Source organism: Vipera berus (genome assembly GCF_964194415.1).
Source record: "Vipera berus genome assembly, chromosome: 5".
Lineage (NCBI taxonomy): Eukaryota > Metazoa > Chordata > Lepidosauria > Squamata > Viperidae > Vipera > Vipera berus.
This window is the reverse complement of record NC_138207.1, coordinates 57,434,945-57,579,123: the sequence shown is the minus strand read 5'-3', so window position 1 is coordinate 57,579,123 and position 144,179 is coordinate 57,434,945. Positions and strand designations below refer to the sequence as shown.

Sequence of the window (144,179 nt, the reverse complement as noted above, 5' to 3'; positions counted from 1 at the left end):
CAACCCCTTTACAAACGACAAGAGGCTGGAATTAAGCCTGCCAAATTTATTAACATAAAACAGAGCAAAACAAGACACCAACCATGAAACAGAAGCTATGAAACAGGAACTATTCAAGCGGTTGCCTTCAGCAAACCAGCCCTCCCACGCATTCCCCTTTTATACAGTTCAGGGTGTGGCTTCTCTCTGCCTCCTTCCGAGGTGCCCCATTGCCTTCCTCTGTTTACTCCTGATTGACTGCCTCCTGCGTCGGGCGTCCTTGAACAGGGCCAGCTGTGGCTCATCTTCATCCACGCTGTCAGGCTCACACAGCTGGGTCTCTGTCGTGACCAGGTGGGAGGGGCCTGGCTGAGGGCTCTCATCAGCAAGCTCTCCAACCCCCTCAGCAAGCTCTTCAACACCCCCCTCCTCCTCTGAGTCGTCTGACCCAACTGCCGAACCCACAGGCTGACCCTGAATCACAACAGTACCAGGCTGGAACTGGGAGACTGTGAGTTCTAGTTCTGCCTTAGTTTGAGAGACCTCGGGCTAGACATTTTGTCTCAGCCCTAGGAAGGAAGAAATGGCAAACCACTTCTGAAATCTTGGCAAAAAAAAAACAACAACCTGAAGGCAGTTGCCAGGAACCAAGACTGATTCAAAAACACACAAAAAAGCCAACACTAGATGGCAGCAAACAGATACCGAAAACTGACTCAGGAGCTAACTGAACTTTCTTTGATCAGGAAGACTTGGAAGCCCTGATCAATACTGTAGGTAGCCTTATGAGACAGGGCTATTCATGTCCACCTTTTGGGGGCCCTCCTGTGTCACGTGACGGATAATAATAGATAAATTGTTCATACTACCAAATAAATAAACAAATTTCACACAAAAAGGATCCCATCACCCCACTTCTTTGTCTCTCCTTTTCTTTTTTGCTTTTTCATTTGTCAGCTTGCGATAGCGACTGTCTTGCATTTACAGGTAGTTCTTGACTTATAAATGGTCGCTTAGAGAGCTTTAAAGTTATGACGGATCCCACCCTCCCCAAAGCTTCTTAAGATCTAGTCTCAAAGTTCCAACATCGCTCTCTGCCTGGGACGTTTGCAGCTGTTTATAATGCTTCACGGCTACTCGCAGCATCCTGTGGTCGTGTGACTGCAATTTACGGTGGATTTGCCAGAAACCTGCATCTACTTTCACTTTCCAACAAAAACTGCCCCATAGTGAACAATGGATTTGCTTAATGATTACATGGTTCACTTAATGACCACTGTATTTGCTTTATGACCATTGCATTCACTTAACAACCGCATCAAAAAAGTTATAAAATCAGGTCACATGGTGATTCACTTTATGATTATTATGACTTATGACCCTTAATGGCAGGGCTCAACTGCAGTCGTAACTCAGGGAACTGCCTATATTAATTGTATAGTATATTTCCACAAAATCTAAATGAGAGAATGAGAGAGCCAGTTTGGTCTAGTGGTTAAGACCCCAGGCTTGAAAGCAGGAGACTGTGAGTTCAAGTCCTGTCTTAACATGAAAACTAGCTAGTGGCTTCGGGCTACTCATTCTGTCTCAGCCCAACCCACCTTATAGGGTGGTTGTTGTGGGGAAAATAGGAGGAAGACGTTGGATATGTTCACTCACTCCCTTGAGTTATTTGTAAAAATAATAAAGGCAGGATACAAACAAGTGAACAAATGCTACATTGGGAGCCTTGCTTAATGAAAAAGCAAATAACCAAACCAGTAATGGCAACACTTGGATTTTAACAGTGTTTGCGAGATAGGATGTATGCAGAAATCTGTGCATACCAAAACTGCACACTTTTTTAAAAAAAATAATGGTATATTGTTAATCTACATCGCTTTAAATAGACAGGTGTTGCTTTTTTATTTTGCTCATTTAATTTGGCACGTTTTTTGCTCTTTTTATTTTATAACCCTATGATTATATGCATTGATAATTACTATAATAAAGTTTTGGTGCAAGTTTTCTTGAGAGAGTTGTGAGCCATTTAGACGGCATAGGAATGAATAAACATTTTTTGCCAGTGTGGTTTTTACAGGAGGAGCCCGGTGTTTTTGGTCTGTTTCCTCAAATTCCTCAAGAGCCGTGACCTTTTTCTGGATTGATTCATATAAATGAATGTACTCACTGTAGTCTTCTGGCAAAGCTTATCGAGTCAGACATTTTGCCTGGTCCATGTGATCAAATTAACACAAGGTTGCCCTTTCCATATGCTCCTATCTTATGTTCATCTCTGACATTTTAGACTAGGCTAGAGTTCATTTGCATTTGTAAAGCCAAGGATTCACAGTCTGAAACTATTAACCTAATTTTTGGGTCCTCCTTTGATAAATATTTGCAGAGTTTTATGATTCTCGTAATAAAACTGTTCACCTCTAGATTGCCTTTTTCCCACGGGATGAGATAAAAGGATAAAAATGCTTAGAAGGAATTAAATGGTGAACGGTTAGGCAGAAAACATGTTTTTTAACCAGTGTTTCTCAACCTCAGCAACTTTAAGATGGGTAAAGTTCAACTCTCAGAATTCCATGACTGGCTGGGCAATTCAATGGTAGGAGTTGAAGTCCATGCATCTTAAAATTACTGAGATTGAAAAACACTGGTTTAAACTCTCTCAATGCTATTTTATTTATTTAAAATATATCTATGGATGCCCATCTTAAGCAACTCAGTGTGGCTCACAACCATAAACCTATGTAATATAAATCTTTAAAACAAATATATTTTTTTTCTAATCTGGGATTTTACCATCAATACACAGTGTTTGCATAGGATTCTAATTATGATTGTGACCTAATCTAATTTCCTGGGTTTACACATCACAATAAACTAACTAACATTATCTTAACTCCACCAGTGACGATTTATTCTGACTTGTCTACTTCGCACAAATTATAACCTGACGAATTGGGGTTTCTTAATAAACTCCCCAGATCATCCTTACATTGTGATTTAGAAACTGTTTTTGGCTTAGCACATCATACAAACCCAGCCTCTTGTAACTGATTTGGTAAACTAAGGTTAAGGAAATCATAGAGGAGTGTGTGAATCTAGTTATTTCATTCTAGGAACAACTGTCCAATGTTTAAAACAATAAAAAAAGAACAATGATGGACTCTTTATCCATAGCTAGACTTATGGAAAGACATTAAAGAGAAGACTGGGCAGAAGAAAAACAAAAGGCTGCTGAAAACTGAATACATCTGCGAAGTATAGTGTGTTTCAGCACCATGTTAATTAATGGTGTCTAGCTCAGATGTCACTTAGTGGTACCCTATAGGCAAATGTGGGACATGATTAACAGTACAGACACCTAAGTGATCTAATCAGCAAGTCTTCACTTAGCCAAAAGCTTTAACTAGGATACTAAGGGGTATCCAAATGTTTCTGATTTCTAAAAGAAAGAAGAAGTGTGAATTAGCTCAAGGGCCCACATGCCCCGCTCCAGCTCTTCAACAGATTTTTGGAAATGAATATCAGCCACAGGAGGCTGCTAATGTGAAAGAAGGGATGATAATTGAGGAGAAGGAAGGCTGTTTGTTTCCTCTCCTTCCTTTTTTTTAACAAAAAAAAAATTCCCTTCTCTTATTGCCCTCCCCCCATACACACATCTTGGACAAAGAAAGAAATATTTAATTAAGACAAACAGGTCTTGCTGCAAAAGAAACTTAGTTATTTTTAACATATGCTGCCCAGTTCCAATTTGCTCTACTCAGCTTACAGAAATATAATTTCATGCAGTAAGAGCGTTCATCCAATTAAAACCACAAGATATGCAATAGAAACAACATAAAAGACCTATGGGGGGGAGGGGGGGAGAGATGTTTTGAGAAGCACCAGAGCAGAGAAGCACCAGGGCTCTGAAAGGCCATTAGCAAGCAGTTGCACTTTTCTACACTTCTTTGCTGCTCTCTAGTGGGCCTCTGAGTTTTGCAGCCCAAATACGGTTTTTTACATTTTCAGCCCCTGTAATGCCTGGTCTCTAAAGGCAAGTTAATCCTACAATGGGAAAAAAAATAGAATGACAGTTTGATGTTCAAGGACGTGCAAATATTGCACTGTACTTTCCCCCTAGTGCAGGTAATCCTCAACGTGGAACCAGTAGCTGAGCAACCATTTGAAAACAGATCTTCTCCCCCCCCCCAAAAAAAAGCTGCTTGTGACCCAGTTTTGGAGTTCTAAAAGTTGCACACACCTTCGTGGTCACATGACCACATTTCAGATGGCTCTAAAATCAGCTCGTCTTTACAGCTCCTTGAAGCATTCTGTGGTCACATGACTGTGATTTATAAGGGGGTGGGGGGTGGGTTGGCCAATTTCCAGGCCGTTTGGCTAGCTTTTAGTCTATAGTACGGCCGGTTTCTGGAAAAATCTCCCACAGGAATACAATGATTCTCTCAATGTGTCCGCTTAACAATTGCGGTGTTTGCTTAATGACCATGGTGTTGATTTAATGCCCACCTCAAAAAAAGTTGTAAAATCGGGCTTGGTCACACAGGTGTCTCAACTTACAACTGTCATGATTTACAATGGAAATTCTGAACTCCTTTACGGTCAAGAGTTGAGGAATACTACCTGTGAGTATTCCCTTGGAGATTAGAAGAATATATAAAATTAATGTGTCCCTGTTTAGGATTCTGGCTATTTTCTTCAGGCAGAATATTTGACCTTTTCCTTCTCCAACTCCCATTTTCCTCCTCAAAGCTATGAACAGTAAATGTTGATATTATGGAGCTTTGGGAACTGTTTTTCAAGGCAGGGTTGTTCTGTTTCCAGAACCTGCTAAGGAGTTTGGTAACTGACTCTTGCTTCTTGATGACCTCTCCTTCTTTTAGTAACTTAGTCCTGTCCATAATCACTACAGATAATCCTCAAGTTACAACAATTCACTTAGTGACCGTTCAAAGTTACACGATAACCCCCTCCAGGTATTTATGACACAGTCCTGAAATTACGAATGTTGCAGCACCCCAGCAGTTGTTCACCCTTACGAACGACCGCAGAGGCATTGCAACTTTCACCCTATTCCACCACCACCACCCCCGGCTCGGATCAGACAAAGAAACTGCGGCAGAGGGGAGACAGACAAGGTAAGTGAGTCTGGTGCAGCAGGATGGGAGGGGGGGAAGCTGTTGTGGGGAGCATGAGGTATCTCAGTGGGTCAGGGAGGCCTTGGGTGGCCATTCCATCACTAGCCCCCCCCCCCATGGCCTTCCCCACCCTGAGATACCTCGTGCATTTAACAATGCATGCATTCAATTAGTGAATGTGTGGGTGAAAGCAGAGTTTTCACATTTGTGTTATGTGATTCACTCCCACGAATCCTCGGGTTACGAATGTAAGTGGCAGGCTCCATCATATTCATAACTCGAAGATTACCTGTACTCTGTTTTGCAATGGATAATTGCTCAATTATTTGGCACAGGGACTTATTGTCTTAGCTTTCATTAGTTACAGTGTAGGTAGGTGGAATGAATGAATGAATGAATATAACTGTCAGGACCCACGCCAATCCATGTCTTAGGAAAACAAAAACTCTTGGAGTCAGTTCTAGTCCAAAAGGAATTTTTACTAGGACATGCTTGGTTGTGGAAATACAAGACAGGACTTGGTATTGTTTTACAAATTGAAACTTTATAAAGAATTCCTGGTTCAGCCCCCCTTCCCTCAACCCCATTTGGTCGGCCCCCCATCATTTTACTTCGTGTCATCCCTTTCGTGGGAAAAAGGGGACTTCAAATCTTTATGGTTATTGCCTTCTTCCTTTACAGATTCAAATGGAGACACAGGCCAGATGCCTTCTTCCCTAACCCTCCCTTTTGTTCCCCCAGTTCAAAAGGTTTCCCTTGGTCTTTGAAATAACATAAGGCAGGCTGAATCCACATGCGCTCCTCCTTCCTCGGGAGATGGCAGAATCCATGGGGGGGGGGGAATAATGTTTTAAACATACATTTATGAATGTGATATAAATGGATTCTGACAATAACTTTATTACGGTCATAGACCAGCAATAGACAACACCCTTTACAATATGTTAAAAAATAGCACTTACATTAATAATATATAATAACATCCCTGTTAGGTAGGTGGATTATTCCTTTCTTGAATTTGGCAGTTCTTGTGATATTCACAAATACAGTTGCCTATATCAGTTGACAGGCTTACTGGCCTTTAATTGCTGTCAACCATGATAGTTAATGAGCACCAGTTAGAAAAGTCTGTAACTCTTGGCAGGTCATGCTAATCATTACCAAATGCTTATTAACTTTTGGACAGAGAGAGGGTATATGTTCTTATTTATTTTATGTGACTTTTCAGCCAAAGTACCCCAAAACTGGCACTGAAATTAAAACAGTTAAGTAAACATCCATTTAAAAATAACCACATATTCAAAAAAAAAAGAAAAGAAAAAGAAAAGAAAAATATTCCCATAGCATAATCAGTTGTTACAATCTGACTATAAAGGGCATAGTATGTGTGACTTTGCTCTTTTGGTACAGTTCTGGGGGTATATAACCCATAATCGTGAGTAGTTCAAGACTCTTTTGTTATTCCTCTGGCAGGGAACTCAGTGACCTCTGTAGTTGTGCATGTCAATAAAAAAATAGTTTGGTGCATCTATTTCCAATTGTTCTGATTCCTTTTTTAAAGTGGCATTTTTCCCACAACGGTCTGATATAGTTGGCAAGAGCACAGATCAAAAGCCAGGCAATCTGCCACTTTGCAGCCCCCAGTTGGTGGTTTCTGCCCATGCCTTTCTTCTTCCCTGATCCAGAATTCATTTGGAGATACCAGATTGGGGTGAGATTGTAGGGAAATGTTGGGGGGAGGGATTCTGCAAGAACAAGACCAGGTGAGTTGTGACTGAAAGGTGAGTGTCCAGTTCTTGCCCCCTGACTGCAGGACTGAGTAACAGGCACTGGAATATTTGGATGCCAGCTTGCACATTTGTGCAGTTAGTGCACAGAGGAACGGGGGACATCAAAGAGTTGTTGCCTACTGTCTGTGGTCTGTCCAGCTACTGCTAAGTTTGTAAGCCGCCCTGAGTCTTCGGAGAAGGGCGGGATATAAATGGAATTAAAATAAATAAAAATAAATAAACCTAACTGAATGTGGTGTGGTGTGGTGTGGTGTGTCCCTGAATATATTCCCACCTGCACATCAGGACTGGATGACACTCCCATGATCTCCCCACCATGAAAAACAAGGGGGGGGAGTAAGATGATTCCTGTGTCCCCACAGGGCAATGAGCAGCTGTGCTAATGCATGTAAGTGAAGTGGCAGCTTTGTTTTTTGACGTGCATGTTTGTGCCTGAATAAACCTCTGGCTGCTGACCAGAGCTGCCCATAAAAATTTCCAGCTGCATGGGGGGGTGGGGCGCGGCTTCAGGGACAATAGATTGTTTCTTGCCAACTTCTGTGTTTTGAAAGCAAGAGGAATTGACGGCCTTGCATGGCCCAGTGAGCTGTGTTTATTGTTGTTCATGCATATGTAGTGTGATGTGTGGCACATAATAATGCCTAGCGTGGACGCTTTAGTTTTGAAAGATAACTAAGAGAGCGGACAGGAAAATCCTCGTTGTTGCTGCAGTTTCTTGGCCCTTTTTCTCACCACCAAAGCATTTTCAGTCCCTTCCTCTCCCACCACTGAAGCTGCTCTATCCAACTTATCTACCAGGAAATGGGGGAGACTCTGAGCTCCATCAGAACAAGCGCCTCACAAGTAAGTAGCAGGTCGCCAACTCTTCAAGCAAGCCAAGTGCCTCTTTATTGACAACCACAGGGTATGGGAAGCTTCAGCTGTTCATGTTGCACAAAGAAAAGATGCACATCTCACAGGGACTGTCTTCTGTAGCCAGAAGCAGATTTAGCATTTGGCTTGATATTTATTTGCTCCTGACTCCTGCTATATTTTCAACCTTGCCGTGTTCCTGACCAAGTCTCTGGTTCTTCCTTTGGCACTGCAGTGCCATGACTGGTGACATTTTTCCTACACTTGGAAGGCAGAGAGCAGCAAAACCAAAAGGCTTGCCGTATATAGGTTGCAAAATTCTGAATGTCCTCTAGATGACAGGAAACCACCCAATTTTTCTATATCACTCTGCTGTCTCTAGTTCTCATCTGGACTGTTACATTCCAGTTAGGTACTGGATAGTAGCACTATTGGAAGACCCAGCCAAATTGCTCTGCCTATCCATGCTGAACTTTCATTTCCAGAACAGCATCATCTTGCAGTGATTTGGAACAGATGTAATGGAGGCAGAGCAGCAATCGACAATGGAAGTAGCAAATTTCATGCTGGGATAGTTTTCTACCAACTCAAGAATGGGTAGATAGCATTTTAACCCAGCAGTGGGAAAAAGTCCAGATACATTCGGCAGGAGAAATGATATGGCTGTAAGAGACTGTTCAGGAGTCAGAAAGAAGTGGGTGATCATTCAGATCAAAAAGAAAAGAAAAAAGGCTAAGTGAGAGGAATCTGCTTCTTTCTAGTTGCTAGAGTTCTCAAAGCTAATATTCCAGTAACTCTTTTTACTACAAGAAGTTCTTGAAAATTGTGAACTAGTTCACTAAATCTTAAAAGCAGAGTCTCCTTTCAGCTAACAAGGAATGGCTGTTGTAATCCATTATTGCTGTTTGAGCAAAGAGGAGAAGAGCAATTGGCAACTTAGATTGCCAACTTCAAGGTCTATTCACAAATGGCAAAACAAAAGGTCTGGGTGGATGTGCACATCTGAAAAGGATAGATCTTTGTCCAGTCTGAGGACAAAGATTTCAGCTGAACATGAATATTAGCATAAAATAGTCAATAATTAGATAAATTTAAATATTTCCCTTGGTAAACGAAAGTGAATGTGGATAGATGGAAGGATGGATGGATGGATGGATGGATGGATGGATGGATGGATGGACAGGTGGATAGGTTAGATGGCATCCTCCCTATCAGAAGGAAGATCATCATTTTACAAATGCCAGGCAATTGTTTAATGCAACTGTTTGTAGGGAAACAACATTTCTTATGCATAATCTGAATTAATATAATCATAAGGGCTTATAATATTATGGGCATTGGGTGTTCAGTGGAGAATTCAGACATTGCACAAAGCCATAGTGTAGCTCATTGGATTTTGTTCAACGAATCACGGCTAAAACAAATCAAGGATTATCATGAGCAGAATTTCCCAGTTATTTCTGCTGTCAAAAACATCTATCCTGAGTACACAGGATAGATTCATGGAAACACAGACTGGATGATTAGTAATTATAGGGGTATGTTAGCATGAATACATCCCCTTATCGTCAAAGGAAATTATGCTAGTAGAGATGCTTTGAACATTTGTCTTACTAGGGCTATCTTCTCTGGGCTGCAAAAATCCAGACCACCACTAGATGTCAGAAAAATATTAGGGCTTCTATACAGTAGAAATTCTAGATGCTGTCAACTAATAGTTATTTGGATTTTTACAGCCCAGAGTGGGTAGCCTTATTCTTACATGCTCATAGCAAAATTAGCATGTTGATTCTTGTATCTATTAGCCTTGGTCCTTCTATCAATACATAATGCATAATGAAGTTAATAAGATTTATATATGAAAAAACATACATATATAACTATCCAAAATGGCACCATCCCTATGTAAGAAGGAGAGTCACTTAGGTGAGTTGGGCAGTATAGAAATGTGATGAATATATATAAAATAAATCAATAGAATGTGAAGCTAGAAATATAACTCAGGTTCCAGAAATAAAAGAAGCTCAAGGTAGTGGCAGCAGATCCTTACAAAATAATTAGATGTGGAATGAACATGCTAAGCAGGTGTGGAATGTTGACTCTGAAAGAAAAATATATGGAATGAAATGGAATATTCTGCAAAAGAGCACATCTGGCTTGCTGGCAGGAATGATGGAACACGAGCACTTGTTTATACCTTGAACTTAGCTAAGCTACTATGCTAACTCCCTGATTCTGTTGATACCAAAAACAGACAAAAGTTTAAATCTTGACTTGATTCAAGAATTGAGCATTGTTGAGAGGAATCATGTGCATCTCTTCATTTTCTCCACTTTGCAGTTAAAAGTTAAGTTGCACAAGGAAAACGGATCACCCACAGCAGACATGTCAAACACAAGGCCCGGGGGCCAGATCCGGCCCGCGAAGTGGTTTCATGCGGCCCGTGAAGCCATCCTGGAAACAGTGAGGGAATGGCCCCCACTGCCTTGGCCCTGGCCCAGAGACCCTCCTTCTGCCAGAGACCCTCAGATCTGTCCCACTCCTGCCCAGGCCCCCATAGGCACCCTTGATGCGAACGATGTAGAGCTGGCCATGCCCACCCAGTAGGCCATATGCACTCTAGCCACGCCCACCCAGTAGGCCACACCCATCCAGGCCATATCCACCCGGCCCCCTGAGGGCAACTGCAATGCTGATGTGGCCCTCAATGAAATTGAGTTTGACACCGCTGACCCACAGGATACTTCGCTGAGGCATTGTTTACTCTAGAAGAGAATTCTTTCAGCTCTTTACCTTTTCAGAATTCCAAGAATGCAGGACGCATTGCAGAGGTGAACATTCTGACCTTTTGTTGCTATACCTGCTTAAATCTTTGGCAGCAGCAAATAAAAAGGCTGCTCAGCTCCTCTTGAATATTTTTCCCTACCAGAATAAAATCTCTGTACAGAACAAATATCAAACTTTATACATCGTTTTGTGGGGGAAAAGGTTTGAGTATTTATTTTAATGTCAGTTTCTGTGTTAGGCCCACTGCATATTCTACAGACCCAAAATAATGCAAATGCAAAAAAATAAAATAAAAAATAAGCATGTATACATCCTATATTTTTGATGGTATGAAAGAGGATGATTGACTTGGCTTTGATATGGGCTCCTCCTACTTCTTTATGAGATGTGATTTTATGCATTCATACAAAAATTCAGAGTTGGAAGGGACCTTGTAGGTCATCTATTCCAACCCCCTACTCAAACAGGTGACCGTCTACCATTTCTGACAAGTGGCTGTCTAGTCTCTTCTTGAAGGCCTCCAGTGAAACGACTAGCACGCATGTGCGGGGGAACCTTTACCTTATATAAAATATTAAAACAATTACAATTAACACAAAAATAAGCATTATATTACAATTAAGATTAGAAGGAACAGTGGGAAAGGCTCTGTCCTGTGCCAGCAATATGGACTTTTAACAGCAGAAACATCTTCCAAATAGCTTTTCCTGCAGCTGTTAATAGCTGGAGAAATTAAAAGTGGGAGAGGTGAGGCAACATCTGCCCCTAAGCCATTCAGGGCTTTAAAACTCAACACCTTAAATTGTGTCCAATGCAATTAGCAATCAGCAGATTTTTTAGTATGGGTTATTCTTGACCCTATGGACAGTACCAAAAGGCAAAACGATATGACGCTGGAAGATGAGCCCCTCAGGTCGGAAGGCGTCCGATATGCTACTGGGGAAGAGCAGAGGGCTAGTACTAGTAGCGCCAGAAAGAATGAAGCGACTGGGCCAAAGCCGAAAGGACGCTCAGCTGTGGATATGTCTGGTGGTGAAAGGAAAGTCCGATGCTGTAAAGATATTTTCTCCATAGGAACCTGGAATGTAAGATCCATGAATCAAGGAAAGCTGGACGTGGTCAAACAAGAGATGACAAGACTGAACATCGACATCTTAGGTATCAGCGAACTAAAATGGACAGGAATGGGTGAATTTAATTCAGATGACCATCAGGTATACTACTGCGGGCAAGAATCCCTCAGAAGAAATGGAGTAGCCTTCATAGTCAATAAAAGAGTAGGAAAAGCAATACTGGGATACAATCCTCAAAATGACAGAATGATCTCAGTTCGAATCCAAGGCAAACCATTCAATATCACAGTAGTCCAAGTCTATGCCCCAATCACCGGTGCTGAAGAGGATGAAATTGACCGGTTCTATGAAGCTCTACAGCACCTTATAGAACTAACACCAAAAAATGATGTCCTTATCATCATGGGGGATTGGAATGCTAAAGTAGGAAGCCAAAAGACAACTGGAATAACAGGCAAGTTTGGCCTTGAAGTACAAAATGAAGCAGGGCACAGGCTGATAGAATTTTGTCAAGAGAATACGATGGTCATAGCAAACACTCTTTTCCAAAAACCCAAGAGACAGCTCTACACATGGACATCACCAGACGGTCAACACAGAAATCAGATTGACTATGTGCTCTGCAGCCAAAGATGGAGAAGCTCTATACAGTCAGTAAAAACAAGACCAGGAGCTGACTGTGGCTCAGACCATGAGCTTCTCGTTGCAAAGTTTGGGCTTAAACTGAAGAAAGTAGGGAAAAGCACTAGGCCACTCAGGTATGAATTAAATCATATCCCTGTTGAATATACAGTAGAGGTGACAATTAGATTTAAGGAATTAGATCTGATAGACAGAGTGCCTGAAGAACTATGGACAGAGGTTCGCAACATTGTACAACAGGTAGCAACCAAACCATCCCAAAGAAAAAGAAATGCAAGAAAACAAAATGGCTGTCTGAGGAAGCTTTGCAAATAGATGAGGAAAGGAGGGAAGCGAAAGGCAAAGGAGAAAAAGAAAGATACGCCCAATTGAATGCAGAATTCCAGAGAATAGCTAGAAGAGATAAGAATGCCTTCTTAAATGAACAGTGCAAAGAAATAGAAGAAAACAATAGAATAGGGAGGACCAGAGATCTTTTCAAGAAAATTGGGGAGATGAAGGGAATGTTTAATGCAAAAATGGGCATGATAAAGGACCAAAATGGCAGGGACCTAACAGAGGCAGAAGAGATTAAGAAGAGGTGGCAAAATTACACAGAAGAACTATACAAGAATGAGCTTAACGTCCCTGATAATCACAATGAGGTGGTCACTGACCTCGAGCCAGACATCCTAGAATGTGAAGTGAAGTGGATCTTAGAAAAGCTGAGCAGCAACAAAGCTAGTGGAGGTGACAGTATTCCAGCTGAGCTATTCAAAATCTTAAAAGACGATGCAGGAAAAGTGCTACACTCAATTTGCCAGCAAATTTGGAAAACTCAACAGTGGCCACAGGATTGGAAAAGATCAGTTTACATTCCAATTCCAAAGAAAGGCAGTGCCAAAGAATGTTCAAACTATCGCACCATTGCACTCATTTCTCATGCTAGTAAAGTTATGCTTAAAATCCTACAAGCTAGACTCCAGCAGTATGTGGATCGAGAACTACCAGAAGTACAGGCAGGATTTCAAAGAGGCAGAGGAACTAGAGATCAAATTGACAACATACGCTGGATCATGGAGAAAGCTAGAGAGTTCCAGAAAAACATCTACTTCTGCTTCATTGACTATGCTAAAGCCTTTGATTGTGTGGATCATAACAAACTGTGGCAAGTTCTTAAAGAGATGGGCGTATTAGACCATCTTATTTGTTTCTTGAGAAACCTATATGTGGGCCAAGAAGCAACAGTGAGAACTGGACACGGAACCACTGATTGGTTCAAAATTGGGAAAGGAGTCCGGCAAGGCTGTATACTGTTGCCTTGCCTATTTAACTTATATGCAGAGCACATCATGAGAAAGGCAGGGCTAGATGAATCAAAAGTTGGAATTAAGATTGCTGGAAGAAATATCAACAACCTAAGATATGCAGATGATACCACTCTAATGGCAGAAAGTGAAGAGGAACTAAAGAGCCTCTTGTTGCGGGTGAAGAAGGAGAGTGCAAAAGTTGGGTTGAAACTTAACATTAAGAAAACCAAGATCATGGCATCTGGCCCTCTCAATTCCTGGCAAATAGATGGGGAAGAAATGGAGGTAGTGACAGATTTTATTTTCCTGGGCTCCAAGATCACTGCAGATGGGGACTGTAGCCAAGAAATTAAAAGACGCTTGCTCCTCGGGAGGAAAGCCATGACAAATCTAGACAGCACACTAAAAAGCAGAGACATCACCCTGTCAACAAAAGTGCATATAGTCAAGGCTATGGTCTTCCCAGTTGCAATGTATGGCAGTGAAAGTTGGACCATAAAAAAGGCTGAGCGCCAAAGAATTGAGGCCTTTGAACTGTGGTGCTGGAGAAGACTCCTGCGAGTCCCTTGGACTGCAAGGCGATCAAACCGGTCAGTCCTAGAGGAGATCAACCCTGACTGCTCTTTAGAAGGCAAGATCCTGAAGCTAAAACTCAAATACTTTGGCCACCTAATGAGAAGGAAGGACTCAGTGGAGAAGAGACTAATGCTGGGAAAGATTGAGGGCAATAGAAGAAGGGGACGACAGAGAATGAGGTGGCTGGATTGAGTCACTGAAGCAGTAGGCATGAGCTTAAATGGACTCCAGAAGATGGTAGAGGACAGGAAGGCCTGGAGGAACGTTGTCCATAGGGTCGCGATGGGTCGGACACGACTTCGCAGCTAACAACAACAACATTCTTGACTTACAATTGGTTACTTAATAGAATAGAATAACAGAGTTGGAAGGGACCTTGGAGGTCTTCTAGTCCCACCCCCTGCTCAGGCAGGAAATCCTAAGCCATTTCAGAGAAATGGTTTTCCAATCTCTTCTTAAAAACTTCCAGTGTTGGAGCATTCACAACTTCTGGAGACAAGTCGTTCTACTGATTAATTGTTCTAACTGTCAGGAAATTTCTCCTTAATTCTAGGTTGCTTCTCTCCTTGATTATTTTCCATCCATTGCTTCTTGTCCTGCCTTCAGGTACTTTGGAGAATAGCTTGACTCCCTCTTCTTTGTGGCAAGCCCTGAGATATTGGAACACTGCTATCATGTCACTCTTCATTAAACTTGACATACCCAATTCCAGCAACCGTTCTTTATATATTTTAGCCTCCAGTCCCCTGATCATCATTGTTGCTCTTCTCTGCACTCTTTTTAGAGTCTTAACATCTTTTTTAAATCATGGTGACCAAAACTGGATGCAGTATTCCAAGTGTAGCCTTACCAAGGCATTATAAAGTGGTATTAACACTTCACGTCTAAGTTCCAACAGATCTACCTTGGTGCTACTTATGATCCAGATTCAAAGTTCTTAGCGTTTTCCCACCACCACCTGTGGTCATATGACCAAACTTTGCGTGCTCAACAACCAGACTGTATTTATAGTAGTTTGCATCATCCCATGGTCACATGTCTGTGTTTTATGACACAGACACCTGGCATTTACTTTCATTTTTTGGCAAACCATACCAATTGTGCACCATTGGCTCACTTAATGACTATAATGTTCACTTAACTGCAACCACTGTTTTATGATTACCACATTTGCTTAATGACTGTAGGAGACGACCAGGCTGAGTCCGAGGGCAGGGTCAAATGCATAATCAGTCTGGAGTCCCTACATCCTCAAAAGAAACCTAAGTCCAGCCCTCCTTGAAGTTCATTGACTCTTATCTGGCACCTATCTGTCTTGACCTTTAGAAGATCAGATTCCTATGTACAGGTTGCATGGAATAACAGCGCTTTTGAATTCTATCCTGGTTTCTGATTTCTTGCATTTGACAATGACTGCTACAAAAAAGGTCATAAAATCAGGTCAGTTACGTGACCAACCAGTTTTATGACTGTCACAACTTACAACCACAATGAGCAGGCTCCATTACAGTCATAAGTGAAGTCAAGGACTACCTGTATTGGATACCACAGGGTCCTTGAATTCAACCTCTTCCTCAATGCTCTTCAACCTCTATTCGAACACATCCAAATTTGTGAAGCTTAACACCACTTGGATAATTGGTTCCATTGTTGAAGTGGTCTAATTATCAGGATGTTTTTGCTAACATTTGATTGCAGTCTGTCATCCAGTAACTTAAATCCATTATTTGGTGACCTGCACTGCTTAAGAAGAGAAAATAGATCTTGATCTTTTTTTTTGTTTGGTATCTTTTCAGATTTTCAGGAGAGCTGCCACCGAAAAGTGTTATTTAACACCCCCTTCCCCCCGACCTACCTATCTTTTCTTCTGAAGACTAAAATTTAACCATGTCTTTCAATCTCTTGTAGGAATTAGTTTTTAGTTCCCTAAATATCCTCTTTGTCTTTCTCTGAACCTATTCTGTTTCTTTGAATCCTCTTTAAAATGAAGTAAACAGAACTCAACATACTGTATTTCCAGTATTCTCTAAACCAGGCAGAACAAAATTGTACAATTAGTTCCCACAATCTGGAAGCTCTGTAATTATTGATGCATTTGTCTTTTTTTTAAAATCACACTGCTGACTCATACTTATTTTGTGATTAATAGCTGTTCCAAGAACTTTTTCACAAGTGCCATTTCAAACCAGGTATTTCCTTCCTCCATTTTAATGCCAAAGTTTACATTTGTCTCTCCCTTAAATTTTTATTAGCTACCTTCAATGTATTTCTCTGTTTACCTATCGACTCCTTACCCTGGGATAGGTAGATCTGGATTTTTGATGCTGTTACAGATATGGAAGGTGTTCCCAGTAAAGCTGCCTTTTGCAATTGACTGATGGTGAATTTGTCAATTTGTCAATGCCGATGGTGTCCAAGTGGTGTTCCAGTTGTTTTGGGATTTCACCCAAGGTGCCTATTACTATTGGTAGTACCCTTGCTTGCCTTTGCCACAGGAATTCTATTTCTATTTGTAGGTCTTTGTATTTTGTTATCTCCTCCAGTTCTTTCTCTTCTATTCTGCTGTCTCCAGGCACAGCCACATCTACTATCCACACTTTTTTATCCTTCTGATCGACAAGTCTGGGGTATTAGTATTATTATTATTCAATCCATGTAGAGTTTGTTTTTAAGTATACACAAGTCAGTGGGCTCCAAAACACATGTCCCTAGGCAACATACACTGCTCACCACTTCTCCACTCTTCCCCACTGCTACTACACTTCCTACTACTGCTCCTCAAATTACTTCCCCTTGTGAGTTCTATTACGGGGAAACAGTATGTATTTCTAGCTGCTTCAGGCTATTTTATTTCCACCTACACCTCCTACACAGCAATACTATTTCTTAGAACAACTTTTATAGCTAATGTTTTTGTGCTGGCTGGGGAGAGTGTTTAAAGAGGCAGGACAACAGCTGGCCATTTTCTAGGCAGCCTCCCCTCTCGCAACGTTCTTCATTTTATTTTCAAAATAAATTGGTGAGATCTGTTAAGCCAGGGGTGTCAAACTCAATTGCATTGAGGGCCACATCAGCATTGCGGTTGCCCTCAGGGGGCCGGGTGGGTATGGCCAGGGTGGGCGTGGCCTACTGGGTGGGCGTGGCTAGAGTGCGTATAGCCTACTGGGTGGGCGTGGCCAGCTCTACATCGTTCGCATGAAGGGTGTCTATGGGGGCCTGGGCAGGAGTGGGACAGATCTGAGGGTCTCTGGGCCAGGGCCAAGGCAGTGGGGGCCGTTCCCTCACTGTTTCCAGGATGGCATTGCGGGCCACATGAAACCACTTCACAGGCCGGATCTGGCCCCCGGGCCTTGTGTTTGACATGTCTGTTGTAAGGACTCCTGCCTTGGCCAAGGGGCTAGACTAGAACACTTCCAAGTCCCTTCCAGCCCTATGATTCTATGACTCTAAGGGTAATGTTGTTTCATTAACAAATTTGATCAGCATTCTTCCCCTCCATCTCAGCATGTAGTTAGGCAGACAAAGGATATCTATGGCAGCAATATCCAGGCTTTTGTACAGCTTTTTGTTCAGCCCATGTATGATTTTATTTATTTATTTATTTAAGATAGAAACTGAATTTCCATCAGATGGGGTCATCAGTCTAGAGTCTAGACTGAACAGTTTATACCATTGTTGAAAATAGCAGTGATCTTGCCCAGAACAATATGCACTAGTACTGTATATGCACTACAAGTAAACGGAATGCCTTAGTCGGTTTGTGAAAGCAGGCGGAACATATCAACATCAAAATATTCTATCTTGTTCTGACTTTGAAAGCGCTATTCCAATTTGAGTTTTTAAGAGTTTCAATCTTATACGTGCATCTTTTCTATTGTTCTTTCAACTTTATAGTGGGGAAAAAAATCACAGTTTCAGGAGGCAAGATATTCCAAATTGTGAGGGACAGCAATCAGGGAGACACATACTGACTTTACTTCTTTTACTTTGCATGTGGTGGGGATCCTCAGAATGTCCTCTCCATAAGTATGCAAGGAGAAGACTAAATCTATTTGGGAGAACAACCCGAGAACAATTTTTCTACAACTTAACACACTTGATTCTTAACTATTTTTCACAATCCATTGAATGATAGCTGATTTTTCACATTATCAAACATTCATGGAAGGCATGGAAATACCAGCTAATTTTGATAAGTTGATTTGACAATGTCTTCAACTAGCTCTTACCAGTACTTTAAGGTCCTTAAGGTCTGGATGAGAAGCATCCAAAATGAAGGAGGGATTTTTCACATACCAACAATGTCTGTGTGGATTCTTATGTGTTCCAAATTAATTTGAAATGAGTTTGAATTCTATCGATACTCTGTCTAGTTATATTATCTATAATACTCAGAACAAAGCAGTTTCAATATAGGTAAAGGTAAAGGTTCCCCCGCACATGCATGCTAGTCGTTTCCGACTCTAGGGGCCGGTGCTCATCTCCGTTTCAAAGCCGAAGAGCCAGCGCTTGTCCGAGGACGTCTCCGTGGTCATGTGGCCGGCATGACTAGATGCCAGAGGCACACGGAACGCTGTTACCTTCCCACCGTAGTGGTCCCTATTTTTCTACTTGCATTTTTACGTGCTTTCGAACTGCTAGGTTGGCAGAAGCTGGGATGAGTAACAGGCGCTCACTCTGTTACGCGGCACTCGGGATTCGACCCGCCAAACTGCCGACCTTCTGATCGACAAGCTCAGCGTCCTAACCCACTGAGCCACCGCGTCCCAGTTTCAATATAGTAGAAGCCAAAAAGACAATAGACAATGAGCACCAATCATTCCCTATTTCCGCATCATAATCTATCTGCATGATCCATCTGCAATATTTAGAGATCATTTATAATAATAATAATGTTTAATTTCTATTAATTTCTATATAGTGCAATATTATCAAGTTTGCCCATTTTACCAGAATCACTTATGTATTCTCATATAAAGGTATTCGTATACTTTCATTGAGTGTCAGAGGGTGAAAAAGAGAATGATCATCTCTATTTTTATTGGCATTGTTAGCCTGTGGTTGGTAATGCTATTGATATTGTAAGAGCAGGAAATTGTGTACTGGGCCAATATCATCCTGTGGTTAAATCTGGAGGCACTTTGTAATGCCTTAGTGTATTTTTCCAGGATTACATGAGATCTGAAGATAGATTGTATCATAAAAATCAATGAAATATTTATTTTAAGAGCGGAGGAAATGCTCCCCCACCCAGTTCTGGAGTGAAATGCATCTTTCATTATTCATCCATATATCTTTGTTTTCCTGGTAATCAATCCAGGATGTGTGAATACATTTTACAGTATATTTATTTTAGAATAATCTCTTTCCCACTCTTGTGTTGGCATATGATGCAATTAATATACTTGCTCTCAATTTGTTGCCAAGAAAAGAATAGAGCTTTTTGGCTTCTATTCCAGAGATGCTTCTAAACCAGAGAAATGTGCTATTATATTTTACTCATTATTAACTGCTCTTGGGCAGTTGACAATAATATAAACACATCCCAAATGTTTAATCATATATTGAAAAATTAATGTTGGGTTATTTCTATACCTCACTGAGATCCACGAGTCACTTTCGCTGCACAAATTGCTTTGCAGAGATAAATCAAAACTGCTTAATGTACACTGATGGCAATACAATCATGAAAGAATAGATTGACATTTGATGTGTAGCAGTATACTGTTGCTTTATCCCAAAGGTGATTTTTCAAAAGACAACTGGACTTTCTTTCATTTTCCTTGAAGAAGTTTCATTTCTCATCCAAGAAGCTTCTTCAGTTCTTTTGTTGTTTTGTGTTGTTTATCAATCTGAGGCAGTATCTGAGGTAGTACAACCACAAAATAGTATGAGAGCCTTAACCAAAATATAAATGAAATATATAAGACTAGAGAGAAGCTACAAATACTGTACCACAATCTCATGGAAAATATCTGTATTGGAACTATAAACTGTATTATAATTATAAATATCTATATAATAGCAAGATAATTTACAGAGAATTCCAGTTTTGCCATAAGTCTGATTCTGCAAGGGTGGCAATTGGAATTAATTCTAAAAATGTCAGTAAATCAACTGATAGTTTATTTGTCAATCTCACTTTTATGTTTAAAGGAGTCTATTCTGCCTGTATGCCTTTTCTGTTTAATATTAATGAATATGTTTTAATTGAAATGATTTAAATAGAGAAATAAGACTACTGAGGTTGGAGATCCTTCTGCATCTACTTTTGGACACAATTTAACAAATACACCATTGTTATACTGGGGAACCTACAGTATACATCTTGCCTTCAATTTGAAATGCTCTGAAAAGAGTTCAGTTGAACTGTTGCTTCCCTGCAGTCCACTAAGAGATGGGCAAAAAGAAAATGTCAGAAAGTAGAATAGAAAAAAAGAGGATTTTCAGAAAAATAACTCTGTGGCATCCCTTGGCCATTTTGGATTCAGATCCCTCTTTTGGTTGGCTTCAGTTCTGTTTTCATGCAATCCCATGTGGTTCCTAAGTGGAAAAACTGCCTACTTTGCATTAAAAAGAACTTCTAATAGTGGCTTCACTATTCTAAAAATATCTGTGTTTTTAATCTTAAACAAGACTGACGTTGAAGTCTGTTAGATATACTCAGAAAAGCTTGTAAGCTAGAAGATTACGCTTCTAAGGCTTAGAAAGAGAGTGCAAGTTCAACAACTTATTTCCTTACATCAGTTTAGCCTGTTCTCTAAACAAAACAATTCCCAGAATGATTCACTAAGATGAGTAAAATGATAGTCCTTGAGTTTGCAAGTTAAAGGTAGTAAGTATAACACATAACGAAAAGAAAAGAATGGGGAAGGGATGATGGAAAAATAAGATCAGGAATCCATTTTGTAACTTGCTGTTCTTAAACAATGACCGATTGGAAGAAACAGGTAAGGAAGACAGACAGAATTGCTGGAGCTAAATGTCCATTACATATTGGCCAGATGTAAAGCATCTCTTAGAAGAAGCAACTAAATACACATACTTCTGAATGACAGAGCTGTGTTTTTATTTTGAACGTATTGATGCGTAATGCTTTGCTTCAGTCAAAGCCTCAAAATGACTCTGGGCAATTAAGCACCAGTTCTTACGTAACTGAAACACGATGGCCAGCATCTGCTCATCCTGTTCCCCCCCCCAAAAAAAATATTCTCACCCTTGAAGTCCTGATCTGAGCGGTGCCACAAAAACCAATCAAAAGGAAAAAGAACATTCAAACCACCCAGAGTTACTCTGAGGTAAGATGGGTGGCCTACAAATTTTATAAACAAACAAATGAAGTTTGCCTGTGTAAAATGCCTTGGTTGGATATGGGGAAATGAAATGCACACATCTGAAAAGGAGCTCCTCCCAAATTGGACTAGCAAGACTATATCCTGTCAGTGGTGAGAGAGGGTGAAACATGTGGAACGTCAGTTCCAGACTACAGAATAAATGAGTGGCCTTTGCACAGCTTTAATATACATTGTATAAAAATGACAGAGCCCTTTCTATAGCAGCATTTAGATTTTTATGGTGCAAAAATGCAGCACTCTATTTGTATCCAACCAATGTACAGCCTTTGCTATTTGCCTAAAAATATAACCAGAACAAACATATATATATATATATATATATAATATATCTGAAGGCTCTCATACTGAAGTCAGTAGAAATGTATTCATTTTATTAACCTTCCTTCCTTCCTTCCTTCCGTCTTTTTCTCAATTCCCCTCTGATAGAAGTAAAGTGATCAGGAGATGATTCTGACTATTTTATATAAAACTGTTTCTCCTGCCATTCTCACAGTTCCGGTTGGACAGCAGATGTGACTGCAGCTATTGAGAGAACTACACCCCACTTTTTGTTTATAACAGGAAATGCTGTACATACTGGGATGGTGAACATGTGATTGATGGACTAAATGTAGACTCCCCTGATCCATTTTTTTTATTTCCTGAAAACACTCCCAAGATTATCCTGCCAAAATTCAGCCACAACAACAAATCCGACTGATTGTGGGCATTCTTGTGGATGCCCTCGATGTGATGTCCCGTTGCCTGGAAGCGGTACAGATTTGGATGGGAAAGAACAGGCTTCGGCTCAACCCGGCCAAGACTGAGTGGCTTTACATACCGTCATCTCGTTTAGTCCAAGAGGTTCCATCTTTGATTATAGGAGGAGAGATGTTACCTCCCGTTGATAGAGCACGCAATCTGGGCATCCTCCTAGATTCACGACTCAGTTTTGAAGATCATATTGGAGTCGTAGCTAGGGGGGCATTTGCCCAGATTCGCCTAATATACCAATTGCGCCCCTTTCTGGACCGAGATGCCCTACGTACAGTCACCCACGCACTCGTTACCTCCCGTATAGACTACTGCAATGCTCTCTACATGGGGCTGCCCTTGAAAACCACCCGGAGGCTTCAGCTGGTGCAGAATGCAGCTGCACGGGTAGTGATGGGAGCTCCCCGATACTCCCATATAACACCTCTGCTCCATGAGCTGCATTGGTTACCGGTTGCCCTCCGGGTGAGATTTAAGGTGCTGGTACTTACCTTTAAAGCCCTACATGGCTTAGGCCCGGGATACTTGCAGGACCATCTGCTACCGGGAACGAATTCCCATCGCCCAGTACGCTCACACAGAGAAGGCCTCCTCAGGGTACCGTCGGCTAGACAATGTCGGCTGGCGAACCCCAGGGGAAGGGCCTTCTCTGTGGGAGCGCCAGTCCTATGGAATCAGCTCCCCCCTGAGCTTCGGATGGCCCAAGATCTCCAGTCCTTTCGCCGCGGCCTCAAAACACTCCTTTTCCACCTGGCTGACCTGGACTGACAGGCATTTTAATTATGTTTACAATTTTTAATTTATTTTTAATTTTTAATTTTAATTTATTGCACAGATGACTTTAATTTTAATTTTATCTTAATTTCTGTACTTATTATATGTTATTGTTGTTAGCCGCCCTGAGTCCTTCGGGAGATAGGGCGGGATATAAATCCCATTAATAAAATAATAAATAATAATAATTCTTCTTAAAGAAAATATTACGGGCAAATTGCTTAATACACATATTAAAAAATTATATATAAAAAAACCTGAAAAAGTTGATTACTACATGGAATCTGTGCAGGTTTCTTCATATTATTTGCAAATGGTTTTCCTTTGTTTTCCCCAAAACAGTAAAAAAAAAAGTGCCTACCCTAAGTACCATTGGTTATTCAGCTTATAGGTAGTCCTCAACTTATTTGTTTAACCACCATTCAAAGTTATGACAGCGCTGAAAAAAGTGACTTATGACAAGTCCTCGCACTTACAACTATTGAATCATCCCCATTACCTCATGAAAATTCAGGTGCTTGGCAACTGGCATGTATTTACAACAGTTGGAGTGTCCCAGGGTCATGTGATCCCCCATTTGCAAACTTCCCAAGGGACTTCTGACAAAGTCAATGGAAGGAGCTGGATTCACTTAACAACCACAAGATTCACTTAATGACCATGTTGATTCACTTAACGACTGTGCTAGTAAAGATCATAAAATTGGGCACAACTCACATAAAGACTGTACTGCTTAGCCACAGAAGATTCAGTCCCAAATGTGGTTGTAAGTTGAAGACTACATGTATTCTGGACTGACACTGAATTTTAAAATATATACTATGCAGTTACGTTGCTTCCTGCTCTCACTATGATTTTTTTTAAGGTTATGAAGAAATATAGAAATTGAGTAATAAGACCACAAAAGCAGGAAACAAGCAGATGAGCACAGCAGTTTTCCCTTGCTCTTACTCTATGTAAGTAGATAGGCCTGTATTTGCTAAGGCATTCTCATGGAATTTAAATGATTTATAAATCATCAGAGTTAAAAGTATGAAATTCTATAGGAAATGGCTAATTAAAATATCATAAATGCACTATCACCCATGGGGGAATAGGGGGAGGGAATATGCTACTCCTTCACATTCTTAAATGGTTCCTAAAGACGCGGTGGCTCAGTGGGTTAGGACGCTGAACTTGTCGATCAGAAGGTTGGCAGTTTGGCAGGTCAAATCCCAAGTGCCAACCTAGCAGTTCGGAAGCACGTAAAAATGCAAGTAGAAAAATAGGGACCACTACGTTGGGAAGATAACAGCGTTCCGTGCGCCTTTGGCGTCTAGTCATGCCAGCCACATGACCACGGAGTCGTTGTCGGAGAAGCGCTGGCTCTTCAGCTTTGAAATGGAGATGAGCACCGGCCCCTAGAGTTGGAAACGACTAGCACACATGTGCGGGGGAACCTTTACCTTTTTTAGATAAATAAATGATTTGAAAGACCAACAAGGAAAAATAGTTTATTGTTTACCGTATATACTTGAGTATAAGCCGAATTTTTCAGCCCACTTTTTGGGCTGAAAAAATCCACTTCGGCTTATACTCCAGTGAACAAAAAAAAGAACTTCCACCCCCCGTTTGGAGAGCTGCTGCTTTCGTCAAACATGGACGAAGGCAGCAGCTCTCCAAACGGGCGGCGGCGGTTTGGAGAGCTGCACGCGCAGCTCCGCCGCCACCTCTGCAAGCCTCCGCTGAGAGAATGGGGCGGTGGAAGCTTGCCACCCATTTTCTCGGCGAAGACTTCTTTCGGGGGATCCAGCCTCTGCCGCCCCCTTCTCTCAGCTGCCCAGGCAGCTGAGAGAAGGGGGCGGCAGAGGCTGGATCCCCCGAAAGAAGTCTTCGCCGAGAAAATGGGTGCTGAGACGCGAAGTATGGGGCGGTGGACAAGCTTCCTGGGCAGCTGAGAGAAGGGGGCGGCAGAGGCTGGATCCCCCGAAAGAAGTCTTCGCCGAGAAAATGGGCGTTGAGACGCGAAGTATGGGGCGGTGGACAAGCTTCCTGGGCAGCTGAGAGAAGGGGGCGGCAGAGGCTGGATCCCCCGAAAGAAGTCTCCGCTGAGCGAGAGAATGAGGCGGTGGAGCGCTCCACGAAGTATGGGGCGGTGGAAGCTTGCCCACCGCCCCATACTTCGCAGAGCGCTCCAACGCCTCATTCTCTCATCTCAGCGCCCATTTTCTCGGCGAAGACTTCTTTCGGGGGATCCAGCCTCTGCCGCCCCCTTCTCTCAGCTGCCCAGGAAGCTTGTCCACCGCCCCATACTTCGCGGAGCGCTCCAACGCCTCATTCTCTCGTCTCAGCGCCCATTTTCTCGGCGGAGACTTCTTTCGGGGGATCCAGCCTCTGCCGCCCCTTTCTCTCAGCTGCCCAGCTGAGAGAAGGGGTTGACAGAGGCTGGATCCCCCGAAAGAAGTCTCCGCTGAGACGAGAGAATGAGGCGGTGGAGTGCTCCGCCAAGTATGGGGCAGTGGAGGCTTGCTGCCCATTCTTTCGGCGGAGACTTCTTTCGGGGGATCCAGCCTCTGCCACGCCGCACCGCGCCAACAGCAAGCCACCCCATTCTCTCGGCGGAGCGCTCCACTGCCCCATTCTCTCAGCGGCTTGCTGCCCCATTCTCTCGTCTCGGCAGAGCCCAGCTGAGAAAAGGGGGCGACAGAGGCTGGATCCCCCGAAAGAAGTCTCCACCGAGATGAGAGAATGGGGTGGCAAGCCGCCGAGAGAATGGGGTGGTGGAGTGCTCCGCCGAGAGAATGGGGCGGCTTGCTGTTTTCTTGGTGCAGCACGGCAGAGGCTGGATCTCCCGAAAGACGTCTCTGCTGAGATGAGAGAACGGGGTGGCAAGCTGCCGAGAGAATGGGGCAGTGGAGCGCTCCGCTGAGAGAATGGGGTGGTGGAGGCTTGCCACCCATTCTCTCGGCAGAGACTTCTTTCGCGAGATCCAGCCTCTGCCGTGCTGCACCGAGAGAACAGCAAGCCGCCCCATTCTCTCGGCGGAGCACTCCACCGCCCCATTCTCTCGGCGGCTTGCCACCCTGTTCTCTCATCTCAGCAGAGACGTCTTTCGGGGGATCCAGCCTCCAGCTGCTGCATTTCCCAGCCTCGGCTTATACTTGAGTCAATAACTTTTTCCAGTTTTTTGGGGTAAAATTAGGGGCCTCGGCTTATACCCGAGTCGGCTTATACTCAAGTATATACTTTGTTTAAATTTTAAGATATATAAGTGTCACTGGACTTGTAGAGCAGTAGATATTTCAAGGATTATACATATGTTTAAGCTTGAATCCCGAACATTACTCCCTCTTGCTCTGGGTCCAGCAAATAAAATGAAAGTATTCCAGAAATATTTCTGTTTCTGACATAATCCTTCTCTTTCATGATCTGTATCTAGCTTCACTGATTGTCATTTAGTATAACTATACAATTTGATTCCACCTTTCGGCTAGAAGTACAGTACAGATCTCCATTTATTTAATCCTCTCAATCATTGGGCTGAGAAAGCAAATTTTGCTAGGTGAACTTGGTGGTCAGTTTGAATCTGAACCTCCATTTCACCAGTCCGGGCACAAAACGTTAAGCATGCAGAATCTTAAGCAAGTTCTTCTTGAGTTAGCTTTGTCCTGAGGTTTCTGTGGGAAAACTATTGCACAAAATTATTCAGCTACTTCTTGTTATCACCAGAAGGAACGTGTTTACTGGATTCTCTTGACATAGGTGCCTTAATGAAAAGGATGTTGCCCATTTCAGTGATGATATTTTAAATGCAGTTTTCCCATATAAAATATGAAAGATCTTAAACACAACAAGTGAGCCCCTTGCTCATTTAGTACTTTGTAGTATTTGCTTATGTAGAACTACCTTAACTATTTACAGAAATTTGACAAAGAATAGATGTGTTCAATAAAGCTAAAGCTTGCTAATTGATCCTTAATGTGATATTGTTCCATCAGTATAATGGCTAATCATTTGATCATCTGTTTACTAAAAATTCTTGTGGTGGGAATCAAAATGGGAGAAAGGTTGTATGTATTAGACAAAAAGGCTTGGAGGTGATGATGATGATGATGTTGATATGGTAGTTATTGGCTAAAATTGCAACAATGTGTATTGGTTATTTGTTGTGTTGGAAATTTACAGTGCCAAGATTTCATTTGTTGGAAACCTAATTGTATGTTTTTGGTAGTGAAATTATAAATAGAGCTTGGCTTCTAGACATTTGAGAAGTTTGCCTACTCACAACTAGATTGGCTGCCAATGTATTTTTGGAGTCTAAGAGATGCTTAGAGTAAGCAATTTAAGTATAAAACACCCATTTCTAAAGAAGTCTCTCCTCATCTAGATTATCATAGTGAGAAGCATCAATTATTCCTCTATACCTCTAGGCAAAAGCCTTGTTAGGCCTTTGGACTAGTTTATAGCAATCATATATTCTCTATTTTCTTGTTAGCTATCTGTGTAGTTACTTTCTATTTTCCATAAACATTTTAAGACATACTTCAAGACCATAGAGGGAAAGGGCATAGTGTGAGTGTGTGGGGCTAGCACCAGATAAATACTTATGATTCCTGACTGATAAAGAAATGTAAGCAATTTGCAACTCATACCACATATGACAAATAGACCGCTGGCAGGACAACCATAATAATTGAATTACAAAATAACAAGAGTTGGGAGTTCTAGTCCAATCTCCTGCTTAAGCAGACCTGTACAATCTCTTCTTAAAAACCTCCAGTGATGAAATACAACTTCTGGAGGCAAGCCATTCCACTGTTGTTACTGACAGGAAATTTCTCCTTAATTCTGAATTGGATCTCTCTTTGGTAACCTATAAGTTACTTCTTGTCCTGCCCTCAGGTGCTTTGGATGCCCTCCTCAGCCCCTCAGATACTAGAAGACTGCTAACATGTCACCTCTAGTTCTTCTCTTCTTTACACTAGACATACCCAGTTCCGCAAGTATTCATTGTATGCTTTAGCCTCCAGCCTCCTGATCATCTTTGTTGCTCTTCTCTGCACTTTCTAGAACACTCAGAATTCTGACTATATTAGCATATAAGCTGGTTAAAAAAATGAACAAGCAAACAATCCCTGCTAGTATAGACCAGGGGTAGGCAACCTTGGCTCTTTTATGACTCGTGGACTTCAACTCCCAGAATTCCTGAACCACCCATTCTGGCTCAGGCATGCTGGGAGTTGAAGTCCATGAGTCATAAAAGAGCCAAGGTTGCCTACCCCTGGTATAGACTAATACCAAATTTAAAGTCACTGCCTTGATTGCCACTAGACTTTCAGGCCAAATTCAAATTGTTGGTCACTATTTTGCTGCCTTGGGATACATGGGGCAATGCCTTGTCAGAATTAAATCTGCCCTTCCAGTCATCTACGGAGAACCTCTTGAGAATCCTCATTTGTAAGAAATGCATGTCTAGACGAGATAACAGCTTCTTAGTAATAATCCCCACTTCCTCCAGAAGAATGTGTCCCTTATCCCATTATCATGTTCTGCAAACAAGTAACTTTTCAACATTTTTTGTGATTGAGTATGATTAGCATAGGTATTTTGACTACTACTGGATTTTGTTATCATGTTCCTGAATTTTGTTTCTGCCGTTGTATGCTGCCTAGAATTATTTGGGATGTGGGCATATTATAAATACTGTTAAATAAACAACAACAAAGAAAAAAACAACATCTGTCTTGGTTCCGTAAGATACGATTTCATTTGGAAAAGATTTGAGATTGATCATACTGAAAAGGCAGAGAACATATTGTCTGGAGTGTGAGCAAAGCTGGCTTGCACTAGGAGATAGGAAATACCTATACAATATATAAAATAGATGTAAAGCTCTTTGAAATGCACATTGGCCTGTAGCCTAGGTTTTACTAAGATTGTAAACCTCTAAATGGCTTGTTTCACTTCTAATAATGGATGGAAAGTGTTACTCTCCTCATGGTAAATAAAATGTCAAAATTAGATGCCATCCTGATTCTTCATTCCAACATTTCTTAGCCTTTTTTGGACCATATATAATTCATCAATATTTTTATGAGACCTATGATTGTTTCTTTAAAAAGATTTAAAAAATAAAAAATATTAAAATGAAACATGCTTTAATATTTTTTTTATTTTTCTTTATGTTAATATATCCATTACAAATCTCAGTAGCACATATGTACTTAGGATGGTATATTTCTTCAGTGTCGGGCATGCCTCTTCTTTTTTAAAAGATTCTTGAAATGGCATAGCATTTAGCCTATTTCAATATACACTCTTGGATGACAAATGAAAATTTACTTTCACAAAGACATATTGAAGGTGGTATTCTCTCTGAACTTTCATCCAAAAGTCTTCTAGTGATTTGCTTTTTTCCAACTAATTCAATGTGATGACTACAGAGAAATCTGCCAGTATCTTTCCTTTACTTACAGACAAGTTACTCATTTAGCTAGTACATTTGAATAGATCCAAAAAACCACCTAAACCCTAATTTTGCTCTTGGGCTCAAGATGCTGAGAGACACTGTGTTATACCATCTGCAATCAATGCTTGATTTGTTTTTTGTTCTTCTTAATGGAAGAACAGAATACATAATTATCCCATCTACCCCTCTTTCTTTCTGGAAAAAAAAAGTCTAGATGCCAATTTACCACAACAGTGAGAACTGGGCATAGGGAAGTCTTTACAATTCCTCCATAACTCCTGACCATTGACGGTATCAAGTGTCTATTCTTGACTTATATGCATTATACCACAGACACTGTATCGTTTTAGGCACTAGAACTTAATGTATTTTTTGTGCCTGCTCTTTCTTATCCCTCATTAGTCCCAGCCTTTTATTAAGCATGTTTATCTGCAGTTCTTTCTTCCTTTGCCTTTAATCATCAGGCTTTCTCAGTGTCTCCAGAGAACAGAGGGGTGTGTCTATTTATAAACTGAATAATAGATGAACACCATGATGCACTTATTCTGCTGTGTTCTCTACAAAAGTACATTATTTTTACATGGCGCAATATCCCAACAGCTATGTTTAAAGTCAATAAGCCATAAATTAACATCTCAGAAAGCTGATTAAGAGAATGTTCTCCTCTCTCATTAACTCGTATTTATATATTACCGGTAATGCAGAGAAAAACATTCGCTCCTTCTGTAGTACACCTATCAGCTGTATTGCTGAGCAGCATACAAACATAATTCACGTAAATGATCACAAATGTTAATCCTGTTAAGTGTGGCAACTCTGAAACAAAAAAAATGTAGGTAAGTAATGAAATAGAAACGGGACGCAGTGGCTCAGTGGGTTAGGACGCTGAGCTTGTCGATCAGAAGGTCGGCAGTTTGGCGGGTAGAATCCCAAGTGCCGCGTAGCAGAGTGAGTGCCTGTTACTCGTCCTAGCTTCTGCCAACCTAGCAGTTCGAAAGCACGTAAAAATGCAAGTAGAAAAATAGGGACCACTACGGTGGCAAGGTAACAGCGTTCTGTGCGCCTTTGGCGTCTAGTCATGCCGGCCACATGACCACAGAGACATCCTCGGACAAGCGCTGGCTCTTCGGCTTTGAAACGGAGATGAGCACCGGCCCCTAGAGTCGGAAACGACTAGCACGCATGTGCGGGGGAACCTTTACCTTTAATGAAATAGTGGCTGCAATAACCATCACGATAAGTTTGTTCAGCTAAGTTCAAAACAACTTTACTCAACATGCTACCTTTCTGTTGATCACATATATTGAGGAATAAGGGTAATTTGTCATGTATTTTCAGTTTTGTTCACAATGTACTGTGCTGTGTAGAATTAAAGTTGCTAGTACCCAAGCATATCCTATTAAAAGCACAGAGAACAACAGCATGCCAAAGATCACCTAATCTCCCTCTTTCTCTCCCTCTCCTTGCAGCTTTATCTGACTGAATGGATCTATTCATATCCCTGAAGGTCAGTTTTGGTGCCGTGTTCCATGAGGGCAATTGCATCCAGGTATGCCATTTGACTTTGGAGGAATAACAGCTGCACCTGTCAGCACCATTAGATTTGCTTCCATGAAGTAATTAGGAAAAGGAAGCACTGTCACATCCAGCTTCAGAAATAAAATGCATTGCAGAGCTGTTTTTGAAATAAAGAACATACCTTATCAGATGCACAAGGTTGGATACTCACTAGCGCTACTTGCTAAAAAAAATAATGACTGCAGCTATAACATATAATTTTATTTTAAACAACTTTTAGCTTTTCTATGGGACGGAACGTGGGAAGACATCTCTACATAGATACTATTAAAGATTCTAGCACACTAATTTAGAAGGTAAGGAATCCTTTTGTTGCTATTATTAAATAATAAATCAAGAAACCTTTGATCATATTGCAAGTGATCAACCAATAGACCCTTCCTTACCTTTTATCTACATCCAGCATGCCTTTGAAGTATTTTTAATTGGGAAAAAATATCTTCATGAGTAAACAAACAAAAAACCTTTTTTTAAATAACACTACTGCACTTTTTAATTTTTTTTAAAGTGAATTACATAAAACTGGATTACAATGGAATATCACCCAGTCTTTCTTGCTGAAATCAATTATTGGTACTAAGAAGCATTTTAAAACATGGTCTATATATCCTAACAAAATAATGTATGATTAATAATATTCAAACTACATTTTGGCTATTTAACCATGCTTATCTGGAAAGCAGACTACTTTGCAGACATAATGATTGTTAAATGATAGGAACATAAAGACAAGTAAGTAATAACGGCACCAATGATAATGGTTTTTGAATTATTATTGATTTGAGATTTTTGTAAAAAATAAACAGCAATGAAAATAAATGCACACACATACACAAATGGTCTCTTCTAGGTTTGCAGAAAGCCTTGAAAACCAGGCATGGGATTGATGTTGTTATTGTTTATTGCCAAAAGATTGGTTGTCCAAACTTTTCTTAAAAACCTCCAATGATGGAGGACCCACAACTTCTGAAGGCAAGCTGTTCTACTGATTAATTGATCTGTCAGGAAATTGTTCCTGAGTTCTAGGTTGCTTCTCTCCTTGATTAGTTTCCACCCGTTGCTTCTTGTCCTGCCTTCAGATGCTTTGGAGAATAGCTTGACCCCCTTTTCTTATGGTAGCCCCTTAAATATTGGAACACTGCTGTCATGTTGCCCCTAATCCTTCTTTTCATTAAACTAGACATACTTATTTAATGCTTCTTACTGTTTTCCTCTTTTTTAGTTTCATATGCTTCCCAGAGTCCACTGGAGTTATTTATTAAATAAATAAATGTCACAGGATATGTTTAAGGGTCTGGAAGATCATCAGAAGGGGAGCCATCTTGGAAATTAGGAATTTCCTAACAGTGAAAATCATTAAGCAGTGGAATAGCTTGCCTACTGAAGTTGTAAGTATCCTATCATTGGAAGTTTTCAACGGACAACCATCTGTCCATAACCATTTGTTCAGGATGGTATAATGATTCCTGCCTTGGTTGGGGAGTTGGACTAGACCTCCAAGTCCCTTCTACCCCTATATTTCTATGACTGGAAGAAACATGACAAAATTCCATCCCCCACCCCATCTTCAAACTATAAATAAAACACATAGCAATCATCTTTGCAAAGCTTAGTTGGAAATGGAAATATTTTTGTTTCCAGATAACCTTTACAGACATGATTTATAGTGAACACTTGTTCCTCACATGCTTATGTGTTTCAAAAGTGAAAACATTTTTTCTGAACTACACCTTTCAGTTCTAGTAGGTTCTAATCATCTTGGTGCACAGATTATGAACTAAGGTTAACATAACGTAAAGGTAAAGGTTCCCCCGCACATGCGTACTAGTCGTTTCCAACTCTAGGGGCCAGTGCTCATCTCTGTTTCAAAGCTGAAGAGCCAGCGCTTGTCCGAGGACGTCTCCGTGGTCATGTGGCTGGCATGACTAGACGCCAAAGGCGCACAGAGCGCTGTTACCTTCCCACCGTAGTGGTCCCTATTTTTCTACTTGCATTTTTACGTGCTTTCGAACTGCTAGGTTGGCAGAAGCTGGGACAAGTAACAGGCGCTCACTCTGTTACGCGGCACTCGGGATTTGAGCCGCCAAACTGACAACCTTCTGATCAACAAGCTCAGTGTCCTAACCCACTGAGCCACCGCGTCCCTTAAGGTTAATATACATGTGCACTATTCTAATTCATAGGATGGAATGGAATGGAATGGAATGGAATGGAATGGAATGGAATGGAATGGAATGGAATGGAATAGAATAGAATAGAATAGAATAGAATAGAATAGAATAGAATAGAATAGAATAGAATAGAATAGAATAGAATAGAATAGAATAGAATAGAATAGAATAGAATAGAACAACTTTATTGGCCAAGTGTGTTTAGACACACAAGGAATTTGTCTCCACTGCAGCAGCTCTCAAGTGTACATGCAAAACATGTATCCTACCCTACCCTACCCTACCCTACCCTAGCCCATATAACAGATGAAAGTAATACAGCCATACTACAAGAGTAAATGCTTAGACATAAGACAGTACTGTGGGAATTAGGTATTCAACAGAGTGATGACAGGAGGAAAAAAAACTGTCTCTGTATCTATTGGCATGCAATGCCTGTAGTGGTGCCCTGAGGGGAAAAGTTGAAACAGTTTATGTCCAGGATGTGTATTCTCTCAGCCCTCTTTCTGACCCATGCAGTATACAGGTCCTCAATGGAAGGCAGGCTGGTTGCAATAGTTTTTTCTGTAGTCCTAAATATCAATTAAAGTCTGTACCTGTCCTATTTGGTAATTGTACCAAACCAGACAGTTATACAAGTACAAATGACAGATTCAATAATTCCAGTGTATTGAGTATACAGTTTGGGTGTTTGATATAATTTTCCCAAGCTGTCACTTTCTATCTGTCAGAAAGCTTATAATCCACCTACAGATATGGACAGATACTAGGATGATAGTAGAGCATTTGAACCAAACAGGAACATAACACATCTCCAGTGATTTGTTAAAGATGTGTGTGAAGATGGGGGCCAGTTGATCAGCACAGACTTTCAAGCAAGAAGGAATTACTCCATCTGGGCCTGGTGCTTTTGCAATCTTTTGTCATGAAATAGGACTCGCACATCTTTTGTCTAGGATCACAGCTCAGAGGGATGGAGACAGGAGTAGGAGATTTGGCTATGATATTTTCCAGGCTTTTCCGCACATTTGCTGGTTCCTTTGCTGAGAACTGATGGCTCAGCTTTTCAGGGTAGCTTTTCTTTGCTGCCCTGATCTCCCATGTTAATATATTCCTGGCCTGATTGTACAGCATCCTGTCTGCATTCCTGTAGGCTACCTCTTTGACACAATGTAGCTGCTTGAGCTTAGCTGTGAACCAAGTTTATTATTACTGTATATGTGCAAGGTTTCGGTCGGCACATATATGTCCTCACAAAAACTAACATATGATGTCACAGTATCAGTGAGTTCATCCAAGTCCACTGAGGCAGCTTCAAAAGCACTCCAGTCTGTGCAATTGAGGCAAGCCTTTAGCTTCATCTCTGTCTTCTCAGTCCAAGACTTTCATTGTGTTCTACAGTGAAATTCAAGACTTCACTCTAGAGTTCTTAACTCTAATTCTAGAGCTAAGGAAGGACTTTTGGCTATTAGTGGCAATATTTTTCTAATTCAAACAGATGAACTGGCAACTGGCCTTGATTTAGTTTTGACAAGCAGCAAGATCCTTTGATTTTTATCTCTTCTGTTATCTTCAAACCCACCAAGAGACCTCTTTCACCCTAATCCTGTTCATCTTCAGCATTCTTTTCCTGGCTCATGCCCTTGCTTTTTGCTAATTACTAGCAAGCTTTCCACAGTACAAACTGTTACTCGATTTTATCTTTAAAAAACCAACAGGCATTCTTATGTGTGAGTCCCCTTAAACTTAAAGACAATTATTATTATTATTATTAATTTAATTTCTATACCGCCCTTCTCCCGAAGGACTCAGGGCGGTGTACAGGGCAATAAAAATACAATAAAAGTACAAAATACAAAAGTTAAAAATAAGATTAAATAGAACTAGCCCATTACAATAAATAATTACAAATTACAAATTAAAATACCCCAAACCCATTAGACCAGGCCGACTTGTTCAAATAGGTGAGTTTTCAGATCACGGCGGAAAGAGCGAAGGTCAGGATAGCATCACTTGGTGATGGCAATCCTGTCAGTCCCCATTTCCATTGTTACGCGAGTATGACGAGTCATTTAACAAGGATCACTTTCTGCTAGCTTTCCACAAGCAAAGTCAATGGGAAAGCCAGCAGGAAGCTGCAAGGCCCAAGTGACTTGCAAGCAGACTGGTGGGCAGACAAGTGGCTGCTGCTGTGTAGCACGAGCAAGGCTGCAAAAGAGGTGTGTGTGGGGGGGGGGGCTGCTACACAATGTGGGAAGGTACTGTGGTGTTGTATAAACATGACCCGGCAGGTGTGTGCTATAGAGTGCAGGAGGAGAGCATGCTGCAGGTGTGATCTCATATTACGTAACTGGATTCTCAGGAAAAAAAATCAGCAAGACTGGGAACAACTTGGAACCTTCTCTGCCAACTTTCCATTGACTTTGCTTATGGGAAGCTGGCAAGGAAGATCACAAATGGTGATCATGTTATTGCAAGACATTGCAACCATTCTAAATGTAGGCCAGTCATGTGACTGTGGGGATGCTGCAACAGCCAAAATTTCAAAAACTGATCATAACTATCACTTGTTCAGCACTGTCAAAACTTCGAACATTTGCTGAATGAGTGCTTGTTAAAAGAGGACTTTGTATACAATGTTTCTGTAGCTATTTCTTCTATTTCATTTTTTACAAATCCCAATTGCTTAAAGCAGGCATGTCAAACTGCCGGCCCACAGGCTGGATGCATCACGCCGAAACCACGCCCACCCCATTGCCGGCAATGGGGGAAAAGCCGCGATACGTCATGCGACGTCACGTGACATCGTGAGTTTGACATGCCTGGTTTAAAACATTTCCCACTTGTGATCAACTGTTCACATGTAACTGCTGTAATTGGGTATCATGGAAATGTCCACATTCTACAACCCCTGGTAAAGGAGTAGGGAATTTATTAAGGGAACATGCACACATACATGTGCACACACACCACTCAAGGCAATTGTTTTCCCTAACCTTCTCTTTTAGCATTCTCAGATTTCCATTAAGATGTAGCTAGAATCTTTGCGTATATCAATCATACAGAGTTTAGGAACAATACAACTTTATTGACGCAGAATGCTGAATAACCACATGTTCATATCCTGACTTTTCTCTTTTTAATTCATTCTTATTCTCTCAGGGCTTAGCATCTGTCTAAAAGAATGGGGAGAATCCCTTCCAAAATAAGAAGTCGCCACTGAGTTTTAATGACTAGTTTATAGTTTACTAATTGCTAGGCAGGAATTCACAGTACAATAATGTTAATTAATGTATTCCCACTTTTTGTTTTTTTCTTCCACCAGTTTCCTAATTTCCTCAGATTTTTTTCTCTCTCCCCTTTCCTCTTTGGAATGCACACTCAATATGCTTGCCTCCAGATAATGGTGTCTTTAGGGATTTAATTCCCTTGGTTTTACTGGCACTAACATTTTAGGAAGATACTTTAAATCTTGTCAGAAAAAGAGCTTAAGTCATTTTAAGTTCACTAGCCACACTTTGTCCTGAAACCAGAAGTCTCCCTTCAGCAGCCATTAGATTTTTCTAAGTTCATGTTTGCCATATCAGCTGCTAGCAACAACTCAGTAGACTATCAGTATATACAAATGAACAGTCTTATGATACAGGAAAAGAGGAAGGAGTTGTTCTGGTTTCTGATATCTACAGAAGTAATGTCTAAAGAATTCCTTCCTCTTTTCTCTTTGAAGAAGCATCAAATAAACCTGTGCGATGTTAATAACACTACTCAGCTGAAAACGGGTATGATGCAAAACTGTAGTAATGAAAATCAAGGAATTAATGAAAAAAATGAGACTAAAATTAAATAAAAAGGTACTTTCCCCAATTTAATTTAAAAATTATAAATTGTTTTGTAATTCAGTTCTTTAATTTTTTGATCTATTTCAGCACTTACGATAACATCTAACCATCGGCATTAATAAGCCTATGAACCAGTGGTGGGATTCAGCCAGTTTGTACCAGTTCGGCAGAACCGGTAGCTAATTTTTTGTTGCCCAGGCCCAGAATGGAGTTCCGGAAGTGGCATCCACACAGAGAACCGGTTGTTCACATCTTTGAATTCTACCACTGCTATGAACAAAATATTTCTAAAACAGAATTAAAGTGATTCTAAATAAAATAATATTAACTCTGAATAATTTAATGCATAACTAAAGAGGCACCCTCATTACTTCCAATTTTACTGTATTGGGCTTAGATTAGTTGCAATTTTAGAAGGAAAAATAGGAGATTGATATACAGACCAAATAAAAGAGGAGGTGGAGTCGCTCTCTATATAAGAAATAACTACATCTCTACGGAAATAGAGCACAACAATAATGAAAACTGTAAACTTGAATGCATTTGGGTCAATATAAAAGGGGGGGGGGAAATGACATCTCCATAGGTGTATACTATAGGTCACCCAACCAAACAGAGGAAATAGATGAACTTTTTGCTAGTCAGCTAAGGTGTGTAGGAAACACATCACAATAGTAATGGGGGACTTTAACTACCCTGACATCAACTGGGAGACAAACTCTGCACCAAGTGGAAGATCAAACAGATTCCTGACAAACCTAGCAGACAACTTTGTCACCCAAAAAGTAGAGAAGGGAACTAGGGGATTAGCCATTTTGGATCTAATTCTCACTAACAGAGATGAAATGATACAAGGTGTTGAAGCCACAGGAACCTTGGGAGGAAGTGATCAGGCAATATTGGAATTCAACGTTATGGAAGCACAAGCAATAGAACACAGTCAAACTAGAGTCTTGGACTTTAAGAGAGCTAATTTCAATAAACTTAGAGAGGGCTTGGGAAGGATTCCATGGATGAGAATCCTCAAGGGGAAAACAACTCAAGAAGCTTGGGAAATTTTGAAAAATGAGATAATACAAGTCCAGTCTAGCACAGTATCAGTGAAGAGGAAAAATAATATCACACAAAAGAAACCAGCATGGCTGCATAAAGAACTCTCTGACAAATTGAAAAATAAAAAGGACAAGTATAGAAAGTGAAAGGAGGGGCACATAACTAAGGCAGAATATCAGCAAACAGCCCAAGCCTGCTAAGATGAAGTGAGGGAAGCTAAGGTTCAAAATGAACTAAGGCTTGCGACCAAAGTCAACAATAACAAAAAAAAAGCTTCTTTCAACATATAAAAAACAAGAAAAAAGTGAAGGAAATGATTGGTCCATTAGTGAGTAAAGTGGCAAGAAGGTGACAAGCAACAGGGAGAAAGCAGAACTGTTTAACTCATTTTTTGCATCTGTCTTTACACAAAGGGAAAAAACAGACCAATCTATCAAAAATAGTGCCATAAAAAACAGAATAGAAATGCAAGTTAAGATAGGCAAGAAAATGGTAAGTGAGCACCTGTCCAGCCTAGACAAGTTCAAATCACCAGGACTAGATGGATTACACCCCAAGGTTCTCAAGGAACTGGCAGATGTGATCTCAGAACCACTGAACTATATTTTTCAAAGATCCTGGAGCACTGGGGAACTACCAGAGGACTGGAAAAGAGCTGATGTAGTTCCCATCTTCAAAAAAGGGGAAAAAATGGATCCAGGAAATTACAGATCTATCAGCCTGACCTCAATACCTGGGAAGATTCTGGAAAAGATGATCAAACAACAAATAAGCAAGCTCCTAGAGGCAAACAAAGTCATCACTAAAAGTCAACATGGGTTTGTCAAAAACAGATTATGCCAGACAAATCTTATTGCATTCTTTGACCAAGTGACAAAATTAGTGGACCAGAGGAATGCTGTGGATATAATTTACTTGGACTTCAGTAAGGCATTTGATAAAGTAGATCACAATCTTCTACTTGATAAGATAGAAAAATGTGGGTTAGACAGCATCACCACCAGATGGATTCGTAGCTGGCTGACTGGCCGTACTCAGTGTGTGGTCCTCAATGGAACTGTATCTACATGGAGGGAAGTGTGTAGTGAGGTGCCCCAGGGCTCTGTTCTGGGCCCAGTGCTCTTCAACATCTTCATCAACAATTTGGATGAGGGGATAAATGGAGAACTCATCAAATTTGCAGACGACACCAAGCTGGCAGGAATATCCAACCCTCCAGAAGACAGGCTTAAGATACAGGAGGATCTGGACAGACTTGAACACTGGGCGCTATCTAACAAAATGAAATTCAATGGTGAAAAAAGTAAGGTTCTACATTTAGGCAAGAAAAACCAAATGTACAGGTATAGTATAGGGGGTACCTTGCTCAATAGTAGTAACTGTGACAGGGATCTCGGAGTCCTAGTGGACAATCACTTAAATATGAGCCAGCAGTGTGCTGCAGCTGCCAAAAAAGCCAACACAGTGCTAGGCTGCATTAACAGAGGGATCACATGAAGTACTAATACCACTTTACAATGCCTTGGTAAGGCCACACTTGGAATACTGCATCCAGTTTTAATCACCACGATGTAAAAAGATGTTGAGACTCTGGAAAGAGTACAGAGAAGAGCAACAAAGATGATTAGGGGACTGGAGACTAAAACATATAGGGAACGGTTGCTGGAATTGGGTGTGTCTAGTTTAATGAAGAGAAGGACGAGGCGTGACATGATAGCAGTGTTCCAATATCTCAGTGGCTGCCACAAAGAAGAGACAGTCAAGCTATTCTCCAAAGCGCCCAAAGGCAGGACAAGAAGCAACGGATGGAAACTGATCAAGGAGAGAAGCAACCTGGAACTAAGGAGAAACTTCCTGACAGTTAGAACAATTAACCAGTGGAACAACCTGCCTCCAGAAGCTATGAATGCTCCAACACTGGAAATTTTTAAGAAGAGACTGGACAGCCATTTGTCCAAAATGGTATAGGGTTTCCTGCCCGAGCAGGGGGGTTGGACTAGACCTCCAGGTTCCCTTCCAACTTTTATTTTATTATTATTATTATTATTATTATTATTATTATTATTATTATTATTATTATTATTATTATTATTATTATTATTATTATTATTATTATTATTATTATTATCTATTGCAGCATAGGCAAAATGTACAGGTAATCCTTAACTTATAACCAGTAGTTTAGCAATGCTGAAAAAAATGACTGATGACTAGTGTTTGCACTTACAGCTGTTGCAGCATGCCCATGGTCACATGATCAAAATCTGAGTGCTTGGCAACTGGAATGTATCTACAACAGTTGCAATGGGGTTTTGGGGCAGTGGTTTGTTCTTCGAGTTTGCCTATTTTGCTTCTGGACGTTTCGTTACCAAACTATGTTAACATCTTCAGCGGGATTTTGGGTGAAGTGTCTCGTTCAGTTTTTCTTCTGTTGCAGTGTCCCAAGGTCATGTGATCACAATTTGCAACCTTCCCAGTCAGATTCCAGCAAGCAAAAGCAATGGGGTAATGCCAGATTCACTTAACAACCACATGATTCAGGTAACAACTGTAGTGATTCGCTTAACAACCGTGGCAAAAAAGTTGTAAAATTGGGCACGACTCACTTTGACAATCACCTTGCTTAGCAATTGAAATTCTGATCCCCATTGTGGTAATAAGTCGAAGACTATCTGTATCATGTTCCTTTTATAAATCATTCAGTGTATTGAACCATGGCTGTATATCCAACGTAATTGGACAAAGATGGGTGCACATACCAACCTTGGTCCCTGCCAGGCTGATGTGCCTGATGTGCCTGTTTACATTTTAAAAATGTTATTCAAAAAGTGAGAAACAGACATACTTAAAAGCTAACTCCCAGGCTCTAGTATTTCCTTTATTTCCAATAACTCATCTAGGTTCCAATACGCTATATACACTTAATTATTATTTAATTATGAAATTAATAAGCAGACATTTTAAGAACCAGCTGGGAGAGGAAGCATGAAGTGGTGGCTGGTCTGATAAATCACTTTCTTAAGATGATCATATTACAGTTAGTTATGGGTGCCATTAGATAAGCCCAATGATCCAATCAATTTTAGGAAAATACCCATTGTATGTTCTCAAAATTCCAAATGTTTCCACTTCCAAAAGGTTGACCCATTGTCTCTTTGATTTCTATTTCAACTTCAATATTTTCACTGATAGCCTTTTTTCGAGGAATGTTTTTATTCTACTTTGGGAAAGCAGTTCTGCAAACAAATATGATCATCACAATCTTGACTCCTCTGAAACTGTTGTAAATCCTGAGACTTCTTCTGTTGTTTACAGCTGTGTATTTCACATAGCCTTTGTTGTTGTTAGTTGCGAAGTCGTGTCCGACCCATCGCGACCCTATGGACAATGTTCCTCCAGGCCTTCCTGTCCTCTACCATCTTCTGGAGTCCATCTAAGCTCACGCCTACTGCTTCAATGACTCCATCCAGCCACCTCATTCTCTGTCGTCCCCTTCTTCTATTGCCCTCAATCTTTCCCAGCATTAGGCTCTTCTCCAGTGAGTCCTTCCTTCTCATTAGGTGGCCAAAGTATTTGAGTTTTAGCTTCAGGATCTGGCCTTCTAAAGAGCAGTCAGGGTTGATCTCCTCTAGGACTGACCGGTTTGATCGCCTTGCAGTCCAAGGAACTCGCAGGAGTCTTCTCCAGCACCATAGTTCAAAGGCTTCAATTCTTTGGCGCTCAGCCTTTCTTATGGTCCAGCTTTCACTGCCATACATTGCAACTGGGAAGACCATAGCCTTGACTATACGCACTTTTGTTGACAGGGTGATGTCTCTGCTTTTTAGTGTGCTGTCTAGATTTTCCATGGCTTTCCTCCCAAGGAGCAAGCGTCTTTTAATTTCTTGGCTACAGTCCCCATCTGCAGTGATCTTGGAGCCCAGGAAAATAAAATCTGTCACTACCTCCATTTCTTCCCCATCTATTTCCCAGGAATTGAGAGGGCCAGATGCCATGATCTTGGTTTTCTTAATGTTTAGTTTCAACCCAAGTTTTGCACTCTCCTTCTTCACCCGCAACACGAGGCTCTTTAGTTCTTCTTCACTTTCTGCCATTAGAGTGGTATCATCTGCATATCTTAGGTTGTTGATGTTTCTTCCGGCAATCTTAATTCCAACTTTTGATTCATCTAGCCCTGCCTTTCTCATGATGTGCTCTGCATATAAGTTAAATAGGCAAGGCGACAGTATACAGCCTTGCCGGACTCCTTTCCCAATTTTGAACCAATCAGTGGTTCCGTGTCCAGTTCTCACTGTTGCTTCTTGGCCCGCATATAGATTTCTCAAGAGACAAATAAGATGGTCTGGTATGCCCATCTCTTTAAGGACTTGCCAGAGTTTGTTATGATCCACACAATCAAAGGCTTTAGCATAGTCAATGAAGCAGAAGTAGATGTTTTTCTGGAACTCTCTAGCTTTCTCCATGATCCAGCGTATGTTAGCAATTTGATCTCTAGTTCCTCTGCCTCTTCGAAATCCTGCCTGTACTTCTGGTAGTTCTCGATCCACATACTGCTGGAGTCTAGCTTGTAGAATTTTAAGCATAACTTTACTAGCATGAGAAATGAGTGCAATGGTGCGATAGTTTGAACATTCTTTGGCACTGCCTTTCTTTGGAATTGGAATGTAAACTGATCTTTTCCAATCCTGTGGCCACTGTTGAATTTTCCAAATTTGCTGGCAAATTGAGTGTAGCACTTTTACTGCATCGTCTTTTAAGATTTTGAATAGCTCAGCTGGAATACTGTCACCTCCACTAGCTTTGTTGTTGCTCAGCTTTTCTAAGGCCCACTTCACTTCACATTCTAGGATGTCTGGCTCGAGGTCAGTGACCACCTCATTGTGATTATCAGGGACGTTAAGCTCATTCTTGTATAGTTCTTCTGTGTAATTTTGCCACCTCTTCTTAATCTCTTCTGCCTCTGTTAGGTCCCTGCCATTTTGGTCCTTTATCATGCCCATTTTTGCATGAAACGTTCCTTTCATCTCTCCAATTTTCTTGAAAAGATCTCTGGTCCTCCCTATTCTATTGTTTTCTTCTATTTCTTTGCATTGTTCATTTAAGAAGGCATTCTTATCTCTTCTAGCTATTCTTTGGAATTCTGCATTTAATTGGGCATATCTTTCTTTTTCTCCCTTGCCTTTCGCTTCCCTCCTTTCCTCAGCTATTTGCAAAGCTTCCTCAGACAGCCATTTTGCTTTCTTGCATTTCTTTTTCTTTGGGATGGTTTTGGTTGCTACCTGTTGTACAATGTTGCAAACCTCTGTCCATAGTTCTTCAGGCACTCTGTCTATCAGATCTAATTCCTTGAATCTATTTGTCACCTCTACTGTATATTCAACAGGGATATGATTTAATTCATACCTGACTGGCCTAGCGCTTTTCCCTACTTTCTTTAATTTAAGCCTAAACTTTGCAACAAGAAGCTCATGGTCTGTGCCACAGTCAGCTCCTGGTCTTGTTTTTACTGACTGTATAGAGCTTCTCCATCTTTGGCTGCAGAGCATATAGTCAATCTGATTTCTGTGTTGACCGTCTGGTGATGTCCATGTGTAAAGCCGTCTCTTGGGTTGTTGGAAAAGAGTGTTTGCTATGACCATCGTATTCTCTTGACAAAATTCTATCAGCCTGTGCCCTGCTTCATTTTGTACTCCAAGGCCAAACTTGCCTGTTATTCCAGTTATCTTTTGGCTTCCTACTTTAGCATTCCAATCCCCCATGATGATAAGGACATCATTTCTGGGTGTTAGTTCTATAAGGTGCTGTAGGGCTTCATAGAACCGGTCAATTTCATCCTCTTCAGCACCGGTGGTTGGGGCATAGACTTGGACTACTGTGATATTGAATGGTTTGCCTTGGATTCGAACTGAGATCATTCTGTCATTTTGAGGATTGTATCCCAGTATTGCTTTTCCTATTTTTTTATTGACTATGAAGGCTACTCCATTTCTTCTGAGGGATTCTTGCCCGCAGTAGTATACCTGATGGTCATCTGAATTAAATTCACCCATTCCTGTCCATTTTAGTTCGCTGATACCTAAGATGTCAATGTTTAGTCTTGTCATCTCTTGTTTGACCACGTCCAGCTTTCCTTGATTCATGGATCTTACATTCCAGGTTCCTATGGAGAAAAAATCTTTACAGCATCGGACTTTCCTTTCACCACCAGACATATCCACAGCTGAGCGTCCTTTCGGCTTTGGCCCAGTCGCTTCATTCTTTCTGGCGCTACTAGTACTAGCCCTCTGCTCTTCCCCAGTAGCATATTGGACGCCTTCCGACCTGAGGGGCTCATCTTCCAGCGTCATATCGTTTTGCCTTTTGGTACTGTCCATGGGGTTTTCATGGCAAAGATACTGGAGTGGGTTGCCATTTCCTTCTCCAGTGGATCACGTTTTGTCAGAACTCTCTGCTATGACCTGTCCGTCTTGGGTGGCCCTGCACGGCATAGCTCATAGCTTCATTGAATTACGCAAGCCCCTTCGCCACGACAAGGCAGTAATCCATGAAGGGGTCACATAGCCTACAACTTTTCAACTTAGCTTTTTGTATAGTTTAAGAATGGCTTTTATCCAATTATTGCTGCTGTTTAAATTATATTATTGTATTTGCATTTTTAATTAGAATGGTGTTTTTTTGTTGTGGTTGAACCACTTTTATCACTTTTCCCTAGTTAGAAACAGGCATTTCCCTATTTCTAAATATCATGAGCATTTTGTCTTAAAATTCCCAAAGGGGAGGAAATGGTTGGAGATACAATCCACTTCTGCTTAAAAGAAACAAGGTAGGTTATCATGGCTCCTTTGGAATAAGCACAGATAGTCCTTAACTTACAACAGTTCATTTAGTGACTGTTCAAGGTTACAACAGCACTGAAAAAAGTGACTTATGACCATTTTTCACACTTATGACCATTGCAGCTTCCCTAGTCATGTGATCAGTATTCAGAAATTTGGCAAATGATTCATATTTATGAAGGTTGCAGTGTTCCACGGTCATGTGATCCCCTTTTGCAGCCTTCTGACAACGGGGAAGACAGATTCACTTAACAACGATATTCCTAATTTAATAACTGTGGTGATTCACTTAATAACCGTGGCAAGAAAGGATGTAAAATGGGGCAAATTTCACTTAACAAATGTCTCACTTAGCAATAGAAATTTTGGGCTCAATTGTAGTCGTAAGTCGAGGACTACCTGTAGCCAGTGACAAGCCACGGGCTAAAAATTCGTCAACGAACCCGTCTTTTCCATTTGACATTGAAAAGGGAATCCCTCATCTGTGCAGGATAATGATCGGTCAGTAAGTTGATCAGATTGACTGGCCTGCAAAATGAGATCATTCTTTCTTTCCAATCCGCCCACGTTTCTCTTCTTCTCTTCTACCAGCCGAACCTTCTCCGCCGGCTTTGAAGCACCGCGCTAGGGAAGAGGATGGGAGGAGGGAATACGCATGCGCACCTACGCAGTTGGGATTATTTTTTTTCCCCCTCTTTTTTTTTTTGGTTGTTGTTTCCTCCCTCCGCAGTATTATGAGGTCAGCGCGAAGGGACGGCGTGCCCTATGACGTAACCCTCCGCACCTCCCCGCTTCCTCCAATCCGGACCTACGGAAGGAGCGGAGCAAAGGGAGAGAAGCAGCAGTTGGTTTCTGCTCCTACCAAAGGCAGGGGGGGTGGGGGTGCGGGAAGAGGCGGAAGGAAAGGAAAGAAAGACCCGGATGCTGCTGCCGCCGCCGCCGCCGCCGCGAGAAGCTAAGCGGGCCAGAGGAGGAGGAGGGAGTTGTGCGTGCGGCGGCGGCAGGAGCGGCAGCTTTTCGCCTCTTCGTCTGGGGCGGAGCAGGGAAGACGGCGCCGAGTTTCCCGTCCTGACTGAGCGCGGGGCCCGTTTCCCTCAGGTCGTTGTCGGCAAGATGGAGGAGGCGGGGATGGCTGCGCCGCTGCCGGATACGGCGTAAAGGTGCGAAGGGCCGGTGGGCTGTCCGGGATCGGCGCGTTTGCTCGAGGCAGCAGCGAAAGGCGCTGAGGCGAGGCGATGCTGTCGGTCTATGGAATCTTGCTGTCAGCTCTGCTGGGCTTCTTCCTCACGCTGCTCGCCCAGCTTTTTCTCTTTTATCGGAGGCAGCCGGAAGCCGCGGCCGGCTCGTCCCGGCTTCGCAGCTCCCACTTCTTTGTTACGAGAGTAATGCCCGACTCGACCCTCAAGGACTACTTAACCGGCTTCCTCACGTTGGGGCAGGAAGCGTTTCTCCCCGCATCTTTGGGCTCTTCCAAAAACGAGCAGAACTCGAAGCCCCCGAGCCAGGAATCTCCCGCCTTGGTGGAGTGTACGGAGGAGACCCTCTACTGGCTCAACGCCATCTGCCTCTTTCTCTTCAGGGAACTCAAGGACACCTCCTTGATCCGCCACTGGGTCACCAGGAAAATCAAGGTAGAATTCGAGGAGCTTTTGCAGACAAAAGTGACTGGCAAGGTGCTGGAGGGTCTCAGCTTGCGGGATGTCTCCTTTGGGAACGTCATCCCCCTTTTTAAAAATATCAAGATATTGCGGCCGGTGACGTGTAACGAGGAAGGCTGTCCAGAGGAGCTGGACTTTGAAGTTGACATGGAGTACGATGGGGGCTTCCACTTAGCCATTGATGCAGACCTTGTTTTTGGCAAGTCAGCGTATCTGTTTGCCAGAATCTCTAGAATTGTGGGTCGACTGAGGCTGGTCTTCACCCGTATACCCTTCACACACTGGTCCTTTGCTTTCGTCGATGAACCTTTGATTGACCTTGAAGTCAAGTCGCAGTTTGAAGGAAGACCCTTGCCGCAACTTACTTCCATCATTGTCAATCAGTTCAAGAAAGTCATTAAGCGCAAGCATACATTACCTCACTATAAAATCAGGTAAGTTGTTTTGGATTAAGGAGATACAGTTACACTGCATGCTTGTGTAAAATGGGTGGGAACGGAAGAAGAAATACTTCACCGGGTTAATCTGAAGACGTTTGGTAAGGACAGTGTGAAATGTAACAGAAATGTCTTCTGGAAGAGTGGTAAATGAGGCAATTGAATAAACTTGGCTTTCAGTGTATAATTCACCAAAACAAGCCATGCTCATTTTCTGAAGAAAGTGTTGTGGGCTTTGATCGTGAATAGTATGCTTAATTTTTATACCCACATTACTTATTAACTATTCCCTTTCTTGGGAAGCAGCATTATGAATGGATCCTAAAAGGAGTAAGAAATAATAAGCCAAAGGAATTAATACATGAATTTAAAAAAAGAGGAGGAAGTATACCCAAATCTAATTTTCACCATAATAATTGGGCTTTTCTTACATCTCTGTTTTGCAAAGCCTTATTTCACCTGGTCCATCCTTGCATTTTGTTTTTTTTTAAATTATATGCAGGTAGTCCTCAACGTACGACCACAATTGAGACCAAAATTCTGTTGCTAAGTGAATTTTGCTCCATTTTATGACCTTTCTTGCCACAGTTAAGTGTATCACTGCAATTGTTAAGTTTGTAACATAGTTGTTAAGTGAACCTGGCTTTCCCATTGATTTCGTTTGTGAGAAGGTTATGAAAGGTGATCACAGGACACTGTAAACCATCATAAATAGTTGCCAAGCGTCTGAATTTTGATTATGTGATTATGGGGACGCTGCAATTGTAAATGTGAAAAACAGTCACTTTTTTCAGTGCCATTGTAACTGTTGTAATTTCAAACGGTCATAAATGAACTGTTGTAAGACAAGGATTGCCTGTAACTGTTTTTCAGAATTTCAGCAATTCCATACAAACACAACTTTCATAGTCTTCCCCTTTTTCTCGACCTATTTACTCTTATTTCATAGATTTGTTTTGAAATGTTATCTTTATTCCTTCCCTTCATATCAACAAAATACATAAAAGTTCTCAATTCATATTGGTCACTGCTATCAGATTCCTATCCTGAGCAGGGTTGGAAGATGTTGGAGGTCCCTTTCAGCCCTTGATTCTATGGTATATTCACCCCACATTTATACCTCATCTGCTCATTCAGTTGAGAATGACAGCATTGATTTCACTTACCGTAATCTGTAATCTTTGGCAGAGTGAGGATGAGACTTGTGTGACAATCTGGTTCTCCTTGGTATTGATTATGAAGTGCTGGATTGCTAGAGGACTTGGGAGTGGGAGATGCAATGTTGCAATAGTTTTCCTTCTTTTTGCAAAGCTAGTTTTTACATAGGCTCCGTCTTTGTGGGATGCCTCAGGGCTTGGGACTCTCAACTGTTTAACATTTACTTGAACCAACCTGGGTAGTATCAATTACCATCAGTTACATATGATGATACTCAGTTAGATAGCTTAGCCTTGGTTGAGTGAGTGAGTGATGAGGTTGAGGTCTTGTTCCAGTGCCTAAAGATTATTGGAGTCTGGATGGGGTAGCTATGGGTAGCTGCCCAAGTAGGTATGGTTCATAGTTCTTCCAGTGCCAGAGTTTCTCTATTTTTGGTTATAAATAATGTTGCACTTCCCCAGACAGAACTGGTACACAATCCTGGGCTCATAGCTCCTCAAAGAGTAGGTGACAGTTGTGATCTGGAATTAGTTTGGTGCACCAGTAGAACTCTTTTATGGACCAAATCTCTTCTCACAGTTATTTATGCCTTGGTCATCTAACCTGGATTGTGGATTGTTGCAGTGGGCCTCGTGGGAGATCATTTAGACGCTGTTGCGCTTGTTATATTTTGCTTGATTTTAGATCATGTGCTTACTTTTTTTATTTATTTATTTGTACACCATCCACAAATCAGTATATAAAATAGGCAGCTCTCTCACATGATGGAGTTATGGATCTGAGGTATTACTTTAAGAACCTTATGCATATTAAAAAAGCAAGGGTTCTAATTAGATGCAATCTTCAGTATAAAGTCAGAGTCTAAATGTCACAGTGGCTAACTTGAAAAGTGCTAGGAGAAGTTTGATCTCTGTCTTATATGTGACACTGAACTGTGGCATACTACTTTTAGCAGCCTAAATCTTGTTACTCACAGTGCTGGTTTTTGGTTGCTGTACCTGCATTTTGGAATAACCTTCTCCCACGAATTTGATCTGCCCCCTTTGCTGTTGGCTTTTCGTAAGTCAACATAAACTGGGAAATAATTTTGATTTTGCAAATCCTTGAGAGGGTCTTGTGGGACGACCACTCTTTAAGAAACACTGCTGTAAACTATTAAAAACTGAGCTTTTCCAGAAAGCCTTGTTTGTTCTTATTTTATTAATTTTTACTGGTAGATGTAAACTAATAGTCTCTTAGAATAAAGGTGGAAGGATATATCCAATAAAAACATGCATCTCTGAAAAAGAGTAATAGCCATGGGTTAACTGATGTACATTTGACAAAAGCAAAGCTTACTTTTCATTCATCTGTGGGTAGGAGTTCTTTTCTGTATGCAGTTTCAGATTTCTAGACAAGTTAAAAAGATTTTGTAACTCTAGAGCAGGAAAAGGCTTTAGAATATTACCTTTTAGTTGTACCAGTGCAAAGTTTTCTATTTTTGAATCAGAATTACTATAGCAAAATTAGCATTCATCTTTTCACTCTAGTATGTTTGCACATGTCTTGTGAATTCTTTTCATTATTTTAAAAGTATTCCTGCATTTTTTCTTGTAAAGATTGATATTTTAACCCAGAATCAGATATTGTATATTCAAATATGATTCTCATTTGAGTAGTGTTTGTGGTGATTGCCCAATTTCAATAAATACAAGGAAGTCCTCTTTTAATAACAGATGTGTAGGTTTTACAAATATTCTGTGTATACGTAAAAGGGGAAGAAAACCTGCTTGATTAATTATGGACAGTTTTGTAGCCAGTCAAATTGGTTCTTTAGTGAGGTATAGTCAAAAGCTGAAGGCTACTTTGCATATCTGGGAAGAAATTTATTATTATTTATTTCTCATACAAATCTATATGGCTGCCTGACTCATGGACAGGTGATTCCAGGCAGCTTATAATATTAAAAAATCCACTCCTTCCTCCAAGGTATGCTCCTATTTTTTTTCCCCTTGGAAGATCAGACAGGCAAGCATAGAAGCAGGATGGTTTCATGCCTGCCCTAATCCGATGGAACAGATTCCTCCCAGATTAAAATGTCTCCCTCCCTAATATCTTTCAGGAAGGAGATTAAGTCCATGCAGCACTACGTATTTGGTGCCTAGAGGATTGGTTATGAAGATTATTATACTGTACATATTGTTGGTTTAAAGCTTTTATGATTCATTATTTGAGCTGCCAGACATACAAATGTTAAATAAGTAAGTGGGGCTGGATAACATCTAGCTTTTCTGTGTAGAAGATTTTTACGGTATTTTTATAGCAGTACAGTAGCAACTGAAAACTAGAATACCTTAAAGAATACATTAAAGTGGGGGATTTGTCAGACTCAAGATGTTGAATTACACTATTCCAGAGCTCTTGCTAGCGTGAGTGATGATGAGGGGAATGGTAGAGGCTGTAGTTTAGTAACATCTGGAGAACCACCTGTTCTGTATCTCTGGATTTAAGAACAATATTTGTAATAAATGCACAAGAGTGAATAGGTAGCCTCCCTATACATTAATAAAATTAAAACAAAATTGGGAGTTTGTTTTAATTAATAAATTTATTTAGCAACTTAAATGTCACATCAGTAATCAGAGTAATTCTCGGCAGCTTATATATTAGAGCGTTTCATTATCAAATGAGGTAACATCAATAGCGCTAGTAGGGAGTGAGGTTTCCTCTCATTTTTTCGTACTAAGAAATGGGTCTCTTAGCGCTTTCAATATGGCAATCAATGCTTTACAGCTGAGACCTAGAGGATGCCACCTGTACTGTGCCAACTCTTATTGTTTTGGAAGAAGGATTAGGGGAAAGATGGTCCTGAAGTTAACCAGGTCCTAAGGATGTTGAAGGTGACAATCGACACCTTCCATTGTACCTGGACATTACTGTAACTTGTGCAGCTTGCAGAGTGGAGATGTTACATAGGTTAAGTAGGAAATGCCTATAACCGCTCAGGGAAGTGTGTTCTGGACCAGTTGTAGCAAACTACCAGGGTACTTTTTGTTGTACTGGATTTACAAAGAGGCTTGTTAAAGCTTTAAAGAATCTTATCAGAAGAGACAGAAAAGAAATCAATTTCTACAACATTATTTGAATGGACTAAAGATTAAGGCTGTTAAAAAAAGAAAAAAATATAAAATTAGTTTCTTTGATGAAGGTTAAAATGAGATATGTTGTTAATAGGCTTTCAGCTGATACCAGGACTGAAAAGATTGTACTTTATTCATTAGTTTATGCAGTTAATCCTCGATTTACCGCCACTGTTGGCACTGAAACTTTCCACTAAGCAATGTGGTTATTAAATGAGTTGTGCCTGATTTTACTACCTTTTTTGCTGCAGTCATTAAGCAAATCTAGTTTCCTCCATTGACTTTGATTGTCAGAAGGCCCTTGGAAAGACCACAACTGGCAAATAGGTGACCCGGAGATGCGGCAACCATTGTAAATATATGCGGTTTGCCAAGCTCCCAAATTTTGATCATGTCACTGCAAGGCTGCTGGAATAGTCATATGTCCAAAGACCAGTCATAACTCATTTTTTTCAGATCCATGTTAACTTGGAATGGTCCTTAAACAAACGGGTCATAAATCAAGGACTACCAGTAATTAAGAGATGGGGTATGGGATGAAGAGATCATTGGTTGCAAACTAAAAGGGGTGCAGAGTTACTAAAATTATTTATCCTTGGTGGGCTAAGTTTGAAAGTCATTTCTTTATATATTTTTTCTTTATTCTTTTTTTCTTTCTATTTTTTTCTTTATTTTTACTGGTACCTTTCATTCTTTTTTCTATTCTTTTAATTTATATTAGATTTCACTATTGTAATTAGCATCCTTAATAAAATTATATTTTAAAAAGTTTGCATGTATTTAGCCTCGGTTTACCTAGTTATGCATCCCTTTTTGCATGCACTTTAAACTGTTACCAGTAATTTATGCTTTTGTATATAATTATTCCTTTTTTTCTCCAGCATGATAAATGCTATTTCCTTATGGATGCTACTTTCCTAACACTAGTGACAGATGACATTGGATTCTGCTACTGGTATTTATTTTACATTCTTAAAACTCTGCAGGACTTCTGTGTGTGTGCTTAGAAGGATGGGTCACTACATTGATTCAGAAACATTTATAATTGTGATATGAGAATGAGATCTTGTAGTCCTCATAGTTACTTGCTCTGAACAATTTATTTTTAATTATCTGTTAGAGCAGGTGTTAATGTACCTGATAATCTGATGTGGGTACACAATTGGCAAACCTATTTGTTATTTCAGATGACATTATTTGAACATGCATGTTTGGTGGATACGGAATATTCTTGAATTTTGTCTATAACATTCTATTTTCAGTGTGCATGTGAATTTTCTGGAAAGAGATGAAGAGTTGGAATTGTGATGCTGAGTCTTTAAAACCAATCTTCATTTAAAAATAACTCTTTTGAGAATTACTTGAAACTTTATTTTACAGACTCAGTAAGCTAATTATATGCTAACAAATAGTAAGAATGCAGATTGGTAAGTTTCTTATAGTACAATAAACACGTAGAATATAATTGTCTATGTACACAATTTAGTGTGTAATATAATAAAAATATGTAATTGATTACCTTCTATCTGATTCACAACAAGATGTTAATTGTCATCACCTTTCTCTCTAAGACTTCCGTAAGCAAGTTTAGCATGGTTATCAGGGTATTTTTGTACATTTTGCAAATTATTTTTCTTTTTTCTCTTTCATTTCCTGTGATATATTTTACCCAGGCAGAACAGGACCAAATTCTCATAGGGCTGTGGTTATGATTGGGTAAGACTTATGGTCAGGGAATACTAGCACCTATCCCTGCTTCTTATCCAATTTAGCATGCAGGCATTTCAAGGCTGTGCCAGTCTGGTGTGTGAAGTGGTTGACATCAGGCTACTTTGAGTGGGCATGGAAAGGTAGCGTCCCATTTTTGCTCTTGGCTTGGTGAGACGTTATGTAGAACCACATTGTGGTAAATAATGTAATTACATATTTTCTCATGCATGTGGAAATACATGTCTTGGACTGCATGAGGTGTTGACGTTGTGTTGCAAGACAGTGGTAATGTCTGACTTAAGTTAGCATAGTGGCATGCAATTTTCTTATTGTTAAGGAACCTAAGAACTCTGTTCACCACTGGACAGATTCTGTTCTCTAAATATGTAAAATATAGTGGAATGACCAAATATTCTCTTATTAAGAAGAACATTTGCAAGGTAAATTAGCATAATTAGTTTTGTCTTCTTTACAACTTGGAAAATTATCTTCACAATTTCTCTGAAAGGTAAAAAGTACTTTGTAATTACTAAGCTCTGCATAAGACAAACTACTAGGCAATCCTTATGTAAAAAAATAATGGAATACAAAAACAAAAATGGACATAATTTAACCCAATAGGGGAGCATTTTGATTTTTCAGAAAACTGCATAATAACGGATCATCCATACAGTGCTGGGATTACTGTTATTAAGCAAAGCAGCCACGTGATGTCTCATTTAATGACCACCTTACTCGGTGATTGAGATTTGGTCCCAATTGTAGTTGTAAGGATTATTTCTACCACTAATGTAAAAATCACTACTGAAAATGTGCCAAGAAAACTGCCAGAACTTGTATAGGCAGTCACAAGGAGTTGAGATTGATTTGAAGACACACCCTCTTAAAAAAAATCCACATAAAAACACCCAGCTAGTGGCAGCATCTAACTGTCATTGATTATCACAAAAAGCAAGGTTGTACCTGGGTAATACTTGGCTGGCATTGTGGAGGAAAAATGTCTGTATAAAGTCGTTTAATAATTATGATCAGCTATATACCCCTCATCGTATGAAACACAAATTATATTTTTATGGCACCAGAGGTTATAGAAGCAACCTAAAAAGAGTGAGGATGAGTGAGTTTACATTAGAATATACTTATTGCATACAGCAAAGTAACTCTTTGGATATACCAAGATGTACTGGGTTTAGAGAAGTCAAATGGAGATGGGTATGTGTGTGTCTGTGAAGTAGAATTATAAAAGCAGTGGTATAGTTTTTTTTTTAAAAAAACCCAAAGACAGGATTCTCATGATTTCTTTCTAGATAATTACTTTTATGGCTATACTGGCCTTGCTTCCTAGCACCTATGCTTATGTCCTAATGTGCCATAGGGTATTACTTCTCAAGTCCCTGGGAAGTGGGGTGTTAAGCTTCTCCTAAACAACACCTTATTTTCTCGTACAACAGCACCAGTAAAATCCTGGAAGAATGCAATGGTGAATCATTTCCATGTCCATTAAGTCATCAGGAGTAATATTCAACTTAAAATGAAAATTGATATTGATTGAGGAAATCAGGCACCCTCTTAGCTTTCTAAGTTAGTGAGTTACCTGGGATAATTTGGCCTTCAGAAACCAGTGCGTGAAATGAAATGCAATCAGTTATTTATACATTTTTTAAAATAAATTACAGTACACTTCAGAAGTGTTTGCAAGATCTAGCTCGTTTAATCAGAATGAAGAAAGTCTTTTTGTGCCATCATGCAACAATCATTATCCTTTGGGGCATGTTTTTTTTTTAAAAAAAAAATGGTAGAACTTACGTTACAACACAGCAATACTGCTTTTGACAGTTTGACACATCCTGCCTGCTCCTGTGGAGATTGCCATTTAAGTTTTCCATATTTTTATCGCATGGATTTTCCATAAGTGTTATAGACTGCATATCCTTGAATAAATGCTTATAACTTTCTAGCATAAAAGTAAACACGTGGATATTTTTTCAAGTCTTTGGGGAAATAAAACCTTAAATGTGATCACAAATAGTATTACTGGGAAATGGGAAATAATTACAAGCACATGAACGGTGAGAGAGCGGCTGCGGTTGACTCACCTGGTTGACTCGGGTGAGAGCCGAGTTGGACTGAGTTGGGATTGAGATGCTTATCCTGGCTCATAACATCACATCATTATGGTCATCTAATTGCTCATTGGTTTATGGCCCTATGCAGTTGTTATCATGATATGGTTCATATACAATACTCTAGCACGGACTTATATGCTCTCAGGGGGGCTCCTCCCTCCTGGATACGACCGGTTGCCATGTCCCTTACTTCCCTTAAGGACGGGCCCAATTGTTGGGACCCTGAGAGGTGGCTGGGCTTAAATAGGGGCCTCTGGTGGAAATGCATTAAGAGGCCCCTTGTATGTTTTTTAGCCGGTTGTTTTAAAGGGTTAGGGAAGGGTGGGAATGGAAGGGAGGGGAGGGAATTGGGGAGGGTTTTATCAACCGGCTGTCAGTCTGGGCCTCCAATAGTTCCCGGTGAGATGGGGTTGGGGGCGTGGGCTTTTGGTTCCGTTGGTATGGGGGTGGGGTTGAAAATCCCCACGACGATTGGGAATGGCAGCAGGCGGTTACACGGAGGGCCGTATCAATATCCGGGACCGCGCCCCTACTATCTTCGAGCGGTGGCGTGTTCCAACCCTCCGGTTAGTACCCTTGTATCCGGGGGTGAGGGGGATCAGGACCCTGAGCTCAGACTGGTGTATTTCAATGCCCGATCCGTGGTGAACAAGGCTCCCCTCGTCCGGGAATTGATCGAGGAGGAACACGTGGATCTGGCATGCATTACGGAGACCTGGTTGGGCCCAGAGGGCGGTGTCCCTCTGGTTGAACTTTGCCCTCCGGGTTTCTGTGTGCTACACCAGTCTCGAGCTCAGGGCAGGGGCGGTGGGGTGACGGTGGTTATACGGGAGACCTTATGTCCGCGGGAGACCACCGTTGTCCAGATAGGCAGGAGTGAGTCTCTTCTCATGAGATGTGGCCCTCGGGCTCAGTTGGGTCTGTTGCTAACATACCTGGCGCCCAGCTGTGTGGCAATGGCCCTGCCTGAGCTGCTCGACACCCTCTCAGGGTTGACGGTGGAGTTTCCCAGTCTGGGCGATTTCAACCTGCCTTCCCTGGGAGAGTCGTCAGAGTTAGCTCGGGAGTTCATGGCTTCCATGATGGCCATGGACCTGACCCAAGTAATTCAGGGCCCGACTCATGGGGCGGGTCACACCCTTGACCTGATTTTTCTATCTGGACAATGGTTGGATGATTTGGGAGGGGGCTCGCCATCTGTTGTCCCCCTGTCATGGTCCGATCATTATCTCCTGCGGCTGGTCTTCCATTGTGCCACCCCCCGCTGCCGGGCTGTGGAACCGACCAGATGGTTCCGTCCCAGGCGCCTAATGGACCCAGAACGGTTCCAGATGGCGCTTGGGTCCTTACTTATCTCCCTCACTCACAGCCCGGTCGATGCCTTGGTTGATGCCTGGGAAAGGGCGGCTACCGAGGCACTCGACCGTGTTGTACCCTTGCGACCCCAGACTCGGCACAGATCCCGTTGGGCTCCATGGTTTACTGTGGAGCTCCGGGAGATGAAGCGTCGGAGACGGGGTCTAGAGAGCGGTTGGAGGTCCACCTGGTCTGAATCTGACCGATTGCAACTAAGAGCCTTTACAAGGTCTTACCTTGCTGCGATGAGGATGGTGAAGTCTAATTACTTCGCTGCCCTCATCGCGTCCGCAGATAATCGCCCAGCCGCCCTGTTTAGGGTGACTCGCTCTCTCCTTAATCAGGAGGTGAGGGAGGAACCCTTACAGGGTCAGGCTGAGGAGTTTAGTCATCATCTGGTGGACAAAATCGCTCAGATCCGGACCGGTTTGGACTCTGACTGGGCAGAGTCTGGCATGGAGGAATCAAGCGGTCTTGAGCATGTTATCTGGACTGAGTTCAACCCTGTTTCTCCCGAGGACGTGGACAGGATTATGAGGAGACTGAGCTCCACCACTTGTTTACTGGACCTGTGCCCCTCCTGGCTGGTCTATGCGGCTCGGGAGGAGACACGAGGCTGGTTCCAGGCAGTAATAACTGCTTCCTTGAAGGAGGGTATCTTCCCCGCTGCCTTGAAGGAGGCGGTGGTGAGGCCTCTCCTCAAGAAGCCTGCCCTGGACCCGGCTGTTTTAAATAACTATCGTCCGGTCTCCAACCTTCGCTTTTTGGTGAAGGTTGTTGAGAGTGTGGTTGCGCATCAGCTTCCTCTGTTCCTGGAGGAAACTGATTATCTGGACCCGTACCAATCGGGTTTCAGGCCCGGGTACAGCACGGAGACGGCATTGGTTGCACTGGTGAATGATCTCTGGCAGGCTCGGGACAGGGGATGTTCCTCTGTCCTAGTCCTTTTAGATCTCTCAGCGGCTTTCGATACCATCGACCATGGTATCCTACTGCGGCATCTCAGTGGGTTGGGAGTGGGAGGCACCATTTTACGGTGGTTCTCCTCCTACCTCCTGGGCCGCTCACAGTCGGTGTTGACAGGAGGGCAGAGTTCCGCCCCGAGGTCTCTCGTTTGTGGAGTCCCTCAGGGGTCGGTCCTCTCTCCCCTCCTGTTCAACATCTACATGAAACCGCTGGGCGAGCTCATTCGTGGTTTCGGGGTGGGGTATCATCAGTATGCTGATGATACCCAACTTTTTCTTTCCACCCCGAACCAACCCAGTGATGCACTCGACGTGATGTCCCGTTGCCTGGAAGCGGTCCGGGTTTGGATGGGGAGAAACAGGCTTCGACTCAATCCTGACAAGACTGAGTGGCTGTGCATATTGGCATCTCGGATAAACCAGGTTGTTCCATCACTAATGATGGGGGGTGAGGTGTTACCCCCCGTCGATAGGGCTCGCAACTTGGGCGTCCTCTTGGATTCATGGCTCAATTTTGAAGATCATATAGGAGCCGTGACCAGGGGGGCTTTTGTCCAGCTTCGTCTGGTGCGCCAGTTGCGGCCCTATCTGGACCAAGATGCCCTACGCACAGTCACCCATGTGCTTGTGACCTCCCGGCTAGACTACTGCAACGCTCTCTACATGGGGCTGCCATTGAGGACCACTCGGAGGCTTCAGCTAGTGCAGAATGCAGCTGCACGAGTTGTTATGGGAGTTTCCCGATACTCCCGTGTAACACCTCTTCTCCGTGAGCTGCATTGGCTTCCGGTTGCCCTCCGGGTGAGATTCAAGGTGGTGGTAATGACCTATAAAGCTCTAATGGCTTGGGTCCGGATTATCTAAGGGAACACCTGCTGCCGGCATCAACTTCCCATCGTCCTGTGCGCTCCCACAGGGAGGGCCTTCTTAGGGTACCGCCGGTTAAGGAGTGCCGGCGGGTTATTCCCAGGGGAAGGGCGTTCTCTGTGGGCGCGCTGGCCCTTTGGAACCAGCTTCCCACAGAGCTTAGGACCGCCCCCGACCTTCGCTAATTTCGTAGGGACTTGAAAACTTGGTTTTTTGAGCTGTCTGGCCCAGACTGAGGGGTTTTAATTATTTAATTAATGGGGTTTTAGTTAAGTTCAGGGATTAATTTAATCTTAGTTTTAATCGATTTTAATTGTATGTGATGTATTTTAACTTTAAATTTTCCCTGTAAACCTCCCTGAGTCCTACGGGAATAGGGCAGTATATAAATTTAAATAAATAAATAAATAAATAAAATAAAATAAACTTGTTGCCACTATGAGATCCTGTACAAAAACCTTTGGATGCAACAATGATTGCAATACATACTCTATAGTTGGCCATGATGATAATGATTATTTCATTTCTGGGGCTGTAGATATTTTCTGTCAAGAGTCTTGTAACAACAGAATAATTGCTAAAATCACAGTTCTAAATAAATAATATGTACGTATCTTTTGATTAGGTTCAAACCATTTTTTCCATTTCAAGTTGTGCCACCTGAAGAATATAGAGACCGGAACCTCAGTATACAAGGTTTCTCACTAACGGAAGGAAGACTGAAAGTTTCTTTAATAGAATGTTCAAGGTATGTTCTTGACACTTCTTGTAATACTGGTTTTGTTTGTGTCTTAAAATCAAGTGACTGGGTAAACAGGATTAAGAAAGGGTTAAGGTTAAAGTCATGGTTCTTCAAGTTAAGGATTTGTGTCCAGTTTATTTTTCTGACAGAAGGTTTTCATTAGCAAACAACAGAGCTCAAAACAGTTGAAGCGTCTGATGTGGTACATGCTGTAGCTAAGATATCTCCTGAAGAATCAGTTGCCCCAAGCAGATTTTGCCCTTTTGAGTGGCAGTGATACAGACTTCATGACAAAAGTACACTACTTTGCTGATCTCAAAAACATAAACTGTGTCAGGCTTGGCTAGTACTTGGATGGAAGACTGCCAATAAATACCAGAATACTCTAAGAGAAGAAGTACTCGGGCACTCTCATAGTTTATTTGGCTGTGGGTTCACTATGAAAGCTAAATTCATAGCATGGCTCTTTTGGAAGAAGCCAAGTGATGGTGAAAAAAGTCATTACTGGATACCCTAACCAGGCAGTTTATCGTCTCCTAAGAAAGTCGGCTTAGATGAACTTAAGAGTTGGCTGAACAATCACACTCAAAACTGCTCATTAATGGCACCACATTAGTTTGGAAATATCAAACAGTGTGCTATCCTGTGTCCTAAGCTCTTCAATAATATAATCAGTGTCTTCTTTGAGGGAGTTGTGGAAACACTTACGTATAAAGTTTATACCTTAGATAAGAGAGTACACTAAAGGTTTAGATGGATTTGAGCAGTAGACTGAAATAAACAGAATAAAATTTAACAAGGAATAAAATAAAGTTCAGCATCTGGGTAGGAAAAATGTATAGCACAAATATTGAGTGGTGATACCTGGTTTGGCAGTAGTATATGTGTAAAGAAATTGGGTTTCTTCGTCAGCCACTTGTTAAACACAAGCCAGCAGTGTGATGCAGGTGAAAAAAAAAGACAGATGCACCTTTGGGCACGTACATTATCATCAAAGCATAGAACTCATTTAATAGATCAGAATTGCTCCATCTGTCCAGTTCTGGGCACCACAGTTCAAAAAGCACAGTGAGAAAACAGAGCAAGTTCAAGAAGGGCCACCAAGATAGTGAAAGTTTTAGAAACCAATCTCCATGAGAAATTTTTAAAGGATCTGGGTATAAAATTCAACTGAGTGGAGCTATGGTAACAGTATCAAATATCTGAATGGTTGTCATATAGAAAAGGGTGCAGATGTATTATCTGTGGCCCAAAGGGCGAACCAAAACCAGAGAGTTAAAAATACAAGGAAATTCACTATAGTCATCGGGACTAATTTCCTGATAGTACAAACTGTCAACCTGTGAAACAGTCTGCCACATGAGTTTGAAGACTTGAAAACAGCTGAATGATTATCTTTCAGGGATTCTGTAGTGGATCAACTATGGAACTAAGACATTCCATGGTGAATATAATGCTATGTGCTGTGTTTTAGCTCAGATGCTGATTTGTATGAATCTCTTGGGGAAATGATTGAATATTCATCTAGCAACAAATAAATTTAACAAAACTGGACATTTGTAATCTCTCCTTTAGCCAGATAGATTCTCAGAATGGCCTGCAAAGCAATAAGTCAAAGCTGAAAATCAAAAAGGAGAGAATGAAGAGGATGGAAAAGTAAACGAATGTTTAGGAGCTAATATGCAATTTATTACTGATATTACAGTGACCAGGTGGAATGCGAAAATAATTCAATAATAACTATAAAGTAACGAGAAGTTGCTGCTCTTATCAAAACAAATTGGCATGGAAATGGCTAAGAGAAGAAAATTTCACATTTCTGGTCTCTTTAGTAGCTGAAGTCATGGTATAGTTCTGCTTCCTGTTTTTCCTTCTGGTTATAACTTGATGACTGCTGAGTCATCATTAGTGGCAAGATAGCAGTTGATAGTAAACAGTCCTGTTTATGTAGGATATAAGGGTGATAGGCAAGACAGAGGCTTTTCTCTCTATCAAAAAGATATATCTTGGGCTAACTTATCAGTAAGATAAAAAGCTCAGTAAACTAAAGAAAAACTGCATGTATTTTGGGTAGTAATAGCTAAGAATGCAAATGATTTGCAAGCTCTAGTAATGAAAGTCAAGGAACACAATGAAAAAAATAGGAATTAGATTAAACATAGAGAAGACCAAACTAATAAAAGCAGGAGCAACAACCAGCTTTAGAGCCGTCGGTGAAAATATTGAAATAATGGATAGTTTCTGCCTTTTAGAATCAGCTGTCAACATTAAAAAAACACCTAGCAATGAAAAAATGTGATGCAGATTAACACTTGGTAAGTAGCAAAGAAGGACTTGGAAGAGATACGCAGATGCAGGGACGTGTTCATATCTACAAAGATGAGAATTATACCGGCAGTAAGTGAAAGTAGGACTTTGACAAAGCAAGATAAAGTTTTGACATTTTTGAACTTTGTTGTTCAAAATCCTGAGAATATTTTGGATAGACAAAATAACAAACTAAGGGATCATCAAACAAATCAACGCAGAGTTTTTCCCTGAAGAATCACTAACCAGATTCAAATGATTCTACTTCTAAAAGGTCTTATATGAAGACCTATGTCTCTGAAGAAGTGTCTACCACAGGAAAAGTGGAAGGAAAGAGGAGAAGAGAACAACCTTTTAGGTGATAGATGGTCAGTTAACAATAGTCATAGATGCTCCATTGGAAGAAATGTAGAACCAGGTTAGAGACAAATCATCATGGAGAAAATCTATCTTTGTAGTCACTACGAGTCAATACTGACTTGATAGCATATAAATCAAACCTATTGGGTAACACTAGCCAACGTAGACATATTTTAAAATTTATTTCTTATAGATTAGTCAGAAAAAGTGTAATAGAGGAGACCAGTAGCACTTCCTTGATCTTTAATCTAACCCGTTTTTCTTATTTGGCAGTTAAGCTATTAAATAACAGTTGAGTAGAATTGCAAATATTCCTATAAAATGAAGAATCTTCACATACAAGCTCTACTGAGTATATATTGAAAATATGGATTAAAAGGCTATTCTAATTAGCTGGCAGGTACATTTCATAATGCATATATTTTCGGAAGTACTTAAAAGTTATGAAGACAGTTGCTGCAAGATTGGTGTGGGCCCAATATTGGAAGAGGGATGTTAGCCCACCCAACCAAATAATAATTCAGAAAATAATAAACTGTGCGGAATCAGATCGGCTTACTATGATGTTAAGGGGACGAGGGGACACAGAATATTATTTATCTTGCACTCAATGGTACAATTGGATGTCAAAAAGAGTTGTTAATTGAACTTTATTACTTGTTATATGTAAGAATTTCTTCTTTCTTTGTGACTATTTTCTTACATGTAATGGGACAATTTTATCTCCTCTTCGCAATGTGATGTAGACCGCTATTGACTTAATGTTTGTTTGTTACACAAATAAACAAAAAAATGCAAAAAATAAAGTTATGAAGACAGATACGTGTTTGTCCTGTCAGAAAAGAATAATATTTTTCCTTTAGAAAGATTTCACTAATTCACATTTAATTAAAATTAGTTTTCAGTCACAGTTTCTATACTATTTACTTTTCAATGATGCACAGTTACACTTGTTATCTACTTTAGTGCATATATTATCTACCATATATGAAAAATGTAGAAATTGTGTCCTTGCTTTCATTTCCTACCTGATTCCACTAGAGGGCGCAAATTCTTTAAAAAAAACAAACTTCTGATATTCTGAAATAGTGTACTATGAATAAATTTGTAAAGAAAATGTAGCAGCTGTAAGCAATTAATGGTAATTTAATAATTATATGTTTGAATTTCAGATTATTTATTTTTGGATCCTATGAGAGAGAAATAAATATTCACTGCACAATTGAATTAAGTGACAAATTCTGGGAAGAGAAAGAAAGGACTTTCATCAAGACGGTAAACCATCTTTTCCATAATTTCAGTTACATACAACAGTGATATTTGGAATATTATATATAATACAATATACTATATAATATGTAACATGCTATAAGGTAAAGGTGAAGGTTCCCCCGCACATGGGTGCTAGTCGTTTCCGACTCTAGGGGCCAGTGCTCATCTCTGTTTCAAAGCCGAAGAGCCAGCGCTTGTCCGAGGACGTCTCTGTGGTCATGTGGCCGGCATGACTAGACGCCAAAGGCGCACGGAATGCTGTTACCTTCCCACCGTAGTGGTCCCTATTTTTTTACTTGCATTTTTATGTGCTTCCGAACTGCTAGGCTGGCAGAAGCTGGGACGAGTAACAGGCGCTCACTCTGTTACGCGGCACTCGGGATTTGACCCGCCAAACTGCCGACCTTCTGATCGACAAGCTCAGTGTCCCTACCCACTGAGCCACCGCGTCCCTGTAACATGCTATATTTGATACATAATTTTACAGTATGAACTTTAAATGTTCCCAGTGTAAATTTGGCCCATTATCTCTTAGACCAGTCACTTCCTGCAAAGAAAGTCACAGTTTTGTTGTGGGGATTGTTGCGGGGAAAGTAGGAGGAGAGAACATAAGGTAGCTGCCTTTGACGTAAAAAAATTAAGGTGGGATATAAATTAAATTACATTACATTACTTGAACAATGGGCAGTATCCCGGGGTGGGAGGTGGGGAAAGCACTGGTTTTCCATCCTGTTTAATGGCTGTTCCAAACTTTCTTAGGAAGTGTATGTGTGTGTGTGTGTGTGTGTGTGTGTGTGTGTGTGTGTGTGTGTGTGTATATATATATATATATATATATATATATATATATATATATATATATATATATATATATATATATATATATATATATATATATATATATATATATATATATATATATATATATATATATATATATATATATATATATATATAATTTTTATAACTGATTTTGGTCTTTACTGTTATCCCTATCTTTGAGAATAAGTGTTTTCCCTAGTTGCTGCCAGTGATGGCATAAGATTGGCAATGCTCACTCTGAGAGTAAGATGCATGGTATCCAAATCTAACGAATAAATAAAGACATGACACTTACTTTTTGAGAATCATAACTTGATGTAGCATTTTCTTTTTCTCAGCCCATGTAATAATTGTATACTTTTGAACAGTAGGTGGCAGTATTGCTATTTTTTATGCATTAGTAAATTAAAGTATCAGAGAAGGTAAGACTACCTGAATTAAGATTTTAAACTTATTCTTAGTATATCTTCCACAATATCACTGCCCTTGTCAGAAAACACCAATTGGAAACCCTACTTTATTCTGTCACTTACTATTTCTGTTCATATAAGCAAAGTTAAATAAGTAATTTGAGTTGGATACCAATTGTATGACAAACAAGAATTTTAGCAGAGAAAGTCTTAATGTTGCCATCACTTTCACTGGAGCAAGGAATATTGAACTTGTCATCAGTTGTAACCCCCAATCATTCTAAAGAAGTCTGTTCTTGATTCTTATCCCCTTTTTTGATTACATGAGTAATAAACTTTCAGGTGATTCCCACTTAATCTCAGAAAGGCCTGTTTGAAGCAAGGCTCTTGCACTATTCTCATCAGAGCAAGAAAGGTTTTTTTCATCATAACTTTTTTGATATACTCCCCATATACTGTAAATTTGATACTTTTGTGAATAAGCTTTCATAGGAAATAAAGGGGGAACAGTGATTCTCTTATGCTAAAACACATTCAGACACGGCCCAAACTAAACTAGAATTACTTTTTCAGAAATCTTTATTTGATTATTCTAAAGAAAAGTGAGCAACTTCATCATATTAAAAAATAATATAAAAATCAAATCTAGCTTTCATAATGCTAAACTTGCCCAAAGCATTTATTTCTCTTTACAGGGTAAATGGTCCTATAATCACATTTCTTCAATTAGAAAATTGTGTAATGAATCACGTAGAGATCATAATGACTGCCACCTGGAATCTATTTTAAAACACCATTTTATACTGCTGGCAAAGCTTATATTACTTTCTTCAACCTTGTAAGATGGCATCATAGTGTCCAAAATGTTCAGTGGAAATCATTTGTTGCATGGGGCTTTGATGGTCAATGCAGGATTTAAAAATAATTCAACTGATATTATACAGTAGGATCGAAGGAGTTGAGACTGCAAAGCATTTTAAGGTCCGAATTTTGGAAAAGATAAATTTTGTTTTCCATACTTTCAGACTTCACTGGGCATTTATCCTTGCTTTGGATATTAACTGGATTAAGGAATTTCAGAAATCAGTTTTTCTTTACACTCAACTTGCTAGATATTATTAAAACCATTGAAATTGTAATAGCAAGTATTTTTTTAAAAAGGGATTCATTAAACCAGACACCATATTACATTGAAGCATAAATTGCTGTATTGACACCAGAGGAAGCAAAGATCACCCTAAAGAAGGGAAGGGTTACAGACCCCCTTTGTAGATTTTTACAGACAATAGAATGCATGTGATTGGCTAAAGCAGTAAAGCATTTCATTGGATATAAATACATCATGTGCCTGATGAGGTCACTGAGGCCATTAGGGTATGAGGTAATGGGGCAGGACTAAGACAATGGAATTTTGAAAGAACAAATATAGACTTTCTTTCTAAGGCAATAAATACTTCTTTTGCTTTGCCAGAGCTCTGCTCTCCTCAGTAACTTTTCCCAGGTTATCAGCATTCCTTTTTACTTCTGGAAATCTTACATTATAGTATAATCTTTTAGTTAAAAATACTGGGTAAATCTATTTATTGAGTAAACTGAGCCTTTCATAATATTAATTTGGATCAACTCAGCCTTGGATTTTTTTAAAAAAAATTTTTTTGTAAAATTAAAAATGACTTTCCAGAATTATTATTAGAAGTTTATTTAATACAAGCATTTCTGATTAGTTCTGTTTTTCCATATTGCCTTGCTGTTTCTGAGATTTTACAATGACTGGATGTTATAGAGCAGACATGTCAAACTCGCGACGTCACGTGACATCGCGCAACATATCGGGACAGTTTTGCCGTTGCTGGCAATGGGGTGGATGCACCTTCCGTGTGATGAGTCTGGCCCACGGGCCGGCAGTTTGACACCCCTGTTACAGAGGAACAAACTGTGGCTTCTATGCAAGTAATTTTTTTGTTAAAGATAGTTGAAGGAAATTGATACCATTTTTTATTTTACCTCAGGAGTAATTAATTTGAATGTCCTATCTTGGGGTAGGCAACCTTGGCTCTTTTATGACTCGTGGACTTCAATTCCCAGAATTTGTTGCCTACCCCCGACCTATCCTGATAAAGGAATGGAAGTTTGTTTTAAATAACATGAAATTAATTTCCTATGGTCTGAAAATGAGATTAAACAAAAACATGTTTCATGCACTTTGGATACCTTTGTGAATGGTTAATAATATTGCTTGTTATCACCAAGATACAGCTTGAAAATTAGCTCATGGTTTGGACATGTTCTATTATTGCCACATTTGGAGATGATATCAGTAAGATTGTTAATAAGACTGTGCATGGATATAGTCCTCTTGGCTATACCTCTAATATTTGGAATCTGTCAAGATCTGTGGAATTTTCAAACATAGCGGTTGGCAAAAGGAGCTTTATAATATAGAACTCCCCACTAAATTACAGTGGTGGATTGTTAATGTGTATCCTTGTTTGAATTAGTTTTGTATGTTACAGAGGAGTGAATTTTTTAAAAATTTATATTTTATATAAATTTATATTTTTTTTCTTTTTTCTTTTGATGTTTATTTTTAGAGCATGTTATATTGTTAATGGTTATGATTTAAAATACAGGTAGTCCTTGAGTTATGAGTGTAATGGAGCCTGCTCATTCCACTCGTAAGTCAAAAACTTGTAGAGTGAATCTCGTCGAACAAGATCGCTCCCTTGCTCGCATGAGGTGTCTTAAGGTGGGGAAGGCCATGGAGGGGCCTAGTGATGGAACAAGTCCCCAAGGCCTCCCTGACCCACTAAGATACCGCATGCTTCCCCCTCCCTCCCACACTGGACTCACCTGGAAAAGATCCTTCTCCTCTTTGCCGCAGTTCCTCCTGCCGCCCAGATCTGAGGCTGGGGGATGTTTCTGCAGCCCCCCCCCATGGCCCGATCTGGGTTCCAGAGGCGTTTTCCAGACCATTGCTGCCAGGATTTGTGGCCGACGAATGCTTTTGCCGCCCCCCCCCCCGGCCTGATCTGGCCTGGAAAATGCCTCCGGAGCCCAGATCAGGTTACGGGGGGGGGGGGGTAATGGAAGCATTCAGTGGCCACAGATCCATGCAGCAGCACCCTTGAAAAGGCCTCCAGAACCCCGATCCAGCCTCCGAAGGCACATGAAGTGTCCCCCGGCTTCAGTTCCGTTCTCTGTTGCAGGGGACAGAGGCCTAAAACACCATGAGATAACGCAAGATCAGTAGTACTTTAGGCCCCCATTCTCTACAAACGCACTGAAGGCCTGGAGCAGCCAAGAAAGCGAAGGATCTCAATCTTTGCAGGGTGGGTACTGAAGGCCTGGTGCTTATGGAGACTCAGGACGGGTTTGGAGAGGGAGGGAGGGAATAACCAGGGTGAATGTTGCAGAGCCACTGTGGTCGCTCATAAGGGCGAACAACTGCCGTGCTGCAATATTCATAATTTTGGGACTTGCTCATAAGCACTGGGGGTGGAGCTCATCACGTAACTTTGAACAAGCGTTAAGTGAACGCTCGTAACTCAGGGATTACCTGTAGGTTAATTAGTTTGATATATTTTTTTTAGAAAGAATGAAAATTAAGGGGGAAATGGCAAGAAAATGATAGATGAAAGTAATTCTGGAAGTTACCGTCCTCCATCTTTAAAAGAATTCATAAGTTTGCCAGAGCACAATCTACATTTTCTGGTAATCCTTTCACAACATCCTTTTACAGCCTCAGCTGTAAGCGAATGAAATAATGGAGAAAAGCATAGTAAAATGTCACTTCCTACATTTCTTTAATCCAACAAAAATTAAAGACCCAGTTTGAACATTTGAATGTAGTGAAAAACATTGATTACTTAGTTCTAGTTTAATTTACTGGCGGGGAGGGGGGGGGAAACAATTTTTGCTCTGCTAAAAATGAACTATATATTTTGACCAATTCTTGGTTCTCAGATAACTGAAGAACTGGTGAACAAATAGATACTGATGGGAGTTTTACCCCTCAGATTTGCTAATGGTTTAATCCAAAAGTTTTTGGCTACAATAAAATGCTTCTATATAATTTCAATAACCATTATTACCAAGTTGAATTTTATATTTCATGCTGATTAGATAAGTATCCTTATTATATACTCTTCATTTTAATCATTTATTTCCTTGTTTCTCTATTTGACCCTTTATTATTGACTTTTAGCATATGCTGCTGAAAAAATTTGAAATACAGTATTTGATACAGAGCAAAAGTTAAAGTCTGTAGTTTGGGAACATCTGATGAATATCATATTGACAGGGGAAAACCCTATCATCACCATATTGGTGATACCTTGTCTAATGGAATTTCAGCATTGCTAAACTTTAAACTGCATATCTAAAATATTCACATTTTGTGTAATTCACTGACATCAATAAATTGCAGTCAAGATAATATTAACGGCAAACCTGGAATAGAAATACCTTTTGTCAGATACCAATTGTTTAAAAATGTCTGGATCTGTTCAGTAATTTCATATAAATATTTAAATGTGTTTAGAAATATAGAGAGTAACAACCTTTACCTTGTGCACTCAAGTTCTTTGTGAAAAATACTAGCCCACTTTGGGTTGGCATTTTCATTTTTTACTTTATTAGTGAAGATAAGTTAGACAGCTTAGTCACAGTGATAAACGGTGGTAACACTTTAATCTTATCACATCAGCTACAGTATATTGGTACATAATTGATTGTAAAAGGAGGTTCAGGATTATTAAACCTATCCAATATATTGCTTCAAATGTCAGTTGACAATATGTGCATATCTGTTTCAAGCACATTTGTAATTTTCTGTCCCTGGTTTAATATAAGCTGATGATATAAATTTAATAAAAATGAAATAAATATACTGTAACATGTTTGCTATATAATATCAGTGTGCTTCTTCCCCCCCCCTTTCATGGCTAGGTTTTGTCTAGATCAGGAGCTATACACTATTTCATTTGCATTTCTTTCCCTCTAATATTCTTGTTCAATGTATCTGTCTTGTAACTACTGTTAGTAACAAAGTCACTGGAAATGAGGACAAAGCTCTTTGATTCTCTCTCCTGACAGAAAGTAGATGGGTCTTCCAGTGAGTCCTTAAGACTTAATTTTAAACATAAAATCAGAGGACTTCCCTTGACCACTGTGTTAGGGAACTTAATCTACACCTGTAGTGGCGAATCTATGGCACGGGTGCCACAGGTGGCACGCAGAGCCCTTTCTGTGGGCACGCGTGCCATCGCCCTAGGCCTTCAGCTTGGTTTTATAAAACCTTTTCACTTTGCCGCCATGTGCAAAAAAAAAAGGTTCAATCAATCAATCAATTTCAACTTCTCGCAGGAAAAAAAAGATCTCGCAAAGTTGGAATTGATTGATTGAACTTTTCAGTCCCACCCAGTCTGCTGTTACCATGCCCACCCAATGGGCCACACCCATCCGGCAACCAATGATACATAAGTGGGTTTTGGGTTGCAGTTTGGGGACTCGGTCTCCAAAAGGTTCGCCATCACTGATCTACACTGATTGGCAACTATTCTCCAGAGTTCAGACTAAAGTATTTCCTAGATCATCTTGATGATTATGGTGATGTTATCCATTCAGCCGTGTCCAACTCTTGGCGATTCTGTAGGCCAGATCTCTCCACACCTTCCAATCTTATACTACTTTTTTGAGTTTTTCTATGCTCTGACTGGTGGTAGCTTTGATAGTGTCCAGCCATCATGTTCTTTGGTGGCCTTGTTTTCTTTTACTGCTAACTCTTCCAAACATAATTGCTTTTTCCAGTGATGATCTATATACAAAGCAAATGAGATGGGAACTCAGCAGGAAGTATTGGAGATGCTCCCTACCTTTGTTATGGATACTCCATTTCTATTTTGTATTTGTATTTTTGTATTTTTACACAGTTATTGGTTAAAAGTAAAGACATGAACTTAATAAACTAGGGTCGTTAAACTGCAAATAAATCTAGTAATCTGCATGCTGTCATTTACCTTTATTTCATATTGGCTTTGTAGACTTAAGGGATTGTACCTAAATATGCAAATTGTACCCAATCATTTTTAATAATGCTAGAGCCTGTACAGTTGTGATTAAGGCGTTAGATTAAGGTGCTGGGCAAGTTCAGATTCCTTCTCCATTGTTTACTTTGGGCCAATCTGTATCCGCTTAACACAGACATGTCAAACACAAGGCCCGGGGTAATCTGCATGCTGTCATTTACCTTTATTTCATATTGGCTTTGTAGACTTAAGGGATTGTACCTAAATATGCAAATTGTACCCAATCATTTTTAATAATGCTAGAGCCTGTACAGTTGTGATTAAGGCGTTAGATTAAGGTGCTGGGCAAGTTCAGATTCCTTCTCCATTGTTTACTTTGGGCCAATCTGTATCCGCTTAACACAGACATGTCAAACACAAGGCCCGGGGGCTGGATCCGGCCTGCAAAGTGGTTTCATGCAGCCCGCGACGCCATCCTGGAAACAGTGAGGGAACGGCCCCCACTGCCTTGGCCCTGGCCCAGAGACCCTCCTCCTGCCAGAGACCCTCAGATCTGTCCCACTCCTGCCCAGGCCCCCATAGGCACCCTTCATGCGAACGATGTAGAGCTGGCCACGCCCACCCAGTAGGCCATACGTACTCTAGCCACGCCCACCCAGTAGGCCACACCCACCCGGCCCCCTGAGGGCAACCGCAATGCTGATGCAGCCCTCAATGAAATTGAGTTTGACACCCCTGGCTTAACAGATCTCACCAATTTATTTTGAAAATAAAATGAAGAACGTTGCGAGAGGGGAGGCTGCCTAGAAAATGGCCAGCTGTTGTCCTGCCTCTTTAAACACTCTCCCCAGCCAGCACAAAAACATTAGCTATAAAAGTTGTTCTGAGAAATAGTATTGCTGTGTAGGAGGTGTAGGTGGAAATAAAATAGCCTGAAGCAGCTAGAAATACATACTGTTTCCCCGTAATAGAACTCACAAGGGGAAGTAATTTGAGGAGCAGTAGTAGGAAGTGTAGTAGCAGTGGGGAAGAGTGGAGAAGTGGTGAGCAGTGAGTAGTTATATGTATGTTGCCTAGGGACATGTGTTTTGGAGCCCACTGACTTGTGTATACTTAAAAACAAACTCTACATGGACTGAATAATAATAATACTAATACCCCAGACTTGTCGATCAGAAAGATAAAAAAAGTGTGGATAGTAGATGTGGCTGTGCCTGGAGACAGCAGAATAGAAGAGAAAGAACTGGAGGAGATAACAAAATACAAAGACCTACAAATAGAAATAGAATTCCTGTGGCAAAGGCAAGCAAGGGTAGTACCAATAGTAATAGGCACCTTGGGTGAAATCCCAAAACAACTGGAGCACCACTTGGACACCATCGGCATTGACAAATTGACAAATTCACCATCAGTCAATTGCAAAAGGCAGCTTTACTGGGAACACCTTCCATATCTGTAACAGCATCAAAAATCCAGATCTACCTATCCCAGGGTAAGGAGTCGATAGGTAAACAAAAATGCCAAACCCAGTCTGAACATCTGGCTGACTGTGCAATGATCAATAATTATAATGATGCAATACCAGGTGATTGTGATTTGCAAATTGAAATTGAGCAATCATGGAGGAAGAAATCAATGGTTGTACCAATAGTAATAGGAGCCCTTGGAGCAATACCCAAAGGGCTGCCTAGATAAATGTAAATTTGGAACTTATTAGACCTGAATATCCTGACTTTGCATTAAAAAAAACCCCACCCTACTCGGAATTGCCAGCTCTTAGGTCCTTGCTCAGGACCTGAACTGTTAAATTTTTACCAGTCCCAGATTGAATTGAATTGACAATTAACAATAACAACAACAACAACAACAACAACAACAACAACAACAACAATAATAATAATAATAATAATAATAATAATAATAATAATAATAATAATATATAAAATAGTGAACATTTTTGTAGGAAAAAATATCAGGGTTTGAAGTACACAGTTAAAATCACTTGTACTTTGCTGCTTCATGCCTCATGAGAAGAAAATGCATAGTTTCCTGGGTTGTTCCTCAGAGCTTAACCACTAATTTATAAAAATTCTGATGAAATGTCATTTTTTCAAAAGACATTAATTTCATTCTTAAAAGACCTTAAATCTTGACATGTGATATTAATGTTAAGTTTATCCGTGTCTTAGAAACAAGTATATGACATCTTATTTTAAGAACTCATGTCTCATTTGAAGTAATGGTGAATTAATAATGTGTGAGCCTTTGTTAAATGCCTCATATGGTTAGCAATTTACTGTGCTTACTAAAGTCTGCCATTTCACTTGTTAATCCTGTCAAACAAGAACTGAGATTAAGAGGAAGAAACTGCCTTTTTGAAAATGTCACTTTTTACGAAAAAAAAATCTTTTAAAAGTCAATATTTGTAAATATTCTGGGGATAGTTTTGAAACTTGGGGGGTTATGTAACATATAATCCTTTATATAAATTTGAAGTTGATCTGTTTTTTCAGTCTGAGTATCAAATGTTTAACTTGTTTTGTTATCTTGACTACAATGATTGTAGTAGTTGTATTCTGTTATACGTATATTTTCTTGCCACAATAGCAGTATATACTAACTAGACAATCCATGCCTCATTGGGTCATCTTTTCAGAGATGTTTCTTTACGTAAGAGAGAAACAGAATGACCATTGGTGGGCAAAAAAGCAGTGGGAATAGGAGGAACTGCTGACTTCTTGCTGGATTGCCCATTGAGTTTCCTTGTGGGAACTGGTGGGAAGCATCAGCAATCTCTTCCTTCCCTCCCTCCCTCAACAAGCATTGTCCTCCTGCTTAACATCTACATGAAACCTCTGGGTGATGTCATCTGCAAGTGTGGGGTCCGGTGCCATACGTATGCTGATTGATACCTAGTTATATCTTTTGACCTTAGGCTGGCCAAGTGAGGATGTCAAGGTTCTGTCCCAGTGCCTGGAGGCTTTGTGGGATTGATCAGGGAGAAACCAGTTCTGAGTCAATCCTACCAAGATTTAATGCTGTGGCAGTTAAGACCACCCAGATCCAGGAATTATCTTTACTTCTCTGGGTGAGTTACTTCTTCAGTCAGAAGAGTGTGCAACTTGGAACACCAGTTATGGTCTTTCCTGCTTCATTTGACACTCATTGTAAACAGTCACTTGTACTCTTGTCACATTGTGACTCAATTATCACAATGTGTTTTACATGAGGTTGTCCTTGAAGACCACTTGGAAGCTCCCGCAGTTCTAGAATGCAGCAACATGAGCAGTAATGCCCATATGACTCTGCTACTTCGTGGGTTGCATTGATTGACAGTCTTCTTCTGGGTGTGTTTCAAGGTGCTGGTTACCTATAAACCCCTATCTAGCATAGAGCGCAATTATTTGAATGGAGCACCTGTCTTCCACTGTTTTTGCCTGTCCAGGGTGTTCTAACTGAATAAATGCACTTTCATTCCCTTTGATTAAACAGTGTTACATTTCAAGATCCAGGAAGTATGCCTGTATAGCACTGCTTACCCTCTGAAATGAGGTCCCTTTGAGATCCATACAATTTCCCACTGATGATGATCTGAAAGGCTTGAAAACATTAGTGTAGGATGGGTTTACACTTCGTTTGTTTTTGCTGGAAGTCATGTGATCACTGGTCTATAATCTTTTCCTATAAGTATTTTGTATAGGATTTTTAAAAATCTAGACAACTTTATTTGTGTAAAGGGGGAATGTAGAGCAATGAATATTAGAGGAAGGTTTTGTCAGGATATGAATATCATCTCATCTCCAGATGACTCTTACTTTAAAAGGTGTATGCATGTCTCAGAGCTAACCAGAATAAAAGTTGCTTAACTATGAAGCTAGTTGTTCAATTAGACAATAATTAAATTAGGCTTGATCTATAGTCATAATGTAATTGATGGTCCTTTTTGCATGGTACAATTGACAGCCTTAAAACTCAGAAGCTGCAATGTGTTTGGAGGCAGAGATGTTATATTTGATAACTGCTGCTTGAGACAATTACAAATACAAATTTAGCTTTTAAAGAATCATCTGTACTTGATATAAAATAGAAATACTCTCACCTGAGAACAGGAATTTATATATTTTTATCATTCTGGGGATACAGAAAAGAGTGGAGATTAATCTTTAAGAATTACACGGTAGCATGGACGAAGCCAAACCAACTCATGTTTTTCTCTTAAAAATATTGAGTGTGAGAGAGTCTGGTGATTAATTTAAAATCCTAACTAATATACAAGCCTGTACTTCCCGAAATTTGCCCGCAATCCTAGGCAAAATCTTTCTTTGTGCCCTTATATCTGCGTATATCATGCATGTTTCTGCCATGTCCGTGTTTCAATTTATTCAGTGCCTTTTATTCACATATACAAAATAATTATGAGATAAAATGAATTGCCCTATAAAATGATAGTGTATTTAAAAAAATAGATTCTCATTTGTATAATGCTATTTATTCTCTCTCTTATACATGTCCCTGTCACATGCACAAATACAAAGATCCACTTCTTCCTTCTTTCTGTTGTATATTCTTGTATATTGTAAGCCTCCCAGAGTCATTTGGGACAGTGAGATGGGTGGCATATAGATTTAATAAACAAGCAAACAAATATTTCTGCAAGGTAAGAAAAAGGAAAACAAAAAGATTAGGATAGATGTGGGGTGAAAAGGGAAGAGAAAGAGAAAGAGAAAAAGTGGGATAAAACAGGCAAATGAGAGGAAATGCAGTAGCTGGGAAACAAAGAAAAGAGAAGGGTAAATGTACCAGGTAAACAGCCTCTCCCAGCAACAGCTATTCTTCAGGTTTTCATACACATCCCTGCTCAACAGAACCAGTTGTCAATAGATGCCTGTTGACCCCTCCAAGAGCTTTTTCAAACAACTCCTAACGAATAACAAATGTTTGCCTTTTGTCTGGAGTTTGTTTAAATGCTCACAGTTGGGTACATTTAATTTTATATGTTTCTAGAGGCAAAAGATTAAAAAAAACAAATATCGCGAGAAGCCACATCACCCCCTACTTATTATCAGCTTCTAATTTCCTCAGCTAACTGAAATATCGTTCAGGAGAGAAGGTAAAAGCTGAGTAAAGCATGAAGCTAAAATTAGAAAAGAGAAGAGGCATGAAGATATTTGGGGAGAGATGTCTGTATATAAAAAAAAATAGCCAAAACATTAAAATAAAAGATCAACTGAGATCAGTACAGTAGTCCTCGACTTACAAACGTTCATTTAGTGACCATTCAGAGTTACAAAGGCACTGAAAAAAGTAACTTACAACCGTTTTTTCACACAACTGTTGCAGCATCCCCATGGTCACGTAATTAAACTTCAGATGCTTGGCGACTGGTTCATATTTATGACTGTTGCAGTGTCCTGGGGTCAAGTGATCACCTTTTGCGATCTTCTGGCATGCAAAGTCAATGGGGAGGTCAGATTCACTTAACAACTGTGTTACTGACTTAACAACTGCAGTGATTCACTTAACAACAGCGTCAAGAAAGGTCAGAAAATGGGGCAAAAGTCGCTTAATAACTGTTTCACTTAGCAACAGAAAGTTGCAATCATGGTTGTAAGTTGAGGATTACCTGTAATTCATTGTTTCATTCATCATAAGCCATAAAATGTGAACTTGCAGGGGTATTTCCTTCATATTGGTTTGCATCAGTTTAAGCAAAAGTAAAAATCACTTTATGGATATTTTTACCCAATGTGTAAAGGTCACAGAACCTCACTTTTCATTTTATATTATTTTCTATCTAAAGATTTTTGCAGTATCTAGAATACTAATTCAGTGTGCCTAGAAAGAGAAGTATCATGGGGAGAATTGTTTTGTTTCTGCCAATTGGCAAGCTATCAAGTAGCAGGATTAAATGCAATTTTAAAATCCCTAGTTCTTTAACACAGTCTCGTCATTTCCAATTCTCTGGTATAATATATAACCATCGAAGAAAATTTATCATATTAACTAATTCATAAATTAAAGTTATTTTAAAAAATAAGTATCTAATCCACATTGCTTAATTTTAATAGCTCAGAAACCCAATTCAATCTCTTTTTGTTTGTCAATTAATTTAAATGCCAACACATTGTAGAATCTTTTCACGTTTAATTATTTTGCCACTCTGCTGTTTAGAGGATATTAAAAAATATAGGTCACAGGATATGAACAGCAAGAGTTCAGTGATGAAAAAAGAGGTTTATTTTCCATGATTTTCTGTTGACATTTGGAGATTAACAAATTTCTTCAGTAAGAAATAAGTTTCTTATACATACAGTGTAACTGACCCAACTGAGTGATCTTAAAATGATAAAGTAGTACAGAACTCTTTCAGTTTATAAGCAAGAAATAAAGTAGGCCCACTTTTCCGAATGTTAACAGTGGCCTTAATCCTCTCAGCTTTTCTGTGATCTTGGGAAAGCTCACATGAAAGATAAATTACTGTAAAAGCAAAAGCAAATGTTTCTTGTCATATTTAAATGCCATTCTTTTACATATTTAAATGCCATTTAACTCCTTAACTTCTATTAGGGAAATGTCCACAAGACATTGAACAGATTGTACTCTGTATCCTTGGACTGTGCAGAATCTGTTCCAGAACATGCTTCTCTAAAAACTCTAGAACCTCTAGAACTCCAAATTTTTTGAGACAAAAAATTTGGAGATTTTTCAACTAGTGACATGGGGAGGAGCTGTTTCCAGCATCAGATTTCCCCCTCCAAGTGTTGATCTTTCCTCTATCGGAAGAAAGTACTTAAACACCCTGTCATTCCTAAGGTACTCTCAAATCAGCTGTGGTAGTATATCTTTTAATCAATAAACATTTTGTTGTTGTTGTTAGCTGCGAAGTCGTGTCCGACCCATCGCGACCCCAAATCAGAATTAATTTAAGAATAAAAAGTTGAAGTCTGTTGTTCCCCATCCAGATCCCCACCGCCTCCAGGCAGCACAAAAGGACATCACTCACTTGCCCTGGGACAGAGATGGTAGCATCACCATATTGGTGATACCTCATCTAATGTTGACAGATGTTCTCACTAAGAGGTTTCGTGTAGATGTTAAAAAGATGTGCAGAGAGCAACATGCCCTATGGCACCCCATAAAAGAGAGGCCATGAACTGGACCTCTTGCTCCCTGTTCACCAATTGAGACCGGCCTCAGAGGAAGGAGGTGAACCAGCACAAAACTGTGCCCCCTGTCCACGCCCACCCCTATTTCAACTATTTGAAAGACAAATAACAATGACCTAGCTGTATTAAATTAAATTATGATTAAATACTCCTCATAACAAAATAGGTTCTTTGAGCAATATTATAAAACAACTTATTTTTTATAATTTGCTTTTCCTTAAAGACTATATCTACTATCTGAGAAGTCAGTTTAGTTTTCAGAATTTTCTGTGCTCAAATGCCAAATTAGAGGATTTTTTTCCCCCTATCACTGTATATGAGGAGGGTGAAAATTGTAAAAATAATTTTCTTCCAGGTCTGAGATAGCATCCCAGCTACAATTAGCAAAGATTAAAAGTCAGAGAATAAGACATATTCAGCAGGAATCACACTGGCTAAATTGTTCTCTTTGATGAAAGAGCTGCAGAATTGTGTAAAAAGCTTATGGTCTTTTTAAAAAGCCAACCTAATTCATACAGCCTCTTATATTCTTTTTGCAGTTTGTGTCTTCTCTTTTCTGGTTTGGTAATTGTAGCTTACTTGGAATACCTGGGCAATTTGTGCTAATTGCTGATAGGTTTACTTGCTAGCCACAGAAACTAATTATTTCTGTGTTTTTATTTATTTTTTTATATTTCATGTTACTAGATCACCCAAGGAGGGGCTCTGGGAGGTTCAAGTGTATGTTATTGCAAGTATGCTGAAATAATTAGGAGAAAATTAGGGCCATTTGTTAAAAATTTCAATCAGATTCTGACACTGGAATTTTACATCAATGTTTCTAAAATGTTAGGCAAATATATAGCGTTCATATTGAACATCTGTTTTCCAACTGGAAAAGATTCTGGAAATTCTCAGAAAATAGATTTTTCCATGTGTTCAATCACTTTGCTCTTTCAAGACAATTTATAAAACTTAAAAATCTTTTATAGTTGACAAGCGAATTGATAATCAAATAGATGATTTTATAAGCAGTACTGATCCCCATATTTTACGATATCGGTTGATAGCACTTCTGATTACTATTATTGTGTATTTTAGCTGCTATTAGTAAAGTTAATAATTATGTTCTACATTTATTTTAACTTTTACCTTTTATTCACTGTGGACTTGAACCAACTGCTGTGATTTGTTTAAAATTAACAGAATTCATTGTTTCAGAATATGTATGCAGACAGAAGTTAGATGTCCCTTTGTAGCAGTACATCATCAGAATAGACATATTCTGAGGGACAACAATTCAATCTTAAGCTTGAAATGTTCTGCTCTAAGCAAAAGTCTGAGCAAGTAGTTATCAATAAGAAAGTGGTATGTTGTGAAGATATATCTGTTTTGTTGTCTCTGTAACAACTGTCAAGCGTCTGTGGGCTTGCCACTAACAGGAGGGGGGGAGGAGGGGACAAGACCATCATTTCGATGCATCTGGAGACCAGCAACAGAGGCGGCAGCGACAGCCTTTTCCCTCCCCCGTTACCTGGATGCTGGAAGGGGGACCCTACGGAGCGCAGCTAAGTGGGCGTTGGCTCCGCAGCCGTTGCGCCAAACACCTGACCGCCACGAAGAAGCGTTGAAAAGCTGGATGCTGGCTAGGTGGGTGGGGGTGGCGCCAGTCGGGAGATATGTATTTAGAGCGCTGGGAGGCAATTGCTCCCAGTGCTAACTTTGCTGTTTCTTTCGATACCGCATGCCAGAGCATTCTGTGAATAAATCAACCACCTGTGAACTCAACGGCTTATTTCTTGTTGGAGCCAGGGATGTGGCAGGGACTTCTGAGAACAACTCTATTTTCAAATGAACCTTGGTTTTAGGTAGGGCAGTCACAGGGAAAAAACTACGGTGATATCTGAAGAAAAGTGATGGCAACTTCATTAAGTGAGATTAATTAAAATCTCTTACTGTGAGAAATGTGAACAACTTGACACTCAGAATTTCTGGAATTTGATCCAAATGCCATGAAATAATTTAATGATGATGCCATTAAGTTGGATGCAAAGTGCAAAACTGAATTAATGTTTCATTGCATAATTAAGATTTCAGAAGGGCAGTACTGTAAGAAGAGAATATTTCCAAAGATTTGAGAATTCTGAAACTATTATTATATGGTATGTTTCTTATAATTACCAATGGCCAACAGCTTGTAGGTTCACAAGGTTGTCTCCAAAGTAGAGTTTCTTGTTTGCATAGAGTAGTGTGAATATGTGTGGGATCAAACTGGGTTTTAGTTATACTTGTGGCGCACTGGCCATAATGTTCCAGAACTGACCACTACTATATTTATTGTTAACAGCAAAGTGGTATCAGCTATGATTGATAAGCTGATCTGTTTCTCTCTTGCTAAAAAGCATTGTTTGAAACCCTCAATTTTCCTCAAAACCATAATGGGCAGCTATGATATATTTTTTCCAGGACCATCTGGTATCCATCATGGTATGTAGAAAATTGGAACTTGGAATGTAAGAGAAGTAAATGGTAGAGCATATATTAATACAGAAAAGAAAAGTAATATGCTTTATGCCTGTGGAACATAGCGAAAAGAAAAAGATGTGATAAATATGAATGAAGGTGGTGTGAACAAACAACATATACCGTAAATAATATAACACAAAATTATCCTATAGGCCAGCTATTTAGCTAACAGTATTAATTTTTCCCAATTTGAGGTTGCATTTATAAAGCATACCGACATATTAAAAATGCTTGCTTTTATATCAAAGAAAGTAAATAATTTTGGAGTAAGAAAACAACTTGATTTGGAATAGAAAATATAAAGGTTATAGAATTTTCATAATTCTGGTTTTTTTGTTATGAATTAGTTTAGTTGATGTCATGAATTACATTTCTTCTTGCTAAATGGGAGTATGCTGTAAATTACAGATTATTCTTCAAATAATTTTTTAAAAAGTATTGTATTAATAATATCTGATTTGAGTAGAAAAGATCTTTTTAAGCACTATTTGGATAATAAGATACAAAGTATAATAAATATTCTGTTTGAAATAATTAGTATTGACCTGTGAAGTGTACTGTGTTTTATAAACCCATTTCCCCTTAAAGCATAGTACTTATATGATATACACCTTTATCTCTCTCAAGTACAATTTTGCACAAGATGCTAGCAGAAAAACATTTAATTTTATGAATTATAGAGCCTAATATTAACAATGAAAATTATTTTCCATTTTTCCCCCCACAGGCAGAACTCATAAAAGGAAATTCACCAAGTATTGGACTGACACTGCGTCAAATACAGGCTAAGGAAGGAGAAACAGGTCACGTTGTTATTGAAACGGTTACACCAAACTCTGCTGCTGCTACTGCTGATCTCCAGAGAGGCGACAGGCTATTATCTATTGGAGGTATGCAGTGAAACTACATGAACTAAGCTTAATAACATTTGCTAAGTTATATGTAACTTGGGAACTGCTCAGAAGGTATAACAAATGATATTATTGGGAAATGTATTAAAAAGTTTCATCCATCCTTTATTAGTCATAACCAAGCAAAATCGTAAACAGTTTTATTATATTGAGGGCAATAGCGCCCTAATAAAACAATATCATAACTTGTTTTCAGGTGCATGCTATAATTAGTGTAGTTTTTAGAATAAAAATACTTGTTATGCTTTTAGATATATTTTTCTCAACCCTGAAAGGGCATTATATTTGAAGAAAGAAAAGATATAAATATTTCAGAAAAACATCAGTATTTGGTATCAACCTTGGCAGCTGCTGCGGAAATGGTTTTCATTCAGTAGAAGAGATACAAACAATTGAGTGCCTAGGTCACTATTTATGTACAATTTTTTTGGTACAGAAGAATTAAACTTGGGAATATGATACCTATTATTGCCATTATTATTTACCCCTCCATCATCTGATTGGTTTGCTTTGTGCTTTCCAGTCAGAATTCCTGGCAACTGCCTGGACAAATTCCTGCAGTTTTCTTGGCAACATTTTTGGAAACACTTTGCCGTTTCCTCCTTACTAAGGCTGAGAATGAGTGACTGTGTCAGGACCCACCCCAAATTCACATCTTAGGAAATAAGGACTCTTGGGAGCCGAGTTGTCCAAAAGGAAAAGATCATTTCCCCCCCTTTGCTCCCCCAGATCAAAGGTTCTTTGAAAGCAGCTACAGACAGACTGAATAAACAATCCCCCCCTCCTTCTACCAGTATGGCAGAATCCCGGTAGGCACAATATTTTAACCATACATTTATGAATGTGATATCAATGGATTCTGACAGACTGGCCCAAAATTGCTCATTTGGCTTTGTGCTTGAGGTATCTAGAACTCAGATCTTCCAGTTTCTAGCCTGGTGCCTTAACCACTACACCAAGACTGGCCTTCCCTCCATCATCAGTCTTAATCTAAATAGGATTTTTGTTGTTATAATGCAGATGGTCATTGCTCTACTTCCTTTTTACATTACTACATGTATTAATAATGTTGATGAGGAATAAATTCATAGGACAGTCCCAATTTCTGTATGGAAGGGAAAAGGATTGCATGGCTTCTCCTTGACTGGGCAACATTCTCGGTTTAGGTATTTATCAGTTGCTTCAGAAAATACTAATCTTTATTGCTTTCTTTTCTGTTTTTTAATAGGAGTCAGGATTACATCAACAGCACAAGTGTTAAAACTTATCAAACAGGCTGGTGAAAGAGTCACCATATATTATGAGAGACCAGTTGGCTATAGTCAGCAGACTTCATTAACCCAAGATAATATTTCGCAGTTGGAAGATTCAGCATTTTCAGATGACTATTTGCTGAATGAAATAGAAAACAAAGAATTAGATATAGAATTTGAAGACCTGGCAAATGCACTAAAGTCAAGTGAATTCAAAGATGATTCTTCAAGCAGTCCCAAGCACATGCCAAGTTCACTTGCTGGTAAACCACCTGGAACTCTATCTCCAGTGTTAAATCGCAAGTTACATCTAGGAAGTCATCAGGCATCTTCAAGGGTAATTTTCAAAGAGACATCCAAACAAGCAATACACAAAACACCTGAGAACCTGGATATAAGTCAGCAGACAAACAAACAGCCACAGTTAAATATAACCAAACCACCTGTACCTCCCAGACCACAGATTAAAGTGTCAACAGTTTCTAGTGAAGTTCAAAATAAATTAGAAACTGGCGATTTATCTTCTGAGAAAGTGGACAAGCTCCCTCTTCCTGCCAGTAATGGAGACAAGAATTCAGAAAAGGTAATCAAAATTATTGATCTAGGAGAAGAATCTGCAGGATCCAAACCAATTGCTAAGGAGCCTTTAGAAATTTCACAGAGTTTTAGAACAATTACAAATAAATCAGAAACATTAAAAGAAAATACAGAATCTCAACAGACTATTAAAGTACCTATCAGTAAATCTGTTACAAACAAATCAGAACTACATAAAGACATATCAGAGTATTCACATTGTTCACTGCCTGCTAAGGCAGTAGAAAACCATAATTCATGGGAATCACCAGAAATTCCTTACCGTAATCGAGCAGGTAAATGGGCAAGGACAAAAGGCTCTTCCTACATATTTGAAGTAGGAAAAGAACATACATACCTAAATATTGGTATTTGGTGTAGAGACCCTTTCAAAGTAGGTGGGCTGGTTTGTTTGGGATATGAAAGTGTAAAACTTGAAGATGTAGCTTTAGATTGCATAGCTACATCCTCCATGGAATTCATTAGGCTATTTCGACTAAATCCCCCTGCACCTAAAGCTGCAGTAACTAGAACAGCATTGCGTAGTTTTATCTCACACAAAGGTTTCAATGAAAAGTTTTGTTATGGTGATGTCACTATACATTTTAAATATTTAAAAGAGGGTGAACCTGAAGACTCAAGTTTTCTGTTGGAAAAAGAGAAAGAAAATATTTCAGAAGAAGCAATAGCTCCTATTCTTTCAAAAGATGATCCTTACTTTGGACAAATTACTTACACTGAAAATAGGCACAATTTCCAAGATACTCAGTTTCAAAATCCAACTTGGTGTGACTACTGCAAAAAGAAAGTTTGGACAAAAGCAGCATCGCAGTGTGTGGTTTGTGCATATGTTTGCCACAAAAAATGTCAAGAAAAGTGTCTGACAGATGCTCCCTTCTGTTTAGGAGCCACAAGACGGCTGGAACGGGTTTTACACACTTTGAAATTTGAAAACCAAGATTCTCAGTCCACACCAGGATCTCGTGTTGATTCAGAACTGAAAACTGCAAATAAAGCAACAGGTCTAACAAGACACCTTCTTAATACGAGCAGCCGATTCTTAAACCTTCGTCAAGTTCCTAAAGTTCGTATTAATGAGCAAGGACCTGAAGTGATAGAACCTTCACCGAAGCAGACCCCACATCCTTCTGATAATGAAGGTAGCGATACAGAGACTGGTGGCCCTAGTAGCCCTTCCAAGCAAGTATCCACTCCGGGGATTAAGTTGCCAAGGAAGGAAGGAGGACTTGATGACAGCGTTTTCATTGCCGTGAAAGAAATTGGCCGAGACCTTTATAGAAGTTTACCTACAGAAGAAAGAATCCAGAAATTAGAAATTATGTTGGAAAAACTTCAATATGAAATAGACCAGGAACTGGAGAGCAACAATTCCTTAATTAGAGAAAAGAGAGAAGCAACGGATGCAAGGAAAAAAAGGCTGTTGGCTGCTGCGTTGGCTAAATCAGGTGAGAGGTTGCAAGCCCTGACACTCCTCACGATTCATTATAAAGCTGGCATTGAAGACATAGAAGCTTTAGAAAATACTGCTTTAGAACCTGGATCTAGAAAAGAGGATAAAGATGAAGAGGACAACAACTTAGTGGAAGAAACAGATAATGAAGATGAGGCCGCTTTAGTCATGGCACCAGTACTTGAAACCCTCCTAAAAGAAGAAGAGAGACTTGAATCCCAGAATGCACCTGTAGACTGATATAGCCCAGTTGGTCTTGCAGATGATAAACTGGGGAACACTTTGCACTTAAAACTACATCAGATACTTCAAAATTGTAATTAAAACACTGAGATAATATATACAAGCTGCTTCTCCATTATTTTCAAACCCATGTAAGGAAATGGCTTTTATTTCCAGGTACAATATGATTTTATTTGGTTGAACCATGTTATGTTTAAATAACACTTTGGGACTTTATACTAGATGATTTTTAATTTATTTGAACTTTTTTCTAAAATGTATTTCTAAAAATATATCAGGATGAATTGCAAAAAAACAAACAAAACAATGTTTTGTTGGAATGAGTGAAGCAGCCACTTCCTCCACGAGACTTAACACCTCTTTTGAGGGCTTTCTGGAGTCATCTCCACAGACATGTTCACACCCAGCTTACTTTCTGGCAGTCTCAATGGCAATGTTGTCTTCTAAACTGCACGGCTGCCTCTCTTGTTTCAAGAAAGAGGCCTTTGCTCACACCAACACACTTCCTGAATTGCCTTTGAAATGCTTTGCACAGTTTCTGTTTGGGGCGGGGGGGGGGTTGTTCCTTTCATTATTCAGTTTTAAAGCTTTGCATTTTTAGTTTGTGTTCAAATTAGAACTACTGCAGCAGCTGCTGATGGGCCAGTTTTTGAAGATTTTTGTTATACTTTGCCATTTGCTTATTCAGTATATTTTGGAAAGGGGATTGTTAAGTTTCAGGTGTTTTGGGTTGTTGTTTTTTTTGCCAATGATGCATTATAGATGACATGCCTTTATTTCCAGTTATTTGGTAACATTAGTATTCCAATGTCTGGTTTCTCTGTTTTTCTTTCACAGAGAAGCCTGAATTTTTGAAAAGGCAATTTACATTTTACTTTTTCCGTCTGTGAATTTATTAGAATCTTTAGCAGGGAAGACCTTTGAAGCACATATCACTGGAACAACTGTCATCAGGTTCTAATTTCCCTACTCAAAAACACCATAGGCATTACTTTTTCCCTATACACATATTTTATAGAAATGTATTGAGAATGTGCCACAGGTTTTTCTTTGTTCCTGTAACTAGATGGAAGTTTCATAGAACATACTCTTCTGTAATGTAATAACGTTAAGCACCCATGAGAAAATTTAAATGGTAACCTTAACACTAAATTGATTTATTCTCCAATAGTTCTGGTGACAAAAAAATAAAAAAGACATGCTCAGCAACTTAAGATTGCCCCCTGTAGCCCTCACCCACCCATTGAATCCTAAGCCCAACAACACTAAAAATCAATTGATCCGAGATGAGGATTGTTAGTTAGGGTTATCTTAATGTTTCACACCCATATTTCTTAATGTTTTATTTTTATGTGCTTATCATTTTTGGCATTGTGTTATGAAATAATTTTGTAAAACTAAATAAAATGATAGCATTCTGCATTACTCCTACTTGACTAACAAGCAACCGCTTATGCTACTGTGTAGAAACTTTTTGCTATTATAATGGGAGTGAACAACATCCTAACATTTTTAACTTTACAACTTGTCCTGACAATAAAAAAGTAAAATAGTTCAACAGAACAGCTACCAAATTCACATAATCCATATTTTTTTAAAAAAAAGGTAAAACAATTTTAGGTATTTTCCCGAATGAACCAATAATATTCAATCAACATTATATTCAAGGAATATTATCTTTCAGAAATCATCAACTTAAAAGTTTGTATAAACTAAGACATTTTCCCTTTAGTTTCTGTCCAGATACTAACGCAGATCAGAATACAATGACACAAATACTACAGATACTAGGTTTACTAAGCTAACATCATATAATAGTTACCTTTTTATGAAAGAGGCATGAAAAGTTGAGTATCAGTACTCCACTATGATGATTGTATAATGTAAGTTAAATATAGTGCAATATTCTAACCGTTGCGTGAGAATGGCAGCAAAATAATAGTAAGGTAGCATCAAGAAAAACATATAAAGCATAGAATTATAATAATTACTGTTTTTAAAAACTATTGATACATTCCTTTTATATCTTTTGCTTCTCTGCTTTACTATACACAGCTGAAAATAATAAATACCACTGGATCCAAGACTATCTTGATGTGGTGGTATGTTATTACTTGACACTAACATATATTTATGGAAATCTGCCTGAGATGATTGTCAGATGATTTTATCATGAAAACAAGCTTTAATAAAAGTTTTTAAATAAATTCTGTTTCTTTGTTATAACCTGTTAGATATTTAAAGAGTATTTTGGCACATAGCCATAGGTTTATTTATTCCATGCTATGCTATTTTCTAGAACAATGGCTTCCAATGTTTCTTTATTCAGTAAAACTTTCGTGGAAGGGTTGCGGATGACAGACAAAAGGCCTGTTTATCTGTAATGATGCTACATTCTTTCTTAGGCCTAGGTAGAGTTAGGAACACACCTACCCTACCCACCCACAATTGAATCTTTTGTGGACCCTTTCCTCTCCTGATTCCTGCCCAATATTTTTCATTTCAATTCTCATCAGAGTCAGTTAGCCTTGTCTGTAATCAGAGGCCTCTACATTGGGAAAGGCTAATGCACCAAATAGAGAATGAGATTGCCCAGTTACATACAGTAGGTAGTTGACTTTCTAATAGCATATTTTCTAAGGAGCTTCTCTTCATTTGCAATACTTTCTATAACAGAAGATTTAAGGTTGAGAAGTACTTATTCTTTGATTGAGAAATTCTTGATAAATAGGAGGAAATTAAAATTGTAAATTAAAACATCTTGGGAAGATTAAATTTATTTACAAGTGTGTGCACTAGGTTTTTTTTTGTATTTTCATAATGGTTTTCGTATTAAACTTCTAATAACAGAATACTTAAACATACTGTGTGTTGCAACTCCTTGAGGTTATAGCAGTCTAAGACCAAATATAGTACTATGGATTATATTCAATATCAAAATCTCATAGAAGCAGTTTGGAATGCTTAAATATGAAAACTTGTGTTATTCTCTAAGATTATCAGTATGACTTTCGACAGATAACCATTATCTGAAAACATGTTACTTCTAAGCATGCTTATTAGCATGTTTATTATATATATGATCAGAATACAATGACAGAAATACTAGATATTAGGTTTACTAAGCTAACATCATATAATAGTTACTTGTTTATGAAAGAGGCATGAAAATTTGAGTATCAGTACTCCATGATGATTGTATAATGTTAAGTTAAATATAGTGCAATGTTGTAACCATTGCGTGAGAATGGCAGCAAAATAATAGTATGGTAGCATTAAGGAAATATATATATTTAAAATATATATATATTAAAAATGTATTATGAAAAAAGACATCAGGAAAATCAATCTATTTTGAAAAATATACAAGGAAAAACAATATCAGTAAGTAGATAAATATAAAAATCAATTTTGTAGAGGAATTGGTAAATTCAGCACAATACATTTAGATATGCAAAGTAACTTTTTGAAATAATGTGCTGCATTGAAGCCAAATACAGATTAAGATAAATACTTTTCTCTGTAATAAAGGTACCACTAAAATAAATGTGGTACAATTTGTTGATTTGATTTGATTCTTACAGCCAAGTGCCAAAAGTAAAATGGATTAGAATAAATTAATTGCAATAGCACCTCAACCTATTAGTTTATTATAGTAAGAGGAAGAAAACTGAATAATTCAAATTTGTCTCACAATGTTCTGATCCAGAAATCTCCAGCACCACTTATTGTAAGAAGGGCAACCATGAGAGAATAACGATGTCTGAAACTCTTATTATTTCACAATGGTGTTTTGTTGTTTAAAGCTTCCTATCCATAATTTAGGTAGTCTGTTGAAGAGTTGTGGATACAGAGCATCTCTATCTGCCCAACATTTGAGTTTAGCGGAAGAATTCTGCAAGTGGGTGAGAGATTAGGGGAATCGTCAAGTGCCTCTCTTTCCATACATTTTTTTCCCCTTGCCTATACATATATTTATACAGAGATACCTATTTAATTGTATCTAAGATAAAAAAAATAATCCTTACCTGAGGGCAGCTGTTTACTCTTCAATTTATAGAACAATTTGAAAAGACTATGCACTCTAGTTCACAAGGGCCAACGGGATTTAAAGCATTTTCTCTGAAATTCAGCACAGTCATTTTGAGAACTGTCATAGCAGTGGGGAAAGGAGATGAAGATTTGGTGTCTTACCTTTCTGGACTAATTGGCACATTAACAGCAGTGAAATACTACATTGTTGCCTTTTATTTCTTTCACAAAATAACATTCCATTCTTATTTTCTGTATAACAGAACAATAACAATTCATCTAAAGCATTTCCAAAACTTGACCAAAATATATGTTTTATACATGGAAATGACACACACACACGTTTTACAAAACTATAAAGTGTCTGTTTTAAATACAAACCATTTGCTGATACATTAGAAAAGGCACAGAGATCAAGTCTACAAACAGGGTGTTATGTATACAACACTACATAAATGTTTGATACTTACATGGTCTTACATTTCTTGGTTTTTTTTATTTTCACAACTAAGGCCATAATCCACAGGCTCATGTCAACTGAGAGAACACTGTTACAGGAGTCAATAGGTTGCAATATAGACAGACCATTATGTATTAAGAACCAGAATGTTACCTGCCTCCCATTTGTCAAACTAGTCAGTCCTGAAATCTCTAATCCTGCTTTGCATATTCTTCAAAAGCACAATATGTTGCAGACTCACTCAAGGAAAGGTGTTAATCCATTTCCATCTGCTGATGTCCAAAGGATAGTTACAAGCAAAGTCTGTGAATAGACTTGGTATTCCATTTTGTGCAGACACTTAAAAGTCTGACAACATTAAAAAGCAGTTGTGTCCTATAGTTTTGTAATTTGCAAAAACAAACTAAACTCTAGAAAAATAAAACTTTTAACATGAAGTGTCTGCCAGATACTTTAGTACAAGTCTACTAGGGAATATACCTGCCTGTTCTTCCTTTTGAATAATCAGGTAGCATTTTTACAAAGCAGGTCTCGTGGGAGTTGAAGTGCTGATACTTTTGCTTCTAGTTTAAATAGGCACGTATTAGAATAGTTTTATCAAGAAATACGCAGAGATTAACAATGAACCATGCAGATTCATCTTAATTTGAAAAACAGACTGATCTGCTATAGCCATTCCATTTTGATCTTTGGATATGAAGCAAGATTTGGGGTAAAATGCAACTCTAACATGGGGAAAACTGAATTAGTTATCAGTCTTGTTTCTTCATTAAATGGGAAAACATTAGCAGAAAAACTAAACACGTCACGAAGAGATAAAGGATGCCAAACTTTACAGAAATTGGTATAAAGATTTTGGTATGTGTTCCTTGAAAATTTAACTTATGTTAAAATGTCCCAGTACTTGATATTGTTTTGTGACATGTTCAAATTTGTAACATCAGTAGCTTCCTTGGAAAGAATAATCCAAATTGAATTTTGAATAGGTAGGGAATGTAAATCAAAGAGCTTCTTGTAAATAATTTTCTTTTTATGTGGAGAGGTTCATTGATTGAAAATTGGCTAGGTCAGGTACTTGACATGAAAATATAAACCATAAACCATGCAGCAGCCTAGGATAAAAGACTAAATAACAATGAGACACAGCTCATAGAGTATGTGATACAACTAAAGGTACTTATTCAGTCTTCCGGAGGCTATAATTGTGCCCTGCGGTCCAGGATCATGGAAGCCATAGTTCATTTCATGTAAATGACAAAAAGGCCTCTTGCATCATCGTTTGCAGCATTTTGAAACTTCAGATAAAAGATCAAGGCTTGACTCTCCATCCCAGGGAAATACAAAATCTTTTCTGAATTATCATATTTCAGCTTGGGATCTGGGCTTGTCTCAACCTCGTACACACTATAGTTCAAATTTACAAAAGCAGGAATTACATAGCTTAACTTTTTCTTCCTGTACAATTTTGAATATGATGAATGGTCATCTGAAGCTATTGCAAAGCTATCTCAAGTTTACATATTTAGATAATGCAGTAGACAATGTGTATATGATAAGACACATAATTTAAAAAAGTTAGATGAGATTAAAAAAACAATGTTCAGTGTAATGTAAATACCATGTTTCCCCAAAAATACGACCTAGCTATAAAATACAACCTAGCTTATTTTGGGGGGTTTGGGCTAATATAAGCCCTACCGCAAAAAGTAAGCTCTACTTAAGACCACACCCATTCTGTCCCATTGTAGGTTTTTTGGCAGGCCAGATTGCGTGCCTCCCCCCCGCCTTACCTGCTGCCGGTGCCACCACTGCGAGTTCAATTTTGTGGCTCAGCTAAACTGTTCAACTGCGGCAGGCTGCAGTTCCCATCAGGTTCAGGACGCCTGGGCAATGGAAACCTTAGGCCAGGCTCCTCACAGCTGAAGCAATCCAGCTTGCCCAACGTCAGATTGGCCATTGCGGGAGGTGTGGCCCGTCCCTGTTCTCCAGCTCTGCCACACATGCTGGATGAGCCTCCCACAATGGCCAACCTGACCCTGGGCGAGCCGGATTGCTTACAGGGAGAGGCTGTGTGTTGCAGGAGGACGACTGCAAAAGGCGCGTGCAGATCCCTGCAGCTCCTGGAGGCTCTGAGCGCTGCTTTTCACACTGCTCGGTTTCCCACCCCATCCCTCCCAGCCTGATTGCCTTCCATCCTACCTGGCACTGCATTGGCAGCTAACGCTGCCCTCCTGAGAGGTGGCATGGCAATTGGACGGCAGCCACGCTGCGAATGGGGACAGACCATCCCCACCAAAGTGCCGCCAAAAACAGCGACGCAAATGTGTACAGACACGGCACCAAAAAACGGCATGAAAAGGGTGCACATGGATCCCTGCAGCTCCTGGAGGCTCCGAGCACAGCCCTAGGGCAGCCATGCTGGGTGGCGGTGGGAAGGGCACCGAGGTGGGGGCGGCCAGGACGACCAAAGTGGCAAGTGGAGTGCCAGAGCCTCGGGGAGGGAGGGTGGTGAAGTGGGAGGGCGTCCTACAGTCAGCACCCATGCCAGCTGCCCCTTCCCCGTGGAGCTGGAGACCTTGCCACACCATTGCCCAGATGCCCTTGCTCCTCCCAGGAATTGCATTTCTTTCCTTACTTGACTTCCAGCCCCATTTATCCCATTTATCCTTCATGATCTGCCACTGCCGCGTGGAGGGAAACAAAAGTTTGTGGGGGGGAAAAGGTCAGTCAATCAATTCCTGGGTGTGGCAAGCTCTCCAGTTCTACAGGGAAGGGGCACCTGGCATGGGTGCTGACAGCAGAATGCCCTCCCACTTCACCACCCTCCCTCCCTGAGCTTCCGGTATTCCACGGCCACTTTGGTCGGTCTGGCCGCCCCCACCTTGGCCTGCAGGGTCTGGCCTGGCACAAGAAGGGCACAAGCCATGCCCGCCCACACTGGTACCATACCTGGTCTGCCACCATGCTGTCACCGCCACGTTGCTTCTCCACCCCATGCATAGGTCCCACCCCACCCCCGCCCACTTGCGGCCTACTGGTACCAGCAAAAAGTAAACCCTCCCCGAAAGTAAATCCTACTGCTTACTTCAGAACCCAAAAGTAAGTAAGACTGGGTCTTACTTTTGGGGAAACATGGTACTAGCAAAGCAAAATTAAGATAACCCAATTAAATACTTTATATCGAACTTCTCTCTCCCAAATGCCACATACTGTAGTTTGCAATGAAATTGATTCTCTATTAGCTATATAAAGTTTCATTCACTCTACATCATTCTGTATTAGGTTAAGTGTAAGAACAGTTTGAAGTGAAGTTAATTTGAAAAGTGCAAAGTATTATATAAATATTTTTAAATAGACAATTTGCTAATTCATAATTGCTAGTTTCAGGCACTCATTGCTGCAATGAATTAAATGAAAATGTATAATATTAAGGGAAATGTTTGAACTAATACTGGATCTAGATGGAGATGTATACATTTACAAAATGCATAATGTTAAACACCAAGTTTTAACAACAGAATCTTCTAATATCTTTTTTCATAAGGCAGTGGGTAATCTTGATCAAGGGCAATAAATAACTATACCTTTGGTTTCATTTCGTTTTACAAGTTCACAATTAAAAGAGCAGTACAATTAAAACTTTCTGATGAGATGTTTCACAGGAAAAGTCTACTGGATTATTGAACTACCAATACCAGCTTTAAAATATTATTCATCACTCTCCAATTCTTCGTCATCATCACCACCTAATGGATGTGGCTGTATGCTGTTCTGGGTATACATTTTGGTTTTGAAATGACAATTCTGATCCATAAGTATTGCCTATAAAAGAACATAGCTATTATTATATTACTAAAGCATTGTATTGTTTTGTATAACAACAGAAGACTTCAAAATTAGGTATCCCTTAAGTATACAGCACGTAAGATTAATTTTCAAGTTGAATCTATTTGCCTGTTTTATACCAGCCTAACTATTGTTTAGCTTTAAATATAAAACACTTAAGGTAGCTGTCCTGTTCACTAAATATAATAATACAAAACAGATTAATCCAATGGTTTGTGAATTCATCCAGACTAAAGCTGGAACTAAAAGTGTTTTTTAATTTATAATTTTTAAAAAAAGTATCTTACTTAAGATACTATTTCAGCTATCTGGACATGCTGTTATCTAAATATGAGTCCAAAGTATGGGGGTCTTAATCAACTATCAGGGATCAGCAATTGAAAATACAGAAGACAGCCCTCTCTAGTATGGAATTACCCAGATAACTGGCAGAATAACATTCTTCAATTATTTCTTATTTATTAGAGTTTTATCCTGCTTTCATTCAAATAATTCAAGGTGACAGATATACCTAACATTCCTTCCCTCTCCTATTTTCCCCACAACAACAACCCTATGAGGTAGATTGGGCTGAGAGTGAGTTGTCCAAAGTAATGCAACCAGCTTTCATGCCTAAGGCAGGACTAGAACTGGCAGTCTCCTAGTTAAAGATATATTTTAGAGAAAAGTAAACGATAGAACACCTTTGTTAATATATTTAAATGCAGCCATGATTATTTTGTTGCAGAAAAGGTAGACAAAATTGTTCTGTATTGAATCCAGAGAAGAACAAGAAACACCTTTGTGCTTACCATCTTTTCTTCCTTGGCAGGTGGACTGCGTAGAAATAAACACAGGGGAGCAAAGAGCATATCAATAATTCCTATAATTGTCATAAGCCATGGAAATCCAATTGACTTTGCAATAGCACCACCAACAGATGGACCTTTGGAAATAAAATACAAATATAAATACAAACACAAAGCTGAGCACTATCAAATAAGAAAAAATAAGACATGATCTAAAACATTGGGCCATGTCTAACCCTAAGTCAAAGATTAGACAAGTAGCCAATTCAAGCTGCCTGACTGGTCTCAATTAGCTCTTCCTACAAAAATGATAAGGCAGTTACCAATGTTTCTATTTAATTGGTGTTATGTACAAACCTGGAGCAGCGTTCCGTGCGCCTTTGGCGTCTAATCATGCCAGCCACATGACCACGGAGACGTCCTCGGACAAGCGCTGGCTCTTCGGCTTTGAAACGGAGATGAGCACCGGCCCCTAGAGTTGGAAACTACTAGCACGCATGTGCGGGGGAACCTTTACCTTTACCTTTACCTTTACAAACCTGGATGACAGATTTCATCTATCATGCTGCAAACTGAAGTCAGGCTTGTTTGGGAATGCCAAGCGATCCCAGTTGGCATATAAAGATAAACAAGCCTTCCAGAGTTTAGCCACTCTGAACAGAAACAGGAAATGATTGACAATGCGCACCAACACATTTGCTCCTAAAGTGTATTGCTATGCAGAATATTGTGAAAGCATAATTTGTTATTTAAAATGTGAGGATTATACTGAATGTACTGAAATGCTTAGTAATAATGTCCTTGCTTCATTACCATAGTTCTCATAATTTCAAGAAATTATGTGTGAAAAGGGGAAAACAGCTTGTTCTCACCCTAACCCATTTATTTTTGCTATGAGGCTATTTTCTTTGTAGTTGAAGCTCCCAGAGGCCCCCTCTTGACTTCAGTGCAGGCCTTGGGACTTCTCTCAATGACTAAAAATAGATAGCATGGTTTCCTAGCATTCTGCAGTAGGAAAGACAAGAAGAAGAACGGCTTAGATAAGCCCTAGAACAGGGGTCCTCAAACTTGGCCATTTTAAGACTTGTGGACGTCAACTCCCAGAATTCTGGGAGTTGAAGTCCACAAGTCTTAAAGTGACCAAGTTTGAGGACTCTTGCCCTAGAATAAGCTTTAAGAATCTCTTCAGCTGAAAATGAAATAGTCTTCAATGGCAAACCCCCCCACCAGTACCACCATTCCTGGAAGATTTGTGGAAGTGTGTGTGTGGGATTAATACAAAATGGTGCAAAGATCTTCTGCAACAGTGTTTCATTGTTAAGTGCATTTCAAATAAACAGAATTAAGTCCTTACCTAAAGCAAAACCCATGCAAAATGCAACATCTGCAATTGCATAAACACTCCCATAGACGGAAACATGGCGTAGATCAACAAGGTAACCCATAATAGGCATCAATGAAGAATCCACCATCCCTGATTATAACACAGAAAACAATATTTTAATCAGGCTTTCCATTTTTTCTCCAAATTTCTACACAGAAAATGGTTGGAAATATTTCTGAAGGAAGTATGTGTCTGGATAGTGCCAGTTTTACTGAACTTACTTTTTAAACCAAGAGGCATTTCAACAGTAACAAAATCATATTCCTTTCAACACAGTGCAATCAAAATTTGAAACAGGTTGTGCTTTGTTTACTAGAGATGGAATAATCACACTTTTTTGTAAGATCTTAATAACAAATTTTACTTTAACTGTCACATGTGCTTTATTATACATGTGTTTGCCCTTCTAATTTGGGATTACTTTTCACTAGCTCAGGTCTGCCTAGTCTATAAAAGTATCATACCATTCTTACAAACTTTGTTATGGTAGCAGGTCTGAAATTAATGGGTTATACAGTAATCAGTTGTGATATTTCAGATTTGAATTCAGAAAGGAAAACTTTTTAATAATAATCATGAATCCACCATCTAGTTTATTATTCCAATATCAAAGTTCAAAATGTATATTTGAGTACTAAATATATAAGTTTAGATTTCATATAATTATTTGTCCTGCTATGATAAAAATTTGAATGACAATTTATCTTAATACAAGTATATTATCTTTAACTGAATAATTTTACTCAGCATTTTAAATCAATGCCTACTAATGTATTCTACTAATGTGTGGTTTATTATTGCTATAAACTGTCCTTAAATCTCCTTATAGATTTGGCTGGGCAGACAGATAGATACATTAAGCTAGTAGAAGAGATATTCAACTCTGTAGCTATTACAGCTAGATTGCTAGACCATTTTTCAATCCTTCTACTATGGTATATGAATACAGCATTTCAAAACAAGAACTGTCCTGCTGCTGATAAAGCTGGTAGTAATATAATGAACATTCACTTTCATCTGTAAAAACCTGTGTATGATAAACAAGGACATCTTTCTGTGAAAGATTCATCAAAAATGTTTAGCCCTCTCTATGTTTATTGGCAAAATGTTCACAAAATACCTTCTGCTATCTTATAGGAGTGCGCAAAAAAGGGAACTTTTACTAAATTTAAAACTGATAAATTATATGCTAGATTATCCATGAGCTATTTTTGCTATAATTAAAGGATTATTAGAATATAACTATCACTAGTCTACAAGGACAGATTATTTATCTAGGGTCTGTAATCTGTGCTCTTCAGGCAGAAATTAGGTGTCCAGTTCAGCCCTTCTACCCTATTGAGCCTCCGTGCTATCAGCCCCCTCTACCACAAAGATCCTGCAGGAGAAGGGCAGTGTGGACAACCGTGGGATCTGGCAGGGTGAGATCTGTGAACCATAAACCCAAAGCTTTCGCTGTGTCCCTGCACAACAGATACAGTGCCCTTTCTGACCTTAATAGGGACATTAATGAGACAAGTAAAGGTATCTGTGATAATAACTCAAATAAGCAGGGGATCGTGGTCCAAGATGAAAAACCTGTTGTTTTTTTGTTTTTTTTTATTGAAAAGTTTTAAAATACATTTTATCTTTAACAATCCCCCCTCCCCCTCCCCAACCTATCCCTCCCTACCCCTCCCCCCCCTTTCCCCCCTCCCCCCCCCGACTTCCCAGAGCTAAGTACAGGGTATAAAAACAAAGAACAATCATAAACATCCATATGCTACCAACAATAAATTCTTAAATCTATCACTCTCTAGCTCATATAAAATAACTACAAGCAATATTAATATTACATATAAAAAGAAAGAAAAAAGAAAAAAAAAGAAAGGAAGACTTATTCAAATGCTAAGTGAAACTTTTTAGTCCCATATTTCTTCTGAATATATTCAATCCATTTTTCCCACTCCCTAATATAACGTTCTTGCGAATGATCTTTCAAATAAGCCGAAATCTTTGCCATTTCTGCCAGGTCAGAAACCTTTAAAGTCCATTCTTCTATAGTCGGCAGTTCCTCCTTCTTCCAATACTGACCTATTAGAAGTCTTGCTGCTGTAACTAAATTTAACATCAACTTAGTGTCCACAACAGTAGCACCTGTAATTATACCCAACAAAAAAAATTACGGACAAAACTTTATCTTTTGCTTGAAGATCTTCTGCATATTCCACCAAATTTTTATCCAAAAAGCCTTGACCTTTTTACAAGTCCACCATATGTGAAAATATGTTGCATCTTCACCACCACACCTCCAGCATTTTGGCTGATAGCTCGGATACATACTTGCAAGCTTTTTAGGATCTAAATGCCATCTATAAAACATTTTATAAAAGTTCTCTCTTAAGTTTTGAGCTTGTGTAAATTTTACGTTCCTCACCCAGATCTTTTCCCACGTATCCATTGTAATAACTTCTTGGATGTTCTGGGCCCATTTTATCATACAGTCTTTAACCAATTCTGTTTCTGAATCAATTTCTATCAATGCAAGATATATCCGTTTGATATGTGCTGGACCCTGATTTCTAATTTGCTTTATCAAATTTTCGTCAGTCATTGCAAAACCAGTTTTCTGATCTTCTTTCCACCTGGCCCGTAATTGAGTATATTGAAACCAGGTTTGAACAATCTTCTCATCTCGCAAGAAATTATACGATTTTAAACACCATACACTTAAAATCTCCTTATACGTAGTCACGTCATGTTTGAAACCAACATTTATGTTTTCTATTGCGTGTTTTGGAATTGCCCACAATGGTATCTTACAGTCTAACTTGTATCTATACTTCTTCCAAACTCTCAACAATGCCTGTCTTAAAATATGCACTTTAAACACATTATCTACCTTCTTATCATACAACAAATACGCATGCCAGCCAAATAACAGGTCGTGGCCCTCAAGATTTAATAATCTCTCTTGTGTCAGATTAATCCAATCACTTATCCCTGCTAACGCAGCAGCTTCATAATATAATTTAAGATTGGGCATTTTAAGACCACCTCTTTCACGAGTATCCTGCATAATCTTAAGTTTAACTCGTGGCCTTTTCCCTGCCCAAACAAATTTATTGATACCCCGTTGCCATTCTTCCAAATTAGAATCTTTCTTAAGAACCGGTATTATTTGAAATAAGAATAAAAATTTAGGCAGGACATTCATTTTCACTGCTGCGATTCTTCCCAACAAAGACAATTGCAATTTTTCCCAACTCTCCATTTCTTTTTGAATTTTACCCCATAGTTTTTCATAGTTATTTTTATATAACTTTGTATTAGAGGGTGACAAAAACACCCCCAAATATTTGACCCTTTTAGCAATCTCAAATCCAGTTAATCCTTCTAAAAGAGCCTTTTGCGATACTGTCATATTTTTGGCCAGAATTTTAGTTTTTTGTGCATTAACTTTAAATCCAGAAACCCTCCCATATTGCATTATTATCTCCATCAGGTCCACAACAGAATTTTCTGGCTGGGTCACTGTAACAACCAGATCGTCTGCGAACGCCCTCAATCTATAATCCTGATCTCTAATTTGAATACCCTTAATTTTTTCCGAGTTCCGATTTTTTATCAATAATATCTCCAATGTTAAAACAAATAATAAAGGTGATAACGGACACCCTTGTCTTGTGCCCTTCTCAATGTTACATGCTTCAGTCAAACTATTGTTAACTATTATTCGGGCAGTTTGTTTTTGATATAATGCCCTAATTGGTTGCAAAAATTTATCCCCAAAATTCATTTTATCTAAAACTTTCATCAAAAATTGCCAATTCAATTGATCAAAAGCTTTTTCAGCATCTAAGAAAATTAGCGCCGCAGGGATCTGGTTGTTCCTTTCCAAAAACTCTAACACATCAACTATATGCCTCACATTATTTTTCATTTGCCTACCACTAATAAACCCAGTTTGATCCCCATGAATCACCTGTTGCAGAACCCTCATCAGTCTGTTAGCCAACACCTTAGCAAATATTTTATAATCTGTATTTAGAAGTGATATCGGTCTATAATTTTTAACTTGAGTAGCATCTTGATCTTCCTTCGGAATCAAAGAGATAAAAGCAGTTCTCCAAGACGGAGGCACCTTTCCCCCTCTCTGAATTGTCTGAAACAGTTCCTTTAACGGCTTTATCAACTCCATTTGTAAATTTTTATAGTAAACCGCAGTCAAACCATCCGTACCTGGCGCTTTATCCAACTTCAATTCCTTAATTGCTATAAGAATTTCTTCTTCTGTTATCAACTGGTTAATCTCCTCTTTTTGTACTTGCGTAAGAACCGGGATGCTAGCATTCTCCAAATATACATCAATGTCTTTTTCATTAATCTTTTCCTTAGCATATAATTTAGAATAAAAATCCACAAAGGCTTCCTTGATAAGATCCTGTTGAAACACAACCTTTCCCTTATGTTCAATTTTATCTATATTAGAAGCCCTTTGCTTTTTCCTTAGTCTATAAGCTAGCCATCTACCTGGCTTATTAGCATTGCAAAAAGTATTATGCCTAGCAAACCGCAAGTTGGTTGCCACTTGATCAGCCATCAATTAATCGAATTGTCCTCTTAATAGTTTAATAACTTCCTTAGTCTTTACATCCGATGGATTCAAAATTAAGACCTTTTCTTTTTCCCTAATTTCATTCTCCAGTTCTTTCCTTCTGGCTTCCAAAGTACGTCTGTATTTATTATTCATATATATCAACACCCCTCTCATATAGGCCTTGCTAGCATCCCAAACCATGTCCATAGAGGTATCCTTATTCATATTAATTTCAAAAAAATCCTTCATCCGCTGCTTGCATTCTTCCACATTTCTCTGATTTCTAAACAAATTCTCATTTACGCGCCATGAGCGCCTATCCCTATTGTCCTTATTGATCTCTAACCAAACTGGACTGTGATCCGAAATAGTCCTTGCACAAATCTTTACCTTCTTAATCCTAGAAAAAAATTCATTAGTCAACAAAATAAAATCAAAAACTTGTTTTTGACAGGGAGAAGTGTGAATCTGGTATTACACACCAGTCATGCAAGAACAGAAAGGCATCCAAAAAGAGAAGCCACCTTCTGGTTGGTGATTCAATTATAAGGGATGTAAATTTAGGAAAGGACACAGAGGTTTTGAAAGAGGTCAGGTGTCTTCCAGGTGCTACTGCCAGTAGGGACAAGAAGCATATTTCTAAAATAATCGAGAATGCCAGCAAGGACTGTGATGTGGAGGCTACTGTACATCTTGGCACTAACGATCTGTCCCAAAAAGATGTACTCTCTGTGCAGAATGATTTCCAGAGCTTGGGGCAGGAACTTAGCAGAATAGGCTGTAGGCTCACTTTTTCAGAGGTTTTACCAGTGTATAAGGAGAAAATGGAAAAGGCCAGCGTATAGCAGAATTTAATATGTGGCTAAAGGAGTGGTGTAAAGGAGAAGGCTTTGGTTATATTAGTCACGATGTCTGTAGCTGGTCCAATGAAAAAATGTATAAAAGAGATGGTCTGCATCCATCCAAGAAAGGGACTGAGTTACTTGGCAATAAAATCACAGCTTTTCTGGAGGAACATTTAAACTAAACAATGGGGACAGTGAGTTAATTGATACAGAACATCACTGTCCCCGTCAATCTAAGAAAATAGGGGAAGCCAGGCACCACACACGTTATGCAGCAAGTAAACACAGGGTCAGTCATAAACGACTCAAATGTCTATACACTAATGCACAGAGTATGAACAGTAAGCAGGGTGAACTAGAAATTCAGGTAAATGAGGGCGGATATGATATTGTTGCCATTATGGAAACATGGTGGGACAAAACCTACATATGGAACACACAGCTAGAGGGATTTAAACTATTTAAAAGAAACAGACTAAACAAAAGAGGAGGTGGAGTTGCTCTCTATATAGGAAATAACTATCTCTACAGAAATAGAGCACAACAATGACGAAAACTGTGAACTTGAATGCATTTGGGTCAATATAAAAGGGGTAAAAAATGACATTGCCATAGGTGTATACTATAGGCCGCCCAACCAAGCGGAGGAAATAGATGAACTGTTTGCTAGTCAGCTAACTAAGGTATGCAAGAAGCACATCACAACAGTAATGGGGGACTTTAATTACCCTGATATCAACTGGGAGACAAACTCTGCACCAAGTGGAAGATCAAACAGCTTCCTGACAAACCTAGCAGACAACTTTCTCTCCCAAAAAGTAGAGAAGGGAACTAGGGGATTAGCCATATTGGATTTAATTCTCACAAACAGAGATGAAATGATAGAAAATGTCGAAGCCACAGGAACCTTGGGGGGAAGTGATCATGCAATATTGGAATTCAACATTCTGGAGGCACAAGCAATAGAACACAGCCAAACTAGAGTCTTGGACTTTAAAAGAGCTAATTTCAATAAACTTAGAGAGACCATGGGAAGAATTCCATGGATGAGAATCCTAAAGGGGAAAACAACTCAAGAAGCTTGGGAAATTTTGAAAAGTGAGATAACAAAAGCCCAGCCTAGTACAATACCAACAAAGAAGAAAAATAACAGCTCTCAAAAGAAACCAGCATGGCTGCATAAAGAACTTTCTGATAAATTGAAAGATAAAAAGGACAAGTATAAGAATTGGAAAGAGGGGCACATAACTAAGTCAGAATATCAGCAAATAGCCCGTGCCTGCAAAGATGAAGTGAGGAAAGCTAAGGCTCAAAATGAACTAAGGCTTGCAACCAAAGTCAAAAATAACAAAAAATGCTTCTTTCAACATATAAAAAACAAGAAAAAAGTTAAGGAAATGATTGGTCCATTAGTGGGGGAAAGTGGCAAGAAGGTGACAAGCAATAGGGAGAAAGCTGAACTATTTAACTCGTTTTTCGCATCTGTCTTTACACAAAGGGAAAAAACAGCCATAAAAAACAGAATAGAAACGCAAGTTAAGATAGGCAAAAAAATGGTAAGTGAACACCTGTCCAGCCTAGATGAGTTCAAATCACCAGGACCAGATGGATTACACCCCAAAGTTCTCATGGAACTGGCAGACATGATCTCAGAACCACTGAACTATATTTTTCAAAGATCCTGGAGCACTGGGGAACTACCAGAGGACTGGAAGAGAGCTGATGTAGTTCCCATCTTCAAAAAGGGAAAAAAAATAGATCCTGGAAACTACAGACCTATCAGCCTGACCTCAATACCTGGGAAGATTCTGGAAAAGATAATCAAACAACAAATCAGCGAACACCTAGATACAAACAAAGTCATCACTAAAAGTCAACATGGGTTTGTCAAAAACAGATCATGCCAGACAAATCTTATCACATTCTTTGGCCAAGTGACAAAATTAGTGGACCAGAGGAATGCTGTAGATATAATTTACTTGGACTTCAGTAAGGCATTTGATAAAGTAGATCACAACCTACTACTTGATAAGACAGAAAAATGTGGGTTAGATAGCATCACCACCAGATGGATTTGTAGCTGGCTGACAGGCCGTACTCAGCGTGTGGTCCTCAATGGAACTGCATCTACATGGAAGGAAGTGTGTAGTGGGGTGCCCCAGGGCTCTATTCTGGGCCCAGTGCTCTTCAATATCTTCATTAACAATTTGGGTGAGGGGATAGATGGGGAACTCATCAAATTTGCAGACGACACCAAGCTGGCAGGAATAGCCAATACTCCAGAAGATAGGCTTAAGATACAGGAGGATCTGGACAGACTCGAACACTGGGCACTATATAACAAAATGAAATTCAATGGTAAAAAAGTAAGGTTCTACATTTAGGCAGGAAAAATCAAATGCACAGGTATTGTATAGGTGGTACCTTGCTCAATAGTAGTAACTGTGAGAGGGATCTCGGAGTCCTAGTAGACAATCACTTAAATATGAGCCAGCAGTGTGCTGCAGCTGCCAAAAAAGCCAACACAGTGCTAGGCTGCATTAACAGAGGGATAGAATCAAGATCAAGTGAAGTACTAATACCACTTGACAATGCTTTGGTAAGGCCACACCTGGAATACTGCATCCAGTTTTGGTCACCACGATGTAAGAAAGATGTCGAGACTCTAGAAAGGGTACAGAGAAGAGCAACAAAGATGATTGGGGGGCTGCAGGCTAAAACATATAGGGAACGGTTGCTGGAATTGGGTATGTGTAGTTTAACGAAGAGAAGAGTGAGGGGTGACATGATAGCAGTGTTCCAATATCTCAGGGGCTGCCACAAATAAGAGGGAGTCAAGCTATTCTGCAAAGCACCTGAAAGCAGGACAAGAAGCAATGGATGGAAACTAGTCAAGGAGAGAAGCAACCTAGAACTAAGGAGAAACTTCCTGACAGTTAGAACAATTAAACAGTGGAACAACCTGCCTCCAGAGGTGGTGAATGCTCCAACACTGGAGGTTTTTAAGAAGAGACTGGACAGCCATTTGTCTGAAATGGTATAGGGTTTCCTGCCTGAGCAGGGGGTTGGACTAGATGACCTCCAAGGTCCCTTCCAACTTATTATTATTATTATTATTATTATTATTATTATTATTATTATTATTATTATTATTATTATTATTATTATTATTCCAATGTTATTTACTGATGTCAAAATATTGAACATGTTCTCTACCCTGTAAAGATTCTCTACTGTATATTCTATAGAATGACATATGTATATCTAATTATTGTACCATCGGTGATATCTGTTATGATACAATAAAATTTGTTTAATTTTCTTATTGGCAGCGTAGTCTACCAACATTGCACTGATACAGGATAGGTTTTCTTATCTGTCTTATGTACTGATAGTCACTGACTGTACTTCTTTTGTAGATTACAGGATATTTGCTTTTTGAAAGGAAGCAACAGTAAAGCATTATCTTTTCCTGCTAGGGACATTAATTAGCTCTATTGGCAATGTTTTTAATGTATATATTTTCAGAAACCACAACCAAGCCACAGGTTTCCATGTGTTACAGTGGCTAATGCATATTGCTGCATACAATCTTTTTAGAAACTTGGACTTAACTGTTACGAATTGTTGTTAGTAATGAAAATGGCACACATTCTTTATGTTAAGAACATATTTCAAAAATATACATACATCTCTTGTATTCAGAGCCCATACAGGCAGGAGATTCAAATTATCAATTGATGCCACATGTTGCAGTTTAATTAAAATCTGAGTTATAAGGTAGTCTATCTGGGATCATGTACCAATCCCATAAATTCAGTTGAGCTATTTTCCGTTTTTCCATGCTTCTACCACCATCCAACCTAAACATAAGATGTATCTCATGTATCTACCCTTATTTCACAGAATTGTGCATGAGTAGCCTGGATGCATCTCTACACAGGAAACTATTATCCCCTTTCAAATTCATTGAAGGTAATGGTGACAGAAATCAGGATCTACAGTATACAACTTATACTGCTCTACTGATAGTTATGTAAAAGTGAAGCTTCTGTGTAACACATCAAATAACATAGGGGTGTCAAACTGCCAGCCCACGGGCTGGACGTGTCATCCAGTAGCCACGCCCACCCCACTGCCAGCAATGACACAACCATCCTGACACATTGCGCAACGTCACGCGACGTCACGAGTTTGACATGTCTAAAATAACAGAATGCAGCATTGCATATTCTCTAAACCAGTGTTTCTAAACTTTGGCTACTTGAAGCTGTGTGGAGTTCAGCTCCCAGAATTCCCCAGCCAGCCATGCTCTAAACCAAATGTTCAGCCATTTTTTTTCCTTACCAATGGCAAAGCCAACTCCAAAATTTGGTACTATAAGTCCATATATGTTTTTAGCAAATGGTACCTGGAAGTAAAAGAAACAAAATGAAGTATCAAAGTGTTGTTATTAGATGTGTTTTTCATTAGATGAGCAGACAATTTCTATCAGCTTGAGGGCTATGCTAGTTTTGCATGGCACATGCCTCTTAACATTTCCAGCTGCAACTTTTTGGCACCACCTACTTGGTAGAGCCCCAAAAAGCAAGCCGGTGAGGCCAACTTCCCAGACCCCTGCATTAAATTTATTAAGATTAAGTGTACACGTATGTTTGATATAAGATTCAAATAGTATATGGATAAAGTTTTAGCTTTAAAGATGATGTACAGATTTTAGTGACACCAGTTACATAGTTACATAATTTTCAGCTATGAGATTTGGAGCATGAATAAATGGAATTTATTCAATAGAATTCAAGTCTATCTAGTTGGGTTTATATATGAGAAAGCAACATCATTATAAAAATTGGTAGCATTACATTAAAAGATAGGGTAATACTAAAGTTCAGAAAAATGCAAACTAAAAATGTTAATGAAGGCAAGATTTCTAAGTGTTCCTGACACAAATTAAAAGAATAATAGAATCAAGAGGGTATAGCTCATTTTTTATAATTATTTTTCTCATGAATGAGGGCAAGAAAATGAATTGGCTGCATTTTGAGATGTAAAAGAATATTTCACTGGAAATGCTGTAATCATTTGTTTGCCCAGATAAAAAGTGCATGACAAAAAGATACAGTAATGAACATTACATGCAAATAGCAGTATTTATATATTTTTAAAGATTATATATTTAAATTGGTTTACAACCAGGAATGTGCATTTTAAAAACCTGCAGTAGGAAAATATACACAGAAAAGATACCGTAAGTGCTAGAGGATCTACACAGAAAAAATATTGGACAATTTATTCAAGTGCACAATTGTTATGTATATTAGGGGAAAATATTCCAGTTTGTTGTAAAAAAAACCCATAAAAATAATTTTAAACAATTTTACAGCTTATAAAATGTGTGAACTAAGCTGCTACAGTTTATTCAATAATACATGATTAAAACAAATCAAAGTTGAAAGTAAAAAGCTAAATTAAACTTAAATTTTCAAGCAGCCCCCTCCCACCTAATTTTTATGAGCTACAGGTAGTCTTCAACTTACAAGAGTTCATTTACTGATCGTCTTAAGTTACAATGGCATTGAAAAAAGTGACATCACTATTTTTCACATTTATGAAATGTTTCAGTATCCCATGGTCACATGATTAAAATTCAGCTGCTTGGCAACTGGCTCATATTTATAATGGTTGCAGAGTCTGGGGTCATGTGATCACTTTTTGTGACCTTCTGACAAGCAAAGTCAAGGGGGAAGCCAGACTCACTTAACAACTGTGTTACTAAGTGAACAATAGCAGTGATTCGCTTAACAACAGTGGCAAGACAGGTCATAAAAGGGGACAAAACTCCCTTAACAATTGTCTTGCTCAGTTGTGATTGTAAGTCAAGGACTACCTGTATTTAGATCTGACTAAATGCAGGATATTGCTTCCTACTTCACTGTTTCACACAACAAAAGAATAAAGCAGAACAATTGGATTTTTTGCAGTAACAACTTTTACTCACACACAAAACGCTTATTCCCACTATTATCATCCCAATTAGGGCACAAAGCCACCTATGGAAGGAGAAATAGTATCTTTTAGCCATCCAGAAACACAGACACCAAATGTATTTTCCTGAAGTAATACATAGTAGCTAACAGCACTATATGACTTTAAAATAAAATTACTTATTATTATGAATGCATCAGAATGCTTTCATTAGTATTTAAGAAAGAAGCAAACATTTAGAACATGTTGTCCATGAATTCAGTGTTTAAACTTAGCCTACCTTCCCATTTTGTGTGCAAGGCCCCCAAAAAGATTTGTTCCAATCAGATAAGAGATACTGGCTGGAATGAAAGCAACGCCTGAAAAATATGAACGAGTGTCTTATCAACATTGCTTTCAGTGAAGCAAAGGAAAAACTAATACCTTTAGACACAGCCAATTTTATTAGAACACATCTAATGAAGGTCCACGGTCTGAACCAAATAAAATAAAATACCCTTTAATATCCGGGTTACTTCAAGTCTTTTATAATCTCATACAAGACAATCTATCAGATTTAAACTATAATTATATTTTCAAAAGTGTTCTCCTAAATTCATGGTCCTGTGTAGGTGAAGGGGTATATGCAGCTATAGAACAAAAAAAAATAAGACATATTAATGAGTGTCAATAAATTTTTTTAAAAGGTGAATTAAACTGAAAAGTAAGAAATAATTTACTAATAACTGATTTTTCCCCCTAGAATTAGATTATAAATTACTCTATAATATTTAGAAATCCCAGTTTATAAAACACAAAATAATACATGGAGAATATGGATATCAGTCCATTGTTGCTATATAATGTATTGAATACTTGTTACTGGCAACAAGAGAGAATGTTATTCTATTGATCACATCCTACTTGTAGGATTTCCTATTCATTCATTATAAACAGAATACTGGACTTGATAGGCCTTTGGTCTGAATCAGCAGGGTTTTCTTTAGTAGCCCTGTTAAATCAGGCCACGGTTTGTTTTATTAAACAAGTACTTTTAGGGATGCATCCAGAAACCCTATCCCTCTCTTTTTCTTGTGGCCCTATAACTGACATTGGTATCCCCCAATTTAGAGGTAACATGTATGTTCAATGCTTGATGAATGTATCCATCCTCCTTTTAAAGCCATGCAAGTTAGTGACTGTAACTTTGCCTTATGGTAACAAATCCCACATGTTAACTATGCATTCTGTTAAAAGGTAATTTCGTATACCCATTCTAAATCTCATTCCAATCAGCTGGGCCCTGGTCCTAATGTTTTGAGAAAGGGAGAAAAAATATATTATTGTTCTCTTTCTACATGGTATGCATGATTTCATATATGTCATTCATATCCTTTCTCTGTTGCCTTTTTTCTAAACAAAAGACTCCTAAAAATTGTAGCCTTTTCTCACAGGGAAAGTTTTCTGAGCAGTTGGTTATTCTCTTTTACACTTTTTTCTTCTATTTTTTTCTTTTCCGAAATGGTGACCAATACACAGTATTCCAGATGCATCATGCCATACATCTGCAAACTTTTTTATTTTTTATCTTTTGTTTTTCAAAAATACAAGGAAAATACCAAGATAACTATAATAAATTTAAACTGAACAACCTACACAAATAAAAATGATTAAAAAAACAAGAAAGAGGAAAAAAGGAGGGGAAAGAAAATGAACATATTCTATTTTATATAGTATTACACTTAGTCACTGGTTTGCAAATATACCATATGGTGTTACAATCAGTTACAAAATATTTTTGCAATAACATCTATGCCAGAAAAAGAACACATTGCTTCATTGATTGTTTAGAATAACAAATACTGCCTTTTCAAGAATAGATATGATGCAAACCCTTGATATCTGGAACATTATCACTTTTTCAATTTCTCAGTATTATTCTTTTAGTCACCTAATCATGCATGGTCATCAAATTCCACACAGTCAGATTTCAAATTTCTGTATATAATTCAACACTAAACCAGCATATTTAACATTAAACATTTCTGTATTTATATCTATATATATATACATACATATATATATATATATATATATATATATATATATATATATATATATATATATATATATACATATATACATATATATTTATATATATATATATATATATATATATATATATATATATATATATACATATATATATATATACATACATATATATATATATACATATATATATATATATATATATATATATATATATATATATATATATATATATATATATATATATATATATATATATATATATATATATATATATCAAAATGCTAGTCGTGAAAAATGTCAACAATTCACTGGACCACACTATATGATCAATTGCTCAGTTAAGATATAGATTCTGTGCAGCAACTTTGAAAAAGTCAAATGCCTTTTATAAAGATCCCTAGCATAGAATTGCTTTTTTAAAGTTGTTGTACAGTAAACATCTTAACTCAGCAATTAAGGAGATCTGTCTTTGTTCAAACCCTAATTGTTCAAAATATTTGAAATTCCCATTTTAGGAAAGCCAAAATGAATCTGTTTAGGTTTGGACAAGGTTAGGTTGAAAGGCTTTGGTTCTGACTCTGAGTTGGCCTTTTTATAAAGCTATCTTTTGTGACCCTGAGAACTACAATCAATTCATATTCCATCTGTGTATATAAGGGCTTTGGGGTCCCAAGATGCATCATTTCACACAAGTCTATGAAGACTCTCAATCATTCTAGGTCATCCACTTGTCCCAAAGTGCTTTTCCCAGAAACACAATCTTGCCTTTTTCTTTGAAAATGTTTTGCTTCTCATCAGAGAAGCTTCTTCAGTTTCTGCTCCTCCTCCTTCAGAGGTTAAGAAGCTTTTTGGATGAGAAGCAAAATGTTTTCAAAGCAAACACAAAACAAAGAAGTCCAGTTGCCTTTTGGAAAAAGCACTGTTGGGTCATCATTTCATATACATGAATTGATCTGCATTTATCACTTGATTGATCAGTCACCTATTTAAAGAGCTCATTCTGGATTTCTTCACAATCACTGTTGGTACTGTGAACAGTTTGGTTTATCTGCTAATGGGGACACATTAATAGCTCTGATTAATGCATTTAAAGCTTCTGTTCCCAAACAGAAGGGATTCTATGTTTTAGTTCCCTCACTTAGAAAACTGTCCATTTATTCCTAATTTTTATTTTCTATTTTCTAAATAGTGAGCAATCCATAAATTATCCCATGACTAAGTTTACTAAAGTCTTTAATAAGGGACTTTTTCTGAGACGTCAGCTGGATAATATTAGCAAATGTGCTGCAGAACTGATAGGCTATTGTATTTAACAAACAGATCTCTATTTGTACAACCTTTTGAACAAGAAACAAAATAGAATCACGTCTGATGTAAGTGAGAATCCAGCAAAAGAAAGGTTGAACAGGAAAATAGGCTAGCTCAGGTTAAAAGGGAAAAAAAGTTCAAAGAAAATTTATCCAGTGCTTTTCTGTGGGAAAAGCATTCAGGCAGCAACTTGGAATAGCAATAGCATAGAGATTTCTGTACAGCTTCATAGTGCTTTACAGCACTGTCTGAGTGGTTTCCTAATGTCAGCATATTGCCCCCCCCCCCAACAATCTGGGTCCTCATTTTACCAATCTCAGAAGGATAGAAGGCTGAAACAGTCTTGAGCCAGTCAGGATCGAACTCCTGGCAGTTCTAACCACTGCGCCACCACGGCTCTTGTGGTGACTGCTCTACTCCAAGCTATTTTAGTCACATGGCCCAGAGTGGAACTATTATTCAGAAGTTAGGAAGAATTTGGTGTATATATAATTTTGCAAATGTAGTTAAATGTTATCTAATTGTATAGGAATTGTGGTGGCGCAGTGGTTAGAATGCAGTGTTGCAGGCTAATTCAGCTCACTGCCAGAAGTTCAATCCTAACCAACTCAAGGTTGACTCAGCCTTCCATCTTTCTGAGGTCAGTAAAACGAGGACCCAGATTGTTGGGGGGAATACACTGACTCTGTAAACTGCTTAGAGAGAGCTGTAAAGCACTATGAATCAGTACGTAAGCTGCCATTGCTATCTATTTCTAAGGGAATATTCCAATGTTCAGAAAACCTCCACTGAGTAAAGCTATTATGCAGGTGTAGCATACATTATGTAGCATTCCTATTTTTCTCTTTATAAGGAATGTGTACAGTACATCATGGACAATCTGCCACAGTTGGGCTCTTGCCTCAGGAAAACATGTTGCATTTACTCATATGGGGAAGGCCTTCATTTCAGTTTTTCATAAACAGCAGCTAAGTCACCCAAATGAAGCAGCATGACTAGTTCCCTCTCCTAAGCATGGCATTGCAAAGCATTGTAAAAGGGACTGTTTTTATTCCACAGAATCCACAAATATCTGGTTTCATTAAATATCTGATAAAACAGGGCACCCCTTTGAAATTCTGCACAGTCTCATGCTTTCCAATGCATAATGCATAAGGTACGAGAAGTCTGATAATCATTCTATTGGCTAAATACAGATTTCAAAAATAAAAACTGAACATGTATGATTAACAATTTTGAGAAGGCAATCACATACACTTAGGATCAAAAATAAAATAGCTAAGATTTTGCTGCAATTTACCCAGTTGCCATTTGCTTGAACACATTGTCTCCATCATCCAAATGGGTAAAGCTGGTTCCAGCATAGCAATTGCCATATTTGCAAAACATATTGCTCCTGGAAAAGAAATGAAAAATAGATTTCTGGAATTATTTCACTTAAATTCTAATCAATACCTGGAAAGAGCTACGCTGACATGAAAAAAATGCAGTTTGAAGAGTTGCTTGTCAAATGTACAACAATGATTATATTTAAATTGCTAGGATAGGGAAAACATTTAATCCTGTAATTTCATAAAAGTTCCACTCCTTCAAAAATGAGACAATAAGCAGCACACTATGTCAAAGACATGGAGTACAATGTGTTATGATGTTTAGAAAATATTGCAATGCACAACTTTTAATACAAATAGTTTTGCTATTACTGACGCAATGATAACGTGCACATTTTTAATAAAATATTTATATATGTATGTAATACTTCCAATTTTCAGATGGAAATTTTATTTGATACAATACTTGAGAATGAGCACAAGAAGGAAAACAAGGAAATAAAGTCTTGTTGATTATTTACCCCAAAATAAAACAGTAGCCACATTCCCTACAAGTAGAATCAAATATAGCAAGTGTGCTGATATTTCTGATAGACTTTCTCTTACAGCACATTATGGAGCAATAAAGTTTTTTACATGAAAATCTTCATATTCTGTAACTTGGTCTTATACCACTCATGGGATGAGTTTTAAAACAGTTTATAGCATTTTGATAACAATAAAAACTTAACTGAAAACTCAGGTCGTGATGCCTTTTAAACCTTTACACTTCATTTAGTATATCATAGCTTTTGCCCAAGAAAAGGCTCTCTTATCACACAGTTCAGCAATAAAATGACCACTGCTGTCATTCTTTGTTCAAATATGCCAAATTGTATTAGGCTGTCTATTTAGTGTATCTTAAACCTTGATGTGCTCTCACCCATGTGCCTAAGGGCAAGGAACAAGAATCCAATTCTTTCTTGTAAAGATGATGATGTTGTACCTAAGATATCAGAACTTGGGGAAAAAACTTTGCTTTTTTAAAGTTCTGATGTCTTCTTGCAGAAAAACAACAGCTCTGTCCTGTGAGACTGCAAAATTTTCTCAAGATTTTAAAATATTGTAATATTTTTTATTTTTATAAATTTGCTTAAAACATTGTTAATGTAAAATGATGTGGATGACAAGTACTCTGGCACCGTGTTATACCATAAGGCAAGGATGGTCAGTGACCATTTCTACATTTAAGAGTCCTCTTTTTTTCTCCTTTTTTAAATACTTTTATTCCAAACCTTAGCTAATATTTGCTTTTATAACTTATAGAGATCAACATAAACAAAATTAGTATTAAAATGTTGGAAGCTAATGTTGAATCATTTACTCCATAACAAGAGCATTAACTGAGAATCAGTTCTAAGGAAAAGTATTTGACATAAACACAGCCAGGGCTTTTTTTCCTCATAGAACGCTCAGAACGGAGTTCCGGCACCTTTTTTGGATGGAACCTTGTAGGGTAGGCAAGGCGGGTTGTATGACATGTGTGAGTTCCGGCACCTTTTTCTTTTACAAAAAAAGCACTGAACACAGCTATACACACATCCCAATCTTAATGAGACATATTCACTAATGTAGAATGTCTTAATGAGACATATTCACTAATGTAGAATGACTATAAGCAACTTGATAAATAGCCAATAGGATTAAGCTTTCTAGGTCACTGAGGTAATACATTTACCCCGAGTACATACCTGAATAATTTTCATTTCATAATATTTTGTTATCTCTGAATATGCCCTCATGCATCTATCTGAGATATCCAGTTCTCTCACATTGTGTTGTTTTTTTTCTATAAAGATAAGGCTATTCAAGAGAAAATAACACTACAGCCCAGTCTAAATTAGACTAAAATTGAAAATTAAACTTTATGATTAACATACAAACATAAATCCACTTGGGAAAACAGTTGGTTTCATTATAGTCTCAAACACCTCATTTCTTCCCACAGAAAAGGAGAAAGAGAATTTACGGTAGCTTTCCCTAGAATACATATGGTTTAAGAGGAATATAATTTGCCAAGTAAACCCAAAAACGATCCACAGGCTGAGGTTTGCTTGATTTACCAATCAATTTTGAATCAAAATGCTTCACACATAATCAAATTAGAAAGCTATAAAAAGGGAACAAAATACCAGGAAGAGAGAATTGGGGCACTGGTGTTTTGCCCTCACGCTTCAATGATTTACAACTTGGCATTGCAACTTGGCATTCATATTTTTACACCTAATTATTATTTAAAATAACTCCTAGAGTAATTATTACCATGCAATATAATTCCTCCCCCAGGGATTTCCACACAAAAGAATAGAATAGAATAGAGCTGGTAGGTACCTTGGAGGTCTTCTAATCCAGCCCCCTGCTCAAGCAGGAAAACCTATACCATCTCAGATAAGTGCCTAGCCTCTTTTTAAAAATCTTCAGTGATGGAGTGCCCATGATTCTGGGGGCAAGCTATTCCACTGGTTAATTGTCCTCACTGTCAGGAAGTTTTTCCTTAGTTCCAGGTTGCTTCTCTCTCTGATCAGTTTCCAACCATTGTTTCTTGTCCTGCCCTCTGGTGCTTTGGTGAATAACTTGATCCCGTCTTCTTGGTGGCAGCCCCTCAAATGCTGGAATACTGATATCATGTCTCCCCTACTTCTTCTTTTCTTTAGACTAGCCAAACCCTGCAGCCGTTCTTCGTGTGTTTTAGTTTCCAGGCCTTTGATCATCTTAGTTGCTCTTCTCTGAATTTTTTCCAAACTATCAACATCTTTTTTATGATATGGTGACCAAAATTGGCTGCAGTATTCTAGGTGTGGTCTTACTAGAGTTTTATAAAGTGGTACCAATGCCTTGCGTGATCTTGATTCTATGCCTCTGTTTATACAATCCAGGATTGTATTAGCTTTTTTGGCGGCTGCTGCACACTGCTGGCTCATAGTTAAGTGATCGTCCACTAGGACTCCAAGGTCCCTCTTACAGTTACTGTTTTTAAGCCAGGTCTTAAAAAGATCTTTTTTGATCCTGAGTTTGTTTTTGGGGGTGTTGGCTACTCCTGCCAGTTTGGTGTCATCTGCAAATTTAATGAGTTCCCCCTCAATTCCCTCATCTAAGTCCTTGATGAAAATATTGAAGAGTACTGGGCCTAGGACAGAACCTTGTGGTACCCCACTGCTTACTTCTCTCCATGTGGATGTAGTGCCATTGAGGACTACTCTTTGAGTACCGTTTGCCAGCCAGCTACAGATCCATCTGGTGGTAATGTTGTCTATTCCACTTTTTCTAGCTTACCAAGCAGTAGGTTGTGATCTACTTTATCAAGTAGACCACTGAACTAGATACTGAAGACTAAGTATACTGTACTACGTCCACAGTATTTTGCTGATCTATTAGTTTAGTCACTTTGTCGAAGAATGAAATAAGATGGTTTGACATGATATGCTTTTAACAAACTCATGCTGGCTATTAGTTATAACTTTGTTTGCTTCTAGTTGTTTGCAGATCTGTTTTTTGATTATCTTTTCTAGGATCTTCCCAGGTATTGATGTTAAACTGATTGGTCTGTAGTTTCCTGGGTCTGTTTTTTTGCCTTTCTTGAAGATGGGAACCACATCAGCCCTTTTCCAATCCTCAGGTACTTCCCCTGTGCTCCAGGATTTTTAAAAGATATGGTGCAAAGGTTCTGAGATAACATCTGCCAGCTCCTTCAGAACTCTGGGATGTAATCTGTCAGGCCCCGGTGATTTATATTCATCGAGGTCGGATAGGTGTTCTCTTACCATTTTCTTGCTTATTTTAATTTTTGTTTCTAATTTGTCTTTTGCAGTGGTTTTTTTTTATTTGTTGGGCTATGGGTTTTTTTGTGTGAAGACTGATGTAGAGTATGAGTTAAGCAGCTCTGCTTTCTCCCTGTTGCCTGTTATTTCCTTGCCATCATCTGTCTTTAGTGGACCTACAGTTTCCTTGACCTTTTTCTTTTCGTTAATATGTTGGAAGAAACTTTTTTTATTATCCATGATTTTTGTTGCAAGTCTTTATTCGTTCTGAGCCTTTGCTTTCCTGACTTTATCTTTACATGTTCTGGCTGTCTGCTGATAATCGGCCTTAGTTATGTGCCTCTCTTTCCATTTTTGTATTTGTCCTTTTTGTCTTTCAGTTTGTCAGAGAGATCTTTGAGCAGCCATGCTGGTTTCTTCTTGAATCTCTTGTTTTTATTTTTCAGTCGTATTGTGCTGGTCTGGGCTTTTATGATCGCATTTTTCAGAGTTTTCCACACTTCTTGAGTTGTTTTCTCCTTTAGGATTTTCATCCATGGGATCTTTCCTAGGTTCTCTCCGAGTTTGTTAAAGTCAGCTCTTTTGAAGTTCAAGACACTGGTTGGATTGTTTTCTGTTGCTAGTGTTTGCATTATATTAAGTTCCAGTATGATGTGGTTACTTTCGCCCAAGGTTCCGGCAACTTCAACTCCCTTAATCACTACTTCTCTATCAGTTAGAATTAAGTCCAGTATAGTTTTACATCAAGTTCCCTACTCCACCTTTTGGATGACAAAGTTGTCAGCTAGGTTGGTTAGGAATCTGTTTGATCTGCTCGCTGCAAAGTTTGTCTCCCAGTTGATATTTGGATAGTTGAAGTCTCCAATTACTATTGTGGCATGCTTCCTACATACATTTGTTAACTGGTTGGCAAAGAGTTCATCTATTTCTTCTGACTGGTTGGGTGGCCTGTAATATACACCTACGGTAATGTCACTTTTTCTCTCTTTTATATTGACCCATATGCATTCTGGAGAGATTTTATCTTTGATCATGTGTGTTTCTATAGATATGTAGTGTTGTCTTACATATAGTGCAACTCCTCCTCTTTTTGTAGACCTGTTTCTTTTGAACAATTTATATCCATCCATCAGTCCATTCCATTCATGGGTTTTGTCCCACCAGGTTTCTGTAATACCAACTATGTCATACTCTCCCTCGTGTACTATTGCTTCTAGTTCACCCTATTTGATCCCAAGCTTTGAGCATTTGTATATAAGCATTTAAGGCTTTTATGCCTGTCCATGGGTATGTTTCAGTTAATTGGTCCTGACAAATAAGGTTGGATTGCTTCTTCAAGCTAATGTTCAGCAAACAGAAACTCACATACTTTAGTTGTGTAGATGAAGCTAGTATTTGTCTGACAAGGTTGAAGGAAACAAAAAGGGAAGGCAGTAGAAAATATAAACAAAATCAAAGGAAATCACTGGAATGCTCTTGGAAGAGCTATGAATTATGACTGAGGATAGTAGACATCAGTTCATATATTCAACCAGAGGTTTGACCCACTCCAGTAGTGCACATCTAATAGAATTCCACACAAGAAATATGATAAAGAATGTATATTTTTAAGTTTAATACAAGGGGAAAATAAGAAAACTGTAGGTTACAATTAAAATTAATGAATATTTCTTCCAAAAGAATCATGTTCCTTTAATTTAAATGATATTTAAGTATGTCTAGTTAAAATTTTCCAGCCTAGTTTTTGTAACACCAAAAAGCTCTTGGGAAGAGGCCAGCTGCATGTAAATCAACACTCAGAAGAATTAATTCAAAAACTTTTCAGTAGTATTTGACAAACACAGCGATATAAAAATTTCAGTTTAGTATACTTTGAAAGGACATAATTGTGTATTGCTATCATGGCTGTAGTTTCCTAATTATTTAGTAAGTGGTATAATGGTTTTGTATGTCCTATTGCTCAAGGGGCCTAGCAATTTAGATACAAATTCTGTGCAACAATTTGTTATTATTTGTTATTATAATTTGTTATTATTCTCATTCACTCCACTTAAAATGTACACGTGTACAGCTGCACAAAATCTCCAGAAAAAAAAAGCTAAGGGCAGATAATTGGGACAAGTGACCAATCACTTCTTCGGGTCACCCTGAAGAAAACTGCACAACAGCAACAACAACAACATGAAAACAAAAAGCATAGAACAAAAAGGATAATTGTGAAGAAATAATGGGTTCTGGGGTTATCTAACTGAAGAGACCTAAAAATAGTATAAATCTGGGGCAGAGGAGGGTTTAAAAATTGGAAACGCAAAAAGAATATAACTAGTGCTTGCTGTTGTCAGAGAGAAAAATCAGAAACCAGGGTAGTAGGAAATACAATATCACTAAACTTCTCATTAAGGAACTCTTAAGAAACACCAGAGAAAAAAATAATGCTATACTAAATCTGACAACCATATAGAGAAGTTCATGAATGGTTCTATAAAGCTTTGTTGCATAAATTTTGCTACCTGGGATGTAGGATTTTCTTTGTGATTCCTAATTAGCATGAATAATTCTCTTGCCACTCACCACATGTCCTGAACTCAATTCCACCTGAGTTTACCAAAGATAATTTTACTTTTTTTTAAAAGGGCTGGAAATATTGCTAAGCACATTGATTTGTGCTTAGATTGTAAGCCGCCCTGAGTCTTCGGAGAAGGGCGGGAAATAAATGGGATTAAATAAATAAAAAAAGTAAATAAAATAGCACTAACTCTGAAATAAACTTTCTTCAAAAGTAAAAATAGTGATTAGCTGCAACACAGAACTTATCCGTGGAGGAGAAGGAGGAAGAGGGAGGAGGAGGAGGAGGAGAAGGAGGAAGAAAAGAAGGAATAGCAGTGAAGGTAATAGGAGAGAGTATCTGGTTTTGAATGGTGAAATATTTTTTATTTCATTTTTCAAATGACCTCTCAAATTCAGAAAACAGCCATATACTTTAAAAATGCAACTATGTAAAATTCAAAAATACCTGCAGCAATAAGAATGTATGGGTCTCTCAAGAGGGTCAATAATGATGCTCCTTTTTGACTCTGTTAAAATAATAACAAAAGTGTTTTATAAAAAGGGTGAAATACGCATTCTTTTAAAAAGTTATTCAAAGTACTTACTTCTGGCTGTATCTTAGATGGCTGTAAAACTAGCAATTGTATTGCTGCAAACACAAACAAACAAGGAGCTTTTTACTCTTTAGTTTGTAATTAAACTATAACACTATAAATGAAACCATAAGTCCTAGACTTGCAACAATTCATTTAGTGACCATTCAAAGCTACAATGGCACTGAAAGAAGTGATTTATGACCATTTTTCACACAACCATTGCAACATCCCTAAGATCATGCAATCAAAATTCAGACGCCTGGCAACTGGCTCATATTTGTGACAGTCACAGAGGTCCCGGGGTCATGTGATCATGTTTTGCAACCCTCTGACAAGCAAAGTCAAGGCCAGATTCATTGAACAACTGGTTTGCTAACTTAACAATTATGATGATTTCCTTAACAATTATGATGATTTCCTTAATGATGATTCACTGTGGCAAGAAAATTCATGAAATGGGACAAAAGTCACTTTAAAAAAATGTCTCACTTAGCGACATAAATTTGGGGCTCAATTGTGGTTGTAGGTTGAGGACGACCTGTTTTTTGACTTACCTCCATCAAAAAGGGCCAATGCTGCTAACACCAGGAATGGGGCTGCCTTCCCAACAAATTCATACATTACACTTCCAAAAGGTGGACCCACTATGAAAAAAAAACACACCAAAGTCACATTTCTTCGTAAATATTTAGATTCTAGTAAAATATTTGGCCAAATATCAACAATGATGAAGGGCAATTCTATAAGTAGATAAATATTGTGTCTGCCATTTAGGTTAAAGGCTCATTTTTAATGGGGAAAGTTTAATCTAGAACGAGGCAGAGAAAGCACGCAAGGCCATGGCATTGGGGATTCTTTCCAGCAGCTTAAAATGGCTGTTCTCTGGGTCATGTGAAGACAGAATATTTTATTTATTTATTTATTTGGATTTATATACCGCCCCTCTCCCAAGGGACTCGGGGCGGTGTACAGGGCAATTAAAACACTGTGAACAACACATAATATACAAAAATTAAAATGAAATTAAACCAAATAGCCCTAAACAATAAAACACATTCTAAAATTTAAAAATTTTAAAATTTAAGATCTAAAATCCCAGTCCCTCAGTCCAGGCCGGCAAGTTCAAATAGCCAAGTCTTCAGGTCGCGGCGAAAAGAGTGAAAAGAGCGAAGGTCGGGAGCCATCCGGACCTCAACAGGAAGCTGATTCCAGAGGGCAGGCGCGCCCACAGAGAATGCAGAGGTAGGCAACCTTGGCTCTTTTATGACTCATGGACTTCAACTTCCAGAATTCCTGAGCCAGCCATGGCTCAGAAATTCTGGGAGTTGAAGTCCACGAGTCATAAAAGAGCCAAGGTTGCCTACCCCTGGACTAGGGGAAGGATGGATGCATTCAGAGCCACTGCCCAACCTAGCTCTCATAAAGCGATTCAAAGGGGAATGTTCTTGATTTTCCCCCCCCCCCACAGCCATCAGCCCAAAATGGCCCATTTTCAAACTTGATTTTTCTTCTACCCCAACACCCAGTTTGGTCCATTCCATTCTATTTTTAGATAATTATCCTGCCATCGGGCAGTTCTTAATCCATAATTTATTTTAACATTCAATTGATTGAAAGGAATTAAAAAAAGATCATTCTACTGGATCATTTGGGACATAGAGTAGCTGTTCCCAGAAATGCTTGCCTTATTGAGTGTGCAGTATGCCCATACTCCATACATTTTTCAATTATATATCAAATATAGCAGTAGATGATAAAAATTCAAGTATGTCTAGGCAACGATTGCTTTGCTACTTGTTAAGTATCTAAAACTAGAAAATGGAAGGCAGACACAATTATATACCGTATTCAGTATATTGGCAACTCAGAGTCAGTTTGGTATAATTATTAAGGCCCCAGGCTATAAACTGGGAAACTGTGAGTTCTAGTCCCACCTTAGGCACAAAATTAGTTAGGCGACTTTGGGCCTGTCACTTCCTCTCTGCCTGAGAAAAAGGCAATGGCAAACCATTTGTGAAAATGTTCCAAGAAACAGGGACTTGTCCAGGCAGTCGCCTGCCAGGAGTCAAAATTTTCTTCATAGTATTATGTATGGGTTTATCTTCTCTCCGTGTATATACAGTACGTACAACTAAATTCTTTGACAAGCCAACAAAATAATTCTGAGTCAAATAATTAATCTAATAGCCTATTCCTTTATTCAGAGGTTAGTATTTATAAGTTCAGTGGCAGTGAATGTAACGTAACTGTGAAAAAATTCACAGCCTGAGGGACTAATTAAATATGCATTTAGTTGGGAGTAAGAAGGACTGGCTATAAAGTAGCAGTGTTGACTGAAAAAAAAATGGCATATAAAATTTCTAAAATTGCATACGGTTCATGAACAACAGTTCATTTAGCGACCATTCAAAGTTAGAACGGCCCTGAAAAAAGTGAGCTATGACCGCTTTTCACACTTGCAAGCACTGTCGCATCCCCAGGGTTACATGATCAAAATTCAGATACTGGGCAAGTGGTTCATATTTGTGATGGTTGCCGTGTCCCGGGGTCATGTGATCCCCTTTTGTGACCTTCTGACAAGCAAAGTCAATGGGCAGTCCAGATTCACTTAACGTGCCATGTTACTAATTTAATAAATGACTCACTTAACAACTGTGGCAAGAAAAGTCGTAAAATGCAGCAAACTCGCTTAACAAAATGTTTCACTTAGCAACATAAATTTTGGGCTGGATTGCGGTCGTAACCCGAGGACTACCTGTATTCTGATCCAGGGAATATTGCCATACTGACCTAATACCCCCAAGGCCAAGCCTCCCAAGGCAGTCCCCATTGCATTTCCTCTTTCTTCATCATCGGTATAGACACTGGCTAGCATACCCATCCCTGCATAAAAAGAAAAGAGAAATAAAAACCACTAGACTTGTCTTCGGCAGACAGGAAATTACACTAAGATATGAACAATCACCTGTGAAACATTTATCTTCACACATCCAATAAACTGTCCTTTGGAAAATCTCTTAAGATCAGGGAGGGAGGGGTGAGAAGTCTCTCCAACTGTAGCCTCTTTAAGGCAATGGGGCCGTTAATAAAGGAAAGAGATGCCCTTTTTTTTAACTTGCTCTTTTCTTTGCAACCCTTTACCAGAAAGTGGTATGCAGGAAAGGAAAATGGATATAATCTGGAATTCTCAAAAATGTGAAGAATTCCATCTAGAAATCTAGAATGTCTGCAACACGCTCTAAATGACATAGTACGTATCAAAGCTAACCCAATCTGAAAAATGATTTTAAAGTTTTTAATGGCAGAAGAAAACATCACACCCATTCTTAAGAAATTCAGCGCTGTCTATAATTAGAAACCTCATCTTAATTGTATAAAAATAATAACAATAAAATGGTTTGCAATTTGATCACGTCCTTTGTAAAGAAAAGAATAAACAGCAATAGCCTCTACGCTGATGTACATGTTAGAAACCTACCAGCTACAGAAGAACAAGATGAACCCACACCTTGGAGAGCTCTTGCAATCACAAGTAATTTATAGCTTTCTGAAAAGGCAAACACTGGGGTGGGGGAAGCAGAAGAAAGCATTAAAAAAAGGATTCACCCTATCTAAATTTAAAGGTTAAAGCTTTTTATATACTCTATGATTAACATTCATTTAATCTAGTTTTCTGTAACTATCATGTGAATTTCAATGCTAACTGCATTATTTTCTTTTATTTCATTTAGAGTTATTATTGCTAAAATGTTTAGCCTCTTGGTGACACAATATAAAAGTAACAAATGTAGAAAGCTTCTTATCAAAGCAATATTTGTTCCAATATTTCACAAAACCTTCCCATAGCCAAGATACAATTTAACTGGTTTAGGAGGTTTTTCCCCTGAAGATGGACAAGCAATTTCCAAGCCTCTGTGGGGAATATGCATTGCTGTATAATAAATAGAACAATTCAATTGAAGGAACCACTCCAATGAATGAGAGACATTCAAGGGCATTCCTCTTTCCATTGGGCTATGGCTGCTTTTCATCTGGCAAGTAAGAAAAGGCAAGATTAAAGTGCCTTATTTTTCTACACACGCTCTCCCTTCTGGTTCAATGGTACGGACTGTATAAGAAAACATTTCAGCTCAAAGCATGTCCCAAACAACAGTGGCAAAGGGAATGGCTATATTAAAAGGTAAAGGTTCCCCCGCACATGCGTGCTAGTCGCTTCCGACTAGGGGCCGGTGCTCATCTCCGTTTCAAAGCTGAAGAGCCAGCGCTTGTCCGAGGACGTCTCCATGGTCATGTGGTCATGTGGCTGGCATGCCAAAGGCGCACGGAATGCTGTTACCTTCCCACCGTAGTGGTCCCTATTTTTCTACTTGCATTTTTTACGTGCTTTCGAACTGCTAGGTTGGCAGAAGCTGGGACGAGTAACAGGTGCTCACTCTGTTACGCGGCACTCGGGATTCGATCCGCCAAACTGCCGACATTCTGATCAACAAGCTCAGCGTCTTAACCCACTGAGCCACTGCGTCCCTATGGTTATATTAACACTACATTATTATGGCACAGTTACAATCTATGGAAAGAAGTCTTGTCTTCATTGATGTTTTAACCAATGTTTTGCTTGTCTTCATTGATGTTTTAACCTCTAGTGAAAGCTTTATATATTCTTAGAACCAAAGGATATCCAGATTTGACCATTCAAAACAGTATTTTGTTCCCATCTCTCCTCTTCTGTAATACTTGGGGATGTAGGAGAAAAACAACACTTACTTATTGTTGAAATAAACATGATGCAGAAGCCAGCAAACATGGGGACCTGATAGCCTATCCTGGAAAAGAAAATTAATACTAAATTTTGACTTTTTACATATGGTTTTCTGTATCTACAACAGCTGTTTCCTTTTTTTAGGAAGCTGGAAATAATATTTGATAACAGAGCTAGGCGACTTTTTGAAGGTCAGAGAAGAACTTTGAGGGGCCAATCATCTTGAAGACATGTTGCTCATGTAAAATGAGTGAAAGCACAAAAGAATTTCATATTTTTGCCAGACTGCAAGTTTTGTTTATTTCACAAGGGTGAAATAAATTCTGGTTCTTACCTTCAATTAACTCTGTCTCTTATATATTACAAATGTATAATTACATTCAAGAAATTGCTTTCTGTGAGAAAAAACAGCATGCAACAGTGCAAAACTTTTTATATTGAAACAAGACTTCATAATACTATAGCCAATGGTGGTTGACCTTTGTGAGAGTATTGTGATGCAAACCTATGACTTCTGCATGGACCCCAATGATAATCAGAAATCTCTTTACAGATTTCCACAGATTATAAATCAAAACTCACAATTAATTTTATTAACTTAGCATACAGAACCACGTATCAATAATGCATTAGTACCATTAGAGAAATACAGAAATAGAAGGAGTACAGAGACGTACACACATATTCTCTCGTGTTTCAGGAGATGTTTCTGCGTGAGATGCTAAAACAAGTAAGGCTTCAGGCCATTCTCTGTTAATTCTTCATCAAAACATCAGTTCAGCACCAGATGATATAAATGCAACTTACTATGATTTGCACCCCATGAAAATAAAAGAAGGAAACTTACAGACAAGTTTGTGCAACAATGGTTTTTCCACTACAATTGCCCCACCCTTTTTTAATCTGCTCCGATCAGAGCACGGTTGGTTTTGCTGGGAACCATTAAAAAGGGGAAAAGGCAAACCACTCTGGTAAACCTGCTAAGGAAACTACATAGCTACAACCACTAGGAGTTGAGCTAAACTAAGGAGGGAACTATACTTACTTTTATAAAAGACTGGAAACACTTTATGATTTATTTATTTTTTGCTGAAAATGAATAAAGATGAACTAGTGATTTCACTATTCATTGATTAAAAAGGTTTATATAAGGGAAGAGGGAAACCATGATATGTAATTCGGAAGGGGTGGGGGAGAGAGATGTCAATATAATTGCCCAAAAGAAAACCAGAAGTGCTGCTTTAGATTTCTTTCTTTTTCTTTGATATCTTTCACTTTTTTCACTCTTTTATACCTTTTATACTTTTTCTTTTTATGTTGCTGGAGTTTCTTAAACTGTTCTTCTAATTAAAAAAAACCCTTTTTAAAAAAGGAGCTGAGCTGAACTCAAGGGCATCTCACATTCAAATGAACATGCAGTTGCATCTAACATATAAATTAGACCTAACCATTCCTGGATCTGTATGTTTACATTAGACTGTTCCATCCATATATTGTGAGCCCATTCAGTATGTGAGCCAGGCTTCCTATATTACTCTGAATAAAAATTAGTCCTACTTTCTTAAAGTAAGACAACAGTAATACTTGGCAGATTTTAATATTCAAAGTGCAGTGTAAATCTTATCCTGCTCTCCTGCTGTTTCATCTAAAACAGACATGTCAAACACAAGGCCCGGGGCCCGGATCCGGCCCGCAAAGTGGTTTCATGTGGCCCACGAAGCCATCCTGGAAACAGTGAGGGAACGGCCCCCACTGCCTTGGCCCTGGCCCAGAGACCCTCCTTCTGCCAGAGAACCTCAGATCTGTCCCACTCCTGCCCAGGCCCCCATGGGCACCCTTGATTCAAACGATGTAGAGCTGGCCACGCCCACCCAGTAGGACATATGCACTCTAGCCACGCCCACCCAGTAGGCCACGCCCACCCTGGCCATACCCACCCGGCCCCCTGAGGGCAACCGCAATGCTGATGCGGCCCTCAGTGAAATTGAGTTTGACACCCCTGATCTAAAACAACTATTTTATTTGTTTTATTTTAAATAACAGTAAGGCATAGGCTCAGGGTTCATTCTATCCTTGCACTTTTGATTTCCTAATATTTTAGACTTTTCAGTTGAGAATTTTGCTGATAAAATTGCTATTACTTTTTATATAACTTTACTATTTTATGTGCTTTGGTTTTATTTCTTGTAGTCAATACGGTGGGGCATCATATATAACATATACTGTATAAATATAATTAATAATAAAATAATAATCATAATGTCTTAAAAAAACTGATTTACATTACATAAAATAGATCATCATGTGCTGCGGTGTCTTATGAGAAAGCACAAATGCTGGGCTCTGCCTCACCAATCTACTCCATTCTTTTAGTAAGTTTAAAATAACAAAGCAATATCACAACTAGATAACTAACAGTAACCAAGAAAATTACGTAGGACACGTCAATGAAAAACCAGGATCCACAAATACTGGCTGGCAGTCAAATGCCACGATTCCAAATCCTTTGGGCCCGATAACAAATGGTACCCAGTTCAATTGGAGTAACACAAAAATCATTGGCCATGCTACTACTCGCCACACTCGTGAGTTCATCGAAGTCTGGCACTCCACAAGCAATTCCATCAAGAGACACATTGACCTACAACCAGCCTATGAACCCCTCAGAATCAACCACACGGCCAACCAAAGACAGCACCGGCCCTCAATCAACCCATGAAAGCCCCCCGTTCCCACAGCAGTTCACCTCCCAATGACCCTGACCTGATGTAATCGACCCATCACAAGACTCACTGATGACTCACACTCACCAATCACATGACACATCACAAGATCCTCACTCAATACACGCACACCTGAAGCCTTTATAAACAGAAGAACACTAACACTGACATCCCCTAAACCAGGGGTAGGCAACCTTGGCTCTTTTATGACTTGTGGACTTCAACTCCCAGAATTCCTGAGCCAGCCATGAATTATGGGAGTTGAAGTCCACGAGTCATAAAAGACCCAAGGTTGCCTACCCCTGCCCTAAACTCTGCTGAAGATGCTACTTAGCCTGGTAACAAAACGTCCAGAAACCAACCCACAAACTTGGAGAATGAACTTTCACACTCACAACTCTAGAGTGGCCCAACCAGAGCCCTGACTTGAACCCTACTGAACATGTCTGGAGGGACCTGAGAATGGCTGCCCACTGACAGTTGCTATCCAATCTGACTGAGTTTGAGAGGATTTGCAAGGAAGAATGGCAAAAAATCCTCCAATCCAGGTGTGCAAAACTTGTCATGCCATACCCCAAAAGACTTGAAGCTGTAATTCCTGCCAAAGGTGCTTCAACAGAATACTGAGTGAAGGGTCTAAATACTTATGCTAATGTGATATTTCAGTTTTTCCTTTTAATAAATTTGCAGACATTTCTAAAATTCTGTTTTTATTTTGTCATTATTGGGTATTGAGTATAGATTAATGAGAAAAAAACTGAATTTCAACAACTGTAGAATCAGGCTGCAGCACAACAAAATTGACAAAAGTGAAGACGGTCTGAATACTCTCTGAATGCACTGTATATGCCGCTCCATAGTGCTTTACAGCACTCTCTGAGTGGTTTACAAAATCAGCATATTGCCCCCAACAATCTGGCTCCTCATTTTACTGACTTCAGAAGGATGGAAGACTGACTCAAGATTGAACTCTTGGCTATGGGCAGAATTAGCCTGCAGTACTGCATTCTAACCACTGATCATCAAGTGCACAACAAGCTACCTTAGGAGGGTGTTCTTTGAAAAGTAACATAAATATGTTTACAATAAAAATATATTTGAAAGCTTAGCTGGAAGTAAGTGCATAATTTTCACTCACCACTTCCATATTATTACTGAAGAGCTTGCAACAGTTTTACTCCTTCTACAAACACATCTATCTATGGGTGCCAGTCAAAAAGCAGAGAAGGAACAAAGTTGAAAATTATTTCAAATAAAATAGATGGTAAATAGAAAACTGACTTATTTAGAGATGATATAGCGCAGGTTTATTAGCAATTCATTTTAATAATATGTATCAGTGAAAGCCACCAATAAATTAAATAAGAAATAAGACGCACACATAATAAAGCAATTATTTCTCTAAAAACAAATACACAGGTGAACAGAACAATTGAAATATATTTTATTACGTAAGGAAAAAAGAAAACATACCTGTTTGTCATAGGTCCTATAAAAGGGTTAGTAAGTAATTGGACAGTTGCTTTGGAAGCAAAAAGCAAACCAACTTCTACATTTTCATTCACCAATTCTTTGTCTTTCTTTGGACAGTCTGATGGAGTTGTCGTAGTCATATTGATCACCATTTGCTCTGTCTGAGCCTGATAATCACCTTCTGGCCTTGCTCTTTCAGAATTATTTCCAGTAACTATTGTTGAATTGTCATAATAAGAAAAGATGCTTTGCAATCTGTTCGGATTGACTGAAGGAGTCTCTGGTCTAATAGTTTGGACATTTGTTACATTTTTGGGGTGTCTAATGCTATACAAATAACTTGGTATTATTGGCACTGAAAACAAAAAGAGAATAATTGTCACATAAAGGCATATACACATGTCACAATTAAACATAACAAAAATAAGCACAAGGCTGCACCTTTTCTTTCATAAAAATCATAAATGAAAAAATAGCTAGTTTTCAGAACTTTTCATCATGGAGAAATTATTATGTTTGGTTTTATCAAAATAATTTATTTCAACAGAGAAGCTACGAAAGGAAGCAGTTAAATTTGATCAAATTTTGTACTCTCTGATACCTGTGTTTAGGCTTTTCATTTTTCTTCATAATCTTTTAAGTGAATTGTTTCATCATTTCAATTTAATTTAATTCCTAACATCTTCTAATATTTGCATGATACTTGAAAATGTATTTCATATTTGTATTGTTATACAGCATTATTATTTTAATAAGAACAAAAACCAGCTGTATCATAATCAAGGCAATTTAGTTTATAAGATAGTTCTAAAAAAATTTGAAAACATAGCTATCTGACTAGTTTGTTTCCACAAGTTCATTCATAAAATGATTAGAATTCAAGTAGCTGCTCACTCTTTTCTATATTGGATGAAAAAATGTGATAGGATTTATCAATATTCAATCCAACATTAAATTTTAACAAAAGATTGAGGAAAAATATATTCAAGTCTTCCCCAATTTCCTCAGAATTCTGTAAAAGGACTTCCGGTTTGTGGTGCGCGGCACTTCCAGACATTCAGGAACAGCCTACTTCCTGCCGTCCGTTTCTTTCTTTTTTGGAGGACCCTGAAAAGGGTCAAAAATTGCCCTGGAGGGGCGATTACTGAGAGGAGGACTTTCCTGCGATTGCAGAAGGGCGGCAGCCCTCCACTGGAATCCGGAATCATCTCCTTTGGCCCGAAGAAGAAGAGACCGGCCATAAAGATGGCCGATCATTAAGCCGCTCCCTGCCAAAAGCCAAAGCACTACCTAGCACTAAGAAGCAATCTGGAGGACCTGGGTAAGCTTTTACCTTTCTTATTCCCTAACCATCTTCCTGTGGGACTTTCCTGAAAACCTCCTTCCCCATTTTTTTGAGAAAACAGCGAATATCTACCCTGGGAACAAATCTTAAAGACTCAAAGCTACAAATGAACTTTAATTTTTAAGAAGAGACTGGACACCCATTTGTCTGAAATGGTATAGGGTTTCCTGCCTTAGCAGGGGGTTGGACTAGATGACCTCCAAGGTCCCTTCCAACTTATTATTATTATTATTATTTATTAATTAATTCAGCAAAGAAATTAAATAATTTCATCTGTATTTACTAAAAAGCTTCTATTTGTTGCTGGGAATCCACTACCCTATCTTTTCTCTAAGCTGTGAATTAAGGAAAAAAATTGGACTAATCCTACAAAAGTTCTGTATTAATTTGGAAAAAGAAAAGAAAATTCCTACATTGCATGTTATATGTAACTGGTGATATCTTGTGGCGAAACCTGGTACAGCAAGTAAATTTCCTTTTTTTGTTGTGAGAGCTCACTGAAAAACAGAGCTGTCCTTGACACTAAGATAAGGGTGGGAACATCTGGCACTGAATACAAGTCTTCAGGAGGTGGAAAATCTATGACTATTATTAAAACAGCCTCCATGGAAGATTTAACTGCAAACAACAATGAAATTGATGAATACATCCCACCACTTGATTATAAACTGATATTGGATACAATTTTGGCAATGACAGAGCAAATTGAAGCCAAATTGTAAGAAAAATCTGACAACTTAAAGCTACCAAATCAAATTTTGATTTTAAATGAGGAAAAGATAACCCAAAATCAAACAGAAGAAGTGGAAACTAATACTAAAATAGGAGATTTCGAAGAACAACAAAAGCAACCTACAGAAGGCCTTAAAGTCCAAACTTCAATGGCAACTACAAAACTTGCAACCCCAAAAGCAGCAGCACCTGAAGAAAACAACACCAAGACTGAAGACACTAAAGGCCTTCAAATACAATATATTGAGAATTCAATTAATCAAAGGACAATCATAATACCAGCTACTACTTTCTACCTAACCCAGATAGAATTGGAAGAACAAAAAGATTTGACTGATTTAATGACAACTATATTATATCAACCATCAAAAACTGAATTATCAAAGCAAAAATACAATGGTTACAAAGGGGACATCTTCCTTGCAAAATTGACATTTGGCTACGCTCCCTGGATTCAGATAAGGGATATAGGAAGAAAGGAAGATACATTTGAGATCTTAAAGATGCCAAGAGGGAAGCATGATTGGCACAAAAAGAAGGCAAGAGTTAGATTTTAAAAAAAACTGAACTTATTTCTCTTTTGGGATTCCTAAAGATAGACTATAAAAATATCTTTTTTATGGATTAAGGGGAATCCCTAAAAAATATAACTGATTTTACATTTAGCTTTTAGATCTGTAAAGGTAAACAAATGTAAGCTTTTAGAATATAACTCCAAACTAGATTTTAGAACTTGGAATGACATATCAAAAGATAGTATTTTAATAATTGATGTACGGTCAAGATGACATAGAATATTCAGTGGTCACTTTTGAATCATAGTATAGAACCTAGAATTTTATATATAAAAGATAGTATTTTAATAATTGGTGAACGGTTAAGGCAAAAAAAATATTTCTAATAACTGGTGATTTGTTAAGATGAAAATTAGACTTTAATGGTAAAACATAAGAATGCTTTGTAATGAACAATATAAGTTCTGTAGACAAAATAATTATTCTTTATTGAAATAGGGAATTGTGGGTTACCCCAAAATTAAGCTTTTTCCTATATACTATAGGCCACTCTGGAATATCCTATTGCAATTAGATAAAATTTAAAAACAGGATATTGATATGTATTACTGAAAATATATTTTAGGTTTTGTTGATTGACTAGGTTACAACTAGAAATGTACTAACTTGCCTATTTTGACTATGTAATAACTAAGGGAAGTAGAGAGGGCATCTCTGTTGATGTAACCTGAACTATTTACAACCGGTTATTTCTTATTTTAACTACCCAACCAACATATTGTTTCACAAATACATGTATATGTAAATATTAAAAAATCAATAAAACTTGTCTAAAAAAAGAATTCTGCAAAAGTATTCCCCATATGGTTGAAATAGGGAGTTAAATTTAAAAATGCAAAAACATCTAAAAACTTGATATTAAACATTATGTGTAAGCTGATTTTTGCATGTCCCAGGCATTAATATAACTATGATTTGAATAAAATTCCAATCCTTTAAAAGCTAAAGATTAAAACCATATGAATGCTATGCCCTTATTAATTTATATGTCCTTTATCCACAGCAATTGTTTCCAGTGCAAGGTATAAACATCAAATAAACATCCTAATTAGAACAAACACAATAAACATCAAACATAGAACCAAAGAGGTTACAATGACAAATCAGCCTCTATAAAGTTCATCTGGAAACAAAATACTAGGCATATAAAAGTAACAATAACCTGGTATGTAAATGAATTCAATATTGATATCAATTAGTTGTCCAGGAAACACCACAGAAAAAGGACAAGTTCCCCTCTTCATAATGGAGTTCAAGGAACTACAATTGTATCTGTTATACTTTTAGTTATTTCAGTAAAAGAAGCTTCTTTTTATTTTTGTAAAACTGCTAAATAAAATATAAATAAGGAAATAAATAATGATATTTTTAGTCTTGACTTTCGTAACTGGAACACAATGTAACAATTAAATACAATTGATTGCATTTGACATTTCTTCAAGAATTTTGAAAGTAAAATTATTCTTGCATTCATTCTATAAAATAATCTACTTGATCCCTGAAGAGCAGAAATCAAAAATATTTATGTAGGATACTCTCGTTTCTCTTCAGATTGTATAAATCTTTCGCCTTTTACTAAAAATATTTATATAGGGTTGGATTTAGACTGCCAATCTTCATTAACCTGAAAAGATTTTAGATTAACTAGTATTCCACATTAATTTCAGTTAATGTGCACTTCTGGTTTTATTAATAACTCAGTAATTAGCTTCCTATTTTTATCAGGAACATCCAAGATTCCAAGTAGCTCTGGAAAAGATTTATATCTAATATTCTGAATAGATGTTGCAATTAACAGAGATAATATTAAGGTAGTCTCTCCTTCACACATTCTTTACAAGTATACATAACAGGTGTTTTCCAAGAAAAGAAATTTGATACAGTTTAATAAATTACATACAGGTTAATGGTCCTGTATAAATCCTATTCAATTTCAAATCAACCTACTTCACATGAGATAGTAATTATTTTAGGAAATTAAGGAAACAGAAAGAAAATGAGTAAATAGGGCAATCTGTATATGGTTGAAATTCCCAGCAGCATCCTAATTATATAAATGTGTGAGAAAGAAAATGAGGACTTTTAAAATAAGAGGAGGTAGGAAAAATTACTTGGCAGGGGATATTAATGACAAAATTATTAATCATTTAAATGAATCATGTTGTGCAAATGTCTGGATTTAATTACTGTGTGAACAATCCTATTTATTCAGGAAACCTTTGAGTTGAGATAAGTGAATGGCCTTCAGCACATATGTAACTGAAAAAGTAGGGATATGGAAACAATTTAGAAAGAGATATTTCCATGCTTCAAAAACTAAAATATAATTTCGATATCAATGTAACAACAAACACATAAGAACGCTAAGATGTCAGAGCATCACCAATTCCTGATAAAGGTAACCTAGTGAATAGGAAAGCCATAAATGGCTATTATTTATATAGCTGTTCAAATAACCACACTTGCTGGTGGGGAAAAAGCTGCAGAAAAAGGCTTATTCCTCCAGGAAAAGCAAGTGAAAGTAGAATAGATGGGAACACTTGGTAAGAAAAATAAGGAAGGAGTGATGATGTTAACTTACAAAAGTTAAATTATTTGGAAAATCGTTTGGCAAAGCATGACAAGGGAAAATTGAAATTTACTTCTGCATAAGAGCAGGAGAAACAGGAACAAGGAGACTACTTATTCCATTTTATGGATCTCAAATTTAATTTTACAAACTACACTGCAAAAACAACATCTAGTGAAGATTTACTTTATATCAGAACAAATTTAAATTGCCAGAATAAAGTCCAATTTTAACAAGTGGTTTAAAATATGTTATGAAAATGTTTCTATGTATTTCCTGAATAAACATTTAAACCATTTGACAGCTACAAACTACTTCATATGTGCATAGCTTTTCCCCATATATCTCCTCAGGTCAGCTTCATTTAAATCAATGGACATATTTCCAGGTACATTGGTACAGGTTTGCTAAATTAAACTATGTTACTTTATATTGAACCAAACAATAACTATGCAGAAAAAGCCATCTTCATTATGGGAATGGAACTGGGGGAACAAAAATAAGAATTGTTCATGCTTATACATAATTCAACAGACTTCAGTGATATTGACAAACTACCGTATATACTTGAGTATAAGCCGACTCGAGTATAAGCCGAGACCCCCAATTTCACCCCCAAAAACTGGAAAAAGTTATTGACTCGAGTATAAGCCGATCCGCCGTTCTGCAAGCCTGAATACACAGGAATACCCTGTGTGGCCGCGGCTCGTCGGCAGGTCTCCGTTCCTCCTGCCGACCTTTGGGGAGGTTTGGGCGCCTCCCCAAACGTCGGCAGGTCTCCGTTCCTCCTGCCGACCTTTGGGGAGGTTTGGGCGCCTCCCCAAACCTCCCCAAACCTCGGCAGGTCTCCGTTCCTCCTGCCGACCTTTGGGGAGGTTTGGGCGCCTCCCCAAACCTCCCCAAACCTCGGCAGGTCTCCGTTCCTCCTGCCGACCTTTGGGGAGGTTTGGGCGCCTCCCCAAACCTCGGCAGGTCTCCGTTCCTCCTGCCGACCTTTGGGGAGGTTTGGGCGCCTCCCCAAACCTCCCCAAACCTCCCCAGGTCTCCGTTCCTCCTGCCGACCTTTGGGGAGGTTTGGGCGCCTCCCCAAACCTCGGCAGGTCTCCGTTCCTCCTGCCGACCTTTGGGGAGGTTTGGGCGCCTCCCCAAACCTCGGCAGGTCTCCGTTCCTCCTGCCGACCTTTGGGGAGGTTTGGGCGCCTCCCCAAACCTCCCCAAACCTCGGCAGGTCTCCGTTCCTCCTGCCGACCTTTGGGGAGGTTTGGGCGCCTCCCCAAACCTCCCCAAACCTCGGCAGGTCTCCGTTCCTCCTGCCGACCTTTGGGGAGGTTTGGGCGCCTCCCCAAACCTCGGCAGGTCTCCGTTCCTCCGCGCAGACCTGCCGACCTTTGGGGAGGTTTGGGCGCCTCCCCAAACGTCCCCAAACCTCGGCAGGTCTCCGTTCCTGTTTGGGGAGGTTTGGGCGCCTCCCCAAACCTCCCCAAACCTCGGCAGGTCTCCGTTCCTCCGCGCAGACCTGCCGACGTTTGGGGAGGTTTGGGCGCCTCCCCAAACCTCCCCAAACCTCGGCAGGTCTCCGTTCCTGTTTGGGGAGGTTTGGGCGCCTCCCCAAACCTCCCCAAACCTCGGCAGGTCTCCGTTCCTCCGCGCAGACCTGCCGACCTTTGGGGAGGTTTGGGCGCCTCCCCAAACGTCCCCAAACCTCGGCAGGTCTCCGTTCCTGTTTGGGGAGGTTTGGGCGCCTCCCCAAACCTCCCCAAACCTCGGCAGGTCTCCGTTCCTCCGCGCAGACCTGCCGACCTTTGGGGAGGTTTGGGCGCCTCCCCAAACGTCCCCAAACCTCGGCAGGTCTCCGTTCCTGTTTGGGGAGGTTTGGGCGCCTCCCCAAACCTCCCCAAACCTCGGCAGGTCTCCGTTCCTCCGCGCAGACCTGCCGACCTTTGGGGAGGTTTGGGCGCCTCCCCAAACCTCCCCAAACCTCGGCAGGTCTCCGTTCCTGTTTGGGGAGGTTTGGGCGCCTCCCCAAACCTCCCCAAACCTCGGCAGGTCTCCGTTCCTCCGCGCAGACCTGCCGACCTTTGGGGAGGTTTGGGCGCCTCCCCAAACGTCCCCAAACCTCGGCAGGTCTCCGTTCCTGTTTGGGGACGTTTGGGCGCCTCCCCAAACCTCCCCAAACCTCGGCAGGTCTCCGTTCCTCCGCGCAGACCTGCCGACGTTTGGGGAGGTTTGGGCGCCTCCCCAAACCTCCCCAAACCTCGGCAGGTCTCCGTTCCTGTTTGGGGAGGTTTGGGCGCCTCCCCAAACCTCCCCAAACCTCGGCAGGTCTCCGTTCCTCCGCGCAGACCTGCCGACCTTTGGGGAGGTTTGGGCGCCTCCCCAAACGTCCCCAAACCTCGGCAGGTCTCCGTTCCTGTTTGGGGAGGTTTGGGCGCCTCCCCAAACCTCCCCAAACCTCGGCAGGTCTCCGTTCCTCCGCGCAGACCTGCCGACCTTTGGGGAGGTTTGGGCGCCTCCCCAAACGTCCCCAAACCTCGGCAGGTCTCCGTTCCTGTTTGGGGAGGTTTGGGCGCCTCCCCAAACCTCCCCAAACCTCGGCAGGTCTCCGTTCCTCCGCGCAGACCTGCCGACCTTTGGGGAGGTTTGGGCGCCTCCCCAAACCTCCCCAAACCTCGGCAGGTCTCCGTTCCTGTTTGGGGAGGTTTGGGCGCCTCCCCAAACCTCCCCAAACCTCGGCAGGTCTCCGTTCCTCCGCGCAGACCTGCCGACCTTTGGGGAGGTTTGGGCGCCTCCCCAAACCTCCCCAAACCTCGGCAGGTCTCCGTTCCTGTTTGGGGAGGTTTGGGCGCCTCCCCAAACCTCGGCAGGTCTCCGTTCCTCCGCGCAGACCTGCCGACCTTTGGGGAGGTTTGGGCGCCTCCCCAAACGTCCCCAAACCTCGGCAGGTCTCCGTTCCTGTTTGGGGAGGTTTGGGCGCCTCCCCAAACCTCGGCAGGTCTCCGTTCCTCCGCGCAGACCTGCCGACCTTTGGGGAGGTTTGGGCGCCTCCCCAAACGTCCCCAAACCTCGGCAGGTCTCCGTTCCTGTTTGGGGAGGTTTGGGCGCCTCCCCAAACCTCCCCAAACCTCGGCAGGTCTCCGTTCCGACCTTTGGGGAGGTTTGGGCGCCTCCCCAAACCTCCCCAAACCTCGGCAGGTCTCCGTTCCTGTTTGGGGAGGTTTGGGCGCCTCCCCAAACCTCGGCAGGTCTCCGTTCCTCCGCGCAGACCTGCCGACGTTTGGGGAGGTTTGGGGAGGCGCCCAAACCTCCCCAAAGGTCGGCAGGAAGAACGGAGACCTGCCGAGGTTTGGGGAGGTTTGGGGAGGCGCCCAAACCTCCCCAAAGGTCGGCAGGTCTGCGCGGAGGAACGGAGACCTGCCGAGGTTTGGGGAGGTTTGGGGAGGCGCCCAAACCTCCCCAAACAGGAACGGAGACCTGCCGAGGTTTGGGGAGGTTTGGGGAGGCGCCCAAACCTCCCCAAAGGTCGGCAGGTCTGCGCGGAGGAACGGAGACCTGCCGAGGTTTGGGGAGGTTTGGGGAGGCGCCCAAACCTCCCCAAACAGGAACGGAGACCTGCCGAGGTTTGGGGACGTTTGGGGAGGCGCCCAAACCTCCCCAAAGGTCGGCAGGTCTGCGCGGAGGAACGGAGACCTGCCGAGGTTTGGGGAGGTTTGGGGAGGCGCCCAAACCTCCCCAAACAGGAACGGAGACCTGCCGAGGTTTGGGGAGGCGCCCAAACCTCCCCAAAGGTCGGCAGGAGGAACGGAGACCTGCCGAGGTTTGGGGAGGCGCCCAAACCTCCCCAAAGGTCGGCAGGAGGAACGGAGACCTGGGGAGGTTTGGGGAGGCGCCCAAACCTCCCCAAAGGTCGGCAGGAGGAACGGAGACCTGCCGAGGTTTGGGGAGGCGCCCAAACCTCCCCAAAGGTCGGCAGGAGGAACGGAGACCTGGGGAGGTTTGGGGAGGCGCCCAAACCTCCCCAAAGGTCGGCAGGAGGAACGGAGACCTGCCGAGGTTTGGGGAGGCGCCCAAACCTCCCCAAAGGTCGGCAGGAGGAACGGAGACCTGCCGAGGTTTGGGGAGGTTTGGGGAGGCGCCCAAACCTCCCCAAAGGTCGGCAGGAGGAACGGAGACCTGCCGAGGTTTGGGGAGGTTTGGGGAGGCGCCCAAACCTCCCCAAAGGTCGGCAGGAGGAACGGAGACCTGCCGAGGTTTGGGGAGGTTTGGGGAGGCGCCCAAACCTCCCCAAACGTCGGCAGGTCTGCGCGGAGGAACGGAGACCTGCCGAGGTTTGGGGAGGCGCCCAAATCTCCCCAAACGTCGGCAAGTCTCCGTTCCTCCGCGCCCTGCCTGCCTGCTTCTTTCCGCTGCGGAAAGAAGCAGGCAGGCAAGGCGCGGAGTTTGGGGAGGTGCGCGCGCACCTCCCCAAACCTCCCCAAACTTCGGCAGATCTCGGACGGCGGTGGCTTGGGAGAGGTGCGGGCGATCCCGGAAGCACCAAAGCCTCGGCCGCGCACAAGTCCTCGGTAAGTTTTTTTTGTTGACTGGAGTATAAGCCGAAGTGGAATTTTTCAGCCCAAAAAGTGGGCTGAAAAATTCGGCTTATACTCAAGTATATACGGTACATTTTACGATATTAATCAACCTGAAGAGTCTGTTGAACTATAAGCATTTGGGGGAATATCAAAATTTGACAAGCCCCTGGTGAATAACACTTATTATTTTGGAGTCTATAGTTGGAATTCTATGAAGTTTTTAATTTTCTCTTGATAATTGCATAGAAATTCTAGTACAGAAATAGAAATAAAACAGTGAAACTTATGGAAAGACAAAAAAACAAGTACAGAGTTCTAAATGATGTTTGGGTTGTTTTAAACCTGAAATTCAAACTAGTTAGAGCAAACACAATTATACACTATGTATGAATCCATCCAATTCATTCGACAGAGAGAAGATAAGTAATGACATGTAAAAGTTTTAAAACGGTGGTTTCATTTTAATGTAAGATGCATTTTCATGAAAAAGAATATACAAAACCATGATTTGCATTGTGAAAATGCTTATTAACACAACTTGATATTTAAATTTCTATACACAGCAGATTTCAAAATTATTCAATTTTACTCATTCTGATTTCAATACATATTCGAATTGTCAAATTTGGGGCATCAGATGGAGGACACTTCTGTGTTAAAGGTTTTTGTTTGTGTCTTTGTTTTTGTCAATTCTTCATCATTCTTTTATTGAAGAGATGCCCCCTGTGCGATGATGGTATATGAGAATGACCTTGAGAGTTGGGGCAAAGAAATGCTGCCCAGAGAATGGTCAGGTAACAAAAGGCATTGTCTGTAGCTGCATAATAATGGGAGGAGAAAGAAGCTCAGGAGGGACAAACCCTCGTTTCTCAGACTGAAAAGGAGAGGGTGGGAGATTTGTACTTTCAGACTTGCAAGAATTTATTTTATTTTATTTTTTTATTTTAATTCCATTTATATCCCGCCCTTCTCCGAAGACTCAGGGCGGCTTACAAGCTTGCAATAACCTTGCAATAAAGTAGAATTAGCTCCTCTGGTTGTGGTTTCCTATTTGGTTTACCTGAAAATTCTGATACCTGTTTGGTAAGAGTTACTGTCTTGCCGATTGCTGTATGAGCAATAAACAATAACAGTTCACCACCATGGAAGAAAAACGGAGGTTTTGTGTTACCCGAGGACAAATCTTGCTTCAAGTTTTTGTATTGCTTATAGCAATAAAAGAAAATACCAAATTTATGATTTTCCTACAGAATGAGTAGATGTGAAGCCAATCCTTTATAGCAGTCCTTTCAGAATAAGATATTTCTTCCTTTGATAAGAACGCGATGTTTAATTCTCTGATCAGTGTTTATATATACAAACCATCATGCAAGCCTATTCAATTTCTTGCTGTTTCCATAATGACTAATTGTTGTGACACTGAAAACCTAAACCCTAATCAAATAAGGGTGAAAGAGCCAAAGTCTCTTTCATCAGAAATGACATGCCAATTTTTTTATCTTTCCTGCCATTTTGTTTTACAAAAACCACAAAGGAAGGATGTAGCATACACAGATAAGCATACAGACACATGTACACATACGCATGCACAGGCATACACATTTCATGCAGAAGGCTACCCAGAAGCAAAGCAGTTACAATATTTATAGTATCAGGAACTTTTTACTTACCCACTACAGTCAGCAGCATGTTGTCCAAGAGCAGAGCAATGAACACAATCAACAAGATTAATTTCCGGGACTGCCGACTCTCTCGGAGCCAATTCAGCACACTGAATTCATGCCAAGCCATGGTTTAGTTCCCTCAAATTATGGCTTATAAGGAAAACAAAAAACAAAACAAAACAATATTTTAATGTAATCTAGAATTTTAAACTTTTCTCTCTCTTTGCTTTCATGGCACTCTTTTAAAGGAAGAACATGATTCTATAATCTGCCAGGGGTGTCATTGCTGCTCCTGCTTGACTATTTCCTTATATTATCTAGCTAAGCAAGTATTTTTCTGTTATCAAGAGTAAAACCATAAATGATGACTCAACACTGCTGTCAATATTTCAACGCCAAGTTATTATACAGAAGTTATTTGCCTTTGGTTAGACCTGGCTACCCACATGTAAAAATAGCCAATGTAAAATTTCATTAACAGTGATTAATAAAGAAAAATAATAATCTAAAAATAAAACCAGATAGACCAGTCCATTAACATATAACATTAACATATAAAAAGATATAAAGTTGTTCATTGAACCAAGAGAAATACTTGAAATCGGATCAGAAAATCTCTCTTCCAGGTCTGTACTGTATTTCAATACTGAAAACAGGTGTCAAGGATGAACTCCAATATACATCTCTACATTGTTTCTGCCATTCCTTCCCAACTGTGCCCCAAAGCACACACATCCACAGTGCTCTGTCTCCAGATTAATCCCTTGTTCCTGAATTAACAAATTCCATAAATTCCAAAGTTCTGTAATGTTAAACACACACACACACACACACACACACACACACACATACAGAGAGAGAGAGAGAGAGAGAGAGAGAGAGAGAGAGAGAGAGAGAGAGATTCTTTTCTCTATGAAGATCCTAGAAGTGCCACAATTTTTTACGGCATCAGCCTTGATGGATTATTATTATTATTATTATTATTATTATTATTATTATTATTATTATTATTATTATTATTATTATTATTATTATTATTATTATTATTATTATTATTATTATTATTATCCTCTTCTTCTTCCTGGTATTTCTCTACGCAGGTGATAAAATCTGGTCCACAAAAATTAAGCCACTAGCTTGTAAATTGCTATTAAGAGACCTCATTGGTTTGGCTGCAGTCAAAAACCGATGACGTTTGGGGGAGAGGGGAGAATTGAAGGGTAGTAACCAAAGTGAATGGGATAAGTGGGAACTTCGGTACTTTTTAATGCTTCGTCCGGCTCCGAAAACCATTCTCTCCCCTCCTCACTCGTCCAGGGCGCTCCAGCATCACTCTTCGCCTATCCTCCTTTCCACCAGTCGCCTCCCCACCCACCCATCCACCCACCCTGTCGCCCTTTCCCACCACTTCTCTTCCCGCCCCGGCCGCTCTTTTGATCCACCGCTTCACTCTGCCCGGGCGTCTCCCCGCCCTCGCTCCAGAAGCGCGCCGGCGAGGTTCTCTTCACTCACCCGCACTCCTGGATTCCCGCTTCCCTCGCCCCGTCTCTCCTTCGCCGCGCGCAAAAGCCTCCGCGCGCCTTGCCTCAGGACGCAGCCCTGAGCTTCGCCTCGCTCGCTGCCGAAGCGCCAACGCCGCGCCAAAGAGCCCCGGTGCCTCGGAGCAGCTCCGCTTACCAAGCTCCTCCTTGACGTCACGCCAGATTCTTATCTCTCCCCACGACTCCCTTCGATATTGCTTGCTGATGGACGCCAGCCCGGCAACCGAAGCGTTGCCTGGTTTCCCCAGCCGCCCCCCAAAAGAAATTATATGTACTGCTCCCTGGTTTTTTTTGGGGGGGAGGCGTTTTGTTTCCTCCTCCTCCTCCTTCCCTTCTCCTTCCCCTTGCCCAGTCTCAAAAGTAAGCGCGTCCCTCATGCCTGGAACGAAGGAGGAAGTTGCCTTGTGGTAAACCGCTACAGAGCCTGAGGCACTTTTTGCAAACGTCGAGAAGAAGTAGCCATCGCTGGCAGTGCAGATGGCTGCTCCGCCACGCTCCTCGTGCAGCTGCTGCGCGAGGGGTAAATACTAGGCAGACCGTGTGCCAAGAGCTCATTAAGCCAGCTGGCTTTACTGGCGTCTCCATCTTCGGACGCAGTGAACAGGAGGCTGATCTGCTTTGTCTAATGTTAAAAGCAATACTTGCCTTTGGGGCTTTCCTCACTTGCGGTTTCCATCGGCACCAGATTGCCCTAGCAAGATACCCTTTTGGCCACAGGCGCAGGCTTTGTCTTGTTCCTGGCAGAGAATTTAATTAATTTATACCTTTCTCCTTGCTCTCCAGGGTAGCTGACACATCCTTTTAAAGAAAAACAGGTCCTGCTTCATCAAGAAAGGAAGGTGAGGTCTTGCAAAGTGCAACCAGAAGTGTGTGTTGGCTGAGCAAGAAAGCGTGGCCAGGCCCACTACCTTAGGCTACTAGTCAGCAAGCTCTACCATCCGTGAGATTGACCGGATATCAAACAATCATTGGTCTGAAAGTACTGGTAGCCAACTTATGAGAAGGCATCTGATTAACAAGACAGCCTGGGTGCTGGAGAGTTCTGAAGAGAGAGTTCTGATGTGAGCTCCTCTCCCAGATTAGATGTCACAGTTCCAAGTCCTCCTATCACAGCTGGGACCACTTTGGCCTTTGCCTTCCATATATTGTCTAGTTCCTCCTTTGGGCCCTGGGACTTCTCTAGCTTCTCATACTCCTTTCTGATGTTGCTATCACTGGGCATTGCTACATCTATCGCCACTGCTGCTTTGTATTCTGTGTCTGCTACCACGATGTCTGGTTGAATTGCTAGTACCTACTTGTATATCTGGTTCTGGAAGTCCCACCACATCTTAGTCCTCTGATTCTCCATGACTTTCTGTGGAATCTCCCATTTGGCCCATATATTGCGTGGATGTTCCTGTACGCAATGCCAACTATTGGGTTGAGTCATTCAGTGTATGCTGTTCCTGCTTGCATCTCCATCCTGGCACTATGTGTTGGACTATCTCTGAGGTCTCTGCATAACCTGCACCTTGGGTCCCGTCTAATTATCAAAACCATAAATCACGTTCATTGTTTCTGTTGTACTCAATCTGTAAGTGGCTTCCTCTCAGCAATAATCATAGATACTGTCTTTTCTCATAACAAATCAAGTCAGTTTAACCATCTCAGCAAGTTTCATCATCTTCATCAGCCACCTCCGCTGTGAGGAATGCCAGTCTTTCCATTTTTATGCATACAATAATCTTGCTGCAGTTATCATATACAAAAATAAAGTTTCATGACATTTTTGCATTTGTTCATCCATCAATTCCCCCCTCCAAACCCCTTTGGTTGAAACTGTATATTAATCTTTAAAATCTTTTAGGTCAGTGTGTGTAGTTGGATCCAAACTTTTCTATGTTTTTACATACTAAACATAATACAATGTCCTTTCTTGTTCATATATCCAACATAAATTTGAAGTGCCTTTATGCATTCTAGACAATTTCTCATCTGTAAAATGCTTCTTGTGCTGAGAGATTTGCATTAAATAATTTTCATAAGAGAAACCTATTAGTGTCTTACATCCATGCAGATTAATTTCCATGCCCCCCCCCAAACAAAAGTCTGCTATGCTTATCAGTCAATATAAATTTTGGTTTTAGTTGGGGCTTTATATATAAAGCAATTCTTTCTTTTTTTTAGCAAAACACCCAAAACACCCAAAATTTTATAATCAATTTTCATCCTGTTTTCTAATATGTGTTTTTTTGTCAGCAAATTATATCTAGTTTTAATTTTTTCAAAACTTTTCTCTTTTGATGAATATTTGTTTTATTTATATTCCACATTAAGCTTTTGTAATCCACAATTAAGCTAAAAAAATTAGAAAAATTGATACTTGTGGCATCTAGTTCAGTATTATCCCTTTCAAGTTCCTGTTATGCTCATTGAAGCTTTTGTGTAGTTTCCCCTTACAGCTCTTTTTGAATCTTCCCCAATTCATCTTTAAATTTTCTACAAATCCCCTTGCCTTCTGGGCAGAATTCATTTGCAACTCCTACTGTTTAAAAGTAAAAATCACACCTTCCAATGTGTCCCGTTGAAATTGAATCTTTTTCTGTTTTAATCTCTGTGAAAAACGAATATTTTCTTCTCTTATGCAAGATGCTAATAGGAATTTCTTTGCATCTGCATTATCAGTCTTCAGTCTTATATTAAATGCGCTGCAAAAAGTTGTTGCTTTGTGTTCTTTCTGACAAAGTGCACCAAAACATCCCTTGGGACATTTCTTATTCTTGCAAATCTTGAATTTATTCTATATACATTATCAATTTCTGCCTCTGTATCTTGACAACCCAATCCAAAAGTTTTAATAACCTTTTTTCCTAATATTTTCATCAGAAACTTCTGAAATTGCTCTAAATCTCAAAAAAATTGCTTCTCTCTTGATTCCAATAGAACCAGATTACAAAAGTAAATAGGTTTACAAGCACACAGATATCACTCTGTTGCATTTTTTTTTTCAACATCCAGCCTGGAAAAGGAAGTTGTGAGAATTCAGTGACTACACACTAGCAGTATTGTCTGTGGACAATCTACATGAACAACCGTTTCTCCAAATTTTTTAAAAAAGTTCTTTTGATTAGTTCTGAGAACTAGCTGTTTCTAGAATTATCAGAGCAAAGGGAACAATCTTGACATATTGCTCCACTATCTATTTCCATACATTTCTGTATTTTCAACTTATAGCATCTTCATAATATCACTCAGGTATCCTTGTGCCTTACCCTCATAAAGGCTGTTTTCACACAACAGCTCTAGAACAATGTTTCTCAACCTTGGCCACTTTAAGGTGCATGGTCTTCAATTCCCAGAATACTTCAGCCAGCGCATGCCGATTGGAAAATTCTGGGAGTTGAAGTCTACACGTTTTAAAGTTACTGAGGTTAAGGAACATTCTGTACATGGTATTGTAGATCCTACTGTTCTAATTTGTTCTGATGATGAGTGCCAGAACTTTAGAATAGAAGGAGGCTGTTTCAGTAATTGTGACATCCATGCAATGTTCACAGTTGTCTAGTGAACTCCTCTGTTGCTGCTCAGCCCCTTCTTAAAAGAATAATCTCTGCTACCCCTAAATGCAAATCTGCTGACCACATCATGACAAATCCTCTCCTCCATCTATATTTTGCTTAACTTTTTTAACCATGCAGAACAACTGCTTGCTATTTTACAACATTTTGATTGGTCCTAATAAAACTATTTCCTGAGTTATATGAAGAAATAAAAAAAAATTGTAAATCAATAGTGTCTTCCTCTCCCTCTCCATTCTGCCCGCCACCCTCTTTATATGCACATCATTCAGTTTTCCAATGGGAAGCCAAACACCTATGTGTTATGACTGTAAACAGATATTTACTGAAATTTAAATTGGAATCCAATGCAACAAGGGGGAAAAAAATCCTTACTTAGTCAAAGGTACATTAATGTCCTTTTTTGAAACATCAATTGCAATACTGAATTATGGGGGAAAGGAATAATTCACACATTAGAAATACTTCAAAGAAAAAAAGAAGACGTCTTTAGCTGTAATGCAGTCAGATTTTCAAAGAGAACTCCACATATGTTGTGCATTAGGAGAGAAGAAAGAGATTTCCTTATGACAGGATATATTGTAAACATCTTGCCATAAAAGATATCCTCTCCAGCCAGTTACTGTTTATTCTGTTCCTTCTATTGCCTTTTCCTCAGTGGAGTGCATGGTGGTGATGGCTATTTAGTGCTGCTCAAGTTTGAATCATTGGTTTTCTTAGTCTTTCAAGCTCTTTCTGCCTCCAAGGA

At 39.4% G+C, this 144,179-nt stretch overlaps 2 protein-coding genes across 4 annotated transcripts; one reads left to right on the top strand and one right to left on the bottom strand.

The window, feature by feature from the left end:
- The first annotated feature begins 45,562 nt into the window (after positions 1 to 45,562).
- On the top strand, positions 45,563 to 86,594 carry PDZD8 (PDZ domain containing 8). Its single transcript, XM_081329378.1, has 5 exons — positions 45,563 to 47,019; positions 58,949 to 59,071; positions 62,905 to 63,007; positions 80,661 to 80,823; positions 82,073 to 86,594. The coding sequence occupies exons 1-5, from the start codon at positions 46,163 to 46,165 to the stop codon at positions 84,382 to 84,384; spliced, it is 3,558 nt and encodes a 1,185-aa protein (XP_081185504.1). The 5' UTR covers positions 45,563 to 46,162; the 3' UTR covers positions 84,385 to 86,594.
- Positions 86,595 to 91,866: 5,272 nt separating this feature from the next.
- Positions 91,867 to 140,157, bottom strand: SLC18A2 (solute carrier family 18 member A2). Of its 3 annotated transcripts, none has more exons than XM_081328313.1 (16): positions 140,008 to 140,157; positions 138,337 to 138,480; positions 126,875 to 127,229; positions 122,684 to 122,742; positions 121,398 to 121,481; positions 120,710 to 120,802; positions 118,474 to 118,563; positions 117,929 to 117,972; positions 117,790 to 117,850; positions 110,949 to 111,044; positions 106,587 to 106,665; positions 106,320 to 106,371; positions 104,669 to 104,732; positions 94,868 to 94,987; positions 93,517 to 93,650; positions 91,867 to 92,701 (listed from the first exon to the last, which is right to left on the bottom strand). In XM_081328313.1, the coding sequence occupies exons 2-16, from the start codon at positions 138,455 to 138,457 to the stop codon at positions 92,588 to 92,590; spliced, it is 1,566 nt and encodes a 521-aa protein (XP_081184439.1). In that variant the 5' UTR covers positions 138,458 to 138,480; positions 140,008 to 140,157; the 3' UTR covers positions 91,867 to 92,587. The 3 variants fall into 3 exon arrangements, with proteins under 3 accessions (XP_081184439.1, XP_081184438.1, XP_081184440.1); XM_081328312.1 differs by lacking the exon at positions 140,008 to 140,157 and adding an exon at positions 139,843 to 139,912; XM_081328314.1 differs by lacking the exons at positions 94,868 to 94,987; positions 140,008 to 140,157 and adding an exon at positions 139,843 to 139,912.
- Between the last annotated feature and the right edge of the window lie 4,022 nt (positions 140,158 to 144,179).

Coding starts and splice junctions, on each gene's coding strand:
- SLC18A2 (XM_081328313.1), bottom strand. CDS start 138,457: ATGGCTTGGCATGAATTCAGTGTGCTGAATTGGCTCCGAGAGAGTCGG. Junction 117,973..118,473: donor ATTGGCCCTTTTTGATGGAG/GTAAGTCAAAAA, acceptor TTGTGTTTGCAG/CAATACAATTGCTAGTTTTA. Junction 94,988..104,668: donor TGGAGTTGGCTTTGCCATTG/GTAAGGAAAAAA, acceptor TGTTATAATCAG/GGATGGTGGATTCTTCATTG.
- PDZD8 (XM_081329378.1), top strand. CDS start 46,163: ATGCTGTCGGTCTATGGAATCTTGCTGTCAGCTCTGCTGGGCTTCTTC. Junction 47,020..58,948: donor TTACCTCACTATAAAATCAG/GTAAGTTGTTTT, acceptor TCTTTTGATTAG/GTTCAAACCATTTTTTCCAT. Junction 63,008..80,660: donor AAAGGACTTTCATCAAGACG/GTAAACCATCTT, acceptor TTCCCCCCACAG/GCAGAACTCATAAAAGGAAA.